This window comes from Panicum virgatum, chromosome 2N (assembly GCF_016808335.1).
Source record: "Panicum virgatum strain AP13 chromosome 2N, P.virgatum_v5, whole genome shotgun sequence".
NCBI lineage: Eukaryota > Viridiplantae > Streptophyta > Magnoliopsida > Poales > Poaceae > Panicum > Panicum virgatum.
This window is the reverse complement of record NC_053146.1, coordinates 63,652,111-63,790,289: the sequence shown is the minus strand read 5'-3', so window position 1 is coordinate 63,790,289 and position 138,179 is coordinate 63,652,111. Positions and strand designations below refer to the sequence as shown.

The 138,179-nt window shown below is 47.2% G+C and overlaps 12 protein-coding genes, 6 long non-coding RNA genes and 1 pseudogene across 75 annotated transcripts in view; 7 read left to right on the top strand and 12 right to left on the bottom strand.

The window, feature by feature from the left end:
• LOC120658649 overlaps positions 1 to 2,355 on the bottom strand; it is a 3,505-nt gene extending 1,150 nt beyond the window's left edge. Inside the window, exons 1-3 of one of the 4 annotated variants that reach the window (XR_005668776.1) lie at positions 1,480 to 2,355; positions 938 to 1,155; positions 1 to 813 (exon numbers count right to left, since the gene is read on the bottom strand). The exon at positions 1 to 813 is cut by the window's left edge and continues 368 nt beyond it. This is a non-coding gene — a long non-coding RNA (uncharacterized LOC120658649). The remainder of the gene's footprint in view (positions 814 to 937; positions 1,156 to 1,479) is intronic. The other 3 variants (XR_005668778.1, XR_005668777.1, XR_005668775.1) reach the window with 3 other exon arrangements.
• Positions 2,356 to 7,277: 4,922 nt separating this feature from the next.
• On the top strand, positions 7,278 to 8,795 carry LOC120662907. The gene is made up of 2 exons (XM_039941959.1): positions 7,278 to 7,666; positions 7,748 to 8,795. The coding sequence occupies exons 1-2, from the start codon at positions 7,371 to 7,373 to the stop codon at positions 8,793 to 8,795; spliced, it is 1,344 nt and encodes a 447-aa protein (XP_039797893.1). The 5' UTR covers positions 7,278 to 7,370.
• A 121-nt stretch (positions 8,796 to 8,916) lies between these two features.
• On the bottom strand, positions 8,917 to 11,306 carry LOC120661820 (glutathione S-transferase T3-like). The gene is made up of 3 exons (XM_039940782.1): positions 11,085 to 11,306; positions 9,770 to 10,248; positions 8,917 to 9,679 (listed from the first exon to the last, which is right to left on the bottom strand). Exons 2-3 carry the CDS (start codon positions 10,238 to 10,240, stop codon positions 9,086 to 9,088), a joined length of 1,065 nt encoding a protein of 354 aa, XP_039796716.1. The 5' UTR covers positions 10,241 to 10,248; positions 11,085 to 11,306; the 3' UTR covers positions 8,917 to 9,085.
• A 4,168-nt stretch (positions 11,307 to 15,474) lies between these two features.
• Positions 15,475 to 16,267, top strand: LOC120661818 (probable serine/threonine-protein kinase PIX13). Its single transcript, XM_039940781.1, has one exon. The coding sequence runs from the start codon at positions 15,560 to 15,562 to the stop codon at positions 15,965 to 15,967; it is 408 nt and encodes a 135-aa protein (XP_039796715.1). The 5' UTR covers positions 15,475 to 15,559; the 3' UTR covers positions 15,968 to 16,267.
• Positions 16,268 to 17,591: 1,324 nt separating this feature from the next.
• LOC120661819 lies at positions 17,592 to 20,522 on the bottom strand. Of its 2 annotated transcripts, none has more exons than XR_005670096.1 (7): positions 20,031 to 20,522; positions 19,841 to 19,900; positions 19,390 to 19,555; positions 19,002 to 19,289; positions 18,577 to 18,720; positions 18,198 to 18,405; positions 17,592 to 17,933 (listed from the first exon to the last, which is right to left on the bottom strand). It is a non-coding gene; the product is annotated as an uncharacterized LOC120661819 (long non-coding RNA). The 2 variants fall into 2 exon arrangements; XR_005670095.1 differs by having other exon boundaries at positions 18,198 to 18,409; positions 20,031 to 20,521.
• Positions 20,523 to 33,261: 12,739 nt separating this feature from the next.
• Positions 33,262 to 35,474, bottom strand: LOC120661817. Its single transcript, XR_005670094.1, has 4 exons — positions 34,801 to 35,474; positions 34,013 to 34,236; positions 33,781 to 33,873; positions 33,262 to 33,685 (listed from the first exon to the last, which is right to left on the bottom strand). It is a non-coding gene; the product is annotated as an uncharacterized LOC120661817 (long non-coding RNA).
• Positions 35,475 to 35,838: 364 nt separating this feature from the next.
• LOC120661815 lies at positions 35,839 to 40,568 on the top strand. 2 transcript variants are annotated; one of them, XM_039940778.1, is made up of 2 exons: positions 35,839 to 36,466; positions 40,136 to 40,568. In XM_039940778.1, the coding sequence occupies exons 1-2, from the start codon at positions 36,034 to 36,036 to the stop codon at positions 40,153 to 40,155; spliced, it is 453 nt and encodes a 150-aa protein (XP_039796712.1). In that variant the 5' UTR covers positions 35,839 to 36,033; the 3' UTR covers positions 40,156 to 40,568. The 2 variants fall into 2 exon arrangements, with proteins under 2 accessions (XP_039796712.1, XP_039796713.1); XM_039940779.1 differs by having other exon boundaries at positions 40,115 to 40,568.
• Positions 40,569 to 42,759: 2,191 nt separating this feature from the next.
• LOC120662906 lies at positions 42,760 to 55,975 on the top strand (the record flags this gene model as incomplete). The annotated part of the gene is made up of 7 exons (XM_039941958.1): positions 42,760 to 42,897; positions 43,057 to 43,539; positions 43,754 to 44,347; positions 53,264 to 53,361; positions 53,462 to 53,511; positions 54,822 to 54,882; positions 55,927 to 55,975. Coding segments are annotated over exons 1-7 (1,389 nt in total), but the record flags the coding sequence as incomplete, so codon positions are not given.
• LOC120661816 lies at positions 55,976 to 56,595 on the top strand. The gene is made up of 2 exons (XR_005670093.1): positions 55,976 to 56,119; positions 56,221 to 56,595. It is a non-coding gene; the product is annotated as an uncharacterized LOC120661816 (long non-coding RNA).
• Positions 56,596 to 60,186: 3,591 nt separating this feature from the next.
• LOC120662905 lies at positions 60,187 to 61,168 on the bottom strand (annotated as a pseudogene).
• A 2,406-nt stretch (positions 61,169 to 63,574) lies between these two features.
• Positions 63,575 to 69,192, bottom strand: LOC120661813. 32 transcript variants are annotated; one of them, XR_005670092.1, is made up of 8 exons: positions 68,417 to 69,192; positions 66,745 to 68,330; positions 66,267 to 66,665; positions 65,560 to 65,666; positions 65,403 to 65,481; positions 64,678 to 64,849; positions 64,274 to 64,425; positions 63,575 to 63,808 (listed from the first exon to the last, which is right to left on the bottom strand). It is a non-coding gene; the product is annotated as an uncharacterized LOC120661813 (long non-coding RNA). The 32 variants fall into 32 exon arrangements; XR_005670076.1 differs by having other exon boundaries at positions 65,403 to 65,666; positions 68,417 to 69,190; XR_005670089.1 differs by having other exon boundaries at positions 64,678 to 65,481; positions 65,560 to 65,686; positions 68,417 to 69,187.
• A 1,886-nt stretch (positions 69,193 to 71,078) lies between these two features.
• Positions 71,079 to 78,101, top strand: LOC120661812 (probable amino-acid acetyltransferase NAGS2, chloroplastic). 8 transcript variants are annotated; one of them, XR_005670059.1, is made up of 11 exons: positions 71,088 to 71,511; positions 71,834 to 71,921; positions 72,384 to 72,592; positions 73,871 to 74,022; positions 74,251 to 74,662; positions 75,412 to 75,509; positions 75,808 to 75,919; positions 76,012 to 76,105; positions 76,518 to 76,590; positions 77,274 to 77,492; positions 77,819 to 78,101. XR_005670059.1 is itself a non-coding variant. In XM_039940773.1 (10 exons), exons 1-10 carry the CDS (start codon positions 71,194 to 71,196, stop codon positions 77,306 to 77,308), a joined length of 1,608 nt encoding a protein of 535 aa, XP_039796707.1. In that variant the 5' UTR covers positions 71,079 to 71,193; the 3' UTR covers positions 77,309 to 77,452. The 8 variants fall into 8 exon arrangements, 5 of the variants coding, with proteins under 5 accessions (XP_039796707.1, XP_039796708.1, XP_039796706.1 ...); XR_005670058.1 differs by having other exon boundaries at positions 71,096 to 71,511; positions 76,012 to 76,171; XR_005670060.1 differs by having other exon boundaries at positions 71,399 to 71,511; positions 71,883 to 71,921; positions 76,012 to 76,171.
• A 2,606-nt stretch (positions 78,102 to 80,707) lies between these two features.
• Positions 80,708 to 82,877, bottom strand: LOC120661811 (cysteine-rich and transmembrane domain-containing protein WIH2-like). The gene is made up of 3 exons (XM_039940769.1): positions 82,691 to 82,877; positions 82,383 to 82,554; positions 80,708 to 81,055 (listed from the first exon to the last, which is right to left on the bottom strand). The coding sequence occupies exons 1-3, from the start codon at positions 82,737 to 82,739 to the stop codon at positions 81,010 to 81,012; spliced, it is 267 nt and encodes an 88-aa protein (XP_039796703.1). The 5' UTR covers positions 82,740 to 82,877; the 3' UTR covers positions 80,708 to 81,009.
• Positions 82,878 to 88,580: 5,703 nt separating this feature from the next.
• Positions 88,581 to 96,258, top strand: LOC120661809. 11 transcript variants are annotated; one of them, XR_005670057.1, is made up of 11 exons: positions 88,584 to 89,027; positions 89,147 to 89,242; positions 89,658 to 89,723; positions 90,050 to 90,134; positions 90,272 to 91,053; positions 91,635 to 91,713; positions 93,471 to 93,661; positions 93,953 to 94,030; positions 94,626 to 94,712; positions 94,844 to 94,919; positions 95,610 to 96,258. It is a non-coding gene; the product is annotated as an uncharacterized LOC120661809 (long non-coding RNA). The 11 variants fall into 11 exon arrangements; XR_005670054.1 differs by having other exon boundaries at positions 88,585 to 89,027; positions 89,147 to 89,483; positions 89,817 to 90,134; XR_005670050.1 differs by having other exon boundaries at positions 88,587 to 89,027; positions 89,147 to 89,483; positions 90,050 to 90,103.
• A 3,093-nt stretch (positions 96,259 to 99,351) lies between these two features.
• Positions 99,352 to 104,486, bottom strand: LOC120661808 (putative MO25-like protein At5g47540). The gene is made up of 11 exons (XM_039940768.1): positions 104,099 to 104,486; positions 103,195 to 103,356; positions 102,939 to 103,057; positions 102,231 to 102,305; positions 101,568 to 101,661; positions 101,425 to 101,484; positions 100,900 to 100,968; positions 100,226 to 100,324; positions 100,032 to 100,076; positions 99,851 to 99,953; positions 99,352 to 99,620 (listed from the first exon to the last, which is right to left on the bottom strand). Exons 1-11 carry the CDS (start codon positions 104,222 to 104,224, stop codon positions 99,562 to 99,564), a joined length of 1,011 nt encoding a protein of 336 aa, XP_039796702.1. The 5' UTR covers positions 104,225 to 104,486; the 3' UTR covers positions 99,352 to 99,561.
• Positions 104,487 to 107,185: 2,699 nt separating this feature from the next.
• LOC120661807 (cell wall protein IFF6-like) lies at positions 107,186 to 109,444 on the bottom strand. 3 transcript variants are annotated; one of them, XM_039940767.1, is made up of 3 exons: positions 109,275 to 109,444; positions 108,950 to 109,138; positions 107,186 to 108,782 (listed from the first exon to the last, which is right to left on the bottom strand). In XM_039940767.1, the coding sequence occupies exon 3, from the start codon at positions 108,735 to 108,737 to the stop codon at positions 107,409 to 107,411; it is 1,329 nt and encodes a 442-aa protein (XP_039796701.1). In that variant the 5' UTR covers positions 108,738 to 108,782; positions 108,950 to 109,138; positions 109,275 to 109,444; the 3' UTR covers positions 107,186 to 107,408. The 3 variants fall into 3 exon arrangements, with proteins under 3 accessions (XP_039796701.1, XP_039796700.1, XP_039796699.1); XM_039940766.1 differs by having other exon boundaries at positions 108,950 to 109,444; XM_039940765.1 differs by lacking the exon at positions 108,950 to 109,138 and having other exon boundaries at positions 109,275 to 109,441.
• Positions 109,445 to 114,903: 5,459 nt separating this feature from the next.
• On the bottom strand, positions 114,904 to 119,308 carry LOC120661806 (U-box domain-containing protein 4-like). Its single transcript, XM_039940764.1, has 2 exons — positions 117,791 to 119,308; positions 114,904 to 115,433 (listed from the first exon to the last, which is right to left on the bottom strand). The coding sequence occupies exons 1-2, from the start codon at positions 119,108 to 119,110 to the stop codon at positions 115,344 to 115,346; spliced, it is 1,410 nt and encodes a 469-aa protein (XP_039796698.1). The 5' UTR covers positions 119,111 to 119,308; the 3' UTR covers positions 114,904 to 115,343.
• A 4,290-nt stretch (positions 119,309 to 123,598) lies between these two features.
• Positions 123,599 to 131,125, bottom strand: LOC120661805 (heterogeneous nuclear ribonucleoprotein 1-like). 2 transcript variants are annotated; one of them, XM_039940762.1, is made up of 4 exons: positions 130,595 to 131,125; positions 129,995 to 130,248; positions 128,700 to 129,879; positions 123,599 to 124,128 (listed from the first exon to the last, which is right to left on the bottom strand). In XM_039940762.1, the coding sequence occupies exons 2-4, from the start codon at positions 130,214 to 130,216 to the stop codon at positions 124,115 to 124,117; spliced, it is 1,416 nt and encodes a 471-aa protein (XP_039796696.1). In that variant the 5' UTR covers positions 130,217 to 130,248; positions 130,595 to 131,125; the 3' UTR covers positions 123,599 to 124,114. The 2 variants fall into 2 exon arrangements, with proteins under 2 accessions (XP_039796696.1, XP_039796695.1); XM_039940761.1 differs by lacking the exon at positions 123,599 to 124,128 and having other exon boundaries at positions 128,408 to 129,879; positions 130,595 to 131,052.
• Positions 131,126 to 134,182: 3,057 nt separating this feature from the next.
• On the bottom strand, positions 134,183 to 137,214 carry LOC120661804 (BTB/POZ domain-containing protein At5g48130-like). 2 transcript variants are annotated; one of them, XM_039940760.1, is made up of 5 exons: positions 136,965 to 137,214; positions 136,697 to 136,871; positions 136,532 to 136,601; positions 135,328 to 136,452; positions 134,183 to 135,249 (listed from the first exon to the last, which is right to left on the bottom strand). In XM_039940760.1, exons 2-5 carry the CDS (start codon positions 136,831 to 136,833, stop codon positions 134,542 to 134,544), a joined length of 2,040 nt encoding a protein of 679 aa, XP_039796694.1. In that variant the 5' UTR covers positions 136,834 to 136,871; positions 136,965 to 137,214; the 3' UTR covers positions 134,183 to 134,541. The 2 variants fall into 2 exon arrangements, with proteins under 2 accessions (XP_039796694.1, XP_039796693.1); XM_039940759.1 differs by having other exon boundaries at positions 136,697 to 137,214.
• Between the last annotated feature and the right edge of the window lie 965 nt (positions 137,215 to 138,179).

The window sequence follows — 138,179 nt, the reverse complement described above, 5'->3', positions numbered from 1 at the left end:
ACCATCTAAAAGAATTAAAGAACAAAAAGAAAAGGATACATGAATCTTCTTACGTGAACCTACTTCATTAACAAACGCACAAAATCAAATGCTGCTATCATCTTATGATAATATTTTTCAAAAAATGGAGCTCAAGCATTGGAGCACCACTCAGAAGGCCTGCACTAACTGTGTTGAATTGCTCATCACCTAGAAGAAGCATGGTAATTTTGGCTCTATACTATTTCTGTAGTTGTTCCGAATCAAGCAAATGCACAAGTTCAAAGAAGAAAATATTGCATTTGGGCTGTGCCGTGAAGTTTCATTTCAGAACTCACAGAACAATTACAGTTAGAGAATATCAATATTCAGGAAAAAAGAATCCTCTACCATCTGAAAGAACTTTTGGAAGCAAATGAATCATCCCAACTTAATTTCCTCAGACTTCGGTTGCAGTTTGCAACTCTACTTTGCCACAATATTTAAGAACATTGTCATGTAACTTTCCTTGTAAAAACTCAGATTTAGTCAACCTTTACAACCTGAATTCAAAAACCACATGCATTGACTCTAATGAATTATTGGGAACAATATGAAATGAGACATGATGAAATGAAATAGTAACCGAAACCAAATAAAGGAAAATTTTTAGAGAAACCTTGTTGATTCCCCACGGTACAATGTACAACCAGTAGGAGTTTGCCTGCACAATCAAAGAATTCACAGTTACATAATCAGAGGCAAAACCAACTTTCAGTCCTCCCTGCCTTTGATATTTGTAGGCATCTAGCAGTACACGTACATGAGCGGCAATAGGAACACCGTTTCTTTCATCTGCAGAAACATGTGAGAAGCATATTACTGACTGAATAAGCATCTAGTCACAGTTGACAGCAGCACAAGAAACTGGAAAGTGGTATACGTTCCAAGAATTTGGTGTTGTGTAGTGAGAACTTACAGACAAAACCAACATGCCCATCATCCTGGTAGCTGACTGGCATCAGGTTCCATGTCCCAGGGTCCTTCATATAGTAAGAAGTGTAGTGGTTGATGCCAACGTAGTCTATGGAGCATTTCACCATCCTGGACTCTTCATCGCTGAACAATGGCAGCCTATCCTCGACAATCTCTTGCATCGAGTATGGGTACCGTCCATTTATAATGGGGTCAAGGAACCTGTAAGAAGATTTAATTAGTTCTCTCTTTAAAATGAGCTGTGTTAGCTTGCTTCCCTCCAAAAGAATGTAGCAACATTTTGTGGCTAGCTGCCAACATTCACTGCGTTCGGCGGGCTGGAGCTGGAGTGCTGTGAGAGAAAAATACTGTTACCTGACTGGTGGCTGGTGGCTGGAGCTGGAGGGGTGTGAGAGAGAAATACTGTAGCGCTGGAGGGTAAACCACCAACCGAACGCAGTGATTGTAACAATGTCGCTGATATGATGAACTTCTAAGGTGAGCAACGATGTTTGATCCAGAATCGAGTACTTTTCAGGTTTTTACCAGCAGCGGTGGGAGTTCCTGGCTCGCTGTGCTGCAGCTCGATCTGCACTGCCGCCGCCGCCATGGATATTGGCCACACGCCACGGATCTTGGAGCCAACTTCCACTTCCCTTCAACCTTGCGACGCACCCCTTGGAGCTTCCCGCACCGGACGCCGCGGCTCCTGCACGCCTGCCACCGCTCCCCCGTACCAGCCGCCGCGACTCCCGCAAGCTAGGCACGGGTCGCCGCCTCGCTCCTCCCAGCGCCGAGCATGGCGAGCCTCTTGAGGCGCGACAGGCGGATGTCTTCTATCATGAAATGGGAGTCGAGGATGCGCGGGTCCTCGAGCAGCGGCCACCAGGAGGCTGCGGCGGCGGCTACAGGGAACGGCGCAGGGACGGGAGGGCGCGGCCACTCGCGGATCTCTGCGGAGCCGAGGGATAGCTCCCACAGGAAGGCGGCGACTGGCCCGACGACGGCAGGCAAGGACTGTAGGTAGATCCAAGACATGAGCGGCTCCTCGACACCGCTGAAGCCGGCTTCGATGCGTGGGCGGCGCTTGGGCGCAAGCACCGCGCGAAGGGACGCACGAATGCGGGGGCTGTAGAGACGGATGTAGAGCACGGCGGTGGCCGCGGCGAGGGGCCGCGCGGCTCCCAGACTGCCAGGCCGTCGCGGATCTCGCACAGACCGCCTCCTCTCCCTCCGACTGGGAGCGGGCGACGGCGGCGGAGAGCAGGAGGAGCACCGCCGGGGAGGGGCAACGGAGGCGAGCGGAGAGGGAGAAGGGGAGGAGAGGCGGCGGCGGGGAGGGAGAGAGCACAGAGGGGGAGAGAGGGCGGCGGCTCGGAGTAGGAGCGTGAGGGAGAGGCTGCCGGGGAGACGGGGAGGAGAGTGAGCGGGCTAGGGTTCGGGATTGCGGGAGGGGGTAAACGAAAAAGTGACTCGAGGGGTTTTTTGAAACACGATAATATTATCGATTTTTCTCTTCTTTGGATAGAAATAAATAATAGTTAGAGGGTTTGAGTGAAAACTTTACAAACGTGAATACTGTGCAGTCTAGGCGGGCTGGGTTCAGCTGAGATTTTTAGTAAACCGAGGGACTTTTTTGTAAAATGTTCAAAGCAACGGCTGAGCGCCATGTGGAACCTTTTTCCCGTGGGATGCGGCGGTGAGAGCAGAGGGCAGTAACTTTTAACCATTCCGATTCAACTGTTTCCTTCCTCCAAAACTACGTGAAACCACTGCATATTCAAACAGGCCCGCCATCACCTGAAGAAGTTATGCAGCCTGTTTAGCTTTTGATCCATGCGGACGGAGAGAAGCCTGCTGGTTAAATTGAATATAGCCTATGAATAGCATCTTTTTGTGTATGGTGAGGAACGCAGCCGGGTCGAGGCCCATTTGTAATTTTTTTTCTGTTTTCATTTTGGATTTCATTTTCTTCCTTCTACTTTCTGCATTATATTTTGTTCCTTATAATTTGCTATAATATTTTTATCTCTTTCAATCTTAGTGTTTATTTTTTCGCTCTATACAACTTGTTTTCTATTTTTAAGATTTCTTCTTTACATTCATTTGATTATTTTTACTTTTATTTTTCCTTTCTTTTTTGTAACAATTTTATACCTTTTTCATTTTCTTAAATTTTCTTCATTTTCTATTTTCCATTAATACTAAATTTCCTCCTTTTTATTTTATTTCGTTTCCTCATTTTGTTCTATTATTTTTTTATTTTTATTTTACTTTAATTTGTAACTTCGTTAATTATTCTCCTTTTTCATTCCTTTTTTCTTTCTCTTTCGTTTTCTTTTTCTTTTGTATGCTACCTGCTTTATTCTATCTTAGTTTTTCTATTTTTATGATCATTTTTATTTGAGTTTATTTTGTTTTCATAAATACTTAGACATATTTTGCTAAATTTAATTATTTTTTCTTTTGTTCGTCTATAAGAATAATTTGTTTGTATGCAAGAATAATTTGTTTGTGTTCTAAACACATTTGCTCTCTATGTAAAAGTAATATTTTACTTATTGTGATGATTAATTTAGTCGTGATGTTAAACTGTTTGTTCAATTTGTAAACTAAATTGTTTTGTGATGTGAACTCATTTATTCGTGATATTTAGTTTTCAAATGTTTGCAATATTAACTTTTTTGTTTGTCTTGTTTAATCATTTTGTTCATATAAAGAAATCATTTGTCTTAGTTGTTAAAGCATTTTTCACAATAGTTAAAATTAATTATTTTATGAAACCATGAAATGGAATTTATTTCGGAAGACTAGGGAACCAACCACAACCATCTCTTCATGAAACAATTATAGCTGTGTCGGGCATGCGAGTCGTGGTCGTTTCCTTCCGAGGACACCGTCGCTATGTATTCTTTTTATAGCCATCTCATCTTGAGGATAGCCGTAGCTTATCTCATCCGAGTGCACTGTCGCTATGTAATCTTTTTTGTAGCCATCTCAACTCGGGGATAGCCGTTGCTTATCTCATCCGAGTGCACTGTCGCTATGTAATCTTTTTTGTAGCCATCTCAACTCGGGGATAGCCGTAGCTTATCTCATCCGAGTGCACTGTCGCTATGTAATCTTTTTTTGTAGCCATCATCTTTTTTGTAGCCATCTCAACTCGGGGATAGTCGTAGTTTATCTCATCCGAGTTCACTATCGCTATGTAATCTTTTTTGTTGACTTGAGCCATCTCAACTCGGGGATAGCCGTAGCTTATCTCATCCGAGTGCACTGTCGCTATGTAATCTTCACTGTCGCTATGTAATCTTTTTTGTTGACTTGAGCCATCTCAACTCGGGGATAGCCGTAGCTTATCTTATCCGAGTGTACTATCGCTATGTAATCTTTTTTGTTGACTTAGTGCCATTGCCAGAAACATCAATCATAGTGAGATCATTAAGATCATTGCCGTAGTAAAGAATACTGAGCTACCGTTCGGAGGGGGGGAAGAGAAAAGAATTTTATGCAGATACTGTAACGTCCCGCCTCCCCGAGGCCGGGTCCGCTTACATCTGACAGCTTTCTAGGACATAGACTGCCCTCACAGACCAACACCAGTCTTTTCTGCACACTTTGTCCTCACTCGTGCGCACTCGGGAATAACTTCCCGGTCGGTCACCCATCCCCAAATTGCTCCGGGCCAAGCACGCTTAACCTCGGAGTTCTTTGGAGACCGGCTTCCGGAAAAGAAATTGCAACTTGTTGGTATGAGTATCCTATTAATCCTATTAAGCCCTGGGCCGGGGTGTCACATACTCACCCCCTTAAGAGACCGACGTCCTCGTCGGTCAATCCCAAGCCAGGAACGTCCTCTCTTGGCCACGTCCCGTACGTCCAGTGCCAGCAGCCCATGTGCCACGTCCGTGCGTCCAGTGCCAACGGTCCCTGTGCCACGTCCGTGCGTCCAGTGCCAACGGCGCATCCCAGATGCACGCGCACTGACCCGCCACGCGCCCGTGCACATGCCGGTGGCATCTGCGCCCCCACGCGCCCGTGCTCATGCCTCCGCACTTACGCCCGTACGTGCCCGTGAAACCGCGAGAGTCGGCTCTGATACCATTCTGTAACGTCCCGCCTCCCCGAGGCCGGGCCCGCTTACATCTGACAGCTTTCTAGCTCATGTGCCACGTCCGTGCGTCCAGTGCCAACGGTCCCTGTGCCACGTCCGTGCGTCCAGTGCCAACGGCGCATCCCAGATGCCCGTGCACTGACCCGCCACGCGCCCGTGCTCATGCCTCCGCACTTACGCCCGTACGTGCCCGTGAAACCGCGAGAGTCGGCTCTGATACCATTCTGAGGGAGGGTCCGCTTACATCTGACAGCTTTCTAGGACATAGACTGCCCTCACAGACCAACACCAGCCTTTTCTGCACACGCCCGTGCTCATGCCTCCGCACTTACGCCCGTACGTGTCCGTGAAACCGCGAGAGTCGGCTCTGATACCATTCTGTAACGTCCCGCCTCTCCGAGGCCGGGCCCGCTTACATCTGACAGCTTTCTAGCCCATGTGCCACGTCCGTGCGTCCAGTGCCAACGGCGCATCCCAGATGCCCGCCCACTGACCCGCCACGTGCCCGTGCACATGCCGGTGGCATCTGCGCCCCCACACGAATCCCAGATGCCCGCGCACTGACCCGCCACGCACCCGTGCACATGCCGGTGGCATCTGCGCCCCCACGCGCCCGTGCTCATGCCTCCGCACTTACGCCCGTACGTGCCCGTGAAACCGCGAGAGTCGGCTCTGATACCATTCTGAGGGAGGGTCCGCTTACATCTGACAGCTTTCTAGGACATAGACTGCCCTCACAGACCAACACCAGCCTTTTCTGCACACGCCCGTGCTCATGCCTCCGCACTTACGCCCGTACGTGTCCGTGAAACCGCGAGAGTCGGCTCTGATACCATTCTGTAACGTCCCGCCTCTCCGAGGCCGGGCCCGCTTACATCTGACAGCTTTCTAGCCCATGTGTCACGTCCGTGCGTCCAGTGCCAACGGCGCATCCCAGATGCCCGCGCACTGACCCGCCACGCGCCCGTGCACATGCCGGTGGCATCTGCGCCCCCACGCGAATCCCAGATGCCCGCGCACTGACCCGCCACGCGCCCGTGCACATGCCGGTGGCATCTGCGCCCCCACGCGCCCGTGCTCATGCCTCCGCACTTACGCCCGTACGTGCCCGTGAAACCGCGAGAGTCGGCTCTGATACCATTCTGAGGGAGGGTCCGCTTACATCTGACAGCTTTCTAGGACATAGACTGCCCTCACCGACCAACACCAGTCTTTTCTGTACACTTTGTCCTCACTCGTGCGCACCCGGAAATAACTTCCCGGTCGGTCACCCATCCCCAAATTGCTCCGGGCCAAGCACGCTTAAACTCGGAGTTCTTTGGAGACCGGCTTCCGGAAAAGAAATTGCAACTTGTTGGTATGAGTATCCTATTAATCCTATTAAGTCCTGGGCTGGAGTGTCACAAATACTCATCGCATCTGGGCTGCATCTCACCGTAAATCATGGCGAGCGAATTGATGAACGGTTGGCCGGCGGCGAGATGCGGCTGGTTGATGGGGTTGCTCGACGGCGGCAGCGGCAAACGGCGATGGCGTGCGCTTGCTTGTCGACGGCGGCGGCTCTCCGGCAAGGCTCTCCGGCTGGCAAGGCGACGGCGGCGGCTCTCCGGCGGCGTGTGCGTGCAGCGTGCGCTTGCTTGTGTGCGTGATGCCTCTGCTCAATGCGTGTACATGTGTGTGCGTGCCCTCTAGCCTGGGGCCTCGGCTGCTTTATATAGGTAGAGGAGGAGGCCCTTTGACCCTCCGCCAAGAAACAACCGATCTTGTTTAAACTAACTAGAACTTTATCTCTACTAACGGCAAGCACAATATCTTTTATCTCAAAGTATTCAGTAAATTAAACTGACCGGCCGCTGCTTGACTTAGATTTCGTTGGAACCCAATGACAGGTGGGCCGGCTTGATCAATGAAACTCCTAGCACACGTGCTTATATGAGCAACTCCAACCCACCTCCTATTTTTGGCCTCCTATTCCACTCATATGAGAGTCTCTCATCCTATTTCTCTCTCCTATTTCACAATAAACTCCAACAGACCTCTCATACTAACTCCTATATCTCCAACTCCCTCATTCTTTATTCATATAAAGTAACTACCATGAGCATTATTTTGAATTACCATTTTATTTTTGCATGATTTATTTCCAACGGCTATATTTAGAACTACAATATTTAGAACCCGTTTTTCAACTACAGTAATTCTGAAGGTACTATTCACAACGGCTATATTTTGCAACGGCTATTATTTCCAACGGTTAGTATTGAAACGGCTAGCTTTTCCAACGGCTAGTATTCAAACGGCTAGTTTTCTCACATCTATATATATGCGGATGCCTGGACACTGGAGACCACACCAAACCATTCTCCCTTCTCTTGCTGAAATGAGCTCTCTTTTTCGTTTAGACTCCTCATCATCGTCATCGGATGACGATGATGAACTGATCCTTTCGGCTCTACACATAGCGCACACGCAGTACGAGGGTACGAGTGCTCCAAGATGGGGTGGCTCTGTGGTTGGTCGTCAATATATCTATCGTGATAGAATGAGCGGCGCGTGGCGGTTGTTCAACGATTATTTTTCGGACAATCCAGTCTATGGTCCAACTTTCTTTCGTCGCAGGTTCGTAATTACTGCATCCAATTTGATTTTAATTTAACTCTATTTTTACATAGGGATTCTTATTTGTATTTCTTTGTTCAGGTTTAGAATGGGCCGTTCTCTGTTTATGCGCATAGTGCAAGCTATAGAGCAACATGATGATTATTTTGTGCAAAAGAGGGAGTCAAATGGTCGCCTTGGGTTATCTTCTTTGCAGAAGATTACTGCAGCATACATGATGTTAAGTTATGGTGTACCGGCAGATTTTATGGATCAATATATTCGTATAGGTGAAAGTACTGTTATAGAAAGTCTTAGAAGGTTTGTCATTGGCATTATCGAGGTCTTTGGAGATGAGTACTTGAGATCTCCGAATGAGCAAGACACTGCTAGACTACTTGCAATTGGTGAGCGTAGGGGTTTTCCAGGGATGCTTGGGAGCATTGACTGTATGCATTGGGAGTGGAAAAATTGTCCTACAGCATGGCAAGGTCAGTATACTGGTCATGTTCATAAGCCCACAATCATTCTGGAAGCATTGGCCTCACAAGATTTATGGATTTGGCATGCATTTTTTGGTTTGCCGGGGTCTCATAATGACATCAATGTTCTTCACCGTTCACATCTGTTCGGAAAATTAGCTGAAGGAGAAGCTCCACCGGTAAATTATACCATCAATGGCCATAGCTATTCAATGGGGTACTATCTTGCAGATGGCATTTATCCGAAATGGGCAACATTTGTGAAGAGCATGAAGTCCCCGCTTGGCAATAAGAAAAAATATTTCTGCCAAGCACAAGAAGCAGTTAGGAAAGATGTGGAAAGAGCTTTTGGAGTTTTACAAGCTCGCTTTGCCATTGTTCGTGGACCAGCCCGTTTTTGGGATAAAGCCACTCTTAGAAATATCATGATAGCTTGTATTATCATGCATAACATGATTGTTGAAGATGAGCGCAATGAAGATGAAGACTTCCGCTATGATGGTGTTGGCCAACTTGTGCGTCCATCACCAAGAGAAGTTCGCAATCGCACACGGGAGTTCCATGAATTCATGCAAGCTCATCATGAAATCAGAAATGTTCAAACTCACTCTCAACTTCGAGATGATCTCATCGAACACCTCTGGAGTCGTCATGGAGACATGTATTAGTTATTTAGCTATTTTTTATTAGAGTTATTTAGCTATTTTTTATTAGAGTTATTTAGCTAGTTTGGTTGTATCCTTATCATGTACTCTTGTTTCACAGTCATGTACTTTTGTGTCCCAGTCATCCAATAAAGCATATAATTTAGTATGAAGCATAACCATGGCAGCATAACCATAATTTAGTCCGAAGCCATACAATACCAGGACACAAGTTCATACAATACCAGGATAGCTAAATTAAACTACAAGTCCATACAATACCAGCTAAATTAAAGTACAAGTCCATCTCAATATCAAGCTCCACCAAAGCGTCGAGAAATGATCTCGTCTTGCATCTTCTCATAGTAACGACGTTGACGGTCATCCAAACCACGAAGGTCCATTTTCATGACCTTATCATCTTCTTTCCTTCTCTTTAGTTCTAGCTGGTCTCGCTGCAGGTCACTCCTCTCCTTCTCTGCAGCCATTTTTATTTCAAGCCTTTTCATCTCTAATGCAATTCTCTCATCGTTTCGTTCTTTTTTTTTCAGCTCTTTCATCTCTTCCATCTCTTTCTTCTTAGCCCACAAATTCTCCATAGCATCCATGTAAAGGTTTGAAGTAGGAGAGATGGGGTCTTTACCTTTGCGCAGGCGTTCTTTCTCCTTCTTCCTACCATCAGGTCTTGCATTGGTAGCTTCTGTGGACTGACTAGCACAGTCCTGTTCATTACCATTTGTAGAGCTTGGAGGAGTAGATGCCCCTGGACTAGCATTGATGCTAGTCTTCTGTTTCTTGTTTGCACATGTCTCATTCCACTTTTCCTCGTACCGCAAGACGTTCCAACAATGCAGCAAACAAAATGCTTTGCCTTCCTCTTTTTTGAACACTTCACAGGTTTGAAGTACCTACACACCAGATTTATGTGTGAATGAACATATTTTGTTGTTAGCAAAGCAATAAATTAAATGCTGAAACAATAAAACAACAATGCATACCCTATCTTGCTCCGTCAAACCGCTTTCCTGTCTTCTTTGCACATGACCATACCATGAACAGAACTTGTTAACTGCTTCTAAAATGATACCCCAACGATGAGCAAGAGAACCACAATTACGATCAGTCTCAAAATCCTTGTGCAAGTGGTAGTGCTCATGAATTCTTTCCCAGTAAGTAGCACGAGGTTGATCAATGCCTTGTACTGCATCCATACTAATTTCTAACCATGCTGCCACCAACAGATTGTCCTCCTTAACACTAAAATTTTTGGATCTCTTCTTGTTACCTTTCACACCAGTGGTAGCTTCAACAACTGCAGCCTCTCTGAATACTTGTTCCTCTTGTGGGCTACCATGTTGAGTCTCAACAACTTGCACATCATGGTTGCCACCAGCATTGGTCCCATGCATTTCCAGATCGTGGCTGCCACCACCATTGCCTGCAAGCATATCGATCATCCATGGTTCCATCTTGCTCCCTACATTATCAGATCGAACCATGTCACACAAAAATTGCAAGAACATTTTAGAAATCAATAGCTCTGTTGAAGCTACGCAAAAAAATTGGCAAGAAAATAGGCTGTTCAATTGCTCTGTTCCTCTCCTCCCCAAGCTCCCTCTCCTTCCAGCGCGCGCTAGCAGTCTACCCCAAGCTCTCTCCTTCCAGCGCTAGCAGGCCAGCACGGAGACCAGCCAGCGCAGCGCCCAAGCTCCCTCTCCTTTCAGCATGCGCTAGCAATCTACCACTGGAGGCCAGCCAGCGCAGCGCCCACGCGGTGGCCGCGGGAGACCGGCTGGACGCCCGCGCGGCGGCCGCGGGAGGCCGGCTCAGCGCCCGCACTGCAGGCCGCGGGAGGCCGGCGCAGAGCCCGCCCGGCGCAGCGCCCGCGCGGCTGGCACGGGAGTCCGGCGCAGCGCCCGAGCAGAGGCCGCGCAGCGGCCGCGGGAGGCCGGCTCAGCGCCCGCACCGCAGGCCACGGGGGCCAACGCAGAACCCGCCCGGCGCAGCGCCCGCGCGGCTGGCATGGGAGGCCGGTGCAGCGCCCGAGCAAAGGCCACGGGCAGCCGGCGCAGCGCCCGCGTGGCGGCCCCCGGCGGTCGCGGCGGCACCTGGCGGTGGGCCTAGCGCCCGCACGGCGCTCGCGCGTGTGCCGACGAGCCGCTTCAGTGAAGGGGCCGCGCGAATCCGGCCGCACGGGGCGCAGATCCGGCCGCAGGCTGCTCGATAGACCAGCCGCCGGCAGCTCCTTTCTCACCCTAGATCCAACTACGTCGATTGCAAAAAAATGGATGGAGACGCCGGGAAGGAGCATACCTAACGAGAATGGCGTCCGAGCCGGCGCGGGAAGGGGCGACGGTTGCTCCTCCACGCGGATGAGAGTCCAGACCGGAGCTCCTGGATGTAGGTGGTTGGAGCCCGCGGATGAGAGGCCTCCTATCGCTAGGAACGTGATGAGAGATGGGTTGGAGGGGATTTTTGGGTTTCTCTCTCCTAAAACCAAAATAGGAGACGCGAAGAGGGGTGGGTTGGAGTTGCTCTAAGGAACTAACTAGCGCGTGCATGCGTAGCTTTATCTTTAAATCCAGATCAGCTTGTACACGGCCAATCCAACAAAATATATGGGTTTAACAACCGGACTCTATCTCTAATCAAACGAGAAATTGTCCAAGATATGCTGGCCTTATCTCTAATCAACCGCCCTGGATGCCAATCAACACAAACCAACGTGGATAGAGACCTTGCATGGGCACCGACAGGTGGGCCGGCTTATAGAACATCCAACATAAATCAATTCGTGAGATACACGCGTACTACGTGATTAAGCCTCACCTGACGAACTACCAACAGCACCAAGCTTTAGCTATTTCTTTTCTTCTTCTAGAAGCAAAATAATTTAAGATTAATTAGTTCAAACCTTGGTGTTTTCTCACGGCATGCGGCCGGATGGGGCCCACAAGTCATAGGCTCAACCATGAAAAATACTCCCTCCCTTGCTACTAAAAGAAGTCGTTTAGGACAACAACACGGTCTTCAAAACATAACTTTGAACTCTTGTTATTATAAAAATATTTATAGAAAAGTGAGATATGTATATTTTTATGAAAGTATTTTTCAAGACAAATCAATTCATATAATTTTCACATTTGCAAACTCAACAATTTAAAAGTTATTGATGATTTATATTCTCAATATTTGACCCAAAACATATTCAAAACGACTTCTTTTATCAATACGGAGGGAGTACCTCAACAAATGCATATCACATACATATATTTTGGTGCGTCTCATTATTTTTTTTAAAAAAAAATCATCAAACAGACGACGAACTTGTTTCTGAGTGGAGAAGCTTTTCCCCACAGTGAGGAGCCAATCCCGCGTGCAGGAGGTCCCTCCCATGGTGAAGAGTTCGACCCGCAATAGGAGCACAAGCACAACGAAGAGGATTTGATTCTGCAAGCAGGAGCTCCCCCCATGGCGAGGAGCTCAACCCCCACTCCATCCTTCGTAGGAGCTTGGCGCCAACGATGAGGAATCAATCCTGCGCAAAGGATCTCGGCCCCCGGCCAGGAATCACCAGTATGGAGGCAGCGGCGGCGGTGGCCGTGATGTTTTTGTTGGGGAAGAAAGCGAGAGAGGAACGGGGAAATGCTCGGGAGACCGGAGACTTGGGACTTGGGAGTTCCATAGATACAGATAAGATGGTGTGAATATACTGGATGGACCGGTTGAAAATTCCGCTGACCTCAGCCAATCGATGGATGCACAACGGACGGCTGGATGGAGTGTGCATGCCGCTCGACAAAAACGTGCACAGCCAGGAAAAAGAACAAGCTGAAATAGCAAAAGGCCGGAAAACAAATGTTGTCACAGACGGGTGGTCCATAAATAACGTGGACCCACGTGTCATTGACTTTCAGCGTACAGAAATGGGGGTGCGCGACCCAAATTCGCGAAAGAACGCAAAGCGAGCGGTCGACAGCCCGCGAGGCCGCGAGGGGCGCGCCTCCGGTCATTGACTTTCAGCTACACTTGATTGGAGCAGAATCGCAGGTTGTTTTGCGCTTCACTTCATTTCATTTCATAGGTTGCTTATGGAGATTATATTACAAAGGAACACAGATCAAACATATGAAACCAACCGCCTGGAACAATTTCATTAATTCAGAAGATAGTAGCATTAAGTAATGATGACAAGGATCCCTTAGGCCCTGTTTAGATTTCAAAAAAGTTTCTACAGTACGTGTCACATCGAATCTTCGGACACATGTATTGAGTATTAAATGCAGTTGGAAAAAATAAGTAATTATACAGTTTAACTGATTACGATGAGACGAATCTTTTAATCCTAATTAGACCATGATTGGATATTAATTGCCAAATAACAACGAAATTGCTACAGTGCCAAAACCCAAACTTTTTCACCAACACCCCCTAATACATGATGAAGATAGTACGTAGCTACTGGTATGTATCCTCCCACCAGCTGATATTTCTGACCAGATGCAACGAATTGTCAACACACCATGTGCTAGTCATTTCTACGCACTGAAATAGAAACGTACTCCCTCCCAGGGGCGGAGCCACCACTAGGGTGAGCCAGGGCGACCGCCCTAGGTTTCTCTAGACGAAGTTCAGAGCATATCTCTTAACAATAGAGAAGGAACATAGAAAGAATCATATCTCTTAACAATAGAGAAGGAACATAGAAAGAATAGATAGAACATAGAATTGGCTTTCGAAAAATAGGTTACTTTGAGAAAAGAGTAAGAGTTCATACAAGTTGTTCGACACCCTTTCTCATCGCACACACTCAGTATTTAACCAGCGACTCTCTTGTGTTTACATGGGCTGGGCCTGATACATATGCGCAGGCACATCTAGCGAACACATTCGTTGCTGCCAAAATGCACACTAGACTTTCTGGTGCGGCAGTCCATAGTAGTAGATGCTTCATCTAGTTCGTGGGTGCTGACAATATCCCATGTTCTCAACTCCAGTAGGGACTCTTGATGGTGCGGCAGCACCCTCCGAATGTGAGGACGACAGTCCTCTGCCGCCAAGAGTCGCGAGACTCAGATTGGACCATTGATGCATTGGGTGAGAGGGCTTCGTGGTCTCATGGGCCGTCCGGTCTCGCAGGCTGCGGCCCCTTAAGCGCAGACTCGCTCCCCAGCTTAGTGCTGCGTCTTCTTGCCACCAGACACCTCTAGCGACTTCTGCAGTTCACCATCCACCCCGCTTGTAGTCTCGCTCAGGCGCTCACGCCGGCGTGTCGCTGCCGTTATGCGACAGCGCTTCGCGCTCGTCGGTCCTGCAGCCCCGCCTCGGCACCCGCCAGCCGTGTCAGCGGATCCCGTGCGCCGCTGCCGCGGGCACCTGCAGCCGGGCGGCAAGCCTCGGCGTGTTCGCAAGCCTCGGGCGCGTCGCTCTGGCCGTGCAAAAAATTTATCGTAGAACTCCTCCCTAGGTCATTTTCTGAGCTGGCTTCGTCACTGCTCCCTCCGTCCTGAAATATAAGGCATTCTAGGATTTTTCCCATATATTATGAAGATGGAGAAAAGACTCTTCTACCCCTAATTATTAAGCATTTGGACTCTATTTGGGTAACAAAATATGTGCTAATTAAAGTGGTATGCCCTTCCCCATGCAACTCTATCACATGCATCCCCCCCTATATAGGTGCATGCACGTCTTTCTATTGGGAAAAACCCGAAAACGATGCACAATTAAGATAATTTGATCCGCTCTTAATCTAGAATGTCTTATATTTGAGTACAAAATTTGAACTCTAGAATGCTCTATATTTTAGGAGGGAGGGAGTATGGGATATAGGTTTGGTTGCCTCGCACAATTGAGACAGTCATTGTCAGATCTTTCCGCATTTGATTTGTATGAAACAGGAATTCACGTCCTGCCAATTTGGGTCTTCAGACCTTTCTTAGTCTCCAGCAGGTTCATTCTCAATCACGTTTTAGCGCATCTACTGCATATATCTGTCTTGCTCATACATTATTAGCCACATTTCCGGGGCATCTGCAATTGGACCAGTAGTGGGTGTCGAAAGGCAATTCGGTGTCGAAACTGATACTACTATCCACAAGGGAAGCGATTTCTTGTCACTGAATTTCTAGTGTAGTGGGGCACTAGCTAGTCACTTATGACTGGTCCTAGCTTTCGCTTGGATCCGATATGGATTGTGATTTGTGAGCACTCCCTCAAGTGGATAATCTGTCACAGCAGATCACTGTTTTCCCACTTAAAAAGTTAGATTTGCAGAATCCATTACATGTTGGTGCTTGCAGTGACTATTCTCTCGGCTGTAGACCTGGGCAAATGTCGGGTCGGGTCGGGTTCGGGTCGGATCAAGGCCGGGTCACGGGTCGCATAGGACGGCCCGCGCCCGACCCGTACCTATCACCGGGTCGGGTCGGGTTGGCCCGTGCACTCTGCGCGGGCGTGTCGGGTCGGGTTTTTTCGGGTTGGGTAGGATTTTTTAGCCTTAGGGTCGGGTTTTTCGGGTTGGGTCGGGTTTTGGGTCAAAAATCACGGCTCGTGTCCGGCCCGTTGATTGTTGCGGGTCAAAAAATACGGCCCGCGCCCACCCGCCACGTAACTCGGGTCGGGTCGGGTCGGGTCGGATTTTTTTCGGGCGGGTTGGGTCCGGTTGTTCGGGTCGGGTGACCCATGTCCAGGTCTACTCGGCTGTACTGACTGGACTCTGGAACGATGCATGCATATATGCAGGTCATCTGTACGTGAAGAGCGACGTGTACGGGTTCGGCGTGGTGATGCTGGAGATGCTGACGGGGCAGCGGGCGCTGGACCCCAACCGTCCCAACGGGCAGCTGAGCCTGGCGGACCGGGCGAAGCCGTACCTGGCGGACCGGCGGAAGCTGGCCCACATCATGGACGCGCGGTTCGAGGGCCAGTACAACTCCAAGCAGGCCTTCCAGGCGGCGCAGCTGACGCTCAACTGCCTGGCCGGCGAGCCCCGGAGCCGGCCGTCCATGAAGGAGGTGGTGGAGACGCTGGAGCAGATCGAGTCGACCAAGAGCCAGGCGCGGGAGCCCCGGGGCGGCGGCGGCTCCTCGCCGTCGCGGGACCGCGCTCACGGCGGCCGCGGCGGCAACGGCAGGTTGTCCCCGAGCGGCGTGTCCAGGGCCAACGGGCACGCCACCAAGGCGGCGGCGCGGTGATCGTGATCCCCCGGCGGCGACGATGACACGGTTCTCTCTATTCTTCCTGTAAATGGCTTAAAATTTTTGGCTGATTGTGGTGGTCGGTTGGTGCTGTTGTTGTCATGAGGTTGAAGATCATGATGAGTGAGGTGTAGAATTAGAAAGAAAGAGGAATGTCTGTAAGTTGTAACCAATAGAAATAGAAGCAACAATAATTCTTCAAAATTATCGTTCTTGCATCATATCATATCAAATCCTTTGTTTCTCATCCCAGTGCCCACTGTAGATCACTGTGCGCTACTGTATTTCTGTTCATCCTGCTCCATCCCAATCGTCCGATTTCCAGCGAACGGCATCTGCTTCGCCCACGTTCAGAGGTGTCCAGTATAGTGCATGTAAGCATATACATTGCTATCTCTACATTTTGCATTTCTGTTAACTATATGACAAATAAGTACACTGCTATCTGGATGACGTTGTTTATCTCTACTAGGTAGGTCTGTGCCCGTGCGTTACCACGGGTAACAAAAAGGGTAAAGTCTGTTTTTCAACCCTAAACTATCACGATAGTTCGATTTTGGCTCTTGAACTATGAAACCGGACATCCTACACCTCCAACTAACGAAACCGTTTGAAAAACAACCCTGGCTCAGCCAAAGGCGGTTTTGCTACAGTAAAATTTCCGAATTTCTAGAATTTCACACCTCTTTCAATTAAATAATAAAGAAAGCATAGTTAATATTGTCTAAAACTCATGATATTTTTTTGGGAGGTAGATCAAAAGACAAAGAATCTATTTTGGCTAGATGTGCTACAATAGACATAAATGAATTTGAATTATAAAATTTTAAAAATAGGTAGAATTCAAAATTCCTTGAATTTTTAGGTCAGCTAAACCTATGATAAAAATACATTAAAAATATGATAATTCATAATTTTTTATTTAGTTTAGTTAGGTACTTTTTATTGGCCTAAGTTCTATATAAAATTCATAAATTAAAATTTGAGGAATCAAATTTGATTCAAATTTGAGCATTGCGAAGGAATTCAAAAACTTTCATAAAAACTTGGGCCAATAAAAAAATATCTTATTAAACTAAATAAAAAATTATGAATTATCATATTTTTATTTCATTTTTATCAAAGGTTTAGCTAACCCAAAAATTCAAGAAATTTTGAATTCTACCCATTTTTAAAATTTTATAATTCAAATTTCATTATGTTTAATGTATCACATCTAGCCAAAATAAATTACTTGTCTTTTTATCTACCTCCCAAAAACATATCATGATTTTTAGACAATATTAACTATGCTTTATTTATTATTTAATCGAGAGAGGTGTGAAATTCCAGAAATTCGGAAATTTTACTGTAGCAAAACCGCCTTTGGCTGAGCCAGGGTTGTTTTTCAAACGGTTTCGTTAGTTGGAGGTGGAGGATGTCCGGTTTCGTAGTTCAAGGGCCAAAATCGGACTATCGTGATAGTTCAGGGTTGAAAAACGGACTTTACCCTAACAAAAATCATATTACCAGTAACAATCTAACTACACTTAGTTTTAGAAGAAATATCTTTTCATCATCCAGATTCATCAAATGTGATGATATTGCTACCATTGATTGACATTGCATGAGATCATGCATATATTCAAACCATATTTAAATTCACGCACACATGTTAAGCATATACAATAATTATAAAAGCACATTATATGACATTCATAGAATTGCGACCCAGTATGATCCATGGATATATATGTAGAAGATTACCGAATATGACAAAGTCCAAAGGATCACCACTTAGCATGGCTCTAATTGTCTATCAACAGCATGAAACAATCATGTAGAGAAATAGACTCCAGCTCTGCTACGTGGCTTCTCATATCAGTTCTCCACGTGGCGCCACAACTTGTATTTGTTGTCGAGGATGCATCCTTCATGCTTTGATCCGTTGTCTTTCCAATAATTATAAAGGATTTTTCTTCCTCTAACACAAGTGAACAAAAAATACAAATTCAGAAGTGAAGTGATAAAATCTAAATTCAGAAGTGACACCCGAATCTATCCTACAAGCAGAGACAAGCTATTCTAAGTCGGCTTGATGGTCTGATAGTCCCTTCCATGTCTCAAGACCTAGTGTAAAATTAGTCCATATCGCGATGTATCTATGCATATTCGAGATGAAGAAACATTCATCCCAAATCATGAACACACCGAGATAATGGGAAACAGTGAAAGTTTCATTGATTACTCTATTTCATTGCCTCCGTCGAAGATGACGCTGTGCCACATGATATCGATCCCAATATATATCTCCATCCATTGCTGTACGGTGGTCCTGGAGATGCCGGTGCAGAGAAGCAGCAAGCGGAGGTGGACGGGGATCTAGGATCTCCAGAAGTCAAGCCTGGTGAAGGGCGGTTGCGCCGTCGCCAGTGCAGCTGAGTTGAAACAGAAACCTGCCTAAAAAAGAGGTCTGCTACTGAGATGAAATCATCAAAATTTAAAGGCGTGCTGTCATCTTTTACTGGCTCCATATTGAAGACTTCTCTAAATTGTTAGCAAAATGAACTCTGAAGCAAAGCAGTTAGCAGAACAAAATTTCACAGATGACAGATCAAAGAGATAACCTGAAGTCCCATAACTTTTATCCATTAACAAATAGCAAGGGCAGAGCTAGTGAAAGTTACGTCCAACAACTGCAGGAAAGGGTAATGAGCCAAAATAGCACATGAATTGTGAAAGTTACGACCTCCTCAGAAGTGAGAATCCATCTACATTTGAAGATAGGAAGTAAAAATACAAAATTGCCATAATTCAGAAGAAATGGATATAAGAGATCCTCATAGCCCCAAAAAAAAAGAGGATGGTGGAAATACAATTCTACATATTCTCAAAGGATCAGCATTCATTTTGCTTTGCAACTGATCTAACACTATTCAGTGTAGGCAAATAATACATTACATTTACCATGAAAGTACTAAGCTTGTCTATCGATATCTAAAACTCAAAAGAATCTCACTTAAAAAGCATCCAGAGAAACAGAGTGACTCACCTTATCCTTGAAAAGCTCTTCTCTACTTGAAATATGTTTGAGGATGTGAGTTGTAGGTTCTAATAACTCATCAACAAGATCTTGCTTCCATTCAAACAGGGATGTAACTATATTATAAAAAATAGGGATGCCTCGACACCAACAGAACTCCAAACCTTCTAGCATATCAAGTGCAATAGCACTTTGAACCACCTCCAATTCCCAGAATTCCCAGAAAACTTTCTACAGAAAACCTTCTGTAGTGACTGTCCCAAAATGGCACCAGGTAGCAAGCTAATCTCAAATTATCTATAGAGAAAAAATTCATATAAACCACAATCTGAAACTAAAGGATTATTTTGTTCTTTCAGAAAGCTAATCTCAAAGAGATCAATATGATAACACGAACCTACTGAGATTTGTTAGTTGCACACTCATCTTGTGCTAGAGCAGTGAACCACAACTCATGACCAAGGAAAAATTCCATCTCATCCCTTGACACCTCTCTGATATCATCCTCTTCTCCTACCCTGTGTATGACCTTCCTTTCATCTCATCCCTGGTAGTCCACAGTGCTACTTTGACAAAGAAAGAAATATTAGTAGCAAATAGTATCCTACCACTTACAAGCATTCTATCGAACACCTGGTGGGTAGATTGTGATTTTGGAGACCCGGAGGATGGTGTTCAGGGATCTTTAATCTAGCAACTGCACACCAATTTCGGCAACAAACGTGATGTGCATTCAGTAATCTGCACTCCAATGGAGTGATGCAAGAGGTTACATCAGGAATGCTCGTGCTTGAACAGAGATGCAAGATTGGGACAGTTTAAAGGAAATCACAGGCTAATAAAATTACTCAACAATCCTTGTCCCTTGCCCATCTTATCCTTGCAGCAGCAGCAGCGAGGGATCTGATCTGAAGAAGAAAACAAATGGGAAGGAAGCCGGTAAAAGGAGAGAAGCAAATGGAGGAGAAGTGCATGAGACATGAAGGGGAGCGGAAGGAGCTCATGAGTGCGTTGCCCGCTGCAGCGTTGCTTTCTCACCTGAGGTCGCTAGCGCGCACTCTGGCTCCATGGGGGCGAATGACTTCTCTCCACTCCATCTCTTCTATATCTCCACGGCCATCCCTGTTACGCTAGTGTCGGAGTCGGGACAGGGAGCGCCGCCGCCGAAGAGGCCTGCACGAGCTGAGCACGGCCGCCGACCCCCTTTCGCCGATTCGTCGTGTTCGACGTTGGCTGGACCAAATCGCCACCCCGCCTCACCCTTCCCCACAACAACACGGCGTGTAGATGGAGGAGGGGGGGGGGGGGGGTGTCAAGTGCGCACGGCTGGTGGCGCGCGGAGGAAGTGGACGAGCGCGACGGCGACCAGAGTACAACGCGTGCGACGGCGTCCTCGGCAACGGCAAGCATGAAGTGGAGGAGATAGCGACGCGAGGGGAAGCGAGAGCGGAGTGCGAGCGGCGTCCTCGAGCGGCGGCGGAACGGCGAGGCGCAACGATAGGTTGGCGGAGGAAGGGGCGAGATTATCGCTTTTGGTTTTGGTAGAGATAGACGTGGGGCGGGATTATGGACGAAAACGGACGGAAAAAACTCATCAACTATTTTCATTTCCGTTTGTTATTACGGAAAATGAGGGCGGGAGCGGAAACGGGATATAAAGGTTACGGAAACGGGCAGGAATTGGAAAATCTACCGGAATACATTATGATTTAACCACCACTCATTTTGCATGAATATAACACAAGACACTCCTTTACACAAGCTATTTTTCAAAAATATGATCAATATTTTTTGTTTCCTACGATTAAAGCGTGAAATATATGTATTGATGTTGAGAAACATGAGAGGATATATGGTGTGCTTATTTATTTTTTCCCGGATTTTATAAATACGGGATTATCCCGGCTAAAAACGGGATCCCGCAAATACAGACGGGATACACCCTCTGCCGCTTCCCGTCCCATTTCTGTATTTTTCCGTAAATACGGAAACGGACGGGATAAATATAGAAATACGGGCGGGACGGGACGTGATTTTTTCCGTCCGTTTTCATCCTTAGGCGGGATCGTGGGAGATGGTCGCAGGGGGCGGGCGTCGGACGAAAGATGACTGGGGGAGGGTCTGGACGGGTCAGATCGCACGGGGAGAGGATTAGACAAATCACGACCGTCGCAGGCTTCACTAAGATGGGAGGAGGACCATGTAGACGAAAAAAACGTCACCATTAGCCTCTTTTTAGTAGTAGAGATAGAGAAGAGATAGCGATAGAAGATAGAGATATCACGTGTCCAGTAATAATGTTTCTACTATATTCTTCATCCGTAACAATTTTCATATCTTTGGTTCACATACCACTCCAATTTAAGGAAGCATCTTGCTTTTCTACTATTGACTATGTCGAAAAATTTTCCAATGCAGACAAGCCTAACGATGTGGCTAGGTGGTGATTCTATGGATTCATTGCCTTCTTTGTGCCTAGGAGATCCGCGGATATGGTTCTGAGAATGAAGTGCCACTGGTGTTAAATGGCAGTGACTTTGTTACAGTATCATGTCCTATATCTTCCTGCTACCCAACTATATGCACATCTCCTAGACCCGCTCAAACAAATGGGTACCTCCTATTCCATGCCAAGGTCATGATTTTGTTAAACCTTAAAGAGGTACAAACTGTGCACCAAAATGGTTTCAATTGTTTTCTTTGTTTATGCTTTAGTTAGTTTCACCTTTGATATTTTCAGATTTCCTAACACAAAACCAAGTGGACATTGATGAAATGGTCAGGATTACTTCTAAACTTTTGGTCGATGTTCTGCACTAAAGGTTCTAGATTCTCTATTCTGCCATTTGTCTCTAAATGACTATTTTGGCATGGATGATTGGGTTTAGCTGAAATGCATGTCTTAACAGATTAGCTACACCTTTCTATAATGCATACATTTTGGCATAGTCTTCGCTGTATCTTCCAATCTAGCCATCTAGGTACTTTTCTGTTTTACTGACCCCCTTGGGTCTCAATTTGAGTTCCAAGATGTAACTGAACAAAAGCAAATCTTGCCTGAAATTTTTTTAAAGTCTTTTCATTCAGCTTTTGTAATTTCAGTTCAGCTGCTTCACTGGAATTGCAGCTGATTCTTCATTTTGGGCTATCAACATTTCGCATTATTGATCTTATCCCATTATGTCCCTTTCCATTTTCTCTTTTGTTGATTTCCAATTTTGGATACCATTCTTACTCAGCCTATATTTACACACTAAGAAATCGTGACTCCATCCCCGCGCGGGGTTACCTGCTACTCTCTCTGTCCCTAAATAAGAGTCGCTCTTGGTTTTCGTGCCACAAGTTTGACTAGATTTGTAGAAAATACGTGCAATCTCTAAATAAATTTTATAAAAAACTAGATTCAAATATCTATCTAATGATATTTAATTTGTACACTAAATATTAATATATTTTTATATATATTTGGTCAAAGTTGTTTCTCGGAAAGTGAAAGTGACAGTTATTTAGAGACAGAGGGAATAGTTTGCATGAAACTTCTGCTCAGTTCAAGTACATTCAGGTTAGAAATACTAGTACCAACGCCTTTGCGGAAAGGGAAGGACGCGCAAATCTCCCTGGCGTGGGGACTGCTCAGTCGATAGAGCCCCGCTGGCCGCTGCCCTCCCTGTACTAGTACAAAACAACTCAATAATCCCGGTTAGAAAACCCCTTTTATCCCGGTTTTCTAACCGGGGTCCCCAATCCGAAACTAAAGGGATCTTTAGTCCCGGGCATGGCAACCGGGACTAAAGAGTGTTTTTAGTCCCGGATCATGTTACCGACCGGGACCAATAGAATTTTAACGAATAAAAAAAAGTGGACCCTGACCGCTCGCCGGATTTGTCGGCCGGCGGCCGTCACTGGCCGCGGCGCCCTCTCCTTCTACCTCGTCCTTGTCCTACACAGGCTTTATTTCTCAAATTCCCCGATCAATCACAACGCCATCAAATTCCCCATTCAATTACAACAATCAATCCAGCATCAATCCTCAAATTAAACATATTCAATCTTCCCCAAATTCCTCCAAACAACAGTAGTTCAGAACAATTTCATCAATAGAAAATTAAAAAATACTATCGATCTCCACCTCCAATCATGCGCTTGTGCTTGCGGTCGAGCCGCAGCACACCGGTCGCCGGCTCTGCCCGAGGCCGCCCGCGCTGGGGCCTGGCCGAGCCGCTCCCAGCCACGCGCGATGACTGGCGGCAGCGCCCGACCCGCTCCGCCCGCACCGGCCGACGGCGGCGCCCGACCCGTTCCGGCGGCCCCCAGCCTAAACGCGCGGCGGCCGGCGGCGGCGCCCGCCCACACCGGCGTCTCCTGGCCTCCTCCGCCCAGCCTGAGAGAAAATATGAGAGAGATGAGTTGAGGGGAGAGACAGAGCTCAGAGATTGACGAAAGGATAAGGTACCTTTGGTGTGCTTCCTCGAGGATATAAAGAGAAGGAGAGCATTTTAGTCGTGGGTGGAGGCTCCACTCGGGACTAAAACATTTTCCCGGGTGGTTGCTCCACCCGGGACTAAAGGTCCAGGTCCCTTTTTAATCCCAAAGACCCTTTCTGTAGTAGTGTTTGGTCTCGGTTGGCCCCAACCGGGACCAAAGGATGCCCTTTGGTCCCGGTTGGTGGTCCCGCGACCTATTGGTCCAGGTTGGAGCCACTAACCGGGACAAATGGATATCCTTTGGTCCCGGTTGTAGCCTCCAACCGGCCAAAGGTCCCTCCCCCCCCCCACCCGCCCGGCTAGGCGTTGGAGCCGGGACAAAAGCCCTCTTTGGTCCCGGGCCTAACAGCGGCCGGGACAAATGTGCAGGATCAGAGGTCTGTTCTTTAGTAGTGTTGTGGGGCCGGCCGAAGCTTGCTGTCGCACGGTGCGGCGACAAGCGGATCTCACGGCACGCAACGCAGACATGGGAAAAGCTCGCCGGCACCGAACGGACCGGATCCAGCGACCACGGCATAGCTCGATGGAGTTTTTTTTTCCTTTTTCCCTTTCTTTCCATTATGATGTAATATACTAATAATAATTTATTTGAAAATATTTTGGAAAAGTTCTAGAAAAATGTTCCAGAACAATAGTCGGGAACATTTGTTTTGTACCGGAAAAACATTCCAGAACATTTTATTTTTGTTTCGATAAAATATTTCTGAAAAATGTTCCAGAAAAATCTTGATTCTACTGGCATAAACGTCTCTAGGCTTTCAGCTGTAGAAGTGTAGAAGTAGAACGATGAGCTTCAGCTTGCTGAAACTGATATTTAGGTGCATCTTTTTATAATTTGTCTGCTGTGTTTTGTTGATGTGTTGAATAGGTGGCAAGCAGATTTCTATACACCATCTCTAAGTTGTCTCTAGAGCCAGTGGTTTTTATCACCAAATTACTGCATGGAACATTTTGAGTACTCCGTGATAAATTTATATTTGGTAACTGGTTAATTGCTTGTAGATATTTTCTACTGTTTCCTGAATTTTAGCTTATCAAGTCATAAATACTTAAGTTTCTTTCATCATTGTCATGTAATAACTGATCAAGTACATGCAATCATTTCTTCGCTTTTGTCATGAAAATAACCAATCGTATGTTATGTATTGTTTTTTTTCCTCCCTATGAAGAAGAGAGAAATATAAGTTTTATCTACTTGAACTTGCTTTCCAAAAGCTTGCACCCTTGAAGTAGTGCCTGCTTTAGTGACATCAGATTCAACTTAATGCATCTGAGCTTAGAAGTTTGAATTCCGATAATCATTGTACCTGGCATGCATGTTAACTTGCTTTGTCATTCCATACCTATTTGGTACCTGAACATGTTGTAGGTCATGCTAGGACTAAAGTCCATGTATAGTGGCGGTGTAGTGAGGAGCTTCGTCTTACTGAAACTGAAATTTAGTGCATCTTTTATATTTTCTCGGTTGGGTGTTGTGCTGAGGTGTCAACTAGGTGCCAAGAAAATTTCTTTACACTACCTCTAAGTCATCTGTAGAACCATTGGTTGCTGTCACCAGAGTACTGCATTGAACATTTTGAGGGCTTATATTAGTATGTATCGAATTTTGTGGAGATCAGCTCCTGCTGCGAGCATCGTTGATCTCTCAAACGTTGATTGTTATTTTGAGCATCAGTGATTGCTTCCAACTTAGCCCGCTCAGGCTACTGCCGGTCTTTGCGCCTCCCGACTCCATGAACTATCACAGATATTGCCATGAACTATTCTTGTTAGTTTTACTTTTGTTTCACTTACCCAAATGTGACGAGCCCTTTTCCAGTCTCTGAAATGATGTAATGTGTCAATTGCCAAGTGACCTCTCAAACAATTTTGGTTTTAAGAGCTAATTGATTATGCCATACACAACCAACTGGTTAAATTTTTATTGGCATTTTCCCACTATCCTGCAGTTTAGCTTACCAAATCATAAAGACCCACTGTAATCTCTAATCTGTCTTGTTGGTTGTCGTTTAGGTGTTGACTTTGGTGGCAAGTTAATTTCTTTATGCTATCTCAAAGTTATCTTTTCGACAATTGATTTTTGTCACTAGAGTACTGCATTGAACATTTTGAGTACTTATTAAGATTTGGAATTAGATCTAATAAGCCCTTGTTGTAGGCCATGATTAGCTTCTCAAACATTGATCTTGTATTTTCAGCAATGTCTCTTCGCCATCTGCATAGGTTGCTGGAAAGGCCTTGCCACCATACATTTGCTTTCCTTAGGCAACTGTCATCAAAGAATGATCTGCCTCCATGGTTCACTGTGCCTGAACCATATGAACGGCCTCCTGATGCCATGGAAGGATTGCTGGCTGAGGCATCTCGCTACAGGAAAGATTTTGAAAGGATGGCTCTTAAAGACATATTCTATAAAGAGATCAAGCTCTTTCTCATCGCCAGATGCATCTGGATGCCCAAATCAATGGATTTATCAGATCAGAAGAAACTGCACTTCATGAATAAGCATATCATTGGCCATTTCCCTTTGTATGTGACGTCTCTGACTCTGTCCAAGAAATGGGTCACACTCAGCAAGGATTTTCAGGCAGAAGTCTTGGACTCCCTTGCTTATGGCCGGGTTATGGTGGATGAAGACCGGGAACATGAAGGATCATCTATTGAAGTCTTAATCTATGATCACGGACTCCAGTTTGCTCCACACTCTGGATCTTCAGATGATGTCACCTATAAAGCTGAATGTGATGCCAGTTATTACAAGAAATCGAAGACCGCTACAGCGGCTTCAATCATATGGAAGTGTGGTAACATGATTGATGGCCAGATCTCCTGGGGTCATTCCTGCTGCAATTCAGTACATGCAGAAGCTGTTTCCCATTGCAACGTTCTCACCCGTGGAAAGGAACTTGATTACAATATTGAGAAGATTGATATTGTCACTGATCTTGATGAGAACCACGAGATTATGTGTGGTGCTAAGGAATTACCCAGTTGTGATTATTCCAATGTGTACGTAGCATGCATTCGAGCTGCAAAACAGTACAGGGTCTGCAAAGTGAGGTGGCAGCCGAGGGAGATGCTGGGTCTCGTCAATGACATGGCCAAGGCAGACTACTCAGAAACAATAAATTTGCCTCAGATCTTACAGGGAAAAGCAAGTTATATATGGGGAGCTCCTTTTCTCCGCATACATAAATCGAAAAAGGAAGTAGTAGATAAATTAGGTATGTATATATGGTGCTGAACTAATGAATTTTATGGTTATACATTCTTTGTTTTAACTTTCACTTACAATTGGCTGTTTCATATGTAGGAAAAGACCATGTGGACACTGAGATATTTTATCCAGTGAGTTATTATCTGAAGGTTCAGGATGATTTGAAATACGGTGCACTTCAAGGGATGATCGGTGCTATTGATCCTCATTGTTTGATTGTAATGGTAGCATGTGAGGAATTGGCATGCACGATAGCTGCTGATTGGGGCTGCAAGTATTCCTTTGTTGTTAAAGGAGGCAGCCTTCCTGGTGATATTGGTGCTTCCATGGCCAATAATTCTTCTCATTCTGCCAAGAAACCTGGCTTCATCGTAATCAATGATGAGATCCCACCTTTTCCTTCTGAGCTCAAAACTCTCCTGATCTGTTGTGATAACTTACCTATACACTATACTGATGGGCAGAACACTTCTGAAGTTAAGATTGTTAACTTCATTAGTGATGAAAAGGATATTCACCAGGAGTGGAGAGAGGTTGACCCTTTCCTATATGGGTTCTTCCATTCACAAGGTATGCTGCTTTCATTCTTACCACTGTTCTTATAACGATTAGAAAACAGTAGATTTCAGAAGTGACATCCCATGGAGTCGGGAAATAGAACTATCTAACTTAAGCTTGTTTTACTACTTGGACAGAACTTCAGAAGGAACAAGAGAAGTTCAGAATTATGACATATAACTTGTGCAGTGAAGAGAAACAAAACCTACGCCAAAGAATTTTTGCTCTCAAAGACCTCATTGAGCACCATAGGCCTGACATTATCTGTTTTCAGGTATATTTTTGGTCAGTTTTCTTTTGCTTTCTTTGATGTCTTATTTTGATGATGGCTTGTAGCCTGATTGTTTTGTGTTGTGTTGCAGAATATTACGCCGAAAGTGCATCTGTTTATGCAGAAATTCCGTTGGTGGGGAGAGTACTTTTGCTCATGGTCTTATCCCGAGGCCTCTCATAAGGAGCAGTACATTCTGCAGGTTTGTGTTTCTTCAACCTCTATCTCATTGATCATTTTTTTTTCTGAACATGTGTCATACATTTTGGAGGAATTAAACTGAACTAAAGCACTTGGCTACTAAACAAGTGGTTCCATTCAATAAATATTTCTGATAACTAGTTGCACAATAGTAACTGTTGGATATTGAGGTGGCCCTAATACCCACTAAGTTGAGGATCTACCCCTATGACACCAACTCACTCCAGAGTCGGTCAGCTTCTAGTTACTTAGTGTACCGGGTCCTTTTGACGGCAGAGCCGCCTTTTGCTTCTGGGAGGCAGAGCCTACCAACAGATGAAGCTGGCTTCCGGGTGACAGAGCCAACCTTCGATGAAGCCCAGACCCTTTTGTGATCCCGGGTGACAGAGCCAACCTTCGATGGATCACAACTTATACACTAAGTACTTAGACTTAACCGGGAGACTAACACTTATAAAGACACTTACTTTATTGAGCAACAAAGTTACAAAGGAACACACACCTTTAAGTGGCTAGCCTAGCACTCACCCTTCTAGCCCTACCACAACTCATCTACCTTGCTCATGGATGGATGCCATGGCAAGGAGGAGCTCTCTATTTATAGGGTTACAAGGCCATTGGATTATTGACATGTGGCAAAACCATAGCCCTTGATCTAAATTCTACACTCTTCCATGAAAATATCTAGTTCTAGAAATATCTTTGATTTACTTTATTTAGATATTCTAGAGAACTCCATGGAAAATATCTTATCCTTGAATTGTGGAAAAGAATATAGAAGTTTGACTTGCTTCCTTCAACAGTAACTGTCTTCAATCTGTATAGTATATTCTTCCCTAAACTGAATTCCTTATTCTGTCCTTTTTGGTGAAGTTTTTTAATTAAATCTATCTTGAAAATATGTTGCTTGCCTCCAAAGGATTTGGCAGGTGTTCAACTCACCATGGACACTTTTCTTATTTACTGTTCTGTGTAGTGTTGAGATGCATCCATTAACTCGTTACTCAATCCTTGCAAGTAGTACTGGTTGAAGCCTTACTGATTCACTAGGTCTATGATTTCTTTTCGTGTTTATTTCTGCTAGATACCTCTCTAGCTCAACTCTTTCAGGGTGGGTTGATTGTGGACATGCTGATGATTTCAGTTTTAGCACTCTGGCACATAGTGAGACAAGTGGGTGAAATGTGTATAGTACGCCATCACAAGATAGTGTTCACCTTGCTCCAAATGTCCCTAATTACCCGCACTAGACTGTTTTAGTTCATTTAGTGGTGTTTTTTATTGAGTGTGGTCTTAACAAGTTGCCATTGAAACAAAGCAGATGAGCAAGTTTCCTGTCAAATCATTTGGCACCGCTCCATTCGCCAACTCTCCAATGCAAAGGGAGTTGTGCACAGCTGATATTACCCTTGCGAAGACTGTCTCCAAGGACCCATCATTAGCCATGAAGAAAGTGAATCAAGCCCAAGAAGCATTCAGGGTACTGTCTCCACACAGGAATGTTATCCTCTGCAGGGATATGAACTGGAACGAGGAGGCGGACGGCAAGTTCCCGGTACCCAATGACTGTTGGTTTGATGCGTGGGATGAAGCTGAGGAGGGCAAGGAAGGTGGTGAGACCTACTTGCTGCCAGCTGATCACACAGCACGAGATCTGATCGTGTTTTGTGCAAAGTGTCAGATTACAAGCTGGACAAGATCGAGGTTGTTGGGAAAGAAGATACGATGATCTCTCGTCACCTGGGCATCGTCACTACCATCCGTCGTGCGTTTGGGAAGTAAGTGACCACCATTGATGGCAATTGCATGGCCATATAAAAAGATAACCTAAACTTTTTGTTGTTTATGTCTTTTGCATCAATGGTGATTGGCCAAGTTTCTAACTAATGATGTGTATCTTAGTTGAAGGTTACCAAGGCATCAAAATCCTCCTTGGGTACTGCAGGTATTTAGTCTGAATTTTACTTTCAACAAATAACATAGAGCAATCTGCGCTGCTTCTCTTCTTGTGACATGTGAATTCATAAATTTTGAAAGCAAGTGATCTGCATAGAGTAATCTGCATGGCAATTAGCTTATCTTTGTCAAAATAGTATGAGAATTCTGCAAACATAGTTATGTGCTGCTGTAATGACTAAGCATATAACAAGCTTGTGTAGTGTGTACATAAGGAACTACACTAGTATGCTTAGTTAGGTTTTGCTCACAATGGTAAACAATTAAGATCACTTGTCCTCTGATATCCACTAATATAACAGTAACTACATTTCGAATGGTTGTATGTCATTTCTTTTTTTCATACTTTGCTAAAAACTGCTACTGATTATATGCTATACTCACTTTCAGGCAGTGCTGAAAGAAATGCTAAGAACTAGGAAGGATGCTTGAAGCTGTTTACAAGTTCGAAGATCACATCAAAATTTTGTGTTTATTTTGTTTTGGAGCTCCTGCAGATGAATATTTTGCACAAGCTTAATGGCTATAGTGAAGTGTGATAGTTTGACATGTAATGGTAGATGTGGAAATGATAATGGCTTACTCATATGCAAACTTGATGGCTTTTGGTTAGAAATGATGGATGTTTCTGCTCATAGATGCAGACCTGATGCCTATGAGCTAGCTAGCTTTTGTATGGCTGTAGTGTGCAATTGGACTAGCTTATAGCTAGGTACCTCATGTATATGGAATTATGGATAATTTAGTATTAATGTTATATGCTCACTTTCAGTGAATCGTTATGAATAGTTCCAATGTTGGATTTATCACCTGATTCAACTGTTAATAGAATAATTATAAATATATATGTGGAATAAAATATATGTTTGCTCATGGGAATAGTTGCTGTCGGACAGTTGGTCGGTATTTCTTTCATGGGGCGTCGGACGGTCGGTCGGTAAAAATGTGTCGGTCGGTATAGATTTATACCGACGCCACTTTTACCGGCTAATAGTTAGTGTCGGCATAGTTATATGCCGACCGATGGTTGGTCGCTATAGTGATTTATAGCGACCATAATGTAGTCGCTATATTTTGGCTGTGGTATAGTGTGTGCAAGACGTGCTCGGCACTGCTCCAACAACTATGATGCCAACTCCCCATACTCCTCTCGATCCTCGGAGCGCTGCCACATCGAACACAGAGGACGGTACTCTCCACAGGAGCCAACATGCCGCCCGCTGGAGCTGCCAGGACGCCGGCGCGATCTCCGCAAGGCCAAGGATGATGCCCAGGATGACTGCCACGCCAGGCACCATATCCCACAGTGTACTTTCTACAGTAGTCAACCACTGTACGCCCCCGATTCGGAGAAGAACGACGACTTCTCCCTTCTCCCATACATGTACACCGCCCCTCCTTGTGTCTATAAAAGGGGGAGGCGGGCTCTATCTCCCAATCGGAAGAAGAACACTACTCTCAGCATAACTCACAGAGCACACACGCTCTTGAGCCCCGATATTGGCACTCGCCTCAATCAACTCCACCTCTAGCAGAGACTTGGGAGCTTCCCTCCCTCTCTCGCCCTGCTTGTACCCCCTACTACAGGCACCTCCGGTGCAAGATAGTACAGTGCACTCGCACACCCTTGCTGGACGTACAGCCCCGCGGCCGGAACCAGATAAACCCGTGCATTACTGTGTTGCCTCTTGCATCAACCATCCAGGAAGAGAGATCACACAGCACGATTACTAGTTGGTGCCGGACCACCGGGTCTGGACGCCGACACGTGTCGCACGAGCATTTATATTTGTCGGAGTGTACTCATCAGTTTCACATCAACTGTATCGTCAAATGGTTCAGGACATCGGTTATATGCCCAGTGTGTCGTCATGATTATTCAAAATTTATTTCTAAAGACTACACGCTCATGCTTGAGATGATGTTGGCTAATTATGGGAATGACGATCAGTAGATGAACCAATCGATTGCTCAAGTTTCACCATTAATAAACGATGTAATTTCCATAGTGTTGAGTTTGATATTTTTTATATTTGGAATAATATATTATTTATTTATTTTTTGCAATAGTTTTTCAAACATGTGCGTGCCGCACGTGCACCCAACTCGGTGGTGCATAATGAGGTGGCTCAAGTTTACCCAACTCAGCATGCAATTTTTTTTCAATGTCTTTCGTTCATGTAACTCGTAGTGCTAATGAGGTGGCTCATGTGCTGGCTCAATCGGGTGAGCAATAGGCTTATTCGGTCTTCCGTTGTTGTATCCCTGGTTGCATTCAGGAAATTCGGTACTCTGATCTTTGAGCGAATGAATAGAGCCAACCTTGACTAAAAAAAAATCACCCTAAGGGCCACTGGCGGAGCCTCGTGGAGGCGGAGCTGGGCTCCGGCCGCCCTTGGTCCGAAAGGATTTCTGAACCTCAGGTAGTATACTTTGCTACATATCGCCTAAACCTTCCGCTGAGAAGCAAAGAGGACCATGCACGCACTATCCCATCGCCCGGTTCCTTTTCTTGCTCGCAGCTTGCATCACACAACTGCTTGCTGGCTTGGTGCATCGCGTTGCTCTCTTCTCGCTGTGTTCGCTAGCTGCTGGCCCGCTGCTATCTCGCCGGCTGCGGCACTCGCTAGGGGCACCATCACGCATCACCTAGACTCTCGGAGCCCAGGAGAACAGCACAGGCTTGCTACGGGGGTGACCTGCAGCTAGTATATTTGTCGATTCTTCTCTGACCTGACCGAGATGTATGTAGATGAAGATGCTTCACACCATCATACATTGTTCGGTATTTTAATTTTTTCTGTCCGTACTAAGTAATTTTATTGATGCCTCAAGCATGCATGACTTCTTTGGTTAGTTTCTGTGCTTGCCACCGATGCATAGCATGTCATCGTAAGTTAGCTCCTTAAGCTCGAGCAATTGGGATTTGGCCCCCCCTTGACTTTACCTCACGCTCCGCCACTGCTAAGGGCATTCCACATGCCTAGCAAAATGAAAGTCAATCTAAGTGATTCATAAATGAAACCTTTTGCTCCCGCGTTTGGTAACGATTGTAGCATTAATGGCTATTATTGAACTGTTCTGAGCTACTCAACAATGTTTTACTATAATTTGATGGTTAATGAATTTCTTGTGACTATATGTGATTTCTTTTAAACATGTGTGTACGCACTACACTCTACTAACTTATACATACTATTTATCTATTTTTATAATTATACATTTTTTATATTTTAAATTTTTTTTGCCTATTTTCACCATAACTGAGACCTCATCGCTCGTTTCACCCTATATAGTTTTTTATGCTTGTTGCAACTAAAATTTAGTGATTATTTTTTTCGCCACATTCTTCTTTAAGCACGTGCGTGCCGCACGTGCACCCTACTAGTGTAAGTAAATTCATCTTTTTAATTTTATTGTACAAAGAATAGAAATTGAGTTAAGCCAGACATAATTTTATTTATGTACAAGAAAAAGGAACGCAATTAGCAGAATCGAACTAACCAGGGGTCAGCCATAAACACTTAAGGTTATAAACAAAACATGCATCATGTTCCTGTAAGTTGTAAAATACTCATCTCATACCTGAATTGATGATTGCGAGAAGTATCCAAGATCTGCATACAAAGCTTCAGAGCCTAAAAGTTTCAACAATAAGCCTGCTGATATTTCAATTCAAACAGGGCCACAACCAAACAGTAAGAAACGGTAGCATAGCGTATCTGTGCCTGTTACACATAGAAGGATTCCACCCACTAACCTCCAGCCACCAGTTTGAGTCTTCTTGAGGAATTGATACATGTAGCTAGTATGGCGAGAGGACTCACGAGAGCTCGCAAGAGGGGCTCGATAGACATGGTGGTCCCAATGGATGATATTGTAGAGGCCTATTGCACTTATGCATAGAAACCAAATGCATACTACTGACGCAAGAAGAAAGGATTTAACCTACATTTGTGCTGCTCCTTTTCTATCAACAACTCGAGCCTAGGTAACGCAGAATACACTGCAAATGGATCAGAAGAACACATATATGGCATAAAAAACAAATAGAACGGCATGGAGACAAATCATCCAAATCGAAGACGGAGAGGGTCCAACCTGAAGACTGCAGGGTGAGCACGGCATCGCCGATGACCGTACAAGTCTCCAGCAGTGCGAACAGCAGTTCATCCTTTTACCTGGAAGTTTAAGCTGTCAAATTTCAAGAACAAATTAAAGAGTATCGATCTGTGAACCTGGGATAATTGGTAGCAAACAATCTGTTCTTAGTTTTTCCATTAGACAGATGTAATTGCATCATACAGATTACAGAAACATATAATTTGCTCACCAGCATTTGAAGCTTCAGGTAATTCGGATGCAATTCAAACCCAACACGAACAGGACTGAACTGCCCTTAGCTTGTTGCCCTTCTCATTTTCCACAGACATTGTTAGAGTTCACTATCAGGCTTTGGAGAACCTGCATATTCTTATTGATCTTGCTCCTCATCCTCTAAGCATAGAAGCACAAATCCTATTGATAGCAAGTTGAATGGCATCACCACCACCTTATCTGTGAGTTAATTGACAGTGATTTGTTCGTTAGCATGCTCATTGTATAATGTAGTCATATGGATATCTAAGCTTCTGTTCAATAGAAACAAGAAAGGTTAGCAGACAAAGCTATGCAAGTTTTAGGTTACTTCTCTCCTTTTCACCATTGCTGGAAACCCTTCTTTTAAGAAATCACTAAGAAAGGGCACTGAATAACATGGAGAACAAGCATATCTGAAACTGAGAACAATGAGTGGAAAATTTGTTTTCTACCCCATCAGTAGCAACGACCCAAATTGCAACAGGATGTGTCACAATGTTAATTAGCCTAACCTTGGACTCACATAATGATAATAACCACATGCTTTGGATTCGGAGATGGTAATGAATTTTAATATTTGACGTATTACACTATTTCATAATTTCTCTACAACCTAATCCAACTCATGGTTTCTCAGAAGCTCTGCATGGATTTAGGGAAATTGTACCTCTAAGAGTGGTCGATCTGCCAGATGGTACCTCCTAAAATAGCATTTTTGTTTTTGGCACTACGAAATCAACATAGGAGAGAGAAAATCGTTACATTTTTATCATTTTCGCTCACGTGGCTGCCAGCGTGTGACTCCAGCTCGGCTCCAAGTCAGCAGATGTCCAAAGCTGGTCCCGGACTCGATTTGTCCGGCCCGCGTGCCCGGACCCAACCCGGTTCCACTCTTTCTTCTCCTTCCTTCCCCTCTCCTCTGCTCCTCTGCTCCGCGACGCCCCGGAGTGCGAGGTGGCGGGCCGCGGCCATGCTGACGAGGGCGATGCTGAGCTCCGCCGAGGCGCCCTCGAGCGCGCATTGCGCCTCCTCCGCGGGAGCGAGCTGTTCGGCGCGCTGGACAGGCTTGAGGCCCACCTCGCCGGCTGCCGCTACCTGTCCCTATGCAATGAAAATCTTCCTCACAAATCAATCGAACTAGCACAGAGAGATAAAATTAGCCAGCGAATCGAGCTCCTTGGCAATCGAATTGCAAGTTTCCCTGCTGGATCGATCTCCCTAGCATCTGAATTGGTGAAAGCTAGAGCAGAGGGAGATGAACGGAGGTGGGAGCAGCTTGGTCGGACGGCAACAGACAGAGTTGGACGTATGGTAGGAACACACTCTCAGTGTTGAGTTGTGTTGAGCACGGCGCCGCCGAGAAGGACGACCGGGGCGGCGAGCGACGAGCCACGCCACAGGCTGCGGACGCCCTCGTCGTGCGCCATTCCGCCGATGGCGTCCCCGACGCTGCGGTAGTTGCGGCGCTCGGCGAGGGGCAGGCGCCCGTCCGCCTGCATCCGCACCATGGCCACGTCGGCCGGGTTGTCGACGGCCGCGCCGACGCCGCCCGCGATGAGCCCCGCCGCGATCTTGCGGTGCAGGGGGAGCACGTGTCAGTACTGCTACTCCTACACCGCCTGAAGCTGAAGACGTGCCGCGCCGAGGAACGCGTACAAGGAAGCCCAATGCTCGTGTACATGGGCCGGAGTGGAAGTAGCCCAAAGTGCTAGCGTGAGAGACTTAGCTGTTTGACAGCGCGATTGCCAGCTGCGTCTGGCGGAGTTGTTAAAAAGGGTGAGAGTCTTGAGGAAGAAGAAGAGATGATGTAACAAAAACTCTGAATATATCGTTCAAGCTGTCCTCCTCAATCCCAATTGCTTCCTCTCGATCTCAATTCTCTCTATCTGATCCTCTGCTTCTGATAACATATCTAGTATCAGAGACAATCATGGAGTCCTGGATTCCTTTCCTCAACACAGCCACTTCACCCGTCTGCAGAAGAGGCAGGGCGCCATGAATCCCGACACCAAGTCGATCCTCGACGAGATCCAAAAGCAATTCGCCGAACAAACCGCTCTCCTGGACAAGCGCTTCAATGAAGCCGCCACCGGTTGGGACCAGAAGTTCGCCGAGTTCGAGACCCAGAAGGATGAGCGCATCTCCAAAATCGAGTCCATCGCCGCCTCCCTGGATGAATGGCGGCCGAGTATCGACGGCCTGGTTGACGATCTCAAGTTGGAGGTCGGCAAACTCACCAAGCACTGGGGCCGCTCCGTCCGCGAGCGCGAGGTCGGCCACACTGGCCTTCTTTCCCAGTTCGAGCTGGCGCCGGCGCGCCTTCCTGCCGGAGATCCTGCCAGCCGGCCCAATGGGCACCACGTCGCAGACATTCACCGGGCGGATGGGTACGGGGTTGTCACCACCCTCACCCCTCTCCCGGTCAAGGGTGAGTCAATTCCTCCTCCACCTCCTTTACCGTGCATAATTCATCAGCCTTCTACTTGGGGAGCTAGATCGAGTTCTCTTCATATTGGTGGTACGAGATCAAGTCGCATTCCTAAGGTTCATTTTCCTTCCTTCGATGGAGAGAACCCGAAATTGTGGGTTTCTCGATGCGAGAACTACTTTGAGATGTTTACATTCGAGTCTAGCATGCGCGTCAAGTTCGCCACTATGCATTTTCTCACTCTTTCCATCAAGCTCTGTGATGGCAAGTCTGCCAAGGAGAAATTGCGTGCTCTTCGTGCCTTCAGAAGAGCTAAAGGGCTCTGCATCAAATGTGCTGAGAAATGGAGTCGTGATCATGTGTGTTCTGCTACTATTCAGCTGCACGTTATGCAAGAGGTCCTGGATTTGTTCAATCTGGAGGAACTTGATGATACAGACTCAGTGCACTCCCAGTCTTCCTTTCAGCATCAGCTTTTTCTCACTCTTTCTGTCCATGCTGCTTCGAGATCAGAGGGCCCTCGTACCATGAGATTGGCAGGTTCTCTTCAAGGCCATGAGTTGTTGGTTCTCATTGATTCTGGCAGTTCACATTCCTTTCTGAGTCCGAAGATTGCTAACTTGTTGGCTGCAGTCAGCCCAGTGGATTCTCCTATGCTTGTCCAGGTTGCTAATGGGGAAAAATTAACTTGCTCTTCCTTTGTTAGGAGTGCTCAGTGGTCTATGGGGGGATTTCAATTTTCTGCTGATCTCAAGATCTCGCCATTGCCTCATTATGATCTGATTATAGGCATGGATTGGTTGGAAGCATTCAGTCCAACGAAGGTTCACTGGAAATTTAAATGGCTGTCTATTCCTTATAAAGGGTCTCAGGTGTTCATTCAGGGTCTATTGGATGATCTGCCTTCAGAACTGCTAGTCCACATTAGTGAGCTTTACTACACCTCCTCATCCACATCTGCCTCCCCACATCCTAGTAGTCAATTACCTGCTCCTATTGCTTCCCTGTTGCAGGAGTTTGAGAGCTTGTTTTCTCCTCCTTCTGAGCTTCCACCTCCTCGACACTGTGATCATGTTATTCCTCTCATTGCTGGTGCTAAACCTGTGTATGTACGTCCATATAGATATCCACCCTCCCTCAAGACAGAAATTGAAAATCAGGTGGCAGAAATGTTGGCTAAGGGTCTCATTCAGCCAAGTGTTAGTGCTTTCTCTTCTCCAGTGTTGCTAGTAAGGAAGAAGGATGGGTCCTGGAGGTTTTGTGTAGATTATCGGTATCTAAATGCCCTTACTCTTAAGTGCCGTTTTCCTATACCAGTGTTTGATCAATTGATGGATGAGTTGGCTCAGGCATGTTGGTTTACAACCTTGGACCTGAATGCAGGATACCATCAGATCAGATTGAAACCTGGGGAGGAGCATAAAACATCATTCCAGACTCACTTTGGCCACTATGAATTTCGAGTCATGGCCTTTGGATTGTGTGGAGCACCAGGTACATTTCAAGGAGCAATGAATGTGACATTATCACCACTGTTAAGGAAATGTGTCCTTGTCTTTTTCGATGACATACTAATCTATATTGCTACATTTGAGGATCATGTTCAGCACATCAGACAAGTGTTGACATTGTTATGGCAAGACAAGTGGTATGTGAAAATGTCTAAGTGCACTTTTGCACAACAGCAAATCTCTTATTTGGGTCATATCATTTCTGACAAGGGTGTTGCCACTGACCCCAAGAAAGTAGAAGCCATTGTGACTTGGCCCATTCCTGAAAATGTGAAACAACTCAGAAGCTTCCTTGGCCTAACTGGATATTACAGAAAGTATGTTAGGCACTTTGCAATTATTGCTAAACCTCTCACTGATCTGCTCAGGAAGAACACTTTGTTTGTCTGGACAGTGGAGCATACCACATCCTTTGAACTGCTCAACCAGGCCTTGTCCTCAGCACCAGTGTTAGCAGTTCCTGACTTCACACAACAATTTTGTCTGGAAACAAATGCTTCCAAGGATGGAGTGGGAGCAGTACTGCTTCAGAATGGAGACCCCTTGGCATTTATCAGCAAGCCTCTTGGTGTCAGAAATCAAGCTCTCTCAGCCTATGAAAAAGAGTACTTGGCCATTTTGCTTGCCATTGAGCAATGGAGAATGTATTTGCAACAATCTGAGTTTATCATTTACACTGACCAACAAGCATTAGTTCATCTGAATGAGCAAAGGCTGCACACAGTTTGGCAACAAAAGGTATTCACCAAGTTATTGGGTCTCTCTTACAGAATTGTATACAAAAAGGGAGTGGATAATAGTGTTGCTGATGCACTGTCCAGGAGACCTCACCCCACATCTGACTGCATGACAGTAACTTCTTGCACACCTCAATGGTTGGAAGAGGTGGTCCTTGGCTATCAGTCTGATCCTGTGGCCTCTGACTTGATCACCAAGCTGTCAGTCAAATCTGATGTCGTTCCCCCATTTTACATTGGTTCATGGTGTCCTACGTTACAAGAATAGAATATGGTTAGGCACTAATGTTTCACTCCAACACAAGGTCATAGTTGCCCTCCACTCTACCCCCTTAGGTGGCCACTCTGGCATTCCTGTGACCCTGAGGAAACTCAAACAATTTTTCGCTTGGCCGGGTCTTAAGAAGACGGTTCAGACATTTGTTGCTGGGGGTACTATCTGTCAGCAGGCAAAGCCGGATCGTTCTAGGTATCCTGGCCTTCTACAGCCCTTACCGGTACCATCTGGAGCATGGCAAATCATCACCATGGATTTCATTGAAGGGCTTCCGCGATCAGGAAAATGGAACTGCAAATTGGTGGTTGTCGACAAATTCAGCAAGTATAGTCATTTCTTGGGATTGAGTCACCCATTCACTGCAGTAAGTGTTGCCGAACTTTTCTTCTCTGAGATTTATCGACTTCATGGATTACCATCGACAATAGTTAGTGATCGTGACAAAGTTTTTACAAGTAATTTTTGGCGCCATCTCTTTAAGTTCGCTGGAGTCACTCTTAACATGAGCTCCGCGTACCATCCTCAGACGAATGGCCAATCTGAGAGAGTCAACCAGTGTCTTGAAACTTTTCTTCGCTGTTTCGTACACTCTTGTCCTTCTCAGTGGGGTCAATGGCTGCAATTAGCTGAATATTGGTATAACACGAGCTGCCATTCTGCCTTGAACATGACTCCGTTCGAAGCATTATACGGGTATCATCCTCGCCACTTTGGCCTTGAGTCTGCTAATGCTTCCCCTGTTACCGAGTTGTCTGACTGGATGTCCCAGCGTCAGACTATGGAACAACTGATCAAGCAGCATTTGCTCCGTGCCCAACAGCGCATGAAATCCCAAGCTGATAAGCATCATTCAGAACGGGTTTTTGCAGTTGGTGAATCTGTCTATTTGAAGCTTCAACCTTATGTCCAGGCATCTTTGGCTCCACGATCCAATCAAAAGCTGGCCTTCAAGTTTTTCGGCCCTTACACTATTCTGGAGCGCATTGGCGCTGTTGCATATCGCTTGCAGTTACTATCTTCTACCACGATCCACCCGGTGTTCCACGTGTCTCAATTGAAGAAAGTTGTACCTGCTTCTCATCCTGTGTCGGTGAGTCTTCCTGATGATACTGCTGCATTTCAGATACCTGAACGCATCTTGCAGATCAGGCTTGCTCCTGGTGATCATCCCATTCCGGAGGTCTTGGTGAAATGGTCCAGCATGCCGGTTTCCTTGGCAACATGGGAGAATCTAGATCGCTTGAAACAACAATTTCCACGAGCGCCTGCTCTGGAACAAGCAGGCCCTTTACAAGGGGGGATGTCAGTACTGCTACTCCTACACCGCCTGAAGCTGAAGACGTGCCACGCCGAGGAACGCGTACAAGGAAGCCCAATGTTCGTGTACACGGGCCGGAGTGGAAGTAGCCCAAAGTGCTAGCGTGAGAGACTTGCTGTCTGACAGCGCGATTGCCAGCTGCGTCTGGCAGAGTTGTTAAAAAGGGAGAGAGTCGTGAGGAAGAAGAGATGATGTAACAGAAACTCTGAACATATCGTTCAAGCTGTCCTCAATCCCAAATGTTTCCTCCCGATCTCAATTCTCTCTATCCGATCCTCTGCTTCTGCTAACAGCACGCCGCCGTTGTCCTGGGTCCACTTGGTCTTGAGGATGTCGGGCCATGTCTGCTAGAGGAGATAAGAGGGAGGGAGCGAGAAGCGATTGGTGTGGCAGCGAGCGTCGTCGCCGGTCTTGGCCGACACGTTGGGCAGCAGCGCGGACACCTACAAAGATCGAATCCAATCGCCAGATCAGTGATTTGCCTTACCAAATCAAGGCTCCGGCTCCCACGCCACGCGCAGTGCGGCTTACGACGTCGCCGCGGGAGATGCCGAGGGAGGCGAGCGCGGAGGCGAGGCGGTGCGTCTGGGAGCAGGTGAAGACGACATCGTGGACCGGCTGCTGGAGCAGGGCACGCGCGCGAAGTCTGCGGCGTCGGCGAGTCAGAGGTCGTGGGTGGCGTCCGCGCAGAGCCAGGCCATGGTGCTCTGCTCTGCTCCAAGTTCACCGTGGAGCGCGAGAAGGTGAACATCGAGATGCAGCCATTCGCCCCCGTCCTGCAGTTCGAGCAGGACCCCGTGCGATCCTCGACGCGCTGCTCCTGCTCTACCTCAACACCCAGATCCTCCGCGCCCTGCATGAGTCGCTCGCCGGTGAGCTCGACGCCCGGATGAGCGCCACGAGCAGCGCCACTGGAGTGGGCTGGATTTGGGCGAGCTGGGGCGCTGGGCATTTAGACTGCGGGTTCCCCTCGGCCTGCATGCCAGTGCTTCGGGCTGCAAGGGGACCGGGTCAAACCTTTTCCAACGTCGCCCCGCTCCTCAAATCAGCGGATGGATGAAAGCGGACTGACCCTAAGAAAAAGAGGAGCGGCAGGGTCATTATCCTATTGATCCCCGGAGACCCTAGGGTCGAACCTCCACTCTTAAATGCTTCTTGCCGCAGCCTGGTTCTGTGAGCGATTCCTACTCCTTGCAATTTCTCTGTTGTTTAATCATTGAGCAAGTATATGCATGCATCAAAGAGGTCGCTAGTGCTGAGAGTTAATCAGCCATTAGCCCTCCCGCTCTGTTAAGTTTTGTTTTTGCATGTGCACTATGACTTGCTAGACTAGCCAGCTAGCTAGGGAGGTTCAATCCGTGGTGCTCCACGGATCATCTCTGGCCAAATGGAAGGAGGGGCGGGTTGACACTTGACCCTGTCTTTGATGAAATGGGGCAGCGGATCAGCATCAGGAGCACCCCGCTCCGCCCCCTTTGCAGGCCGACCAGTGCTGACGATCCTTGCTGGACCGATGTGGTGGCATCCACACAATCAAAAGTGTTAAAATTATATCGATTTTATCTCTCCTATGCCAATTCTAGTGGCAAAACTAATAATGCTATTTGGAGAGGTACCATCCGGTATAATGGTAAAAAGTTAAATACCCCCGTACAGGGTGGTGGCGAGAATTGCGGGTGGGCGCCAGGGAGCGGTGGATCGCACAAGGAATTCAAATGAGTGAATCACGACTGCTGGAGAGGCTTAACCAAAAGAAGAGGGGGATGATGTAGAACAAAGGAACGTCACCCTTAGCTTCTTTTTAGTAGTAGAAATAGATTTCGTAGCAACGCACATGCACCCAACTAGTTAGACTAAACATTTGCTAACATTTACGGTCCATTTAAAGTTACTGCTGAAAGGACGGTTTTTGAGTTTAAGGGGCAAACATGAACTCCTGTGCTAGTTGAGGAGCTACCAACGGACTGATACGTGGGTCCCACTGCCATGTGGATCTACTGCACTGTCAAAATTATCTGAGGACCAAATGTGAACAGTTTCAATAGTTGGAGGACCGTGTCTGATTTTAAAATTAGGGATCAAATTATACACTCAATAATAGTTAAGGGACTACAGACAGACTTTTTTCTTTTATTTACCAGCATGGGCCTGTCACAACGCCAGGAGGGAAAGCCAATTTCGGAGGGCCGTGATCCACCCCACCCGATCCGACGGACTCAAGAAACAGATGGGATGTCGCGAAAAATATAAATCAAGGTCATTAGGAGCAAGAGGAAAGGGGATCGACCGATCTAGGTTTTGAGCGCGGCGGCCATGATCATGGAAGTGGAGGGGTTGTTCGGCTGGTTTGAAAGCCGGCTGATTTCGGCTGATTTAATAGTACCATGTGAGAAGAAATAAGCCAAAACAAATCGAAATAAACCGGAAAAAGACAAGCGAACAGGGCCGAGGAACTCGTCCTCCCCCTTTTCCTCCTCCCCCGTCCCACCCTCAGGAAGAGAGAGGACAGATCATGGAAGGAGTTTGTGGACCTCATGCGCGGCAATCCGAGCCCTGAGGTTGCGGCCTATCATGAGGAACAGCAGCAGGTACGTGCAGATCCATTGATTTCCGCTCTCATCTCTCCCCAGTTTCTTTCATTCGTGACCGATACGATCAATAGATAGACTTGCTTTTTCTTCTTCGTCCGCTTAATTCCTCTTGATGATCCTCTCCTCTCCTGCTGATTTTGTATTATTGCTGCGCAGTATATGTTCCAGAGATACTTATCTCTCGTGGCCCCTTTGCTACGCGCCATCGTGGCCGAGGACAACGCCGACAAGTTCTTGGATCTCCACGCCGGCCGGTCGCAATTCATGGGCCCCGGCCGCTTGCTTTACCCGGAGATCCTCTGCACCATGGTCTCCTCCAACGCCCTGCGCTGCGCCAAGGTGGCGCTCGAGGGCGGTGTTCCGCTGGCCTACTGCCGCGCCGACCCCAACGCCCGCCACAGCTACGGCTTCACGCCTCTCCACATGGCCGCCGAGACCTTCAGCGTCCCAATGCTCAACCTCCTCTTCCGCTACGGCGCGTCTGCCAATATCCCCACCAAGGGCGACCTCGTCATCGAGAACCTCCTCCCCCTCAACGTCGCCGTCGAGAATGCCAGCATGCATAAGTACCTTGAAGACCATTGGGACCACGGACACCCTGTCCAAAACCTCATCTTTCTCCTCGCTCTGCCTGAGATGGTTCGTTCCCTGTTCCTTCCTGCCATCTACTTCTTCCAGCCCACTTACTTCCACTTCATATGCCATTGCCCTCACTGTTTCATACTTTCATTTGTTCTTTTCATTCATCTTGTCTTATTAAAGAGTTTTTCTAGCAGTATGTATTATACATACTTACTTTGGGGAGTGAAGGAAGCCTGCTAGCTAACTTACCGCTTTCTTTGTTTGCAAGCAGAAGATGTTTTTGGACACGGTTAGATTAATTGCCAAACACACAGATAACATCATTGATGTGGTGTCAAAATACATTGACGACCAGAAGCTTGTTGAGGCGGCAATTTTGCTCCTGGCCTCTCAGAAGCAGCTCCGTGACAGCCCTAATAAGAGCACTGCCGAGGTTTCTCAGCAGAACGGGCTTGACGTTGCTAAAATCCACGTTGGTGAACGTCTTGACACCGTACATTGTGAGGTGTTAGCTATGGTTAAAGAGGGCAAAAATGGCAAGGCGCTTAAGATGCTGAAAGACGAGAGGGAAAAATTGCTTGATGCACATGCATTATGTACTAGTGTGAAAAAGGCTGCAGGTGAAGCCCTTCTTACAGCACATGAGGTTTCTCTTAATGGATTCGATATTGTTAAAGGCCGCATCGATGTGGCTCTTGATGCCCTACATCATGAGGAGTTAGCTATGGTTAAAGAGGGGAAAAATGGCAAGGTGCTTAAGACGCTGAAAGCCAGAAAGGAAGTCCTACTTACAGCACATGCGCTAGTTGGTACTGTTCGCAAAGCTGGTGAAGCTCTTGAGAGATACATTCAGACTCGTCCTCGGGTACTTTCTAAATGATTTCCCCCTCTTTTGATACTCGTGGTCGTGGGTTTTGTTTGCCAAATTCCATATTCTTCACATGTTTTGTATGATGTTCACTTGGTTTATCTAGTACAGTACTTTAGAAAGCTGTGTTCTATGTCGATCATGTTTTTTCCCCTTTCTTTTTGGTGATATGGAAACAGTAGGAGAGATTCCTGCATTATGTTGACCAGTCTTTAGCCCCCTGGAAGAACTAGTCATCCACCCATGCAGCTAGCAACTGTTTTTCTCCATTTTCATGTGAATCCATGTTGGCTATTGGTACTTTTTGATTTTTTTCATTATATATATATTTCTTCTATTTGATAGTAGAATAGTTTATAAAAAATGTAATTGTCTTAATCAATATAAGAGTATCCTTTTCGATTATATATGTACACTTTTCTGCCAGCCATGAAAAAATGAACCAAAATAGTTTAAGATCATATTCATAATTTGAGGTTGCAACTATGACTTTATGAAATATGGAAAACGTAGAATTGAAAGTGCACAGAAACAATTCTAAAAGTTACAGATCAATTTTGAATACATGTGATAAATTTAGCAGATAATCCCTGGGGTTTGATTATAGTATACAGTAGTTCGAAATGTATGGGAATATTCCTTACAAAATGGAAAACTTGATGATCCATTTGGACCAATAGATTATATTATTTGGTACCTAGGAATCTTAGAATATATGTATAGAGAAGAACATAGGCACCCATTTGGAATGCAGGTTGTTCTTTTTGTGCAAGTGAAATGTTTTGTAGAACCATCCTTAAATGTGATCTGAGGATGAAGATATAATAGTATTCTTCTAAGATTGGGCTAATTTCAAGGCAGGAGTGCATACAAGTTACCCTAGCAAGTAGCAATTTTAATTTACACATATGCTGCTACTATATTCTTAAGGCGGGAGCTAACATGAATGCAATACGAGCAAAAAGTTGAATAGTTGGTCATGTAGCAGATCATTAAATTGTTTGGAGGGAATAGTATCTAGCTGATGTAGCAAAAATGATGGTGTTAGGGATGACACAATTTGTTCGACTTGGCTCTTTTTTAAGGCCCTCTCATGTCACTACATCCATATATGTCATACTGTCAATGGATATCTCAATAAAAATTGGATAGAAAGAAGCTCTAACCTGAAAAGTCATGGTGTATGACAACTGTTCAGCTACAAATGGATTCTTATGTCACCCAGCAAGCTTGACTGAAACAACATGTATGTAAGAGATGTTGGAGAATTTCTTTAGTTCCATTTTGACCTATACTGTAGTGCTTTATTCGGCACATGTTCCTGCCTTCCTGGTATTGAATCTGGCACTCAATGCCCTGGTGCTGGATCACATGAGATCTATTTTGAAAAAAAAAGAATCTTAGAGCTCAGTTATGTTTTTTCCCGGTTCTCTTCTTTTCATCACCTCTGCTCGATGTGACACACATCTTCTCTACACCTCTCTACTACTATCGTCATTAATCTGTTGTACTACTGTCAAGTGGCTATGGAAAAATACGATTTTGCCCTTCTCAGATGGGAGGAAAGTGTAGTTAGTCCTTACTTGCCACTCTGCATTATTTGTATGTGTGATACACAGAACAAATTTTTAGATGACACACACGCTTAAAAATGAGTAGGTCTCTGCAGCATATATTTGAGGGGGATAAAACAGCCACAATTCATGTCTAAGATCTGATTTGTCGATCCTGTTCTAACTTGGTTCTAGAGACCAGGCAACATATCTGTGCCGAGAACCTTGTCACTTCTTGCCAGCACTGGTCGCTGCCTAGGTCCGAACGCCGACTTCTGCCCAGCTGGCTGTCGTCCATGAGCACGCAGCCTGAGGCTAGTGAGAACTTTTTGTACCTTTTTATTCATGTTAAACTTGACATTATTGGCCAGGGTTTGGTAAGCCACTTCCATGGAAGTTTTAGTTAACTTGTTTGGTGGCTTAGCAACCTTAGGATCTCTTTTTAAGTTAGGAAGTCCTAAAACCAATCTGTTGGAGTATATTGAGCCCATGTGTATAGAGGCCCATCTAGAGGCCCATGTATAAGATCTATATATACCCACCCATCTAGGGTTGGAGGAATACACTAATTATTTCCGTCATTATGGTATCAGAGCTTAGGTTTTCCACCTTCCTCTGTTTTCCAGCCGCCAGGGCGCCGCTCCCCTGTTGCGCCGCCGCCGCCGGCCAGCATGGCCGGCCGCCGGCCTCTGGCTCCTCCTCCTCCTCTCCTCTCCGACTTCCCCTCCCTCTCTTCCCTTCCTTCCCCCCTCTCTGCGCCGGCACCATGGCCAGCCCGGCCCGCCGCCTCCCTGGCCCTGCTCGATCCCGAGCAGGGCAGGGCCGCCGCCGCCGGCAGGGGCCTGGGGGCAGCCGGATCCGCCGCCCCCGAGGCCGCCACCGCCGGATCCGCCGCCCTAGCCCCGGCCGCCGCCCTCCCCTCCGCCGGATCCGCCGCCCCAGCCCCAGCCGCCGCCTGGAGCCGCGCCATAGCTGCCTGGGGCCGCCCTGCCGCCGCGCTGGCCGCCCAGGCTGGCCCTGGCACGGGCGCAGGCGCGGGAGGGGCCCAGGCCGGGGCTGCAGCTGCTGCCCAGGTCGGGCCCGGCCCTGGTGCAGGCGCGGGTCGACCTGCAGCCGCTGCCGCCGCCCAGATCGGTGATGCCGCTACCGCAGCCGCCGCCCAGGCCGTCCCTGATGCAGGCGCAGGCGCGGGTGGGCCCGCCGACGTCGCCGCCGCAGCTCACGACGTCTCGGGTGCGGGCGCGGGTGATGCCGCCGCCCACCGCGCCGCGATCACTGCTGGCAAGCAGCCCGCAGCAGCCGCGGCCGCCGCCGGTCCCTCGTGGCCCGAGCTCGGGATGCCTCCCATGGATGCGCCGCTCTCCGCCGCCGCCTTCCGTGGTCAGCAGGCCGACGCCGCTCTCGCTGCGGCACTCCTCGCCGCCAAGTCGGAAGCTTCAGCGGCCCAAGAGCGGGTCCGCGTGGCTGCCCTCGCCTGGGAGCGCGAGCGCGCCACGGCTGACGCCCTCGCCCTCCGGGTCGCCGAGGCGGAGCGCTTCCTCCGCGTCTCCTCCGGCCAGCCCGTCGACCCCGAGCACGGCACCTCCTCCTCCCACCAGGCCACGCACGCTGGATCTGGAGCTCGGTACGACCCGACTGACCCCATGGTCGCCCAGCTCCACCTCCAGGCGGCCGGCGTCCAGAACATCAGGGCTCTGGTCTCTGTACTCCTCGACCCCGTGTCCTCCTCCTACGGCCGCTGGCGGGACCAGATCCTCCTCACCCTCCGCCGCTACGCCCTCGATGACCACGTCCTCGTCGACTTGCCGATCGAGGCGCGTGACGTGACGTGGCTGCGCCTCGACAGCGTCGCCCTGTCCTGGATCTTCGGGACCATCTCCCTGGATCTTCAGGACCTCGTCAGGACACACGGCGGCACCGCGCGGCAGGCCTGGGTGGCGCTCGAGGGGCAGTTCCTCGGCAACGCCGAATACCGCGCTCTCCAGCTCGACGCCACCTTCCGCACCTTCGTGCAGGGGGACCTCTCCGTCGGTGAGTACTGCCGGCGGATGAAGAGCATGGCCGATGCTCTTCACGACCTCGGGGATCCAGTGTCCGATCGGGTCTTGGTGCTCAATGTCCTACGGGGACTGAGCAGCACCTACGACCACCTGAAGGGCTGGATCGCCCGCCAGAGGCCCTTCCCCACCTTCCTGCAGGTTCGGGATGACCTCGCCCTCGAGGAGATCACCAGGGGTCTCGCGCCCGGATCGTCCTCGCCCACCCCCGCCGCGCTCGTTGCTACTCCACCGGCCTCCTCCGCTGCTCCTGCTACCTCCCTCCTTGGTGCTGCTCCCGCCGGGCAGACCAGAGGAGGGGGGGCCGTGGACGTCGCCGGCGACGGGGTGGTGGTGGTGGTGGCACTGGTGGCCCTACTTCTGGGGGCACCGGTACCGGTGGGGGCCGTCGGGGCGCGCCACCACCGGCTCCGGCTCCCGCTCCTGCCACTGCCGCTGGAGGTACGCCCTGGCCATCCTTCAGCAACCCATGGTCAGGGCGCATCTCGATGTGGCCGTTCCAGGGGCCGGGAGGGGGGCACCGTCCTCAGCTCCAGCCGGCGGCCATGTTCACTGGCGCTGCTCCACTCTTCGCGCCGTCCTGGACCCCGCCCGCTCAGCCCAGCCAGCAGCCGACCTGGCCTGGGGGGTGGGACCAGGCCGCTCTGGCACAGTCCTTCAGCACCATGGGACTGACGCCGCCGACCAGCACCGAGTGGATCGCCGACTCGGGCGCCTCGTTCCACACCACCCCCGATGCTGGTATCCTCTCTTCTGTCCGACCCCCACACCCCTCTTGTCCTTCTTCTATCATGGTTGGTGATGGGTCTTGCCTTCCTGTCACCGCCGTGGGTTCTGCTCCTCGTCTTCCCACTGTTCTTGTTGCTCCTCAAATGGTTCACAACCTTCTTTCTATTCGCCAGTTTACTGCTGACAACTCCTGTTCTATCGAATTTGACTCTTCTGGTCTTACTATGAAGGATTCGGCTTCCCGGCGTCCGCTCCTCCGATGTGACAGCCCGGGGCCCCTTTACACTCTTCGGCTTCCTGCTTCCGCTGCCTCGCCTTCGGCTTTTTCGTCTTCTGCTTTTGTCGTGACGCCTTCTTCCACCACCTGGCACCGCCGGCTTGGTCACCCCGGCCGCGACGTTTTGGCTCAGCTCCGCCGTAGTACCGATGTTCCATGTACTAGGGCTCCTGAGCACCTCTGTCATGCGTGCCAGTTAGGTCGTCATGTTAGACTTCCGTTTTCTTTTTCTTCTTCGCATGCTGCGCATGCCTTTGATCTCATTCACTGTGACCTGCGGACATCTCCTGTACTCAGCATGTCTGGCTATAGATATTATCTAGTCATTGTTGATGATTTTTCTCATTACTCTTGGACTTTCCCTTTGCGCGCCAAGTCTGAGACCTTCCCCACCCTCCTCCACTTCTTTGCCTGGGTGTCCACTCAGTTCGGCCTCACCGTTAAGGCCGTCCAGTGTGACAACGGGCGGGAGTTCGATAACTCCACCTCCCGGTCTTTCTTCCTGTCTCGGGGTGTTCAACTGCGTATGTCTTGTCCGTACACCTCTCCTCAGAACGGCAAGGCTGAGCGGATGATTCGCACGACGAACGACATCGTGCGCACCCTTCTGATCCAGGCTTCTCTCCCCCCACGCTTCTGGGCTGAGAGCCTCCACACCGCCACCTACCTGCTCAACCGCCTTCCGTCCACTGCTTCTTCTGCTCCCACTCCACACCACGCTCTTTTCGGTACCCCTCCTCGCTACGACCACCTTCGGGTCTTCGGGTGTGCGTGTTACCCTAACACCTCCGCCACCGCTTCTCACAAGCTGGCACCCCGCTCGACTCGTTGTGTGTTCCTCGGGTACTCCCCTGACCACAAGGGGTACCGATGCTTTGACCTCACCTCTCGCCGCGTTCTGATCTCCCGACACGTCGTCTTCGACGAGTCGGATTTCCCCTACTCCACCTCCTCCACACCTTCTTCTGATCCCGAGCTGGCGTCTCTGTTTCCGACTGACCCGGTGGTTCAGCCACCGTTACCTGTCTGTCCTTTTCCTGCATGTTTTCCCGGCGCACCGGCACCACTTCCGGTGATCCCTGCTGCGCCGAGCGCGGCCCCGGTGCCCGCGGTCAAGCCACGCGCGGCCCCCGGACCTCCGGTCGTGCCGCGCACGGACCCGGTGCCTTCTGCTGCGCCACGCGCGGCCCCGGTGCCTTCCCATGCACCTGAGCGGTACGCTCAGCCGGTGCAGGTGTACCGGCGTCGTCCGGCGCCGAACCCGGCGCCGCAGCGGTACGCTGAGCCGGTGCAGGTGTACCGGCGTCGTTCCGCGTCGACACCTGCGCCGCCTCCTGCTCCGGAGGCTCCTGCGACGCCGACACCGGAGCCGTCGCCGCCGCCGCCTCCTCCGGCTCCCTCTCGAGCAGAGCCGGAGGTGTACCACCCGCCGGTCATCCATCGGGATCCTCGACATATCCATCCCATGGTGACTCGGCGGATGGCGTCCCAGGCCGCGACTCTCTCCGCCACCGAGGGAGAGCCGCGGGTCTCTTCGGTACCCTCCTCTGTCCGCGACGCCTTGGCGGATCCTCACTGGCGTCGCGCGATGGAAGAGGAGTACGCGGCTCTTCTTGCCAACCAGACGTGGGACCTCGTGCCGCGTCCGTCTGGTTGCAATGTGGTGACTGGCAAGTGGATCTGGACGCATAAGCGTCGGGCTGACGGCACACTGGAGCGCTACAAGGCTCGCTGGGTTCTCCGGGGGTTCACTCAGCGGCCTGGTGTGGACTATGATAAGACTTTCAGCCCGGTCGTGAAGCCCGCTACGGTGCGCACGGTCCCCTCACTTGCGCTCTCGCGCACTTGGCCTGTGCACCAGCTGGACGTGAAGAATGCATTTCTTCACGGCACCTTGTCAGAGACCGTTTACTGCTCTCAGCCTGCGGGATTTGTGGACTCGAGTCGTCCGGATATGGTCTGCCGGCTCAACAAGTCTCTCTATGGACTGAAGCAGGCTCCACGGGCTTGGTACTCTCGGTTCGCCACGTTCTTGCTGACACTGGGGTTCACCGAGGCCAAGTCTGACACGTCTCTCTTCATCTACCGCCGTGGGGATGAGACGGCATATCTGCTGCTATATGTCGATGACATTGTGCTCACAGCTTCCAGTCAGCAGTTGCTTCAGAGTGTCATCTCCTCTTTGCAGCAGGAGTTCTCTATGAAGGATCTTGGTCAGCTCCACCACTTCTTGGGCGTCACTGTTGAGCCTCGCCCATCTGGTCTCCTTCTGCACCAACGGCAGTACGCCCTCGATATTCTGGAGCGGTCTGGGATGACTGATTGCAAGCCCTGCTCCACTCCAGTCGACACTCAGGCGAAGCTGTCTGCTGATCTGGGTGATCCGGTGACTGACCCTACAGCCTACCGGAGTCTGGCTGGCGCTTTGCAGTACCTCACCTTCACCAGGCCGGACCTCACCTACGCTGTTCAGCAGGTCTGTCTCCACATGCATGATCCCCGGGAGTCACACCTTGCTGCGCTGAAGCGTCTCCTCCGGTACGTCCGTGGCACTGTGGACCTCGGCCTGGTACTTCATCGCTCGTCCTCTGCTGAGCTGGTAGTCTACACCGACGCTGACTGGGCTGGCTGCCCGGACACTCGTCGCTCCACCTCCGGCTACGCCGTCTTCCTAGGCGGCAACCTGGTCTCCTGGTCGTCCAAGCGGCAGCCGGTTGTCTCCCGCTCCAGTGCCGAGGCGGAGTACTGGGCTGTCGCTAACGGCGTGGCGGAGGCGTCCTGGCTGCGACAGCTCTTAGCGGAGCTCCACAGCCCGCTCGCCAAGAGCACGCTCGTCTACTGCGACAACGTCAGCGCCGTGTATCTCTCCACCAACCCCGTCCAGCATCAGCGGACGAAGCACGTGGAGATCGACCTACACTTCGTGCGCGACAGAGTTGCCATCGGCGATGTTCGGGTACTCCATGTCCCGACTACCTCCCAGTTTGCTGATATCTTCACGAAGGGGCTGCCCTCGTCGACCTTCTCGGAGTTTCGATCCAGCCTCAACGTAGCCGGTGGCTAGTTGTGGCTGCGGGGGGTTTTAGCCCTTTTGTGCTCTACTTGTACTCTCATCTTGTCCAGTCTTGAACACCGCTGCGTCGGTTGTTCAGACTGCGGGGGGTGTTAGCTTTCTTGTTGTCCAGTCTTGAACACCGCTGCGCCGGTAGTTCAGACTGCGGGGGGGTGTTGGAGTATATTGAGCCCATGTGTATAGAGGCCCATCTAGAGGCCCATGTATAGGATCTATATATACCCACCCATCTAGGGTTGGAGGAATACACTAATTATTCCCGTCATTACAATCCATTAGGAGCTAGCCTAGAAAGGCTCATATATATTTTTGTACATTCTCCCTGCACATGTGCTGGCCTCCTACTGCCCTACAGCCCTTTATATTGTTTTGAATCTGTTCTAGTTTTCTTGTATTGTTTAGTAAGACAAATAATACTGTTGATTTTCATAATTCCCCATTGGAAATGTACATAAATAATGTCGACAACCTTTTGTGTGCTGTCAAGAACTTACATCAGCAATTCAGGAGGAGTCAGTTAGGAGACTTGGTTGTTTGGTCATCTGACAAATATACTATATATCGAGAAAACCAGAAAGGTACGACAAGTTTTGGCCCTGTTTGTGGTGGGAGACAATGAATAAAACCTACATGATTCTGGACTTCCAGCTCCGTTAGGATCACTACTGCCTACCAGAGCATGGTGTTGCTGTCAGCCTATCACCACTAAATTATGACATGCTGTGGTGGTTGGCACTTGGCACTGTACTGTTGTTCACATGATGGTTTAGTGTACCAAGTTTCATACTACTCTTTTTGAAGAAAAAAATATTTTCTTATTTCTTTTGTGTCACTTGCGTTGTACAATGTACAATGTGAGCTTTCTTACAGATAACAAGATAAATAGTGATTTTTTGGCCTTTTGCCCTTTTCCGTGTAGGCTAGCAGGAACCACTGTTTTCGCCATATTATCTTATACTGGGTCCATTGACTAGCTAGCAAATCAGTAGCATGAAATCAATTTGACTTCCTGACTTCACAACCTTTTTTTTGTAGATTTATTTCTTTAAGCGGCATCTTGAGTTCAGCTGCGTCATACTATTTGTCATAAAAGTTGTTCTTTTTTAAGTTTGTTATGTGGCTTGCAACCACCTCCACGCTGCAAGTGAACATATCTCATTTCACAACGGAATAACGTGAACATTGGTTCAATTATTATTTTTCTAACAGATATGTTATTGATAGGTGCCCCATGCGGAGATCGTTGAACATGTTTCGTCAATTCTGAACAGCAATGGCGTTGTTCATTTTGGGAAAGGCATTGACACTGGAAACCTCGAATGGTTTGACATCTATTGGCTTCACTTATATTCACTTCAGTTTTTATGTACATCCGATGTATATATTGAAATTTCTTTTTCTGAAACTCTTCTTGTTTTGAAGCTATCAGCATTATGGGCAAATGTTGAATACTAAGCCAGGTTCACAAAGAGGTATGCTATTTTTTTGCTTCATATTTTATTTGTTAATATTAGAAAATATTTTTTTTGTAGTTTATGATTCCACCAGTTTGGGAAGTTGTTTGCTGGTTTGGATGTACCACTTTCCTACGCTGTGGTATTAAAAAAAAAGAGTTAAATTAACAAAACTACAGCTATTTGTGTCAAACTATGGAGAAACTACAATTTTTAGGATGAGTTTGACAATACAAATGCGTGTCGTTTGCTTCCACGCGAAATTTGTGTTGGCTGGTATGTGAGCCCATTCAAAAATTGTGGATTTGTGAAACCAACGTTGCAAATAGTTGTAGTTTTGTGAAATTGGTTCCAGATGATGTTCCCTGATAGTTAAGGGTAATAGTTATAGTTTTGTGAAATTAACTAAAAAAATTATGACTTGTGCCGGCAAGGTGGTCCCCCCTAAGACGCTGCCTGCTGATCAGATGGTTGTGATTTACTTTCCACTCATTGGCACCCCATATCTCCTTTGCACTGGATGCCAACCTAGGAACCATGATTCCCATGTCATAAGTTGACTGCTAACCAATATGAATCTCATTTCATAAGTTGACTCTGACCACCTTTATTATTGCCAATGTTCAAAAAGGCGCTAGGCGCTATCTAGGCGGTGACCAACCGCCTAGAGCCTAAGCGGGATTAGGCGGGACTAGGCGTTTCAAGGGTTTTTTCTAGGCAGTGTCATATACATACATATATCTTGCAATAGACATCTTGTATCTCTTAAAGAAAAGAAAAAGAGAGAACCAGTAAATCTTGAGTCGAAAAGAAAGCCCAAAAAACCCATCAAACCAGCCCAAAACCAGCCCAATGGCCCACCTCCCACCTTTATCTCCTCACTCCTCCCGTTCCCGACGCCTCACACCTCTCTCGACCGAAGCCGCCGCCCCTGCCTCCTCCGCCAGACCGCCACCGCACACCCGCCCCTGCCTCCTCCCCGCCGCGCTCCCGCCCCTGCCTCCTCCGCCGGTCCCCTGCCTCCTCCTCCTCCGCCAGCACCCGTCCCCTGCCTCCTCCTCCTCCGCCGCCGCCTGTCCCCTGCTTCCTCCTCCTACACCGGCGCCCATCCCCTGCTTCCTCTGCCGCCGCCGCCCACCCCTGCCTCCGCCGCGCCCATCCCTGCCTCCGCCTGCCGCCTCCTGGCCGTGCCGGCGGCCCACCTTCTCCCGGCGGCGCCTATCCTCCGCCTACCCCCCTAGGCGAGGCGGCACCCCTCCGCCTAGCGCATAAGCGCGCCTGGGCGAGCGCCTAGTAGCGCCTTTTTGAACACTGATTATTGCATATAGTGGATGGGAGAACTAATGAAGCTGACAAGTCATCTCCTCTGAAAAATGAAGGTGTGAAAGGGTAAGAAGATCTTGACTTCTATATGTGGATGATATTGTCTTCTCATGTCAACTTACTGTTATAATAGACTGTTGCTACACCTTTTTGCAAATACTTGTATATATTAGTTGCTTCAGGACAACAGCCTTACAGTTTCCTTAGAAAAATAGTTTTAGTCTGACCACTGGAAATCGTTCGTACCCTCTGAAAACACTTGATTATGTCTATTGGACTAATGTTTTTCAAGTGTTTCAGAGGGTTTTTCAGATGTAGTCTTATGTAATTTAAGTTTTTGCTATAGTGGCACACACACTAAGCTCATTGGCGCTCAGCTTAGTGGCTCCTTCCGGAGGCCCTCTACATCTTCCAGCTGTTTTTTGTCCTCTCTAGTTGTTTGCCGTTGCCTTTTCTTGGATGGAAGTCGGAGCTCCTTGGCTGTGGCAGACGGCGAGCTCGGCAATGATGACCATGCTTTGGGTAGCGCTTCAGCTAGCAACTTTGTTGTGATCTTTTTAGTTGTGCTCAGCGACGTCCAGGTCCTAGGCAGTTTGTGGTTTGGGTTGAGTGGAGTGATTGCGTGTGTTCTGTGTCGATGTCCTGAACGGTCGGTTTCGAGTTGTGCAGTCTATTTGTTAGTTGGGTCGTGCTTTAGACCGAGTTGGCTCTAATTTAGAGCAAGTTGTGAAGTGGAGTTCTTAGTTGGCCAGTTGGTGGCGGGGTTTGTGCGACATGCCCCCTTGCTTGTGTGGTTTTTGGATCCGGTTTCCACTAGAAAAACTGGGCCTGCTCTTGTTTTATTTTTATTCTTCTGATAGAACTTGCGGCAAAGCTTTTGCCATCCTTTCGAAAAAGAAAATCAATATGAATGATAAGGTTGTGTGTACCCTAAGTTCCTTGAGGCAATTGGTTATGCTGAAGTCTAATTTGAGATCATGAGATTAATTTCAAAACAAACAGATCTTACAGCGGAAGTATACTTTTGAAGTAAACACCCTAGTAACTGAGTTGATTAACAAAGGATACTTTTGTTTCTGGGTTCTAATGCCAATTGCCTCTTGTAAACAGATCCTGGCAAAGCAACCACTTAGATTGGCGACAAAAACATGCGAGAAATACAAGCAATTCAGTTGAGCCTGCTGCTAGTTGGATGCAAAAGCACCTATTAGGGAGAAACAATGGTTCCACAAGGCAGTTCTGTGCTCTTGCTTCCATGTCTCTGAAGGCGTTTAAGTGCATTTGAGTAGATAAACACATGGCGGTATGCCTGTAGATGTTTTTTTTTTCTTCTTTCAAATACTGGTTGGTTTATGCTGTCATAGCACTTAACTACATGCTCAATAATGCTACATCTTTGTGCAGGTCTAATAAAGATGGAACTGTCGGCGACAAGAGAATGGTTATATCCTGCTTTTCTACAAGCTGTGTTGTGGTTTATCCTTTGTTTAAAACCCTTTTAGCAGTGTATTTATTATGAAAGTGGAAGTACTTGCCAGTATGAACATGCAAGTAATCTAGAGCTAAACAGTAGCATAGTGTAATGTTTCGCCAGGCTAGCTGCGACGTGTTATGTTAAGCAATGTATGTACCCCAATGTGACGCTATTAAATATTCTGCCACATTTAACACCAAATACTGCTAGTGGTACTGTCTAGAGTACAATACCCTTATGGAATTTACTTGTCGAGGTGTATTGCAATCCGAAAATCAGTTCAAAATAAATTTATTTTGGGACCAGAGATTCCTTTTTTAATTCATGAGTGATATGGCACAATGATGAAGGTGCTAGATGTGCAAAAAGATTAGAAGGATCCTTCAAAATAATGCTGTAAGAGCATGCAAAAACTTTTGTTTAAAAAAAAAGAGCATACAAAAACAAACAATTTATTGGCTGAATTCGATGGGCTTCCTTCATTGAACGAAAAACGAGCATACAAAAACAAACAATTTTATTGGTTAAATTTGATGGGGGCTCCCACGTTCTTCAACTGGAAGGTCATTTTAGTATAGCAGTAAGCTCCATAAGGTGCGGAGAAAGATATCTTTATCTTCTTTGATTTGAGGTCTTCTTTGATTTGATGATAGCCGGAGTAGCAATCCATGAATCAAAAGAGTTGGCACCTGATAGTCTTGTCGATGACTTGGTCGATGTGAGGCAGGGCAAAGGTGGATTTAGGACTGTGTTTGTTGAGATTGTATATTCAATGTACATCCTCTATTTATTACTACTAGCAAAAATGTCCGTGCGTCGCTCCGGGCAAATAATTTATAATAATTTAATGTATGTTCATAAATCTGGTGCTATAGATTACGATAAAGTAGGGGGAGGTGCATGTGAGGGAGGTGCATAGGAAAAGACATTATACTTTAATTAACATATGATTAATTGCTCAAATAAATCACAATGCTTAATAATTAGGGGTAGAAGAATTATTTCTCCCCCTCCATAATTTGTCATAAAAAACCCTCGATTCCTTACATTTGTGGATGGAGGCGTGTCATACCAGGTGAATTATCGCAGTTAATTTTGCTACCAATATATTATGAGCTTTTTTTTAAGGTAATGACTTCGTTAAGGCCTGCAGTAAATTAGAACGGTGGTACGGCCTCACCTGTCGGTGATGTGTGCATGCATGTGACAGGCAAGGAGATAAAGAAAAAGCGCATGCATGCACATAATTTCAAAATATAAATGATCATAGTTTCAATATCGAGCATCAAAATCAAAATCCTATTGCACAGATGTATCTCTTTCGAGGAGACCTTCAAAATAAGACCCCACTTGAATATATTCCGACGATAATTTTCAAAACACATAAATTGCTTTATGTACAATGAAAAAAAAACCAAAATCAATTAGTCAAAATGCTCAATCATCAACCTAAAGTTGTCTATTATTGATCATGCGATCTACATTCATCTACCTAATAAAATTGTTTACCCTTATCCACTATTGATACTAAGCATTCTATCTTCACAATATGAACATCAATATCCACTTAACTGAACTCGGGCATGCAAAAGCAACATTATGTAAACCCATGAGCAATTTTTGCAAACATCATAAGCAAATTAGGATACGCGAAAAAGTATTTTCTCTCAAAAACATTATATCAATAAAATATAGTAGTGTGAGATCTTATTTTGAATCTTTTATTGAAACAAACACAACTGTGCAATCGGATTTTGATTTCGATGCTCGGTGTTGAAACTATAGTATTTTTTATTTTCGAAATTATGTGCATGTATGCGCTGTTGGTTTTGTTATTGTCCCTCACATGCATGCAACACTCACTTTCTGAACAGCTGTACAGCCAGTCTGATTTACGGCCGGCCGTAAATTAGCCATTTTAAAATGTTTGTTCAAAGATGTCTTTATATTTCAATCCCATGTGGTTGCCTGGTTGGTCATATTGGAAAGAAGACAACATGCCATTTATGTGTTAAATGATTCCTTTTTTCTTTTTAGGGCAATTCCTTTTTCTTTTCTTTTTCTGAAAAGTACTGTAGTGCTGCTATGTCGTGGAGTATTGTTGACACTTTTTTTTTTGCGTAAAGTATAAGAAGCAAGCAAATAAGTTTTACAATAACTAGTGGATATGTACGTGCCTGTGGCACGTGTTTAAAGTCAAATAGTTTAAAAGTAATTGGATTGCATCGAACTATTACTAAAAATATCATTTGTTGCGTGATGGAATAACATAATAAAGAGAAACAGAGGAGTTTTATGACTTACAGCTTACCAAAGGTGCATCAACCTCCTCCGTCTTCTCTTTCCGTCTTCTCTTTGCTATATAGACGCTCCACCAAAGCGAGAGCAAGTTCAATTGCTATTTCTGGACCCCGGCTGGTCACGACATTCCGATTCACCAAGCATCACATCTGCAGTGAACTTCTCCACGAATGATGGATAACAGCTTGGGCACATATAATTACACATCTAATTTCACCAAAAAAATTATACCCTGCAGATTGGTGCTAAAAAGCTTGCCGATATGTGCTCTAACAATTCATCGCCTGACGCATGCAAGCAAATTAAAAAACAAATATTGTTAAATAAAGTCCCTAGACGATCGATGTTGCTTGATGTCCTATGCCATGGAGAAAATAAATACCTTGATACAACATGCAACTTGGGGGTCAGGATCTGATGGAAAACACAGGTGGATCCTGACAGTGCCCTGATTTAATGAAAGTGCCCTGATTTAATGAAACAAAGAACAAAGATTGAGTTCAGCGATCTTGATGGCAGTTAGCAAAATAAAAAACAAACATCGCTAGACAAATTCCTGGACGCCATGGAGAAAACATGCACCATGGCCAAAGGTGCAATGGGAGGAGGGGGTGGCATCCACACCGCTGATTTTATGAATCCAAAATCAAAGATGAAGGTCGGCACTTGCCTGGGACAGTCGGCCATCGCGACGACAGTATGTTGCAGTGGGCGCTCGCGAAGGCGGCCCGGCGATAGTGTGACGGCTGCCCGTGAGCCAATCTCGGTCGAACGTGGGAGCGGCGCACCTAACGGAGCACAAAAGCTCTCGATCAACCAGCGCACAACACAAATCGAAGGTTTGGCACTCAATCAACCAGCACACAACACAAAAGAAAGATAAACAAAAGAGGATTAATCAGCTCACAACAATAAGAAAATAAAAGGAGAGATTTTAGGATGTCTTAACAAAAATCATGGTTGCCTCATCTCTATACAATGGAAAGTAACAAGTGGGTACAAAGGTGGGTAGGTAAAAGTATTTGGTGTAAAAAGTATTAGGATTTTGGTGGAAATATTTTCCTTCTATCAATTTTGTGGGTCTACACCTTCTTTCGTCAAATCTTTGGGCTGACAAGTGGGACCTCCGTGAGGGGTACGGTGGGCCTAATATTAGTGAGAAAGGGTTTCAATTGTTTCAACTTTTTTTTTAGTATAGACTAAGTAGGGAGCAATCATGAGGAGTAGATTCTTTTTATTCAACCAGAGGGCCGGGTAAAGCGTGTCATGATGCTGTTACCTGCTTTTGGCTATATCGATCTACCCATGAAATGCCAGGCGCGACCAATCTCGGTTGCCCATGAGCAAACCTGTCGTTATCATACCGGGAAGTCATGCAGAAATTGACACCGAGCAGTTTCACAAAAGTACAAGTTCCATTATCCCTTGCATTCTCCAGTCATCTTTTTTGTACTCCAGATTTCAGAACTGGGTCTACATTCTATAGACTTTGCAAAAGAGGAAAGCTGGTCTAGTTTAACATGCAGCTTAGCATGTGCACTTGGTTTGGCGCCCCGCAGTGCGTCACGCAAGATGCGGTACAGACTTCTCCGATCCTAGCTATCGCTTGCCTCGCCGTCGCCGGAGCGGCGGCCCACGGATGCGTCGGCGTCGGTGGTGCGGAACCTCCAGGTGAAGAGGTTGTCCCTGGACTCGCACAGCAGACGGCTGACGTCGCACGGTGCCAAGATGGAGGTGCCTCCCGCCGTACTCCCACTCGATCCTGGCCGTGCATGTGAGCACCTCGTGGGGCTCCGGCAGCAAAGCTGCCTCGGCCAACAGCAGCACCACCTCCCCGCTGATCCTCCTCGACGCGGCGGCCACGGCGTCTAGCCACGGGCACTCGGGCTGCCCCACCATTTCCTTGTACGCGTCGTTCACCAGCCGGACGCGGTTGCCCGAGTCGGAGACCACCGCCGGGAGCGCGTCGGCCTCAAGCTCCGCCTCCACCTCCGCCGCCGTCTTCGGGATGGCGTCGGTGCAGGTCGCGTCGGTGCGGCGGATGCACTCGACGTGGATGGTGGAGCACACGGGGCGCCCCGCCGGCGGCGAGACCACCTTGGGCTCCAGCAGCTTGCGCAGTAGGTCGCGCTCCACGGGTACGTCCCTCTCCTCCGCCGCCACCTTCACCAGGTCCTCGGCGACAGTGGCCGCCGGCGGTAGCGACGCCAGAGGGAGGCATGCACTGTCCGGGACGACCACCGACACATGCGCCCTCGCCGCCGTCGCCACCACGTCGGTGGCAGCCGCGCACCGGAGCGGCGGGTACGGCGCCGCCGCCCTCTTCCGCTTGGCAGCCGGCTGCGCGGGCGACTTAGGGGACACCGGCACGACGGTCGGGCGGCCGCGCTTCCGCGCACGGCACGGCCTGCTCTGGAGCTGGCAGAGCACGCGGTTGGCGGCCACCACGCCCTCGGCCGCGGCCTGCGTCACGGGCGACGCCGCCGCCGCCAGTGCGGGCTTGGGCGCGATGGGGCGGAACCGAGCCAGGATCTCGTTGGCCTTGACGGCCGGGTCTGCCGGCTGCGCCATGGCCATGGCGAACAGCGCTGCGGCGGGCTCACACGGGACTCAGGGTCGGGGTCAGTGGTCAGTGGACTCGATCACTCGAGTGAGAAGAGACCCTGAGACGGAGCGGCGGCGCGTTGGGGCCCGGCCCGGCCCGGCCGGGGCAAGCGCAGCTTAAGAAGGGCGGGGCGGCCAATCGGACGCGCGCAGAGGGAGGGGCACGTGGGAAGGCGGGGCGGGGTACGTGGCCACGTGGGCGACCGCGCGGGGACGCGGCCGACACGTAGGCGGAGCCGAGTCGCGGGGGCGCGCGCTTTGGAGGGGGCGCTTGGGTTGGGTGGGGGTGGGTTCCAGTGGGAGGAGGCGGCGAGGATGCTATGGGGTGACGGAGGGAGGCGAGGGGTCTGCATGCGGGTCGCTTGGCCGCTTCGGCTGCCCGTCACGTTCGCCATGCCGCGCTGCCTCGGGCGCCTCGTCCGTCCCCCGTGGCGCGTTCCGCCGGCTGGGCCGCTGGCACTGGCTGGCTGGCTGGCGCGCGGGCCATTGATGGCGTGGTCGCGGGGGCGCCGCTAGGTGTCTCATTGGCCAGTATTGCGGCACTGCCCGCCAACCAGCTTCGTATATGCTCCAGTAAGTGCAAGCGCTTCACTCCTGTGCCAAACCAAGAGATTTGCATCTGTATCTTTGAGAATCTCCAGTTGATCCTTAGCGAAAACATGAGTCCCAACTTTGTATTAATCCTGCGCCAAGTAGCACAAAGTAACCTGCTTGCCCGTCAAAACCAGCACCGGCCGCCGGCTGTTGATCACCGTGCTTATTGACTATAGTAGACTTTACATATCTATACAAAAAAAAATCCCTGAGAAGTCTATTAGATGAAGCTGCAATGACGAATGCGTCATCCCTTGTCTCCAATGTTAGTGACGAACAGTCTTTGAGCTGTTGAGCACGTGGCGTGCGGTAAGGCAAGAGCTAGCGCTTGCATACGCCGTGGCATACTGGGATGCAATGCATCTAGCTCGCTTCCTCCGTCCTCTAGCAAATCTCAGTTTTACACTGTTTTCTCAGGAATTGGGAGCACATACGGAAAACCCAAAAGTTCACGAGATGTGTTTACCCCCTTCTTGATCTCGCTCGTCTGATGATGGGCGTGTGCAGCTGGAATGGCATCCACGGACACGTAAGGCCGGCGCCTTCACCCTCCTCGTACACGACCCACCACACGTGGAAGTGGAGCACGGCCCCATGTCCTACTGAGCTCCGGTAGCCAGCCACGCGCGAGACCAGCCGGGGCGGGGCGCGTCCCCATCCCCGTCTCCCCGCCTGAGAACCTATGAATCACCGATACTTCAAAATGGGTGCCATACCTGTATCCGATACGATCTGATACGGCGATACGCCTCGATACGGCCCGATATACGTATTGGGAATTATAGAGAAATTATAATTTAAAAATAAAAGATTTAATTCTCGATACTTCGTCCGATACTTCTCGATACTCCATCCGATACTTTTGGGCCAATAACACCTCATTTGAAAGAGCATCGGGAGCCCATCAACGTAGGCCCATCTAGATTGAACTAATCATTTAGCTATTTCTGGTTGAACTTGAACATTTGCTATGTGTGTTGGCCCTTTGAAAATGTGTTTATTATCTATTTCGTTCTCAAAAATTATTTGGCAATTTATGTTTTTAAGAATATATATACTTGCCGTATCGGCGTATCCTTATTTTTTAAAAATCGCCATATCACCGTATTGCCGTACCCATATCCGTATCGGCGTATCGCGTATCGGTGATACTTAGCCGAGAACCGAGAGCCTCTTTTGGATGCTACCGGCGCGCGATCTCTGCTGCATGCGCGGCATGTGCCGCGCGCCGTGGCGAGCGGGGAGGGAGCGCGCGCGACGAGTGGCCGCGCTGCCATTGGCGGGCGCGGCAGCGCGTGAAAACGGTCGGGAAAACACCCCAACCGTTCCTGTTCCCGTCCGTTTTCCTGTTTTATTTTCCCATTTTTCCATTTTTTTCGCAGAAACGGTTTACGGTCGGTTTAAACAGTAAACGGGGCCGGTCGGGACGGGATTTTCCCGTCCCATTTTCAACCCTACCACTTAATCATCAATATGGACTAGCAGAGAGGCACGTGCGGTACGCACCTGTTAAAAAGAGAGAGAAAAGTCCATTTTGCCCCATAACTTGTCACCAATTAAAAAGAATCCTAACTCCAAAATCAGTAACTCGATAAAAATACAGCATGAACCTTATATTTACTTAGGTTCTGCTAGACACTGGTCCGTTCTTATTGTTTCAGTCGATTGCGAGTTAGTTGTTGCGTATCTCCATGTTAACTTAATTATGAGACTTAATAATCTCCATGGAAGTTCCCTACATGATAAGTAGCAACTTTTCGCAAAAAATAATTAATAAATTGCAGATTAAAACTTTTAAAGCTCCTCTAATTTGTTCTAATGAGACAATAACATAAACAGAATCAGTAACTCGATATCTATTATATGGTAGAGTGGTATTAGCAAATGATCATCATAATTAGGAGGAAACAAAAATAATATCCGGTACTCCATCAACTTTTTAGCTTGCTCCCTTTACTTATCACTCCATCAACTTTTTAGCTTGCTCCCTTTACTTATCACTCGATTCCTCAAAAGAACCTGAAGAAAAAAATGCACACAAGGGCATTGTTAAATATGGATAGTCCAGGCTCATACAACAAAGAAGTGTCTACCAAGAAAAATAGTTAGAATGTCCTTTATAGTCAGTGTGAGATCGTGTGAACAGCTGATTTCGAATGTAATGTTAAATTAAAATTATCATGATTCAAGACTGAGTATGGATACAAAGACTAACACAATAGCAATGCACACCGAAAACAATAATCTTTAGAGCTGATGGTCAATCGTTGAGTTCCTAATAGAGGTTACGTGACCGATGATGCTTAATCCTCATATCACTCAGCTCTTAACAACATTACTTTAATTGTTGTGTCTGTACCTTGCTAGCCATAATTCTTTTGACCACCTTAGAGAGAAGGTTATTAGAAGCAAAAGATGCTTCATAGAAAGAAAATTGGAAAACCTTACTACAGGTTTTGTCAGAAAAAAAGGAAAGACAACAACCTTGAATATAGGAGCAGGAAATGAGCCACTACAAATATTAGGATCTTGCGCAGCTTGCGCCTCATCCGCTCTTGGTTGTGGTACGCCGCGACGGTCTCCAGCACCATCTCCCAGATCGACCACCCCCGCGGTGATGCCATGGAAGTCGCCACCTGATATTATAATAGAAGCATATGCGATAATGACAAAATTGCTGAGCATTAAAAAACTCAGTGATTAGGTGAGAAATGTGCAGTATGCCACCAACAACAGCAACATGGATACAAACCGGAATTGAGTTTTTATATATACAATCCCGAAGGAAAGAGTGAAACAAGGAAAACATGCCAAGTATAAATCAATCTCCTAAAAGCAAAGTTCTTGGCTTGTGTAAGGGAGAGAGAGAGGGGGGAAAAAATCCTTACTTGGCTAGAATGAGGCGAGAGCAGCGAGGTAGAAGCAATGGACCCATCTAGGAGAGGTGCTGTGGAAGGCCACTTTCCAGAGCTGCACATGCTTCACCGTAAACTTGTATGAGCTTTCCATATTGTTGAGTGGCCAGGCAGCGCGATCCTTGCACAGATTCTTGACAAAGACCTATCATGCGCAAATAATTACAAAAACTTTAGAGCAGTGTAGATATTCAGATATGATATTTTGGACATAAATAACATATTCAGTAAAAAACATTTATGATTAACTGGATACACCACTATTCAGTAATGGATCCTTGAAACCAACTGAATTCTGCAGGAACTCATTTTGTAGTGTCAAAATGTTTGCAAGGTATCATGGAGAAATTGAGCTTAAAACAACATTTTCCCATAATCAATCCATGCTAAGTCAATTCCCAAAGCTCTGAAACATACATCAATTCAACTAATCAACAATGAATGTAGTAACAGATAGCCTACCCATATACCAGTTTAGAAAGTGATGTCAGCTCAGAATGAACTTGCTTAGCAGAGTAACAAAAGTAATATAATCAGAATCAGTAAGGAACATTGATTGGATCCGGCATCTCTCATCAGCTAATAAGCACGAACGGAAGCAAGACTTAAATTCAACTGAGTCAAGACAGAGTGCTGAGAGACAATAAGATGGATGTCTGCAAATCAGTTGAGAGGGGCAAAGAGGGAGGGAGAAATACCTCTGACAGGCCATAGCTTCCATTATGCAATTCATAAACTCCCATGTTTCCATAGGTTTCTCATTGGTGACAAAAATGGCTTTAAAAATTCAATGCACAGAATTAACCATAAAAGTAATATCACTGAAACATAGCCCTGTTATCTATACAAATGTACCTTCCCAGCAACAGAAGCTGCATCTGAACACAAGGCTTGTTCAGCACAAATATTGGCATGGGTCACATTTTCCACAAAGGTAAAGTCAGGCATGTTACTGACATCACCTATACCAATCTGAAAAGAACTGCATAAGAAAAACAATATTTCATAGTTCGAAGAGGCTGGGGTAAAGTTTTCAGTTCATATTTTTATAACAACAAATCCTAGATTGGGTCAAGAAAGTAGCAAATATGCAATTTTCTCTTCACAAGATGCAGAAGCAGCAACTGTGTTAGCTAAAAATAGTCCAATAATTTAACAGAAAAAATAAATAGAAATCCATAATGCATCTCCCAAACAGAAGGCCCAGACTGCTCTAGGTCCAGTTCCAATAGTGAAATATTGCAACTACCGAATAATCTGCTTAATGTACAGTGGCCCGTTCAGCTAGAGAAATTAGCCATAAGTCCATAAACAACTGAGAGAGTAATACTACCTCTATAAGATCCATGAATTCAAATGGCGCCCAAGAATTCATGATCTAGAATCACTACATATTGACAAAACAGAGGAATGCTAGCAGAGTTACCACCAACCAGGTAGTAACACACTGCTAGGTTTTCTAACATTCTCTTGTAATCGCAGAAATGCAAGATGAATTGACAATTCTTAATCAAATACTGAAATGGTTGACTCCAGGGCAAATGATAAGGACATGGATATACCTCCAGTTTAAGTTTTTGGTACATGTCCTTCACCTCTGCAACACAAACTGCATCGGACTTCCCATAATTTTCTTGTCCAGATATGAGGAGTTCAGGCACTATCTTCTTTGTTCTGAAAATTAGCCAAATTAAAAGTACTTACAAATACGATTTTCTTTTGGTCCTCATCAGCATGTTCGAGAGCTTGCACAACTAACCAAGAGCACTTCTTGTATCCAAAAACCAGTTCCGATCTGTGACAAGAGTTCATGTTGATAAGACCATCATAAATTAAAAAAAATAGAGCATTGGCCGCAGACTACTGCACAGTAACACTAAGATCAAATTAGTAACAAAGAAGCTGCAAGTGCTAATCTTGCCAATGAATTCAGGATCACCAAAACAATCTGGATAATCATCCTGTAGATGAATACCAATCAGATGTAGTTCAATATAGACAGTTCATATCATTCCACCTAGAAAAAAACAAGAGCATTACCTGGACTTGAAAGTATGTTCCCAATTCTTTCTTTTTTTTTTGAAATAAAGTATGCTCCCAATTCAACAAGAATGTTCTGTACATCACCAATCCAAGTTCTCACCAGCCAGCAAAAGTGCACATGGAACCTTGAATGGAGTATAATATTGTTAGCAGAGACATCTTATTAAATGCTAAGAGTACCATCCAGACAATTGAAAGGAACAGGAAGATAAAATGAATAGTAGGCTGTCTTGTACTGAACAATGCGACAGTGACTGCAAAATGCAAGTCATGAAAGAAATTAGCAATAAAAATGATATCCCAAGTTATAGGTATCAAAAGTTGGACTGATTATATCATATAATAGAGTATCCAAAAGTTTGGTTAAGACAAAGCTACCTGAAAATTGCTGCATGACATTGTCAGTGTCGTGGTCTGCAAACCTACAGCCGGGTGGCGTAGTGCACCCGCCTAATCCTAGAGGGTAAGTACTCGGGGGTAGCTAGGATTAGTCCAATCTAGATAGATGCAAGAACACGATGAACACAGAGGGTTTAGAGTGGTTCGGGCCGCCGGAGCGTAATACCCTACGTCCACTGTGTATTGTATTGCTTGTGCTCTCAAGAGGTTGAGAATGGGGTTGTTCGAAGTGAATCCGAGCCTGTGTTGTGAGAGTGTCCAGCGAGTCTCCAGAGAGTCCAGAGAGACTTGCGTGCGCAGCGAGCGCCTCCCCTTTATATCTCAAGGGAGGCGCGTACATGGCCGTTGAGTCCCCGACAGGTGGGTCCAACGATGTTGTATTTAATACGAATGGCCTAACGCTATTATGGTGCTACGCCTGGGAAAGATCTTATTCCGGGACTTCCTTGCTTTGCCCGTGGGAATCTTCCGTCCGGCATAGCCATGCCATGTCTTGTCGAAACGGTGCCAGGGCGTAGCTTGCGACGTAGCCTGCCGCGTAGCTGAACAGGCCGTGTAGCTTGCGGTGTAGGCGGTATGATGAAAGGGTGCCGTGCCATCGTATCCATTTAATGCGGCAGACGGGCTCTGCGCGGATGAGGCTGCACTGTGTACCTCGGTAATATGCGTCTACAGCGAGGCCTGACAAAAGCTGCCCCGCGTGCCGCGGCGGCAGAGCACGCCTCAACCACCCGCATTGAATGCGGTGGGTGGGGGAGTCTTCCAGCGGAAGACTCGCGCCCGCGCCTGCGGGACACGTGGCACCCCCAGACCCCGCCCCGGTGGTATATTGGTTCTACGCGCGTGGGAGGTCCGGACGGACGCGGGGAGGTCCCGGACCCCTATGGGGGGTCCGAGCCCTCGGCTGTTGGCGCGGAGCTTCCCCTCCTCAGGGACACGTGGCGTCACCGGACCCATCCCGGAGCGGGGAACGGGTCCGGGGCCGTTGGCCCGGTGGGGTAAGAGCCTGACCCCTGGGGCCCGGCTGCTCCACCCCTTAGTGCGTAGTTATGGATGACCACGCGAGTCATGCCTTACTGCAGTAGGAGTGGGTATCCCTACTACAGGGTACCGACAGTCAGTATTGTTTGATTCCCTATGGAGCCACTGATTATCTTCATTTGTTTCGATGGTTGTATCCAGAACTGCATGGAGTTGCCGCCATAGAAATTGTGAATAATAAGCTCTGCCCTTTTTGAAATTTAAAGGACACAGAAAAAGTTGACCATACCTGTTGACTGAGGCTGCAAGTTGTCTTGCTGAGAATAGCTTAAAGGAACGGGACCATCTGCAGTTTATACTATACAAATAATGCCCGATGTTTATTACAAATAATTCATGGATGCACTTGTATACATAAACTAAATTATTCTGTGGAGAAAAATATTAACCAAAACTGAATTGGGCTTGTAACTGGAGTGCTGTGTTTTGGCTTTGGACGCACATGATGTTGACGGAGTAATCTCTGATGGGGTGATGGTTGCGGCAGCGTACGTCGATTCCCGGCGGGCTTCTTTTTTATCTGCAATGGTGAGACGGTGGCGGAGCGGTGGACGTCGGTTCCCGGCGGGCCGGCGACGTGGTTCTCCATGATCTTGAATGGCAAGACTGCGGCCCCGCCTGGCTATGCCGGCCGTTGCCTCGCCGTTGCGTGGCATCCAGGCCGCCGTGCCTCGTCGGCGGCAATAGCGGGAAGACTCCGACGTGGGAGGGGGAGGGTAGGAGGCGAGTGGGCCGCAGCCTGCAGATCTCGTGTCCTCCAGGCCGCCGTGCCACCTCGCAGGCCGCGCGAGTCACGCTGCAGCCAGGCACGTTGCGTCGCTGGGGGAGGGGAGTGGAAGGGCCGCGGGGGAGAGCGGGGGGCGAGAAAGGAGGAGGGGTGGCGGCGGAGAGGTGGCGGCGGGAGGGACGAGGTCTGTGGAGGGGAGGGGATTGCGTGCAGCGCGTGCGCGGCAGACGGGGAAGGATTTGGTGGGAATGGCGTAATTGACGGGCGGGATTGAGCGCGGTAAGCATCTCCAACAGTTTAGATCAATCAAACTAAAGTTAAATTTTTATTTAACTATTTATTAACATCTGTTCACGAATACTTGTCAACTTTAATTTTTACTATTGCTATTTTGACCGCTAATTATTTAAAAAATATCCAGTTAACAAAAACACTTAGAGTATCATTATATTTTGTGTCAAGAATACTTTAAATACGACACATGTTTAAAATGACATAACAATGAATTTATAAGAAAATTCAAGGTCAAACTTTGAATAGTAAAGTGAAATTTATCAATTATTTGTGAACATATGTTAGTATTTAATTAAAATAGTCTCTTTATTTTGTGGTACTCTCCAACAGATTAAATATCAACTCTCCCCCCAACCCCAACATATACTGACGCGTGGGTCCCAAGTATCATCCCCTTTCTCTCCCCTCCCATCGACCGGGCTCGACGGCGGCCGCGAGTGCGGGAGGAGGCGACGGTGGCCGAGCTTGGCACGGCAGCGGCCGGTTGGGGGAGCTCGTCGGGGAGGTCTTGGTGGAGCATCTCACGGAAGGAATCGAACTGAAACATCTCGAGCTGGGCTAATCGAGCTGCTGAGCGGAGCTTTCAGCCATAGCGGTCATGGCGGACACGCGCGGCGTCCTCTGGCAACCGGTCACGGAGCAGATGGGAGCAGGACCTGGAGGCTGGGCCAGCAGCTGACGGAGCTTGCGGGCGGTGGAGCTCGGGACCGGCGAGCAGGGAGGCACGGCGGCCGGCGGAGCTCGCGGTCCGCGAGCCGCGGGAGCGCGGCGGCGCCGAGCAGGGAGGCGCGGGGGCCGGCGGAGCACGCGGCCAGCAAAGCTCGTGGCGCCGGGCAGGGAGGCGCGACGGTCGGCGAGCCTGGGAGCTGGCGGCGCCGAGCGGGGGAGCGCTGCGGCGGCGCGATCACCTGCAGGCGGGACCACGCGGAGGGATGGCGAACGCGGGCCATCGGTAAAGATGCCGACCGGTTTTTGTGGGATGCAGAATGGGAAAGCGAAGCTAGGACTTTAGCTAATCTGTTGGAAGCTAGTTTTACTGACTTTTTTTCTATTTTTATCTATTTATGGTAATTTATATAATTTGTTGGAGATGTTCTGACCCGAATGGGTAAGAAATTTTTTGGGTGAAAAAAAAGCAACAAATTATGGGAAATATTTTAGAAAAAGTGATTTTTTCCTTCATCACCAGACTTTCATTGTCCACCTTCCTAACAGGTGGGGACACCGTGAGAGATATGTGTGTTTTATCTAGGTACATGCTAATTTCAATTGTTTGGATCATTATAGTATAGATTATAGCATAGATATCCGTATCCGTATTCAAATTTAATGTGGTAGTAAAGTGGATACATCCAAATTCGATTTTCATTGATTTTCTCTATTCGATTCTATATCCGTATTCGACAATATCCGACACTATTTGTATCCGTTTCATTCAAAAACTATTTAAAAATTGTATTTCTTTCTCATCGCCCATATTATTAATTTATATTAAATTTACTTTTAAATATTCTTATTTATCTTTGAATTACTTCTATATTTTTTATTTATATATAATAAAAAATATTTATATGTTTATTACAATATACTTTTTCTTGAGTTTTATTTATATGTATTTATTTATTAACACATTTATTGATAAATAAATTATTTTTAACTAGATATGTTTATTATATTATTATGCTTTAGTCTGTTCATCTATAATAATTTTATAATCTAAAACTATTAATAAAGAAAATAGCTAAATGTTAGCTTATATGTCAAGTCAATATCCGAATCCGAGACTTCTATTTCGTATTCGTATCTGATAATATTTAAATTTATATTCGTATTCGATTTAAAATATGATAAAATGTGCTATCCAAATCCGATCCGTTTCCTGTTAATTCCACCCATTCCCAAAACAAGGTCTCGTCGCGGCAAAACCACACGACCTTTTCCCTCTCCGACCGACCCCCTACTTCCCTAGGGTTCGAAGCTTCTACATGGTCACGTGGGCACCCGGGGGGCGCCTCGCAGGCGAGGTCTTGCGGCCCGCCGCCCGGGCCGCCGCAAATGGATTCCTCTCTGGGAGACTGCGGCGGGTAGCAGTTACCCGCCGCTGGCGGGGGACCGGCGTCCGGTGCTGCGCGGTTGGTAACTCCGGCTCGGGCGGCGCCGCCGCCGCTGTGGACCCCGGGGAGGAGTTTGTAGGGTTCTTCCGGGAGGCGTGGCCATACATCCGGGGCCACCGCGGGAGCACCTTCGTGGTCGTCATCTCCAGCGAGGTGGTGTCCGGGCCACATTTCGACCGTGTTCTGCAGGTATTGGGAATTTGGGATTTTTGCTCGGGCTGTTTGCTTTGCTGTGTTTTCGTTCATCTGATTATTTGTTCAGAGTACATTTGACCTTCTTCTCGATCCTTAAGAAAATTGCGTCAGGTAGGACAATTGCTGTATCCAGGCCTCACAACAATTTGAGTTGGAGACCCTTAAGAAAAATAAACATCACCAAAGTACGGAGTAATAAGGAGTAGAAGAATTAGTTTAATGATAATCTTACTCTTGAGGTTAATTATTTTAGGCTTTTGTCACAGGGATTCCCATTTCCCAATACCAACAGTACTATATTTTCTCAAATATGCAGGATATCTCACTTCTCCATGGTCTGGGGATCAAATTTGTTCTTGTTCCAGGAACACATGTTCAAATTGATAAGTTGCTGTCAGAAAGAGGTCAGTTCTGTGCAACACGCCAACACCCATATCAAGCATCTTCACAATTCATTATTAAGCCAGTATTCTATTTGCGAATACATGTGCTACACAAAAATGGCTATGAAATTTTTTAAAAAAGTTTGAAATTCACTTCTTACCATTCGCGTGTAGATTTCTATATATACCAGACTTTTTTTTAACACAATTACAACATAAATGATATCTACTGAGCATATCAAGAGAACTACAGTAAGAAAGTTTAGAGAATCGTTTAGCTCCTGTCATCCTGTGGCATATAATTGACTGCTACATTTGACCCGCAAAGCTTCCAGGACTCTATATCTGTATGATTTGCGAACTATTCTGTAATGATCTATCATTTGCTTTTGCTAACTTTGGTTGGTTTCAATTCTTACTGCATCTACGCATCTCTTAATTCTCCTGGTAGTGCATGTTCTCACTTTATGAAAAATCCTGTAGGGAAGAAGGCCAAGTATGTTGGTCAGTACAGAATTACTGATTCTGATTCATTAGAAGCTGCAATGGAGGCAGCTGGTAGAATACGGTTGACAATAGAAGCAAAACTTTCTCCGGGTCCTCCAATGTTAAATCTCCGTAGACATGGTGTTATTGGACGCTGGCATGGTCTTGTGGATAACGTTGCAAGTGGCAACTTCCTTGGTGCTAAGGTGAATACATATAAGTGAATGGGCTTTTGAATATCTAATTTTTATCTCATTATTATACTAGTTTTTATAGCATATCCTATGTGCAACTTCAACGGTTGTAAATAGCTCTTCATAAGAAAGATAACCCTAATTTTCTTTCCTTCTTTTTGTTACTACATAATTTGGGATGAAAGCAGGAACGGGAAATTCCCGTACCGACCGACGCCGAATACCATTTTAACCGACCGGACATCATATTTTCGGGAAAAAACGGATTCGGGAAAGAATTCGGGAAAAAACGGCGAAAACGGGATCGAAATCGGTTGAGGCATTTTCCCAACTGAATTTTCGGTTCCCGTTTTTTACCCGGGAAATTCGCGACGGGATTCCCGTTTTTATATTCAGACTTGATTCCAGCCCGTTGGCACTTCCAGCCCGCGAAGCTACTGCCAGCCGCAATAGCTCCATCCGCGTTCTCGTGGTGGGCTGGCTTGCTTGCTTTTATAGCAAATCTGAGTTGCCCTTTGCGCTCTGCTGACGAGGTGGGATTAAATTTGGATCAGCTGGCTGCCTGGCTGTTGCATGCTTGTCGATGTGCGCGTGAGCGCCTCTGCGCTGTGCTCAGCTGCAATGGGCCGCAAGGCCCTAGAGGCCAGCAGCAACACGTGTTGACGAAGCCACGTAAAAGGAAACTAGCTGAGCAGGTTTACTTTTATATTTCATTTTTTCTCAACGATTATCTTCTTTTTTTTTCAAGTAGTTTATGCCTAAAATGTCGCGGACCATCTATTCGTATGGATATGTGCAAGACCTACATCACAAGTCACCTTTATATTTGCGATGCTATCTGTCTATAATTTTTTTTTACCAATGTGTTATACATGGTTGTATCTTGTTACATTGAGTTGGACGTTTGAAGTTATTACATGCATTGGTGTTCCCGCTTTTAAGTACCGGTTTCCGACCGTTATCGATGTGCTTCCGATCGAATTGTACCGTTTCTGATATCCTGAATAACCGATTTCGTTTTTCCGACCGAGCTTTCCCGATTCCGTTTTCGCTTCCGAATAAAAATATGAAAACGAAAATGGTTAGGGTCTTTTCCCGACCGATCCCAACCGCTTTCATCCCTGAACACAATGAAGTCAATCCAAAGTGAAACCATATGCTTCAGAAATAAGTGCATACATACTACTTGTGATCATTTCCTAGCTCTGTTTTCTGTACTTATTAGTTCTGCTGAACTTGGCTCGGGGTCCTGCAATGACAGTATTCAATTTATGTATCTTCCTTTGGCAGAGAAGAGGGGTGGTTAATGGTATTGACTACGGATTCACTGGTGAAGTTAAGAAAATAGATGTTTCGCGGATAAGAGAGAGGCTTGACAGCGATAGCATAGTTGTTGTCAGTAACATGGGGTACTCGAGTTCGGGGGAAGTGTTAAATTGCAAGTATGTTGTTTCCTTACTTTTTAATTTTCATGTTTTCTTACCATCAGTGTGTGCACAATATGATACAAAAGATATGTGCAAATGTCCTATCTTATGTGCAAACAATTTACTATAACACCTGCTCATTTGCATGCATTGGAGCCAGCATACAATTTACTATAACACCTGCTCATTTGCATGCATTGGAGCCAGCATACTAAACAAAATTCTTTGTTTGGAAATTTTCAGCACCTACGAGGTTGCTACTGCATGTGCGTTAGCAATGGAGGCAGATAAACTTGTGTGCATTGTAGATGGTCAAATATTTGATGAGCATGGACGAGTTATTCATTTCATGTCTATTAAAGAAGCTGATTTGTTGATTAGAAAGCGTGCTAAGCAAAGTGATATTGCTGCAAATTATGTCAAGGTTGTGGATGAGGAGGGTATCAATTCTCTACACAAGGGGGTATATAAACCATCAATGAGTGTTAGGGCTCTTGTAAACGGGTATGCTGCTTCTTTTCAAAACGGTTTGGGCTTTAATAATGGGAATGGTATTTATTCTGGTGAGCAAGGGTTTGCTATTGGTGGTGAAGAGCGGTTAAGCAGATCAAATGGTTATCTTTCTGAGTTGGCTGCAGCAGCATATGTATGCCACGTAAGTGTTTCACCTTACACTTGACATTCTCTATTCTGTTAAATTATGTGGTTCTGTCTGAAGATTAATAGTTTTGAGTGCTTACATGTATATCATAAGTTTTTAAATGTTATCCAGTACAAAGTAGCAAAAAATGTTCTCTGAAATTGCTACTTACAGTAAGGGTTGTTGTCTTGTTGATTAATATAATTCCATGGTCATGCTGTATCTCATGTTAGATCTGCATGCATGTTTGATGGGCTACCATGAACTGGCCATGCAATCTCATGCTACTTGAATTTTTTTCATGTAAGGAAGGTGGCATGTTGGGATACATTTGCAGCATTTCAACTTAACGGCTGTTTGGATTGTGGTATCTGATGATGGAATCAGTATTGGGATACGAAATTTGTGGGAAATGGGCATTTAATATATTGATGGGTGGAAGCATGGAGGGCTAGCATCCTCGTGTTTCAGTGGGATATGAGTTAGTGTACCATTATTTATTGTAGCCTTTATGGTCTTGCTCAGTACTATAGTGCAGTAGCATGTAGCTATGAAGTTTTCCTAGAGATCAGAACTTGAGCTTAGTTTGAGATGGCAACATGTCTGTGTTGTTTGCGTTTTCCCTTTGTACAAAAACAAGCAATGTCCATCCAATGAACAACCAAACTATATGCTTTTGGAAAGTGTAAGCTTACTAGTGGCATGAAAGCTTCTATTTCTTAGGCTTGACTATCTGTTGACCATTTGTTTCATCCAAATGTCAGGGTGGTGTTCAAAGAGTTCATATCATAGATGGAACTGTAGATGGATCACTGCTATTAGAATTGTTTACAAGAGATGGTGCAGGAACAATGATAGCTAGGTATTCTATAGCTCTTCTATCATTTTTTTTCAAATTTGTTGCTCTAATGTTCTTGCTAATAGTCTAGTGCCTGCATTATCTTTTATCAACATGGAAGCTTTTTTTAATTAAACATGTAGTGTCATTCTTTTTGTAGTCCTTAATTGCTAAAAAAATTATTTGACATGAGAAATTAAATTTGTGCTTGGGTAACAAATGTTTGCCATGAATGTTTTATGGAGAAACGGGTGCCTATTGGAATCTAGCATCTACATGCTGTCATGGGAATCATGGTTTATTCCCTTCCATATGTTTTCAGGGATGTTTATGAAGGAACAAGGATGGCTACAGCTGAAGATCTTCCTGGCATAAGGAAAATTATCCAACCACTGGAGGATTCTGGCATTTTGGTTCGGAGAACAGATACAGAGGTGTGTTAACTATGAACACTTTTGATTACAACGTTGTTTTGTATTGGGTGGGTTTAACTTTTCTTAATGCTTTCTTTTTATATTCTCTCCAGCTTCTTGAAGCATTGAACTCGTTTTATGTTGTTGAAAGAGATGGTTCAATCATTGCTTGTGCTGCTCTGTTTCTGTTTCCTGAGGAAAAATCTGGTGAGGTTGCTGCAATTGCTGTATCTGAAGAATGCAGAGGAAGAGGTCAGGGGGACAAGTTACTTGGTACGTTCATTGCATGGACAAGTTACTTGGTACATGGATAAACAGAATCTGTTCTCGATTTTTTATTGGAACCATATACCCAGCACCATGCCCACATTTACTTGTGCCCTCTTTCTCACGTGCACACACAATCCTTAAAGATTAGATTAGGAGAAGATTCCGCAGACCAATAAAGTGGTGTTAAAGTTGGGGTCTCTGCTCTCTAATACATAACTGTTTTGTGTTCCTCAACTTTGCAGTTAGTGTGTCCTCCTTCATGTTAAAGAGTTTGATCTTGTTGAACTTGTACTATAACAGCCTAAACACCTTTTTTTCTGTTTTACTCATGGTTATTGTTATGCTTCAGATTACGTCGAGAAGATGGCGTTATCGCTTGGTCTTGAGAAATTATTCTTGCTTACTACCCGGACTGCAGACTGGTATACCTTGGTTCTTTCTCTTGTCTCATTACATTGATGGTCCAAAAGCCTTGACCTAACTCAATGGTTGTGTTCTCTGTTGCCTTAGTTTATGTAGAATTGCTATAGTTCCTGGTTTGTGTTGGGTCTATCGACATTTTGTGGACCTTGTGGCTGGCTATAGCACGCATTATTGAATGTAGTCCCTAGTTTGATCTGCTCTGTGCAATGTTTCTTTAATCCACTTGACTCTCTTTTTGATATTCATTTCATCTTTTGAGAATCTACATGAGTATCTGGAATGCTGCTTTCACATGGTTTCAATAGGACCTGTTACAGTTACTGAATATTGAAGTACAATCATTACATGGGAAAAACAACTTTGATGTCCAGCTAGGTGCAGATAGTAACATTGTTTTGATTTTGGGCTTTTTTTGTGCTTCAACCTTGTGTTTAGGGCGTGTTTAGTTCGCAAAATTTTTTGGGTTTGGCTACTATAGCACTTTCGTTTGTATTTGGCAATTAGTGTACAATGATTAATTAGACTCAAAAGATTAATCTCATCATTTACAACTAAACTGTATAATTAATTATTTTTTAAACTACATTTAATGCTCCATGCATGTGTCCAAAAATTCGATGTGATAGGGAATCTTGAAAAAAATTTGGAACTAAACATGGCCTTAGTTTTGAAATGTTTTCAGGTTTGTGCGGCGTGGCTTCTCTGAGTGCTCCATAAATTATATTCCTGAGCAGAGGAGAAAACGTATCAATTTGTCACGTGGATCCAAGTATTACATAAAGCAGCTCCAGCCAAAGCATGGTGGTGTTACAACGAACAACTTTGCCATCAGGTGACACAGTATTCATGTGACATGGTGCAACTTGAGAAGATGTCGGCAATGATTATATTAATTTTGCTCCTTGCCGAAAGAAAAACTCGGCCGGGTGGGGAAAGACCGCCCCACCGGTATTATCTAAGAGAAGACTCGGCTTCCCCGACCGAGAAAATCCCCGAACCCTGGCCCCGCCCTGACACTGGGAGACGTAACCCCTGGGGACTACCTGCCTGGGCCATGTAAGGGTCCTCAGGCCGACCTGGGGCCGGCTCACAACCAATGCTTTGGCACACAGGGCCAGCGAGGGGATTTTTTTACCCTCAGCCTAAAATTCGCTCCCACGGGGAGTCGAACTCAGGACCCGAGGGGTGCCGCCGGAGTGACTAACCAACTGAGCTAGCATCCTTTGGCTTGCCGAAAGCACAATTTCAAACAGAAACAGGACAACTTTTACTGACAGTGATTTTAAGCGATAGTTATCTTCACATTTGCATGTGTAATTGAAATCTGTTTTGACCACAGAAATGAGGCAGAGAACAAATAGCTGATTGAATTCTGTGTATACCTTGTTAACAAGCAATGTTACAATACTACCAGATAGAGGTAAGAGGTATGCAGTCAGAATTAACTACCTTTTGTTGCTTTTTGTAAAAACTAGCTAAATAACGGGTGCATCATATAGCTGTGAAAATACTCTCGAAAAGACGGTAATGTGAGGTATTATATCTGGCCGATCACTCGTGCTTCGGGAATAGTAAAGATGATTTTTTTTCGTGGTCGTGTGTGTCTGCAAAAAGCGGCAGAATTGTTATCGGCCAGCTCGATCGACAGGTTTCCTAGTTTTGCTGCCAGCCAAGAGTTCGGTTTTTTTAAGCTTCTGATAATGACTTTGTTCTGATGAGATCAAAGGCGAAGGCTTTTCTACCTTTCCTGGTACAAAGGGAGAATATTAGTTCCCAGCTGCTGAAATCATTGGCGACGCTTTTCTTCCGATGAGGTCACAGGCAAAGCTTTTTTTTTTCTTTGAGAGGCTGGTATATATTCCTGCACATGCATTGGCTAGCTGTGGCTCTGGTGCTAATTTGTTATGAGAGAAAAGTACTGATGGCTGATGTTAATTTGGTGTGAGAAAAAAATATTGCTGGCTGGTTGATAAAGTAGCTGAACAGAGCGTGGCACGGTGGTTACGGAATGCTGGATGGCGAAGTGTGCCCGCGGAAGCACGCGACGTTTCAGAGCGGCAAGAAGTTGGATGTCATTATGCCAGTACAGAATCATTCATGGATGAATTTTACATGTCATGTTTGATTTGGGGTGTAAAAGTTTTCGCGAAAACTTTTTAGCCCTTTGACCACTAATTTAGAGTATTAAATAAAGTCTAATTACAAAATTACCTCCACAGCCCCTCGTATAAATCGCGAGACGAATCTAATGAGGCTTTTGACTGCGTGATTAGAGGATGGTTGCTGTAGTATCACTGTAGCAAATGATCAATTAATTACCGTCATTAGATTCGTCTCGAAAAGTTACACCCATCACTGAAAAGATTTTGTAAATAGATTTCATTTAGTATTCTATGCATGTGAGATTTTTTTTCGGAAAATGTGCACGTAAAAATCAATGTAGAAACCAAACACCGCCTAATATGGTGAGGTTCTTGAAGGTGCATTATGCTGCGTCACACCGTCCAGACAAAAACAAATGTGGCCATGCTGCTGATGTTGCCAAACAATAGAATTCTTGCATGTTTTTGGCATGTAGACAGCAAGCGAGTATCCACAGCCACAAGAAACTACCACAGAAGATCTGGGGTCACACAATTGCCTGCCTGCACTGCAGCACTATCACAGCATTCTCATAAATTAACTTTCCAGCAGACAAACAATTGATTGATTACCTAAGAATATACCCTTTACCCCTGTCATGAAAGAAATGCATCCTATTTTTTGGTTCCTGTTAACATCTCTCTCTTTTTTGAGGAAACTGTTAACGTCTCTTTAAAGGGAGATTGTGAAGTATAAATAAAAGGGACATAGTGCTTGCCTGCTCGGTAATGAAAGAAAGGCGTGCGTGGTGTACGCTCTTCCTTAGTACTGCTTGGAGCGTGACACGGTGAAGGCCGCCTCCCGCGTCAAATCTTTTTTTTTTCCTCTCCTTGGTTCCAAGATGTTTCTCAATCTGAACTGCACATGCACGGAGAAGTTTTTGTCCTCTGCGTCAGGTTTCACACCTATACGAAACGCTGATGCAGATCTCACCGCAGGTGGACTCGCGCGATGTTTTGTTTCGAGCCGGCAAGAGGTTGGAGACCAGTCTCGCGTCACATCCACGGGTGGGCGCTGCAAGTGCGCCGTGCTGCTGTGCGCACACCTCGCTGATGAACGCGCATACGCCTGGGTTGCTACTGCTATCACACCCCATGAAAAGGAAATGCCCGCTTGGTCTCGAGCGTCTAGCCGTGATTCATGCGGCAGTTCCTTCAGACGGAGAACTGGAGACTTCTCCTTGGATGAAATAGTAGAGCTCCTGCTTCCCCTTGAAAAAAAAAAGAAAAGAATTGGAGACGTGTAGCAGCGGCAACTTGAGCGTCCCGGATGTGGGCATTGTCAAGGAAGCGTCCGGCGTCCCGGATGTGGGCATTGTCAGTGTGTCTCTGGCCGGATGACAAGGTCACAGGGCCTGCCGTTCGCATGGGGCGCGGATGCGTGCCACACTGCATGAGTTGTTAGCCAGCCCACGGACAGCCCACATCCTACATAACCTCTGCTAAGCTCTACAGTCTAAACATACCGTAGTGTGCATACCCGAAATAGGAACGTGTCACTGTTATACTGTGTGAACGTGTCCAATGATCCAGGCTGCAAACGCAGACTCATCCCGAAGGACGAAAACAGGGTAAGGGCCGTTTAGTTCCCAAAAATTTTCACCTCCCCTTTAAACACATGTATGAAGTACTAAATATAATTAAATAACAAAACTAATTACACAGTTTGGATGTACACGACGAGACGAATCTTTTAAATCTAATTAATGCATGATTAGTCATAAGTGCTACAGTAACCCACATGTACTAATGATGCGGTCAAAGCCCTCAAAAGATTCGTCTCGTCGTTTCCAAGTGAGTTCTGAAATTAGTTTTTTAATTAGTGTCCGAAAAACCCTCCCGACATCTAGTCAAACAGTTGATTTGACATCCAAAATTTTTGGTTTTGCAACTAAACGGGCTCTAAAGCTGGATTGCGCGAACATAACGAGCTGTTTTTCTTAGCGGGCAAAACATGATCAACAACAGAGTAACGGCGAAGAAACCAAGCAAAATGTCTTAGAACAAACCAAGTTGCGCACTCCATAATCCCAAGTTGAATTCCACCAGAAACTCGGCAATCCACAGAATACACACCAGCCATCATCCAATCAACACCGACAGAGTACTAGTACTAGAAGTCTCATTGCTGGGTTTCATAAAAGAGAATGAAAAAAAATAGACGATAATGCAGGACAAGAAAGCTATAGTCTAGGACACTAGCATTTCAAGCCGTTTCTTCCTTGAGGCAGTTTCATTTCACTTGCAGTCACCTCGAATCCGTCGGCGAGGGTCGTCTCAGAAGCAGGCGTCCAGGAGGCAGCAGCAGCAGAGAGCAGCCAAGCTGTTCAACCACAAGTGAAACGAGCATCAGATGAAGATCAAACGAAAGAAAAGCATATGCCAATTCTAAAGCATGCTTTACTAAAATGTAAAGATCACTATGATGCAGAAGCTGTAACATATTCCTTCAAAATTCCCAGCCATCCATCGACAGATTCCAATGCCCAACCGTGATATTGTAAGTACAACGCTAGTGCTAGAGCATCTATCACATCTCATTGGTATCAGCGAGTCAACGGAAATATATTATCCTTCCAACCAAACCAAGGGCATTGCATTTTGTATTTTTACATTTTTGGAAAGAAATTTTCAACATTTGAAGTATTAAATATAGACTAAAAACAAAACTAATTACAGATCTCGTATGTAAACTACGAGACGAATTTAATGAGCTTAATTAATCTATTATTAGAGCATATTCACTGTAGCAATTTAGTACCTAATCACATTCTAATTATGCTCATTAGATTCGTCTGGCGATTTATTTTTCGACTATATTTAATACACCATGCAAGCAATTTATATAATCACATTCTAATTATGCTCATTAGATTCGTCTCGCGATTTACAATGCGATTTATTTTTCGACTATATTTAATACACCATGCAAGCAATTTATAAAAAATTTGTATTTTGCGTTTTTAAATCTAAACAGGGCCCAAAAGAGAAATATTATCCCAGGCGACCTCGCCCCGAAGGAATCTGAGAATCGAGGGCTTTCACACTGACAACTACTCGTATTTTTCGGCAGCCAGAACGCAACCAAACTCGAATCGGCAACAAGAACGTGACTGCAGAGACGCCCGCGTCAAATCGGACGGTCTCCGTAGCATCAGGCAAAAAGACACAGGTGCTGTTGGGCTGACCGTATAAATAATGTAGAACTGGTAAAATGAATAATATTTTGTGAGAGAAAATAAACCGAGACAAATCAACCTAGATAAACCTCACAGCCTCACAGCCTAGCCTCCCTCTGCGCGGATACGTGTGCGCGTTTGCGTGCAGCGACGGACACGGCGGCACGTCGCCAGAGCCACGAGGCTGGCGCTGGCGGGTTGCCCTTTCCAAGGGTGGTTCACGCGTCAAGTCGGGGTCCCACACACCGCGGCAAACGTGCGCACGCACCAGCAAGCGCGGCCGCGGCCGCCGCCCCCGCCGGGGGCCGGGCTGGCAGATCTGACCGGTGATCCCAGCGCGCGAAGCCGGCAACCTAGACCTTTCGACCTAATCCGGCAAGGAGATACCGCAGAGGCATCCGAGCCTGCGCAGGCAAGCAGCACAAATAGGTGGAGGAGGGGACGAGATGAGTAGGAAATCAAGGAACGTACCATCCCTCCATGAAGGAAGGCCCGCTGCTCTGCTGCTGCTGGGGCGGCGGCTGCGCGTACGGCGGCGGGTAGCCCTGCTGCGGGTACCCCTGCGGCGGGTAGCCCTGCGCCGGCGGGGGGTAGCCTGCCGGCGGGTACCCCGGCGGCGGGTAGCCGTCCTTCCCCGGGTAGCCTGCATGAATCAAATTCCAAACGCCAGCGAGTTTAGCCGCATGGGTCACGGAAAGTAACCAAGCAACAAACACACAAAAAAAGTTGAAGCAAACAGGAGCAACAAGGAGACGTGAGGAGAAGCCGCCGCCGCGCACCTTGCTGCGGCGGGACGCCGACGGGGGGCTGCTGGCCGTAGTAGCTCATCTCCCTCCTCTTCCTCCCTGCGATCGGAGGGCGGAGCAGGCAGGCTCAGGCAGGGGAGCTTTCGCTGGTTCGGTTTGGGACTTTGGGGTGGGGATTTGGGCGAGGGCGAGACGGGGTGGACCGGTCCGTCGGTCGGGCCGGGCGGTTTTATAGAGGGGCGGAACTGCGCGGAAGGGCCGTGTGCTTCCTGCTTTCTTCTCCTGCCTTTTGCCAACCGCGTCGCCTGGGAACGTGGTGGTGGCCCGTGTCCCGTGGCCCTCAGTCTCTGGCGGTGGGCCGTTTCGTAGCTCTCCTCGAGCATCCGCTGCTGACCAGGATCCCGGTTGCGTTGCGGGCCAGCCGCCGCCACGAGAGGGTTTGCCAAAAAAAAAAAAAAGGAAAGGGGAAAAAGGCGGGCGTGTTCCTGGGGTGTGGCCACCGGGTTTTCCTGGTGGGGTAACGCCGCAGCCGCACCGAACTTTGGCGAGCACGTGCCGATTATTTTGGTGTATTTATGGAAGCAGCAGAAGAATAGTTTTTTTTTGAAATTAAAGAAGAAGAAGAGTTGGCGTGACGAAACCAAGGGATGGAAAGAGAGTAGCAAAAAGTAGGGAGTCCAGATCACATCGAAAGGTGCATGTAGACTCCAGTGATCAAATCTATCTCTACTACAAGAATCTATGGAAATTGAAAATTTTCTCACTCAGACTAATCTTCATACCCACTTCACAATCCAACACTTTTTGGCCCCATCTGGAAGCAAAGTTGATCGACCAAAGCAGAGGCAGACGGAATTTCGGCGCCCGCACCGCACAGTTCCGCCTCGGCATAGAATTTTTTGACACCGGGCCAACGTATACCCGCCTCCTGGTACCCGCCCGGCCATTGGTCGTTCCCCGATCTTCGCGGAGATGGATTCCCCTCACTCGGCGCGACCACGTCATCACCGGACACCGCCAATCACGCTAACTTCCATTCCCATCCATTTTTCCGGCCACCTGAGATCGCGCGCCCCTCCGCTCTCTCCTGCGGGCTGCGCCCGCTCGCCTACTCGCCTCCTGCCCTCCTGCCCTCCCCACTCCAACAACGGAGCGGCCAGCGTAGCCAGGCGGGGCCGCGGCTCGCGACCAGCGCGGCCGAGCAGGGGCGCGCGCAACCCCGCGGCGAGCGTGCGGCAGCCCCGGTTGCTTGGCGCCGGCGACGGGAGCGACTTGATAGAGGCGACCTGGGCGCGGCGGTCTGGCCGCCGTGACTGCACTAACGCTTCACGAGCGCCATCTGCACCAGGCCTCTGGGTCGGCCCTCGCCCCGTCCGCCGGCACCGGGCCCTGCGACGTGCCGTCTCCCACGGTTGTCGTCCCCATCGCCGTCGCCTGCGTGCCCTGACGGCGCAACGACGGTTCTACGGCTTCCCCTCCAACATCGTCGCGCTCCCTGGCGCGAGATCCCCTTCCTCCCCGCCGCCCGGCTCCTACCCTGACTTCCAACGCCTCCTCCCCGCTGTGGACGCGCTCCGGACGGGCCAACTGCCATGCCGGCGACAAGCCTCGGATGGCGATGGAGACGAAGACGACGCGTTCCGGGCCGCGCCGCCGCCACGCGCCCCCGCTGCACGCCCCCGCTGCACGCCTTTGTCCACTTCACGCATGTGAGGAACCACCCAAATTATCTCGATTAAACTAGGTTATCGTCCATTGATCAATCCCAGCTTAAGCGAGATAATCCCGGTAGTCCCCGGTATGCGCCTTGAGCAACGTCCAGGATCAACCCGCATACCATTTGTTCACATCATAGCAACCATCACAAGGATACATATGAGAGCAAAATTTTAAACTTTTGATTACAAGTCTTAATCATCTTACAAAAATGCATGAAGTTAACTATAGCATAAGCAATTAAACACAAGAATTTTCAGCATCTAAAGGTTCCTTACAAACTAAGATGTATTCTAGGTCTAGGTGGATAACCTACCATGTTTTTCTTATGATTCAGAGTCTAAACGCAGCGGATATTTAGAGAGTATTAAGTAGCAATAATGATGTCCTTGCCCAAGACACCACTTGCATAAACTTTGAGCGAGTTCCATCGTCCATCCACTTTGCCGACTCCGGCGGGATGAACGTGGCGGTCACTTCTTAGGAGAGAACCTGCAAAACAACTTAACAGCAACACCGTAAGTACATTTCGTACTTGCAGGACTTATCCACAATACTATACATTTGGTGGATGCAAGATGCTAGTCAAGTTTTAATATTGGTATATAAAAATGCGAGCATAGTTGTCAAGTGAATAAGCAAAAGAGATGTCATCTAATATTTCTATATCAAGCACCAATACAATTGTATAAGTAAAGTGATCATGTAATTATGAGCTCAATCTTCCAAAAGCCCTTCACGAAACTCTACGTTAAAGTCAAAGTACAAGAGCGTGCTCAATGTCCGAGAGCGCGGCTATTGCAATAGATTATAAACCCTGCAGGGGTGTACAACTTTTCCCACACGACACGAGACCATAGGCCATACGACCCGTCGATCCGTAAGCAATGATTCACGTGTGAACCGTTCGCATACCCATCCCCAACGCTGAGACGAACGGCCGGGATGGACAGGTGCAACGGAATCGCCGACTACACCCCATCACAAACCGCGTCGAATCCGTTCAGTGAAGGGTGCACGTATGGTACTTAGCTTACCATCCCATTATAAAGCATGTGGCTTGTATGGAAAAGTGCTCAAGTATCAAAGCGATGACGCATCAGTCCTTAACCAACTCAAGCAAGTCTAAACCATTTGGATTCCACTTCCAACATGGCCCTACCACACTTGCTCAAGTCTCGATCCATCATTCATATCTTGCTCATGTTTTAATCTTTCTCATCTACTCAAGTATATTTAAGCAAACACCCTATAGCTCGCGAGTGATGGTGACCTTGCCATCTCTCGACTTCTACCATAAGCTAAGCATGGCTAAGCAAATTAATTCGAGAAGTCTAAGCATACATACTTTACCTAGTATAAGTTGTTCTAGAGCTATAAGGGAAACATGCCGAGCGGGTTCTACACAAATCACATGACTAGATAGGGTTAAGCCCATGCACAAGCAATACTTTATAATAGCAAATTAAGGATTCAAAAGTAAGGTTTGAGATACATAGGTGACTGCCTTGGTACTCTGCAACCGCGACACTCCGGAACGTCATCCTCTAAAAAAGTAGAAAATGCATGAATTAGAAAGAATGCCAATGCATATGCTTATGATGAATTAGAAAAGATGTCATGAATGCATATGCTTATGAGATGCAATGATTTATGAGAGGTAAAAGCTAACATGATTTAAGGTCATAAAGGAATCAATTCAAAGAGGTAAATAAGGCCACACAAACATTACATAGGGTGGAGATACAAAACAATTACTCACACATTTGCACACACACTTTACAAGACAAGTTGTAACATGACGATACTATAAAACTAGTTATGGTATTACTAGTCATCATATAAATTAACAGTAAGTAACTCATTTCAACGTCAAGCATCAACCATAGGAGTAGTTAATGATTGCTATCAACATGGAGTGCAAGAGACTAAAGTATGCTCATACAAGTTAGGAATATTGTTATAGCTAAATTTAGACAATTCAAGAATTAATAGGTAACTCTAGCAACATCACATTTTAGTTAAGGCAAGATCATCATTATAAAGAAGGGAAGCTAGCAAATCATGTTCTATTTAATTAAGGTGACATCATTACTATAAGTTATTTCATGGAGGTTACTAACCACAAAAGCATATCATATTTATTTTTAGTTATCGGAGAACGGTTGATAGCTCACATGAGCACAAGTGATTCACTAGGCATTTTGCAAGTAGATTAATCCTAGAAAAACATATTCAAATTTGTATCCTCCTACAAACATCTAATGAAAGCTAGTATTTACAACAACATATCATGGCCATAGGTAATTAACAAGAGTGGTCTATGATTTTAGAAAGAGCATCATAAACTAATTAACCATGCATTCAACTAGGGAACAAGCTCTTAATTAATAAATTAGAAACTACAAGAGTATATAACTATTTCATAGGTGTTATTAATTTTACACAGTAGATAAAGGTTGAGTAAAGTAAACAAAACTGGATTTACAATTTTAGAGGTACATATGTATTTATTGTGCATCATACTATTTAACTAGTGTTAAGCAAACATAGATTAAACTGTACCAATCTATAAGCAATTCATGCAAAACAACATGTCTAATGGATAGTACACATCATAAGGAAGCTAGCAAAATTGGTTTTATAATTTTTGGACTAGTAGAGAATTAATTATGCAATTTATATGATAAATACATATTAAATAAACTGAGAAAATAATATAATTACTTTGGGTGTAAACATATTTTTAACAGGTAGAGAAGATCAAGACAAAACTAACAAAATTTGTTTCACATCAATCGGAGCTATATTCAATTTTATACAAATTATGCAAGATGATGCATGTTTATGCACTTAACAAACAAATCTGCTATTGTGCTGCTACAGTACCCGCGGACCGTCGGCCGTACAAGCTCGAGATGAGTTCCAGAAACGCATTGGTTCTGTGTAAGATTTGGAAGTGAACGACGGACCGTCCGTAGGTGGATGGCGGACTGTCCGTCGTAGAAAATTCTGGAGACATGTTTTTGTGCAGAGACTCGGTCTTGAAGCCACGACTCGCGGACTGTCCGACCATAGGTCGCGGACCGTCCGCTTGTCGGCCGAGGCTCACCGGCGAGGTCGCCGGCGGAGGCTCTGGCAACAGTTTCGAGTGCGGTTTGTTTCTATGAGTTCCTAAAGACATGGAGGACTTGTTTTGGCTAGTAGATTTGACATGCATGGGATCTACGAAGCTCTAGGTCATCAATGGTGAAAAGTGTTGAAAGGCCATGGATAGGCCAGAGAGTTTGAATGAGGGCACAAGAGGAAGGGAAACGGCGAGGGGAGCTCACCGGCGATGAGTAGGTCACGAGCATGGAGCCACTTGTTGGAGTAGAGCGACGTTGGTGTAGATCGATTCGAGTTTCTCCTTGAGAGCTTGGGGAAGATGAAGGAGAGCTTGGGGATGGCCTTCTCCTGGGTCTCCGGCGAGGAAGAGATGGTCATGGTGGTGGAGAAGCTCGTCGACGTCGTCCTTGACTCGTCCTCCGTCGAACTCCGGCGAGGGCGTGGCGGATTGGGTGCGGGTAAGTGTTTCTTCCTCCGTGGCTTGGTGGGGAAGAGAGCAAGAGGAGGGGAAGAGCTGGCTGTGGAAAAGTGAGGCACCAGGAAGGGAGGGACGCTGGTGAGGTGGGGGTCGGATCGGGTTAGGTGCGACACGCACAGAGACCTTCTAGCAGACCGTCCGCGGTAAAGGAGCGGACTGTCCGGGGAACAAAATCACATAACATCCTGGTTCTGTATAGAAACTTATCTCTTTACTACATTCTTCAAAACTGATCTTCCAAGCCTTCAAAAATCACGCCAATTTTTATGTTGATACTAGAAATCAAGAGCAACCCATTTTGCTTGGAATTGGTAGAAAAGCTATTGTAGATTTAAAATGAAAATTCTTTCCGTAATGCTATTTTTGGGTTTTTCGGCTGAGTTGTTTGGCTTCAAGATGGATTCCTAAAATCCGGTAAAAATCACCTTAATTCTAGATTTTGAAAATAGTAATTTATAAAAATAACTTCCAACATAAGTCATATAATAAAAATGCAAGTTGCTTCACAAAGCATGAGTTTCAAAGGTATAAACAATTCAAAATTAAATTCAAATGCATTCAAATCAAGCACAAATTTTTCTTAAAGCTAAACAAAGATGCTCATTATGCGATGCTTAATATGATAATTATATTTGGGTCGTTACAGCGCCGCCAGCGGCGGCGGTTCCGAGCTCCTCGTGCGCACGCGCCCCGCCCACTACGGGGCCCTCTGCCGCGCGGCGCGCCGCCAGGGCGCTGAGCCCTTAACCTCTGGGTGCCCGACGCCTTCGCCGTCGCGTGGCGCGACCCCGCCGCGCCCGGGGGGCTCGACTTCGTGGTCGACCCGCTCGACGGAACCTGCCGCCAGTCTCGTGATCTGCTCGCTTCCCCGTCCCCTCCACCAAAACGGTCACAGAAGCACGACGGCGGCTACGTGCGGGAGTAGAAGTAGGCGAGTGCCGGCGGGAGCATGGCTTGGCTCCTCTCCATCCATCTGCGATGGTGGCGGCTCATCTCCCCGCCCAGGTGAAGGAGGCGGCGTGGTAGCTGCGAGCCACCCCCCGTGGATGTGAGGCCGAGGCCTTCTGGGTAAGAGCTCCTCAGTTCCATGCCATTCCCCTGCATACGATGTGTTTGTTGAAATGCATAATAGAAGAATATAGGTAAGAACTTTGACACTAATTGGCTGATTTGTATACGGATTGCAGAAAAGCAAGTGTACTTAGGTGATTTGCTGAGTCCTCGAGCATTCAGTTATGCTACCACAGGAAATATTTTTCTGTGTTTCCTTCCCAGCAGGCCGGGTGAAGGAGGCGGGAGCATGATTTTTCTGTATTTCCTTCCCATATAATAAACTGTGTCAGGTTGCTGTTTAGATACGTGGTGAATTGACTATCCCAAGTCAGCTTTCACATATAACATAAAATATTTTGGGGTTATAATCTCTACTAATCCCTACTGAGCGAGGAACATTTAACCTAAAGGATGGCATGAAGGTGATATAGGACATCTTGTGCAAAGGAGACGAGTAGTCTGTGTGTATAGGTACTATATTTTCTGCTTGTGGCATTTCAGTTTGTTACCAGTGTGCATCTCAAAGTATGAATATGAGAGTTTTTTTTAATTAATTGTGCTAACTCATATATGATGCCCTTTTTTGATTGATTGTGCTAATTGACAAATATTAACATCGTAGCTAATCTCTCCATATAAATGCAGTTGTTTTTACCTCAACTAGATGTACACAGATGATAGCACCACCAAGGCGCATTCAGGCTTTTAGAGGTAACAATCGCAAGTGGTGCCTTGCATTCATCACTGCACTCTGTAATTATATGCAACATGAACTTACATAACTGCAATTACATGCTGTTTCAGAATTCTCTTTATAAACAAAAATGGTTATATTTCACTGTTGTAAATATAAGAATGATTTCCATACCCCTTTTATGGAGTAGCCTTGTCTATGTACCTCTTGTGTTTTGTTGGCGAACCACATTCTTGGAGAAAAAAAAGGTAGAAATTAATTACTCGTGTCTATTCTGGTATTGATCATTATGTGGCTGGATCTAAATATATATCTAACTAAGTTTCTACTTTCTATATTGCAGAAAGGCACTGGAGCAAAGGGCATGGTGCATGCCAGTCAGTAGCTATTTTTACAAGTAATACACATGGAGCTTACCTTATTGTCCAGTAAGCTTTTTGTCTTAAATACCCAGATTGGTCTAGCAAACTAGGAATGCTTCAAATCATTGGATCTTACCTTTTGAAGTGCTGAGAAACACCCACACATTTTGACTTTTGTCAGTTCTTATTTGTTATCGTTGCAGCGCGGGGGATAAATGGAGGGGCACAATACTTTTTTCGCGAACGTGCCTTGGCACGTATTTCATTAAGAAGAAAGCAGTTTACAAACAGTTCTTGGAGCCGCCAAACAGGGCTTGACCGACCCAAGAGAACTAAGGATAAACGACAGAGAAACACTGAAAAAGGACTACAAACCCAACGCACAGCAACAAACGACACATACAACAGAAGAAGCATGAAGAGGGAAGCCACAACCAGCTTAGCTACCCAACCGGCAACCCTAGAACTAAACCTGCACAAAGGATACACCATCACCGAGGATGCCTTCCAAACGGTGGCAAACCATCCACCCGACAGCAGTACACGACGGCAAAGCATCCGCCAGAGAAGGAGAAAGGTGGCATAGCATCCACCCACATCAGATATGGCGGCAAAGCATCCGCCCAAGAGAAACGGTGGCAAAGCATCCACCTATCACGACCTGAGCGGCGAAGCATCCACTCAGAGCAAGCACCAGTAGCACGACGGCGTCCAAGCATCCGCCCGGTGGCAAAGCATCTACCCAAGTACGACCCTGGCGGCAAAGCATCCGCCTAAACAACGACCTAGACGGCAAAGCATCCGTCCGAGAGCAACCACGATCCGCAAGACGGCAAAGCATCCGCCACGCAAAGCAACCAAGGCAACCTGAGTGATGGTGGGCAACATGAAACGAAGGCAGGTTCAGCAGCCGCCGTCGTGACGCCGAGAATGACAATACTGTGAACCAGTTTGGTGATAGCAGTCCAGGGCCATCCAAAAGAAGGTATTTTCTTTGCAAGAAAGATTGATCAGAGTATGAAATGCTAGATATAGCATGTGTTTTCAGGGATAACAAGTCTTCATCGAAACTCTGATTTTTTGCACGCTGCTAGAGTACAATAGAAAAGAAATCAATTTTAAAAGGCATATGCATCTTCAGTCAGAATTTCTTTAATTTGGTTTCCTAGTAGTCGGTGAAAACTTGTTCATATGATCTGAGAATCACAACTCTTGGTGGCTGAAAGCAACAACTTTCTTAATTTTCTATAGTGAGTATTATTCAAGTTGTGTGGACACAACACCTTTCCTACTGGTCATTTAGTTTCTTAAAGCTAGCCAATAGCAACTTGGATCCACTTGAAACTGAGAACCAAATGTTCCTTTTTGTTTTAGGGAAGAGAACCAAATGTTCCGTACTAATACATTTGATATAAACTTGTATAAAGTTTGAAGGCCACTTTAGAACCAACCAAATTTTCCTTCAAATTAACATTGGATAAAGTTTGATTTCAGGTTTGCTTTAGTTTATTTTGTTCTTATTACTTAGGGTTTTGACTTTCGGTTTGAATTTATTTCCCAAACCAGATAGAGGAGACATGCTGGTCGTGGTGGGTTGGTAGGTCACAAATTGGCTATGGTGGCGTGGCAGAGGAGCAGATCCATGGTATAACTGATTGGTGAAAGCACTGCAGATATAGATATTGATGGCGACTTTGTGATGTTAAAAACCAATTTTATTCTTTCCATCGTTGATGGCTATATGGAATGGTACAAATGCAAAATGTTTATAACAAATGCACATTGTCGGTACCCCAGGACTGGGGTACCCCCTCTTGCTGTGTCTAGGCAAGGGCCTTGTAGTTATCCTTGACTACGTCCAAACAGCCGGACCCCTGTGGTCCGGAGTCCTGTTCTCTCGGTAACGGTCCCGGACCTCTCTCACGACTGGGAAAGGTCCAGGAACGCCGCGTGTCCCGGAAGAGGCAGGCGCTCAGCCCGAACAGCCGGGGCACCGGACCTCCCGAGGGGTCCGGACCCCCGCGGAAGTCCCGGACCCCTCATGGGGTCCCGGACCCCTTGTATGGTAACCGGACCCCTCGCTAAGGGAAGAAGTCGACGCCCTGCCTCGGGGTGGTCCAGAGCCGACACGTGTCTACAAGCACGGACACGTGTACAATGCCGCTTGGTCTCCATACTAAGCCTCACCCACCACTGCATTTATTGTGGTAGGTGGACGCCCGCATTGATGCAGTGGAAGCCGAGGCGATTCTTTGACCAGGGGGCACTATTGATCGCGTATTACCAAGATAGTGGAGCTACTGACGCCGCCCACGCCGCGCCTGCCAAGTCTGCCATAACAGATGGATACGACGGCTCGGCTTCACCCATTATGACGCCTACATAATAGCCTCCACAGGCCACGCCGCAAGCTACGCTCCCCCAACGGACACCTTGGTGACGGGACAAGAGAAGACCACTGTAGCAGGGCGTGGGAGCGTATCGGAGGAAAAATTCGTAACCACTGTGGTCATTTGCATACTCTGCGCAGTATGCTGCACAGCACGTTGGGCCCACCTGTCGGGGCTCCAACATCCAGTGTATCCGCCCCCCTTGGTCTATAAAAGGGGGGCGCCGCTAGAAGAAAACCTCAAGCTGGGGAGAGCCAAGGCCCGGCAGAGGATAGACTCATACACAACAGAGATCAAAACTTCTCCCAGTGGACGTAGGGTATTACGCTCCGGCGGCCCGAACCACTCTAGATCGTGTGTTCTTGTGTGCTTACCTCAGAGTTAGTTCAGCCCAATCGCCTAGTACCTCCCCGAGCACTCCCTCTCTGGGAATAGGCGGGTGCGTTCCGCCACCCGGCTGTGGGTACCCTAGAAATCCCACGACACACATCGTGGCATATCACTGTGCAAACCAGCTGTTGTTCGATCCATGCCCCATGCAACCAATTGGAATTTTCTTTTGCTTGAGTACACTTATATTATATGATACTTCAATAAATATAAGTTTAATTGATTCCACACTTTTATAGTTAGTTATCATGCAGATAAATGGCTGGTTTTGATTTAGTTGGATGTATGAACCAAAGTTGCACAGTTTCAAAGCAGGATTAATTTTATTGATAATGCAGCTGCTGAGTATTACATGAATGCCTATGCTTCTAGACTATTTTTTATTCTATCAGTGATTTGATGTCCCAATCGTAATGCTTAATCACAGTTTTTCTTTATAAATAGAGTTGAAGGATAAATGCTCTTTTTATATATACTTGATGAAAGCTGACATATTGGAGTAACTTGCTAGATAAATTTCCAAATTAACATGTAAAAACAAAACTTTATATATTATTCATATTAGGCTGGTGGTTCTTTGATTATTTTTTTTGTAATGTTGATATGATATTATGTTGTTTAGGTCCACATCAACGGTGGTGGTGACAAAGGAGAAGATGGCAGCAGTGTTAAAGGAAGAGAAGGCCGCGGACAGCACCGCAGGAAATGGGTTTCATAAAGTAAAGATTTCCAGTGGATTTATTGAAGTGAGGGGCTCAGGTTCTTTGGACCATTTGGGCATGCATATGCAGTCCATGACATCAGTCATGAGAGGTAAATAATTAACTCACTCTCTGGTTTGTATATATACTGCTTGAATTTTGTTTGGAAATCTAAACATGATTGCGATACAATTTGGCTTAAACCTCTGCCCCTTTTGATGAGTATGGTCACTATATTTTGGATTGTTGTTTAGATTAATCAGCACCATACCCTCTTATCAAAATGGTATCCTTCAGACTTGTCAAACTTGACATCATGCCAACATGCCCTTGATGGAGAAAACCAAGGACACCAAACTATCACAATAATGAAGGTGACATGGTTGTCTTCGCATGGTTGCAGGTGTCAATTTTAATTATGCTTTGCTGGACTTTATAAAGCAGGCAAGGTGTTTGCAGCAATTCCTTGCTGAAACTTTTGGTATGCTTGCTTGATCTATTTTAGTTGAAGTGTGCTGCATGTTTAGATGAACAAATTTCCTTATTTTTCTCTTTTAATTACATAGTAAATAGATATATGGCACGCATCACAATGCATGTTTAAAAGGAAGTTATGTCTAACTCATGGTTGTTTCCCTTGTCATTTTATTTAATGTGATATTCCTAAAACTAGGATGATATAATTACTCATGTTGTTAATGCAGATAGGATCACGATGTTATTTCTTATACGTGCTGTCCATTTATATGACCATTAGATTAACATTATTCAGAAGTTAAGGAAAACCATGTCAGTTTATAGACATTTCCATTAAAAAATTGGTTCTTGACTACCTTACGGATTAACAAGAGCAGATGAGGATAGTATCACTGTGCAGTTTTTCAAAAACAAGCTCCCAACAAGCACGAGTCTGGAAAGATATTTCCTTCTTTAGCAGCTGGAGTATCTTCCATTGTTGTTTCAAAGCAAAATGATTTAGTTTATTCCATCTCTCTTCCTTTGCTAATTCGAATTAAATTCTTTTATACAGGCTTGCTAAAATATATTTGTTTTAACAAAATGTGTTTCCTGTCTAGATCCTTTTAATGGTTAACATTATTCAATTGAAATGTAATTCAGTGATGCATCTTGTAGCAGCACTGCAGCAGGAGCTTCAGATGTAGGTTAGTAAATACTATTAACTTTGTCAATACAGTCATTCTGCATAACTTGGAAGGATCACCTTCTTGTAAATAACCAAATAGTTCTATCAAGATTCCCAATTTATGCTCACTAACTTTATTTGCATGAACAGGTGAGGCGGTGCCAAGCTTTGTACTCTGTTATTTGTTTATTGAGACAATTGGCGGATGCATGGTTACAACATAATGGTACCGGGTTTCCTTTTCTATCTTTTGTATCAAATATTGATGCGGCTATGACTAACAAAATTTCAATTTTGGTTACTATTGTTGGAGTTTTATTGTAAAAAATACTTTGATTTCCCTTATCTTATTAAGTTGATGTTTTTATTTCCAGTCTGGACTATATGACATGGTCAAAAAGTTCAGCTCTTGAACCTTAGTGTTTTGCATTTGACTCTGCACCTTATGTCAAGTAAACCCTTTTAAGTATGCATTTGACTCTGCACCTTATGTCAAGTAAACCCTTTTAAGTATTTGGTATGAGACAAAATGTGAAGATGTTTTCTCCAAAGCTGACATTAAAACAGAGAATAGCTTGGACTTATGAACTTGTCTTAGATTACCCTTTGGAAAAAACAATAATAGACATTGCTTGATTCAAGTGTGAAAATGGGTATGCAGCATTGAGTTATTAACAGTTGAAATGATGATTAATATATGCGAGAAATTTGCATGGCCATCTTAGGGTGCTTATTTCTATTGTTTTTTGAAAAATCCTGGTGAGATGGAATACTTTATGGGATGGTTAATTATTGTTGAAAAGAAATATAAGCTTCATGTTATATCAGAATTCAGATGACAAGCAAAGTTCAATTCATGCTCTATTTTGTTTAATGATTTGATTTTAGCAATCTCAATTTTCCCTGGATTTGACAGATGCAAAGGCTTGATGATTGGTTCCCTGTACTCAGCAGTAGGCCTGGCTCGTCAGATGCAAAAGGCCACTCCGAGCCAGGCTCCCAAGATACGCAGGAAATGATCGTTTTTCCCATAGCCTCGCTGGCCACCGTGCAAAGACCCAAGCAGCCGGTCTGCTTGCAGCTAAATAGGCTAGCAATCGCAAGGACTAAATAGAAGGTCCTTGCACCTCAGGAGCCTGGCCAGCGGTGGCCTGCATCGCTGGTGCGAGGCAGGCTCGACAGCGAAAGGAACCAATCAGACTCATGGTGAATTCTTTGAAGACAAGGGTGCATGCGCTAGAGATCGTTTTGGATAAGATCTACTGTTATGTGACTCTTTTTTTGAGAAGTTAAACAGGATCTGGCCTGGCCATTTACTCCCTGTTTGGATGGCTGATCCGCTAGGCTGGTTGCTGATCCGCTTGGCAGGTGGCTGATCTCGCAGACCCTGTGCTCCCCGCCGCGCTCGCGGAATAGTGTTGCCAGCCAGCCCAGCCAACCGAACAAGCCATTAGATAGTTGTATATTACAGTGTCATATATGAACAAGCATATGTGAAAATGATCTTATAAAAGATGTACCATAAAAATGCTGCACTTCATAAATGAATTCAGTTAAAGTATTAATATCGAATACTATTTTTGTTTTTGAAGGAAGTTGAGTCTTAAGGTTACAGAAATTCAACCTCTATATATTTCTGTGGCTATTGAGGCTTGACTTTTTTTATTGAATAATTTTAATGCGTGTGATACTAATTATAGTTTCTTATATGATTTTTTAAAAAACATGTCTTCTCATTTATAAATGTTATTTTCTATAAACATAAATTTTATTTCACATGGTTTTCGAAAATGCGGCACGCGCACCCTACTAGTTTCAGTAAGAATGTAGGAGTGGCTTGGTATAACAGGATGAGGAGCAGAGAGCCAGAGTTGCATCTTGTCTTGGCCACATCAGTTTTTTTTTTTTTGAGAAAACGTGTCAGGGAAATTTATAGTGGCATAAACACGGCCGTCAAACGTAGAAACTCGGTCAATGGTAGCTGTTCGAGGACTAATGAATCAAAACCATATCTGACCGGAAGGTTGAGTCGTACTCGCCTAGGATTATATAGGCTAAAATCATCAGCCGGGGGCAGATCAGCCTGGACCGGACCCTGGCTGGTAGGCGCCTCCCTCGGTTCGTTCAATCAGGCTCAGCTGCCCCCATGGCCCCATGTTGCCATTCTTTCTGTTGCTTCGCCGTCGTCGGCTTCGACGGACGGGCACGTCACAACTCCCAACCACCGTGCCCAACCAACGCTCTCTCGTCATCAACTGATCCTCATGCTACGCACGCACCACACGTCCTCGGACGCGAGGCGCGATGTCGCCGGAACCGGGTGCGTCGCCTCATCCTCATGAGGTGTTGCGGAGATCCTTCCAAGAAAACAGAGCGCGTTCCCGGCTTCGGAATTCGGCGGAGGACGACGAAAAGAGCACGGGCATGCAGGCGAAGGAAGTCGGGTTGCGTACTTGCGTTTCTTTCAGCCGCGTCCGCGTGAGCCGCGCGCGGGCGGAGCATGAGCGCTGGGCCAACCTGGTCAATTGGATCTCATCTCGCTGAGCCTCCCGGCCCGGCCCGACCGATCTGCACGATAGCCAGCCCCAATACGCAACGAGCCCCCGCGGATTAGCCAGCCCCTCCAATGAACATGCACGGCCCAGCATGGCCAATATATGCAGCCGCGGAAAAAAAAAATCGCACAAAATAAAAGGAAAAAGCTAATCGACGATCGGTCGCGCTGGAGGCTACGGCGCGACCCTTCAGCCCAACAAGCCGTCGGCCTTTCCCTGCGTAGCCATGTGTCCCTCGCGTACTCCCTCTCCCTCCCTATTCACATGTTTTTGTTTGGAAAAAGCTAATCGACGATCGGTCGCGCTGGAGCGTTACGACGCGACCCTTCAGCCCAACTGGCCGTCGGCCTTTCCCTGCGTATCAAAGCTTTATGTGCACATGGCCCATGTGTCTCTCACGTACTCCCCCTCCCTCCCTATTCATACATGTTTTTGTTTGAATAATGTTTGTTCATAAAAATATTTTATCTTCTCCATGTTATCTCTGTTTGGAGAACCGATTATACCGTTGTGCTATGTGCGACGAGACGAACAAAACTAGACCCTACTTGCATATGTTTTGACAATATTTGTGAAATGGTAGTAACTTATGTGGCAATTTGTTCTCTTTCTGTAGCAACTTATGTGTATTTCGGCTTATTATAGTAACAACTTTTGTTTTGTGTCAACTTATATATATATGAGTGTATGATAGATTTTGTGTGTAGTATTTATATCTTATATGTGCAGCAAATCATGTGTATAACAAATTTTGTTTTTAGCAACTTTTCTTTAAATGTGTGACAACTTTTATTTTTATGGTAATTTGTATATGAAATTATGTGTATGACAACTTACTTCTTTTTTACTATATATGTACGACATCTTATATCTGTGACAACTCATGTATATGACAGATTCTATTTTTAGAACAACTTATGCATATAACAAGTTATGCTTTTTGTGGCAATTTTGTTTTTACGACAACTTATAAATATTTTTTTGGGAATTGTTACCTTATATGTGTAGCAACTTATATTTGTATATTATACCAACTCCTTCAATGATATCAAACTCACATTTACATGTAACTTGCTGCTAGTGCCAAATGTCTTCAAAATATATGCAAATAAGATCTAGTTTTGTTCGCCTCATCATGTAGAACTCAACGGTGTAATCGGTATTCAAAACGGAGATCATATAAAGGGGATAAATATTTTTTTGTGAACAAGTTGAAAGTTAAAAAACCCCCGCGAGGTAGAGGGGGTTGGGGCGTACAGACAGGAACAGCAGACAGATAAGTGGAAGCCATGCTGTGGAAGGGGTCGCGCGCTCTATCTCCGCGCGACCTGTTGCGCATTAACTGTGTCCAAAATAAAAGATCGAGGGAGATAGAGAGTTTTTGCACACGACCCTTCAAAAAAAAAGTGTTTGCACAAAAAAATCACAATACTACTCTTCGCCGAACCCCGATGCATGACGAACTGATTGCCGCTACAGACAGTGTAGACAAAGGCCAGGTCATACCCGGTGACGCAGTCGAGAAGCGAGACTGACGAACAACTATGGGAGTGTGATGACTGACGACAACCGTACTTACCGAGTAGCGCTTAGCTTCATGCAGAGTATTTGCATCTACCATCTATAGACACTTTGCACTGTGGGCTTATTTAGATCATTGTGGACTTGTTTAGATTACTTTGTATTTTGCATTTTTTGTATTTTTTTGAAGGGAATCTTCTACAATTGAAATATTAAATATAGACTAATCACAAAATTAATTACAGATCTCGTCTATAAACTACGAGACGAATCTAATGAGCCTAATTAATTCATCATCAGAAACATAATTACTGTAGTAATTTAGTGTCTAATCACATCCTAATTAAGCTCATTAGATTCGCCTCGCGATTTACAGTCCATTTATGTAATACGATTTATTTTTTAACTACATTTAGTACACCATACAATTGATTTATAAAAAATATGATTTATAAAAAATTATATTTTGCGTTTTGAGATCTAAACAGCACCACATCTCGCTGTCTCGGGACATATGGAACATCGCGCAGCAGTAAGTGCATCCGTCTGCCAAGTATGTAAGTAATTGTGCAATTAAATCTATTTTATGTCACGGAAGCACATCTATAAAAAATGTGCATGAAGAACCCCACAATCTAAAGAGATTATCACATTTTCACGGAAGAACCAACTCCAACTTGGTCACATTGTTCCGCTAAATCCAATATAATAATACACAGAGGTTTATTATTACACATGCACTTTCTTAACAAAAGAAAATTCATTACAATGACTAATTACATCCTGAGACACTCAAAGTGCCGATATTTCTTTAATGACCTGCTCCTTGTCTGCTTCAAATTGCTCGTCCTCTGATTTATAATATAATAGCAGTGTTAGTTGATGCCCAACTGTTATACTGGCATATTAAAACAATCAACGACTACAGTGACTAAATTCGGTCAACATTAACAAACAGATCATGCGCTGAAATATGAGTGAACCACATATAATGTCTTTGTGATTACTTTTTTTTTTGAAGAAATCTTTGTGATTGCATTAGCAAGCAAGTACACAAACCAAGCTGGAGCAGATACAGTACCTTTGTCAATCTTGAACCCAGCAAAAAAGCGAAGAAGCTTGCTCCTATTAGTGACCAGTATGTTTACAACCTCAGCCGGTTTGTTTTTATTTGCAGCAAATAGCTGAGATGCATAATATACAATGATGAGTGAAAGTAAGCTTCTGTGGATTAAAAGAAATGTTATGGCTGTACTACTTACCTTGAACACGTGAAATGCCTCAACTTGAATATTTTTACTTGAATCCTGAGAAAATAGAACACTAAAAAGTTCAAAGGAAAGATGACATTGACAGCAATAGTAAAAGGGGTCATTTGAAGGGTAGATCACTTCAAGCGAGGATAACATGTAGAGTGTAAGCTCAAGCTGCTACAAGTGAAATGAAGTATACTCACCCTTAAGAGATTCATCAGAATCATAAGATTGTCTTTGGAACTAACATAGTGCATCATGACTGCAGCATTTGACCTATCCAGCAGCATATCTCCCAACAACTGAAAGGGTAAGCGTATTAACGTGACAATCTTGATCAATTAAAAATTATGTAAGATCTTGAAAGGTGTTCTCTTGAATCATAGCTCAGAAACCTCAGGACAGTTCAGCAGTAAGCTACTTGACCATTCAAACTTCAAATTACACAAGCTGGATTTGTTTGATTAAATGTTCCGCTGACAAATTGTAAAAGCACAGCGAGGTGCATGAGATATGCAGGATAATTTTCATATGATGGAGCAACACAGCATAGAATATTCCAAAAGGTGCTAGGTGCCAAGCAGACGGCTGTACCATTTATAGATGGCTAGAATAATATCACATTATTTTGAGTTCCATGACCATAGTCTTCCCTTATCTCGAATTTGTTCCACTTTTATACATAGATCGATCAAGCTATAAACCAACCTAGACAAAAAAAAAACTAACTGCTACGCAAGGTGGTGCTGTTCCACCTAGTTCCCTAGAAGATCCGCCTTTTGAAGCAGACTTTAAGTCTACTGAGATTTGCACTCAGCAGTTAGTAATCCATAAAAATAAAGCACAGACAAAGCTAATCATAAAAGGAAGGTAGTACCTTGATAGCTTGCCTTTTCGTTATGTAGTTGGTCGACGATAGCAACCTAGTGTTGAATTCTTCAAAGAACTAAGGAATGGACATGCAAGATGTTAAGATTAGAAAAGTAAAACCGCACGCAAAATAAATGGTACTAATTAAGACATATCAAGTAGATCAGAATATGCTATGATGCCAGCCAAACTAGGGATTGAATTAACCAATAATTCAAAGGATTATCCACATAAATTTCTTATGTTTCATATAAGAATCATCAATATAAATTCTAGTGGTTTACAACTAAATTTCTGGCTTTAAGGGGGCAATACACTGAATTCAGGTTGCCAACAATCTATCGATCTAACCAATCCGATCAGGTTAGCTCGAACTAGAGAATATTAAAATCAGGTATTGATCGAATGATGCACTAGACCTTGACTAAGAAGATCATAAATAGATTGAGCATATACAGCGCCAAGGAAAGAAACAAAAACATTTGTAAATGAAATAATTTGCCAATAATGTTCCCAAGGTAGAAATACTGACCCAATCATAATTATTGGTGAGAAATTCAGCCACGGTTGCTTTATGCCTTGTCAATAGTTCCTGGTTACAGTAGCACAATATGATCAGACTAGACTATAATATATGGAAAATATTGTTAAAGTTACAAAATTTAAGAAACTCACCTTAAAGGTTGCAGAAGCATCAGAAGCTATGTCAAAATTTGGAAGCTGTATATAGTCAAAGAACTTCTTCATGTGTTCCGACTCTAAAACATACCTGTCGATGAACACACAGTCACACTATAAAAAAATTAGTACCAATTTCAAAGGAGCTTCCAATTCAACAACAATGGGGACAAATAGAACTAACTGAAATCACGTAGCTAAACTTTTCCAAATTATACATGGTGATTCTAAATGTATACAAAAAAAACATCCATACATAGGACCACATTACTAATATACACACTCTTCAGTGAAATGGTTGCAATCAGGTACCAAATTAGGAAAAAGAACAAAACTTGGATTTGCTATATGAAAGGACAACACCAAAAACAATTGCCATGCAGGCATTCTGCTACAAAATTTTTTCAGAGATTGCATTTACGAATTAACAATTTTAATGTGCTCTACTACTCAAATACCCTAAGAAATGGTTACAGCGAACGATACTGTACATTGACTTCTTGTGACTCTGAAGCTGAGGATCTCCATTAGTGATTCTTGCATGAGCATTTCATGGGTACGGCTATCTTTATTGTGATACAAATGATGCGATGCTCGATTCATCAACTAATTGTGATAAAGCATATACTGTGTAGCAACATTTAAATTCAGCCGTGTCACCTTGCAATGCTTTGGTGGCGAATACATTCCCTCAACATAGCACCATAATGTAAAGCAATGTCCATATTTTCATACCTGAAAGGTGAAGAAATATATAGAGAGAGTGCAGATAATGAGTAAAAGATACAAAGCTATCCCATGTTATAAACACTACACAACTAATTCCAGATCACACTGATGGGAGCTATTTCCCTAAAAATAAGCTACTAAGATATTAAAATACTAATCACATGTTTGTGCTGCGATGACATATAGTGATTCCCCCCTGCATACGTATTGCCAAATTCATGTGTAAGCAAACATGCATGAATATATGCAGTAATCTAACCCCTCAAATGATGATAAGTGGATTGTGTCGAGTTCAAGGGTAAAAGGGGAAAAGCATTCTTTAACCGATTTTAGGCACCTACAAAGTATCTGGGGGAATGAAAGGCCACACACAATCAGTCCAAAAAAAGCAGTCTAAGAACGTGAGAAACAATGTTTAGCATCCTATTCAGCTGTACTGTAGCATTTAACCAAGTACCAAAATCAAATAGACGGAGGGATATGGAATACATGGACCAGCGGTTACATGGGTAGCAGTGACCATCTCAAAGACCAAAGTGAGCAAAACAAACAAGATATGAAAATCTTCCAATGATTTATTTGAAAAAGAGAGAGAGGGGTGATCATCAGTAGTTGTTTTTAATCAGACATTAGTCTTACCCTGAAATTAAGATGTCCAAGAGATCCTTATTTGACTCAAGGTACTCGGACGCAACTATCTTTGAGGATACTTGCTGTCTTTGCAAGTTTGCTACAACTTGAGTAGCATCTTTCCTAGTCTGCAACAAACAAAAGTAGAGATGCATACTTAAGTATTTACCGCGTTTTTTTTAAACAGAATAGGAGAGAGACATAATAAAAGCAGTTTCAGTAGTGTCGCCAACTTACATACAAAAATAGTATTAAAGTGATATACCTCCAGATTTAGTTTTGGAAGATGTATGATTAATAGACGTAAAGTGTTCTCCCTGAAGAATTCTTGGGTCAGTTGCACACACGCTTCTGTTACAGGCTCTGATTCACCATTGCCGTATAGAATAGACTTCAATTCCCTGATATTTTTGCTAAGCTCTGCCATCTGCATAAACTCAGCCTTAGGTACAGCTCATAGTGATGGACATAATACACCGCCCATTTGAATACTGTTTTCTTTTTTCTACAGACGACCATAGGCCTAGATAAGTATGCAAAGGTTCGTATAGAATATAATTCTGGACATGAGGTTGTCTGTGCATTGTGGTTTGCTGGTGGTGACTTCAGCATAACTTAAATCGAGATATCATTTACCGTAAGGGCAGTAAAACCTTTGCCGCAAGTATCTATTAGAAGAAGAAAAATAAAAACAAGTTGTGCGTGCTTAGGTCAAGATGTCACACTTTTCCTTACAGACACTCACAACTAGTAGTAAATCATTAACTCTGCAGTGAGTTATGATGACAAGCTGCCGGCCTGATTAACCTACAAATTGCTCACATTTGCACCAACTAATATCATAATTAAGTATTATGCTGATACACCCAAAATTCTCCAGGAGCTCCATGAAATATCCCTTAACGATGAACAAAATCAAGTAAACTAGGTCAATAGTACTACATACTAAGAATTGCAAAGGCAAATAGCCTTAGACTCACATCACTGCTCTGGCTTGCCAGCACCATTTCCAACTATTACGAAATTAGCCGGAGGCAAGGGTATTATGGATCGCAGACTAGGCAAACAGCCCCCGCGTCCACGCGGAATAATCAAGGCCGAACCCGCGGGGCGGAAATGGGGAAGCGAAGCCACGCCAGCCCTAAACAGAGGTTCAGATTCGATCTCACCTTCTCCTCGCGCTTGGCATCGCCGCCACGGGAGCCGGAGTTGAGGTCGAGGTGGACGAGGTTCTCGCGCGTCTGCCGCACGACGTCGACGGGCGTCCGTGGCTTCGACTTGAAGAGGCCCTTCATCTTGGCCCCGTCGTCTGCTGCCGCCGCGGCCGCGGCCGCCGGGGCGGTCAGGCGCGGCGGGGAGGGCAAGGGCGAGGCCTTGGGCCGCCTCCGCCCCGCCGACCCGAACGAGAAGCAGCCGCGCAGGAGCGCCACGAGGTCGCCGCGCGGGAGGGCCCCGGAGGCCCCCTGCTCTCCTCCGCGCGGGGGGGGGGGGGGGGGGGGGCGCCGATCGGAGCGCCGCGAGCAAGAGGTTATGGGGCTTGAGCTCGCGCCCGTGATGCGCTCGGCGTGCTGCGGTGGGGGGTGGGGGCAGGTGATCCGGTGATGGGCAGGCAGACGGGGCGGTGGGGCACGAGGCCGAGATCGACCGGTGGTAAGGACGAGGCCTGTCGCGTTTCGCGACGCCTCCTCCTGGCTGTCAGCGTCTCGCTGTCCCGGTCTCATCAGTTTTGCTCTCTCCCTGCTGACCTGCTGTGCTCGGCCCTTTTTTTTTCTACAGCCTTTTTTTTTCTGCGCACACCAACTTTGTGATCCGCCTTGGATTCAGTGACGACGATGATTTGCCACGAACGGGATTCCCTGAAGTAGTGAAGCAAAGTCAGCTAGTACTGTAGCGGTGACTTTCGGTGCATTTCTGGCCGTCTGATCTGAGATGGATGGACAGAATTGATCGCTACAGCACCCATGCTACAGTGCAAAACAGTACCTTTTTCGAACAGTGCTCCCGTGAACAGTGACTGCTACAGTGATTTACGGTAGGGAACACTGTTCATCCAGACTCATAATACTGTTTATCTTCGTGACTTTGCTTCGTCAAGTCAGTGAAGTTGAACCCGATTTGCCACGTTCCTGGGACGGATCGCGGATATCCACGTCCTGCCAGTCTGCCACGTCAACCCGAATGTGATTTGGCCATGGCCATTCATCGGGGATTTGTTCGTGTCAAATCTCGTACTACTATTTAACTCGGTGAATTAGCTGTCAGGGGAGAAAGCACTCGTGGAAACGCCCCAGGGAAGAAAAAAAGGGGGGAAATCGTGGAAATGCTCTTTAACTTTCACTGTTTGGGATTCTTAGGACGCCTTTTGTGCTTTTCATCCTTGCGCAGAACGGGTATTCCGAGCATCAACCCACACGGAATTTGATCGGCGCAAGTGCCCTGCTGCAGCCACACACCTAGGAGCCGCACACGAGAACGAGATGCAAGAGCATTATCCACTCAGGATATCCTAGTATTCCTGTGGCTCCCGCCTCCCAGTGAATGGGCATGTTGTTTGCTCATCGTACCATTTTTTTAAGCTCAGGTTTCGTTGTGTGTTTGGATTTGAGTACTAATCTGACAATATTATTTTATAGATGATCGGAAATTATGCACAATAATCTTCGTGGCAAGTAAGGAGCAGGGCAGTAGCCAGTAGTCACTCACCTGGTAGGCCTTTACATCCACGAACATGTAGGCACGTACAAGCTGTCACTGTCAAGGTGTCCATAATTCATGTCATTTGTTAGTCCTGATCAGAAGACAACGACGAAGCAGTCGAGCCAGAAAGGAGCCTAGGTCCATGACTAGTGTCCTGCAAGATGCGCGGTCCAGGATCTGGGTCTGTGGGGTGGCTGATTGCATTGATTTTCTGCACGTACAATAGTGGACTGTGAGAACCGAAGTCATGTTGTGGTACCGGAAAAGAGTGTGGCTAAGGACGAAACAAAGAAACAAAAAAAAGGACACGGTACAATGATTCTTGGAGTTGGACCCAATTATTTTGGCAGTTTTTTCGCTTACTTGTGTGACCGAGCTTACTGTTTGTTGGGGTTAGGTGAAAAGAAGGCATCATGGCATTTGTTAAGTTGCAAGAAGTTTGACCTTTGTAGTCTAGTTTATTGTTAGTGTAGCGGTAATGATATTGCATACCTCGTCATGGTTTCAGGACATGATTGGAAAACAAGAATCTTACATGGGTTTGGGCAAACAGTTCATTTTGCATTCGAGATGAAGTCATCAGGGACAAGGGACCAAGAAGAAGAAAAAAAAAAGAAAAAAAACGTGTGCATGGATTAAAAAGGAGAGAGACGACATGATGACCTTGGGAGTGTTTAGATGCCCCAACCCCCCCCCCCCCCCCAATTCAAACTTTCCATCACATCGAAACATTAAATATAGCAAATGACTCATGCATGGAGTACTAAATGTAGGTAAATAAAAAAACTAATTGCATAGTTTTGATGTACGTTACGAGACGAATCTTTTGAACTTAGTTAGGTCATGGTAGGACAATATTTACCACAAACAAACGAAAAGTGTTACAGTGTGCTACAGTGTCGGATGTGACTTTTTTCCCCACTTTTCCAGAGATCTAAACACAGCCCTTGTGACCTTGAGCGTGATTCTACTTTCTACATTTCCAACGCAGTGGGTGTGTGTTCTGATGTATCTCTCTCTCTTTTTTTGAAATGCCTACAAATGTATGTCGATGTGCTAAAGAAAATACAAGCGTGTACTCGTAAAAAAAAATACAAGCGTGTGACAAAGGTCCATGTACTTGTCAAATGAACATCTAGTTCCTCGCTAAGAATACTTTGCTACTCCGCGATGGTCATAATGATGGTAACAACGGGAGGATCTGAGTACGGATTAGGCTGTGTTCACTCTCGCCCTCCAATCCATAGCTCAAGCTAGAAAAGTAGGAGCATTGGATTAGGCCAATTGAAAGCCAACAAGAAATGCAACGAGGAATCTCAAGTCTTAACACGAGTAAGACTGACAAAATCATGTGCCGGTGGCCAGCAATTCAACCACCACCAGTCTGTTACAGCCTTGGATCTTGCAGACTGGCACCTCTGTTGAACCAATCAGAAGCCCGGCATTCTACTACCGGGCACCGTACGGACGGTAGGTAATACGGTAATGATCGCCAACGAACATTGAGGACATCGGTCATGGTTAGCTCGCAACAACATCAGAAGCTAAAAAACCTCGGTGCTAAAGACAGAGAAACCAAACCATTTTTCATCAAGTACTGACTGATACATTAAAGGCAGAGCAACTAATTCCCGATCTGACAAACCTAGAACAAGAGCATGAGAAGGTGGTGTTATTCCTCTGCGCTAGTAAGATTTTCAGTTGAGACGACTGCAAATGCCATCTCTTTGCTTCGTTGTTGGTTGTGGCCACTGGCCAGCGCTTGTGGTGATCCGGTGGAGATCAGAAGAACGCCCGGCTGCCGTAGAACACCTTGGGCGACGGCTTCTCCTGCTGCCCGCCGGCCGTCAGCTTCTTGGCCGCACTCGAGTCGGCGCCGCTGTAATCTGCCTCGGAGGCGGCGGCCGCGGGGCTGCTCTTCTCGCTGCTGCCGTTGTCCAGGTCCAAGGCCGGGAGCTTCATCTTGGCCAGGGAGTCCGTGAACTGCTGCATGCTCTTCATGTACATGTCCATGATCTGGTTCCCGTCCACCTTCACCTCCTGCTCGATGTTGACGCTGATCACCGGCTTGTCCACCGCGGCCTCCGACGCGGCGCCGGGCGAGTTCGCCGCGGGGCTCTCCTGGACGGTGCGGGACGAGTCGACCTCCGCGTCGGCGGCCTCGGGCGCCGCCTTCACCTTGTGCCCAGCCGACGAGTGGGCGTTCCCGGACGGCTCCGAGCTGGAATTGGACTGCGGGGTGGCCGGGACCGCCGCGGAGGCGGGGGACTCCGTGGTGGATACGCTGCTGACCGGCGTATCGCTCCGGGAGGCGCCCACCGAGTCGGCAGCGCTCTGGTCCGTCGAGAAGCTCTCCACGAGGCGCACGCCGGCTTCGTGGCTTAGGGTCGTGGCGCCGTCCTCGTGCTCCGAGGTCAGCAGGCTCTCGGAGCTCTGTGCCTCCACGGCCGCGCACGGCAGCCCCGTGTACTCGGACACCATGATCTGGTTCTCCTCCACGAGATTCAGGTCGGGGAACTCGATCTTCCCGTACTCGTTCCCGCTCCCAGCGGTGGCGCCGGCGTTAGTCCCCGGCACCTCCTCCGGGTCGGCCAGCGCCGGCTTGGGCGTCGGAGAGATGGGCACGACCTCCGGCACGACCCCGATGTAGGACAGCTCGAGCTGGAGGAACCCCGAGGGCGTCTGGAAGAGGTCGCTGGTGGTGAGCGGGAACTCCCGGGCGAGCGTGCCGCCGTCGGCGGCGATGACCTCCGGGAGCGGCACGAGCGCGAACCCCAGCAGCTGGTCCTCCAGGTAGTTCTTGATCCGGCTGAGCATCCAGACCTCGCAGCGGAGCGCGGCGTCGACGTCCCCCGCGCGCACGCCGAGGCGCAGCGACTGGTCGAACACCGGGTTGCGGCCGCCGCCGTTAACCACCTGCGTGGACGCCACCGGCGCGCCGTCCCCCGGCAGAGACACCCGCGCGTACACGTCCTGCTTGTGGTAGATGCAGATGTTCTGGATGTCCCGCGCGCTCCGCACGTGCACGTCGACGTACCCGATCAGCTCCCCGGTCCCGTTGGCGGCGGCGGCCGCCGGCGCAGAAACCGCTCCTCCCTTCTGCTGCTCCATGGCGAGAACACAATCTACTTCTCCGGTCCTCCCGAGCCTCCAACCCTGCGACCACAGCCAAGAGGAAGAACAAGCAACAAATCAGACGACACCCATATAATAATATCACGCTTCTTCGTCCACGGAATTGAATCCGCTCGGGCGGTGGGATGGGCAGCTGCATAGTCAAAATCCGAGGAGTAGGTAGAGCGAAACTGTCGGCAGATGCTTACACCAGTGCGCCGAGCCAAACAAACCGGAGCTGCACACCAGCTCCACGAACTTCTTGAACGGTGATGGACGAGCTGCTGATCCCTCCTACCCCTACTCGATTCAACACAGCCACGCAGCTGCTCGCGCGACTGGAGCTGAAATACCCCAAGAACCCACCGGAGCTCCGGCGAAAGCGTCGCTACTGGGCACTAAAAAAAGGAGTTCACGATGTGTAGGGTTCCATCCCAATAAAGGCAAGGGAAAGCGCGAGGAAGAGCTCAAATCCCAGCAAAGCAGAAGAGAAAAAGGACGAGGGAATTGGAGCAGATTCGCGATGCCGCTTACCCTGTCCGAAGTGCCTGCCCCGCTCGCGAGAGAGACGACGAGGACGAACAAAGCAGAGCCACTGGATTCAAGCGGAGGAGAGTGGAGCGCAGCGGCAGGATGGGGGGCTCGAGGATATAACACGAACACCGAAGAGGATTAGGGTAGTAGTAGTAGATTTTTCTAGCTGGCCTTGCCCTTTTCCACCCCTTTTACCTGACTGAGGCCCTGTTTAGTTTCTACCTTATAAACTCCGTAAACATTAAAAAAAACCGTCATATCAAATATTTCGACACATGCATGGAGTACTAAATGAAGTCTATTTACAAAATTTTTTATATAGATGGGCTGTAAATCACGAGACGAATCTAATTAACCTACTTAATCCATGATTTGCAACAGTGATACTACGGTAACCATCCGCTAATTATTAATTAATCATGAATTAATTAGCATTATTAGATTCGTCTCGCGATTTACAACCCATCTATGCAAAAAAAATTGTAAATAAATTTCATTTAATACTTCAAATTAGTAAAATTCTAACGCAATTTTTTTTGCGCTGGAAATAAACAGGGCCTGAGGTTGCTTTTATTGCCTTGTTTGGCCGGGCCGGGCCGGAGCGTCAGTGTAGGACTGGCGCCATGTGCTTCGTAGAATCGCAGTAGAGACGTAGCAACGTACGTACAGTAGTATTCAAAGGCGCCAATTCCCCGTTCATCCGGCCCCGACCGCATACGTAGCGATCAGCCTACTGTTCATCAAGTATAGTAAAAAAGGCTCGGCTCGATAAAAAGGGCCCAGGAAAGGCCGCGAAAGGGGTCGCAGAAAGTCCGCGGCCGGGAGCGAGCGCAGCGCTGCCCGTGGGGGCACTTTGCCCGCCGTGACAGCCCGAAAAGTCAAGGCGGGTTCGCGCCTTCGCGGGCGGCAGCGCGCGTGAGGGGGGCCGCCAATGGCGCGGCGCCACCTGGGATCCCTCTCCTGGGCGGCCCGCGTTGTTTAATCGGAGAGGCGGAACCGAGCGGCGACGAGCGAACCGGCCGGACGGGGCGTGGGATGCCGGCTGCTACCACCAGTCCGCGGCCGCGGGCGGGCGGGCGGGCGGGTGGGGGTGGGTGGGTGGGCGCGTGCCGTGGCCGGCGGCGCCTGTCCCTGTACGTCCGCCCGGCGGGGTCCGGCACGCTCGCGCAGGGTTTTTCAAGGCGGAGATGATCATCTCGCCGGGGGGGCCTTTTCCGCCATCATCGCGAACGGGGGGGCGGGTTCGCGAGCCGGATCGGCGTGGGGTGGCCGGCCGGCCGGCCACCCCGCGGCGGGGCCAGGCCGCCTGTCGACCGCGCCGCGCACGGGCACGAGGCGGCCGCGCTGGTGCGTGCGCGTGCGCTGCGGCGACGGAGCGGGACGGGAGTCCCGGCATCGGTCGAGTACGCTAATGAGTAGGCAGGCGCAGGACCGACCGAATCTGGCCCATGTGCGGTTGACGCCTCCACGAGATGGACAGACGGACGGATGGGTGGTGGCAGTGGGCGCCCATGAGCCGGGCTTTTTAGACCGTTTCTTCTCCCCCTTGCGGGTGGTCCGGCAACCGTCAGGCATGTGCCGGCTGCAAAGCATGTTTCTTGGTGGGTGGGTGAAAGGAGTGAGTCATCGATAGGCCCGGGGACTGCGCGGTGAAAACGCCGGCTCAGCACACATTTCTGCACTGTCCTTGTCGCCGGCGTGCCGGCGCTAATTGTTGTTTCAGCTGCCGGGGTTACAGCTTGGACGCCGTCTAGCGTAGCTGGAGGACTCGATGAGAGAAGTGCACGCCGATGTCGATTGCTGCTTCACGCATGGCCGAGTAATGTTGCTACTCAACCGAGCCTATTCAGATTTTTTTTTTGAAAAGAAAGGCCTATTCAGAAATGAGATCCAAGACATTGCGCAACCTTCCTCAATGCTGCGTGCAGCTGTCTGTTGTTTGGCTGAATTGAATCCAGTCTCTAATCGCCTTCTGTTCCTCTGAAGAACTGAATCCTGAGGTAGGGGGAAAAAGAAAAACTGAATCTCCAAGCTCACAAGCCAAGCAAAAACTGGCTTTTGAAGCTAGCTCGTGCGACTTCCATCACGATGTTGAGGTCGCACATGCGTGGATGTAATGGATTGACCAGAAGAAAGTAAGCGACGGCACATCAACGTGTACTTGATGGCAACTTGAGTGCAAGTATCTTGCTTGGGGATCCAGTGGTTTGTTATAGTTGTGCTTGTGACCACAGGGAAAGCTATTCTCAGATTCCAGTTAGCGATGACCTTTTTCTTAGTGCCGTTTAGCCGTGGCTCTCCCGCTTAACCAGCAACCAAAGCCAAATCACGGCTCATATAACCTCCTCCTTTTTGGAATCCAAGCAGTTGCCGTAATAGTATACTACTATGGATTAGTACTAACAACCGTGTTATCCTTACGGAGGACCTGTTCAATGTTGGGTCTTTTGTGGTGGACGGTGGTTGCTACGCCTGGCATAGCGGTGAGTGTCGTCTTTTCGGCGACACCACAACCTGAAAGTGAAACAAGTGTTCAAAGACAGCTTCCGGATGCCGGATGCTAAATCTCTCGCAAGGAATAATTCAGGTTTCAAAAAGAGACGGCGAAATAGTTGCGAGCAGTTGATTTGGGCCCGGCCCAATAATGACAGCCAGTACTGATCAACCCAATTACGAAATTCGATACCCAAAACTCCACTCAGAAGAGTCTTCACGGACCTAAAAGAGTTTTCAGGGATAAGAAGTTCCCGTAGCTTTCATGTACTGCTACTTAGTTGTTCTTCGATGCACGATCCACGTTGGCGTATTCAGACGGCAGATCCTGCCCAGCTGCCGCTGTTCTGCTATAGCGAGTTTGATTGCGAACGAACGGCGTCATGGTAGTACAGCTCTTATCCTGTATTCCTGTTGTAGGGCACGAAGAAATGGTTCTGGGTCTGTAGTAGCCCGTTGCCGTACTGTGAGTACGAGCGATCGATGCATAACAGGGAACGTAGTTCTGAAGATTGGGTTATCTGGATCATTTTCTTTTCTGCCCAACGTGGCAACGTTTATCTGAATCATTGAATGTGTTGTGCGTATGCTAAGGCTGCTAGCGTTCTTGTCTCTAAGCCCGACCGTTGGAGCCGTCGTGGTTGAACGCTTGACGTAGTGGGAGCATGGAAACAAACGCTGACGGTGCGAGCTGAAGGAGCCACGTTTGGCTTGTTGCCTTCTTTTTTGTCCTGAATCCCTGATTGATCGGGGCTGCACTTCGTGGAAATGGAACGCGCTGCCACGTCTTTCCAGAGCTCTACCCCTGTGTCCTTGTCATCTCTATCTCTAGTATCTCTACCCCAACATGTCGCTCTGAAACATTGGGATTTTCATTTTATTTTCCTCAGTGTTTGACACATGAAAAACAAGCATGGAATTCAGTCGCCCAAGAGTCCTGGTCGAGGCGCTGCGTGCCGACGGCTGGGTCCTTGGACAAGTTGGACATGCCAATCCACACGGTTGGCCTTGGTCCCTCATCGGCTCACCCGAGCCGGGCGCTCGCACAGTGCGGTGACGGTACAGCATGGCCCGCATCTCGCCCTCCTCGCGGCCGGCGCACATGGCCGTGCCGTTACGGACGGCGATGCCTCGTCACCGGAACCAGCCGCTTTCGGGCTCTCTGCCTCGCCACACGGAACCGCAAAGAAAACACACCAGCACCGCACGTCCCCGCCGGCCCTGGTCCGTCGACGGCGACGGCCGCCGAGATCACCGATTTTCCGGTGCTGGAACGGGAACCTTTTCCTTTCAGGACAGGGTGCTTCCTTTTTTTACAGGTTCCGTGTCGCACTGTTGCGCCCTGCGGTCAGCCTGTAACGGGGACGAGGACACGAGCTAGCGAACGAACGGAGGGGTCGCGGGGATTGGATTCAGCGGCGGGAAAGGAGCAGAGAAGTGCACGCCGTCGATTTTTACAGGTCACGACGGAAAAATAAATCGCAAGTACAGTCCAGAGACATATTGGCGCGGCAAGCGTGCAGCAGATTCAGCGTTCAGACGGAGCGTGCTGCGTGCCTCTTGTTTTTTTGATTCTTGCACGAGTGGCACACGATTTGATGTTTGTTACTGAGATAATGCTGGATATCTGAAGACTTTGCTGTTGCAAGCTGTTAACACTTCGATACAGAGGGTCTCTCAAAAACACACACACGCACTCCAGGTACAGAGACAGCGTCAAATCAGATGCAAATTTAATATGTAAGTTCTCCAATCTGGCTTCTTGGAGCGACTGTGATGTCTGCTGGAATCCATCGTCAATATGATGGCTCTAATCTAATACATGGAATACGTTGAAGATATCCTGTATGATGAGATACTGATCATCCAGTTTGGGCGTTGGAGCAGCGACCTTTGAAATGGTTGCTTGATTCCGACGGAGCTCGTTCGCGCCTCTTGTTTCGATCCTATCATCACAGCACGAGTGGTGCACGGCACCACGCTTTGTTGCAAGCTGTTCACCAAATCAGAGGCAAACTTTGTCATCGGGCTGGCCTACCGGTTCAGTTAACGCCGCCCGGTCTCCCTCACCATTTTCGAATCCGGATTAGGCGATTTATCTCCAGAATTGGCATCGAAAGCGAGCGATCAACCCCGATCGAATCGACGTCGTCGTCACATCCCTGGCATGCACAACAAGTCGAGGCACCGAACAACAGGAACAGCCAGGCCGCCAGCTGCAGCGCCCAACTGGGTTTGCGTCCGCGGATCAGTCTCGAATTGATTCCTCCTGCTCCGTCAGACAGGTCGTATTCTGATGCTGCTATAAACGAGATGATTGGAGCGAAATTTTCTCTCCGGAACAGAGCATCATCTGCCGAGGGACATGGCACCGGGAACACGGGTCATTGGCCCCGCCCTGTCTCGGCCAGCTAGCCGGGACAGTGACTTGAGAGAACGCAGTCTGTGCAATGCAATGGAGGTGATGTCGATCTTGTCTCACGGAGATCGCAATTATACCCGGCAGAAGATCCAGGATCGGCCTTGGGATTTTGAGCATGGGCTTTACACATTTTGGGTTCATGTGTTGAATTTTTTTTTTAGTTACATGTGTTGAAATTTCTGATAGTGATGAGAACCGACGAGATAGACGGCATATCAAGAGCACTCGTCATTGAAAAGGAGTCACCATTCGTGACAGCTTGCCTAGCCAAATGGAAGGCGATCATAAAGTTCAGAAACTTCCATTAGTGGGTTTCATATCCCGTCGATGTCAATCTGTGAAATCTCCTTTCTCAAAAAAAAAAAAACTGTGAAATCTCCGATATGTATATTTAGAGGTGCTAGCCCAATCCTGAATAGTAAGTATACATCAAGTTCTTACGGAATGCTACTACCCAGCAAAGACAAAACATCAGCTCCGTCACCCATTATAGCAGTGTAAGTTACTGTCTTGACGATACAAAAACTCTGAATACATGGAGTTTTCCGTGACCGATTGCTGGGCAAAGTAGAAATTCAGAGATGAACGGGAACGATCCTAAAAGATCTGTACATCTGAGTAGCAAAAATAACAGACTATGTTCAACATATCAGCCATACGCCTTTTTCAAAGTACCAGATCGTTCACCTCGCGGAAACACCACGAAGTCAGGAGTTTCGAAACCACAGATTCAGAGCAAATGAAGGGATCATGAATTACAAGTGCAACTAGATAAAACGAATAGGGGAATGTGGACTCCAAACCTCAAGCAAAAAAACACATGGTTGACGATCCAACATTCTCCTATAACCTGACAAGGCAAGCAAGCATACTCTAGCATCCTGTACACAGCTACAATCCAGCATATCATTAACCTTAGCACCCAAATTCTCCGCTGACATCCCCTGAAACCCTGACACCTCTCTTCACTGATGTTAGTGACCAACCAAAGCATCTCACTCCAAACCACATGTGTATTCACATAAGACATAACCAAACCGACCCAAACCAGCTGTTATTTACAGATGATCATCACATCACACCCCTCGGGCAGCTGCTCCGCTCTCAAGACTCCAACAGAGAATGGAGCAGACTTTGACCATATAATTCCTGATTTACCTAGCCAAGCTTGTAGCTGCCACAGATCCAGCTCTGCATCCAACTCCTTGTCGCTGCTCCCGCAAGTAACCAAGCAAAGTCTCGGCCTGCAAATTATACAACAAAACCTTGGTGACTCCACAACCTCTATAATTTGGAAGCACCTTTCACAAATTACTAAAAGAGATCAGCACATGCATGTTTACTTGTACGCCAGACAATTGAGCGCGCATTTGTTCCAAGCTAGGCATTCTCTTTTTAATGAACACCGAGTCTTTCACAATAAACTATCTATCTATTATCTTATTATTTGACCAATAAACAGAGCCTCCACGTTCGCTCTCAAGGTCTAGAAATTCCCACGTTAATCGGAGAAAAAAAGAAAAATTAAAATTACCACTGTCATTATGAAAAATTATCCTAAAATACCCCTATACATGTTTATAAATTAAACACCAGTGCCATTAATGTATATTTCTATTTATAAATATAAATCTATCCATCGTTTTGCACATCAAACTACATATCGTGCATACCTATAGGATACTAGCTACAAAAATAGTTAACATATTTTACCACACATATATATTATTGTATTACCAAAATCTCAAACGAACCTTCACGATTATATTATTATTAGTCAAAATAAACAAGATAATTCTAGACTTTGCCCTCCAAAGATTTGTTGTCGACATTGCTACAAGACACTACCGCACCTCACAATTAACACCACAAGCAGATCAGGAACCAGGACAATATCGATCAGGCCATGATTGGTATAGTAAGTTCATCAAGCTTGAGACATGAACATAGATTGCTGAAATTCTGAACGGAATCTTGTGCAGAGCACTATGGAGATTTGTCGGCTTTCAAAAAGCAAAAAACTTGGATCGATTGTTTCCCAACATAAATTAGGCCATGAAGGCATGGCTTCATAACAAATAGTAGCAACAGACGACCAAGAGGATTATAAAATAAGAAAGCTAGCAAAAGAACAACTGAGTCAGTTGAACTGAGCAGTGGGCAGCATTACTGCAAGGACTGGCAGATAGAAACATATTACTACTACTACAACGAATGGTAGTAGTTAAGATCGAGGAGATAGGCAGTTGTGACAGAATTAGGGTTGTGCGCTTGCCATGCGGCCACATCATTGAGAAAGAAAAATATATGCAAAAGGAGGCACCACTGCACTAGCAGCAGAGAAGCACTCTTGATTACTGAAGCATGTAGCATGTGATGAGAAAAAATTAAGTTTATGAATAATAAATACATAAAAATGCAAGATATATTTAGAATTTCAAAACTAGCCGCGCAAATGCGCGGGTCACCTCACTAGTTATCTTATTATTTGGCCAACAAACAGAGCCTCCACGTTCGCTCTCAAGGTCTAGAAATTCACATGTTAATCGAAAAGAAATAGAAAAATAAAAATTACCCACCACTGCCATTACAATAAAAATTAACCTAAAATACCCATGTGCCTAATTAAAAATTACCCACCAATGTCATTATAAAAAAATTAAATATAAAATACCATTTAGCTATGTATTAGTTACAAACATACTATTAATAAAAACTAAAGCTAACAACAATCAATCAAAATAAAAAATAATAATTATATGCATAATAATATTAATATTAAAGCTCAACAAATCAAATTGTTATTATAGGTAGATCATATTTGAATTGTTTTAACCACATAATTTACGATAATAAATAGGGTAATGTATGGTAACAAATAGTATAATCTTTAAAAAATCATAAGGATACAACGACATGCAAATTTTTGAATTTTCAATACTAAACGTGCAAATGCGTGGGCCATACGCCTTGTTTTCTTGATTTAACAAGATATGTTGTTTCCTGGAACGACCCAGTTATAGCACTGCAGTGTTGACTTGCAGAAGACAGCAAGCATCCTCCTGTGCCTTGAAAGAGTTAACAGAACCTCGACTCTGCTTGAGAAATGTAAACAATAAACCTAGTGCGTATCTCCACAATGTGAACCGAATCCAGAGGTCAACACCTGACTTTATGCATGCCACCTAGCACGAACGCCTTTTAGACATGAGTTCCTCAGTTCATTTAGCTAACACTGAGCATATCCTAGGAACACTGAGTACATGTACAATTAGACCTTTCTTTCGTCGCTTTAGTGTACTTTTCAGTACTTGGCGTCATTCAGACTTCAATCAAACTCAAACTGACGACTTCGTTGCATACTGTGTACAATCAGTTCTAAACAGACAGACAAGGCAAGGTGACTTCAGTCACATCAAACCGTCTAAGGACTTCAACATCGATCTACTCCAACCAACAATTGCAATATTAATCAAATAAATTTAGCAAATCATGCCCGATTCCAACCTAACATTGATTAGCCAATGGAATGCAGCTAAACCTAAAGAAGCGCGAGTACTGAACTTTGTTAGAGAAGAAGATTAGAGCTTGTGTTGCGTACCTTGTGCTTGGCACGGGCAGAACCAGACTGTGATAGCGCGACAAGCGGCGGGATGGCGCCCTCGCGTACAAGAAGCGCACGGTTATGCGGGCAATCGGAGCACAGCTGCAGCAGCGCCACCACGGCAAACTCCTTCTCCTTGGCAGGGCCGTCCTCGATCGTCTCAACCAACGCGGGGATCCCGCCAGCCTCCACCACAGCTTCACGGCCCTCGGCGATGCCCGCGAGGCTCCCAAGAACCACCATCGCCTTCTCGCACGTCCCGCTGCCGCGTTCGCCGATGAGGTGCACGAGCGGAACGATGGCGCCGGCGCTGACCGCCCGCTCCTTGTTCCTGCGCGCGGAGCAGAGGCGGTAGAGCGTGGTGAGCGCGTCCTTCTTACCGCGCGTGGAGCCCGCGGAAAGCAGCGCTACGAGCGGCGGGATGGCGCCGCAGGCTCCGATGGTTGCGCGGTTCTCCTCGATGCCGGACAGACTGAGAAGCGCGCAGGCGGCGTTCTGCTTGGCCGCGGTCGTTCCGGTGCGGAGCGCGTAGACGAGGGGCTTGATGGCGCCCGCCGACGTGATGGCCGAGCGGTTCCGCTCCTCCAGCGAGAGGTTGAGCAGCGCGGTGACCGCGTTCTCCTGCGCGACCGGGTCGGTGCTGCGCAGCAGCGGCACGAGCGCCGGGATGGCGCCCGACACCCCGATCAGGTCCCGGATGTCGGACCGGTGCTTGGCCAGCAGCCGTATCCTGGCGGCGGCCGCGCGGCGCGCGTCCGGCGCTGCATCGGGGCCCAGCGCCTGCACGCACGCGAGCACGAAGGGCTCAACGCGCTCCAGCGGCGCGGCGTCCGGCAACAGATCCATGGACTCGAGGTCGTTCAGATCCACGGCGGCGCGCGCCGGGTCCGGCGCGTCGGATCTGGGCGCCGCCCCCGCCGCCGCCATCGCGAGGCGCTCGAGCTCCCCGGAGATGTCGGAGTTGAAGCTGGAGTAGTCAGAGAAGTCCCGCGATAGCTCGAGCAGCTCCGTGGCGGCCGCGTTGATGGCGGAGGACGACTTTGCGACTGCCGCCGGGTGCGCGGGCCCCGCAGTGGAGGCGAGCTCGCTGAGGTGGAAGTCGATGACGGAGTCGGTGAGGTTCTCAATGTCGGAGTCGCCCGCGTCGCCGCCGCCATCGCGCGGGGCCGCCGGGGAGCCAGGGGCGGAGTCCGGCTGCAGCAGCGCGGAGCGGATGGTGCGCATGGACCGCCCCGGGCGGCGCAGCGGCCCCGCGGCCGCGCAGGGGCTCTGCCCCGGCGAGGGCGAGGGGATCTGGGAGCCGGCGAGCGACACCATGGCGCGCAGGCGGGTGGGGAGTGATGATGAGGGAGAGCGGAGAGGGGGAGGGCCGGAGGGGAGGGGAGGGGAGGGGAGGTGGTTGGGCGCTGTACTGGTGACTGCGTGTACGTATACGCTCGCTCGCCGCCGATGCTGCCGTGCACAGCACAAGTCCGCGCGCCCCGCCGCAACAAAACAAGCACGCCGCGGGCGGAACGGGACGGAAGGAGATGCGAGTGCGGCGTGGATCTTTGTAGCCGCTTTTGCTCGCTCGGTGGTGGGATGGGATCCCGGGTTGACGGGCTGACAGGACAGGTGGCGGTGTGTGCCGCCATGCCTGCCCTGCTGCTAGCCCACCCGTTGTTTACAGAATGACACGGGGGCAGGGGAAGCTGTGTGCGGAGCTGTCAGTGGGTTGGAGTGGAGTGCCAGTGGCGCAGTGAACGCCGAGGGCGGGCGGCTTTTGGAGCTTGGTGGCTGGCGACTGGCGTGGCCGGCGCCGGGCAGTCATGAGTGGGCGCGGTGCGCGGTGACGACGGGGGGCCGAGCGAGCAAGCAAGGAATCGCTTTTCCGTTGGCTCCTCCTCGTCCCCGCTACCGGCCGGCGCCAGCCGCCAGCCGCCAGCGCCAGGCTAATAAACCGACGATCCTGCCAGGCTGCCACCGCGCGCGGCGGCTCCGGCGGTAGCGTTCGTCTCATCGGACGGACGGACGTTTGCCGGGGGCGGATTTGGATGGGCGTGCGGCGTGCGCACGGGCAGGGCACGGCAGGCGCCGCCCAGCGCGCTCTTTTTTTTTCACACCGGAAACCAGGGGGGGCGGCGTGCCGCGGCATTCGGCAGATTTTCGCAGGCACGGCGTGGCGGTGGCGACGGGGTGTGGGGTGGTGGTGGTGGACGCTTTTGCACGCCTCGTGTCCGCGCGTGCTCAAAAGGAGGGGCTCGTCCGGTCGTCCCTCGCATCTCCTCAGATCATCACGCGGCGTCGGCGTTGGCGTCGGTCGCGGGCCCCGCGATTCCAAAGCTGGGTGGGCGGCAACAAAAGGCGCCCAGGGTTCAGGCGCGCGTGTGGTATGGTATGGGCCTATATTGGGGGACTGGGGAGTGATGAAAACCCAGGAAAATGACGCAAAACAAAAGGGGGAGCCGAGATGGCCTCAACCTAGGCCGCGTTTAGTTTACGAAAAGTTGGGTGAAAAGTCACTGTAACACGTTTCGTTGTTACTTGATAAATAATGTCAAATCATGAACTAATTAGGCTTAAAAGATTCATCTCGTGCTAATCAGTTAGACTGTGTAATTAGTTATTTTTTCCAACTACATTTAATATTTCATGCATGTGTCGAAAGATTCAATGTGACGGGTAATGTAGAAAAAATTTTGGGAACTAAACGGAGCCCTAATCAGAACGGAAAGGGAAGTGCAGGCTGCACAGACGGCCACCACGAGGGTGTGGTGCGAGCGTGCACGGCTCGGCTCCGGATGTGGTGGTTCTGCGCAGCCGGCTTGCAGCCCCGCCGAACGGGGTGTGGTATACGGTGACCAGTGCCTACTCGCGCGGAGGAAGCGCAGAATGATGGCACTGACATTTCAAGCTACGTGAATGGCATTAATCCACTCGCTAGTTTCGATTAGCTGGTTGAGTGGTTGACATTGACAGCTCCAGCTTTTCAAAAAAAAAAAAAGACATTGACGGCTCCGTTACTAGCTTTGCAAACCGGCGTGCCGAGTTGTGTTGTTCGGCCTCCCTCAGTAGATAGTAACGTCTGTCGACCCACTGTTCGATACCCCGTGTAGGGATTAGGGCTTGATTAGCTTGCCCAGTGACTTTATTCGATTGGCTTATCAGCTAACCAGTTAGCAGTGCTTTTCTCTCACACCAAATTAGCATCAGCCATCAGTATTTCTCTCTTACAATAAATCAGCACCAGCCCATCATCAACCACACCCAATCAACACCCACTCTACCTATCCGACCGTACGAACATGGAGTAGCGGTGCGGAAAGCAGGGGCAATGTGGTTGGGTCCCTCTCGTGTCCCCGCCGCGCCCCTTGTCTTGCGTAGATGATCCAAATTTCCCTTCTTGTTAAGCGAAGATTTTTGCGTTGATCGGCAAGCAAAGATTTTCGTACTCAATTAAACACTTGGCTTCTAAACAAGTTTTTCTGGTACGATCGTTTGTAGCGTGTGGAACGTGGCCTGCCAATCTACCCCCGGCCCGTAGCCAATAGGTGGTTAGTAGAGCCTTGTTGTTGGGCTACCCGTCTTAGCTCACAACTCCTCTCAACTTTAGCCCACAGTTAGATGCGAGGCCTATGAGTTACCGCCCACAAACTGTTTTGCCGCAGAGTGAACCAGCCCAACGCAAACGCCCAAGCCCACGTACCCCACGCAACGCGACCGTGGCATCTCACTGGGCCGTCTCGTCAGCTCCAAGGCAGGCGGGCTGGGCCACGCAGGTAGCTGGAGACGTCCGCAAGCCCATGCAGGCAGCTGGGCCATCCGCCGTGCTCGCATGCGATCAGACCACCGCAAGCAACGACGGCCCTCGGGACCTCCTTCCTTACTCCAGGAGACTGTTTTAGCAACTCCAACAGTTTCTCCAAATCTTATTAGCCAAATTCCATTTTAGCTACTCATTTAGCTAAAATTTCATCATTATATTGTGCTTCTTTCCAATAGATTAGCCAAATAAAGTGGGCCAAATTGAACTGATCTCCTTGAGCTACACTTTTTTAACCCAACTAGATCTACCCCACTGGTGATCTTTCTATGCAGGAGGGCCCGGTCCGGCCATGGCCACGGCACGTCGCCGGTGGCGGGTGCGGCGACCGCGGCGACGACGGCCGGCATCGGCGCACAGAGGGTGGCGGCGCGAGCTCAAGGAGCATCTGGCGGCACTGGGTACGCAGAGGAAGGGGCGGCATCGAGAGGGAGGGGGCGGCGGCCATGGCCGGCGACAGGGAGCCGCTCGGTGGCGCGCATGGCGGATGCGGCGACCGGGGTACGAGCTCGGGCCGGTGGCGGCGGGCATGGCGGGTGCGGCGATCGAAGTGCGAGCTCGGGCCGGCGGCGCACATGGCAGGGCGCGGCATGGCACGGCGGCGCGCGGTCTGGGAGCAAGCTTGGTCCGGCGGAGGGCATGGCAGGCACGGCGGGGCCAGCGGCGAGCATGGCGGAGCCGGCGCGGCGCGTCGGGAGAGGAGAGAGGGTGGGCCCAGATGAGATAGAGAAAGGGATGTGCTGAGGCAAAAATGCATCGCAAGGGGCATGGGATCCCTATCGAGATAGAGATGATGGGCAAATGAAGAATCTATTGGATCCTGTTTTTACTCTTGTTTGGTTATTTTTAGCTATTCAACTTCTTTTAGAGAAGTTGTTGGTGTTGCTCTTAGAAGTTTTTATTTTAACGGTTAGTTCAAGAAGGGCGGTAAGCCGGTAAAGGTTCAGCCGTAGTGCTTAACCAGGCAGCACAAACTCACTGACTTTATACAGAGCTAAGCAAATTAAGACAGGAACGCTGAACCTTCTTGGTAATAACATTTTTTCAAGTGCTACAGTAGGAGAGGGTCAGTGTTAATCAAGTTTGACCAACAAGCATTTTGTCAAGTGTTACAGTTAGGCACGCCGCAGATCCACACTTTGATATCTATCCTATGTTCCTATGAGCACATGTCATAAATTCAATTCTTAGGCAAAGCCTGCTTGACAGGAAAACAGGATTTATCGCTCCAACGTTCAACAGTCAACACCATTTGGTGGGATGCCTTTGGACCAACCATGCCTTCTCAAATCTCAACTACCGGAGAAAAAAATGGGGTGCACCCGGCACCCCAGATGCACCAAAGCTCCCGTGCACCCCCACCCTGAGTCCGTTCAGATACAATCGAACAGTGAAGCTCCCTACGGTAAACCCAAGCTGAGCCGCTCTCTGCATGATGGGATCCCTACGCCATTCATCGGATTCGCATCTGGACAGGCAGGGGCACACAGGAGTTTGGGTGCACTGGAGTGTACCCAATTTTTTTTCCCAAGTACCAGTAAAGGAGGAAAGCCAGTAAGGGATTGCACTATATTGATTTAAGAACAAGTCAACAAACTACATCGAAGAGTACACATCTCCAGTTAACTCCACATATATATGCTAACAAGCACAAGTTTCTAAACTTTTGAAAAATGAATGCATGCTTGAAGTTTAATACCACGAGATTCTTTTGGCAGAAACAGTATAAATTCAGCCAATGTTCCCACTAAAACTATCTGCCCGAGTGGATGTGAAAGCGATTTGGGTCAAACACAGTGACAAAAAAAATTTGGGTAGAGTCATGATGTGAAGGCCTCTGTGAAGGTAGTTTCAGGAAGCAAAGCAAGATCTGTTGTAGGTCAGTTAAAAGGGCGAATCGTAACTGCTATACACTATACAACAGAGCATGGACAAATATTTCTGCATAAATACACCAAAAGATAAACAAAATTCAACAAAGGCAGGCACACAGCAGAAAAGGAAGGTATAGTACATGTATGTACTTTTGGTGGCTTTATTACTTGGGTCAAGATGGCTTTGCACCCCAATAGTTTGAATATTAAGCCAAGCAAATATCTAGTATACAAATGGAATGGTTAAAGAGAATTAAAACAAGCGAGCTAATGTAGCCATAAATGGGCAAAGATAATACAGCATTCCTTTGGTATACAAGTTTATCCTTCCGTATGACAGATTTCCAGCTTATGTTGGAACACTTCTAAGTATGTGCCGCAATCAACACTGCACATCTCATTCAAAAAACAAAGACCTAATACACGTAGAAATTAAACTAAAATCTGAAAGCTTCACAAAATGTTTGTATCCGCTCCTCTAGCATTTTTGGTGTTCGTAAACCACACCTCTGGTTACCTAGAAACAAGCAACTAACCCATATATTAATCTGACATCACCAATTCACAGTCATGCACCTGAAAGCCTGATATAGTAGTGGGTGTTTCACCTATCCCAAGTCATATATGAATATAATAGTACTCTCCCTAGGAAGTGATACCTGCAAAGGATCAACCAAACTTTAGTCAGATATAAAGTTCTATAGTTGTCCTCAATATATGTTTCAATAACAAAGAGTAGTATATATCGCAGGCACGGATTGGTTGATAAATCATAAATATCATATATAGCCAACATCATACTTGTGCAGTGCACCCAATACCAATTTATTTAAAAATAACAAATTCATTCCAATTTTGTAGTTAATACAACAACTGTATTATATCAATGACGAGGAAGCAAAGTAATGTTCAGAATAGAAGATGGCTTATGTATTCAAGACAAGAAACTCCTGCCAACACCACATTGAGATTTACACTGACCAAATGATCTCTATATGATGCCCCCCAAGTGAGCATCAACATCAACATCAACAAAGCCTTTTAATCCCAAGCAAGTTGGGGTAGGCTAGAGTTGAAACCCAACAAAGACCATTATTCATGGTTCTGGCACGTGAATCGCGGCTTTCCAAGCACTCCTATCCAAGAACAAATCTCTAGGTAACAAATCTCTAGGTATACTCCAGTCTTTCAAGTCTTTTCTAATTGTTTCTTCCCATGTCAACTTCGGCCGGCATCTGCCTCTCCTCATATTACCATCGTGCTTTAGGATACCACTATGCACTGGTGCCTCTGGCGGTCTCCGTTGGACATGTCCAAACCATCTCAGCTGGTGTTGGATAAGCTTTTCTTCAATTGGTGCTATCCCTAGCCTATCCCGTATATCATCATTTCGAACTCGATCCATCCTTGTATGCCCACAAATCCAACACAACATGCGCATTTCTGCAACACTTAATTGTTGGGCGTGCCGCCTTTTTGTTGTAGGCCAACATTCCGCACCATACAACATTGCCGGTCTAATCGTCGTTCTATAAAACTTGCCTTTTAACTTCTGAGGTACCTTCTTGTCACAAAGGACGCCAGATGCTTAGCGCCACTTCATCCATCCCGCTTTGATTCTATGACTAACATCCTCATCAATATCTCCATCTCTCTGTAACATCGATCCCAAATATCGAAAGGTATCCCTCTTAAGCACTACTTGGCCTTCCAAACTAACATCTCCCTCCTCATGAGTGGCGCCGAAGTCACACCTCATATACTCAGTTTTAATCCTGCTAAGTCTAAAACCTTTGGATTCTAGCGTTTGCCGCCACAACTCCAGCTTCCTATTCACTCCCGCACGGCTTTCATCAACTAACACGACATCATCAGCGAAAAGCATACACCAAGGAATATCACCTTGTATGTCTTTTGTGACCTCATCCATCACTAGGGCAAAAAGATACGAGCTCAAAGCTGATCCTTGATGTAGTCCTATCTTAATCGGAAAGTCATCTGTGTCACCATCACTTGTTCGGACCCTAGTCATTACATTATTGTACATGTCCTTAATGAGGGCCACATACTTTGTTGGGACTTTATGCCTATCCAAAGCCCACCACATCACATTCCGTGGTATCTTGTCATATGCCTTCTCCAAGTCAATGAAAACCATGTGTAGGTCCTTCTTCTGCTCTCTATACCGCTCCATGACATGTCTTATTAGGAAAATTGCTTCTATGGTTGACCTTCCAGGCATGAAACCAAACTGGTTCATAGTGACCCGCAAGTGAGCATGGCTGCCCAAATCAACATCACGGTTATGAATATGAAGGATGGCATGTGTGTATAATCCAATCTTGAATCAATGGTCATTTCTAGGCACACACCAACTAAGCTAACTGCACCATTGTTCTTGTATGTAATTGTATAAACTATAAATATGATCAACCTATTGCAAGAATGGAGATGCCATCCGACATTCAGGATAGTTTTTTATATAAATGATTTAAAACAGTGTTGTAGCTTCAACACAACTTTTAGGAACAGCAAATTGTCTAACATTGATCCCCATTAATATTTGCAACTCTTCAAGTGTAATACAAATGGTTGAGTCTTACACTACATATCTGCATTTTGATCCTAAGTAAATGGGAAATATTCTAGAAAATCTGACCAAGATTGTACGACGCTTGGTTTCATGGACTTGTACTCTTATAGAACAAAATTTCACAGAAGGGGAAAACATCCAGCATTTAGTTTAGTGAACTTAATTATGATCAACCCCACTGAATGCTAAGAATTTATAAATATTTAAAACATCCATCAAGTATGCCTAGCATGTTTCCTTGCTATGTGATGATGTGAAAAATGGGAAGGGGAAAATAAAAGGAAAAATGTCAAGAAAATATAGAAAATGAAAGCATAACTGCATAAGAGTTGGCATTGTCTCTTGGTGCTTAATGGTGTGTTCTTTAGTTGGCTGTTTCTTATTTTTGAGAAGCAGATACAGTTGTCGATATATATATTCAGCTTGGATATCAAAGTCACTTATCAAAATTAGTAGGAAAACAATGCTGACTCTAAGGATCGACCTCAAGTCAGCAATTGATTAATCAAAAAAATCAAGTGTTCTCTGGTTGGCATTGTTTCCTACTGTAGCTTTAAATAAGTGAGAAACTTAGCAAGATGTTGTGGTTCCGCTTGATATTTATCTACAGAGTCAACAAATACATCTCAAGTAATCCAGGATTAAATGGTGAATAATTATATCGAACACATCGAAGCTGTATGTCAAAAAACAAACATTATTGGCATGATTGTGTTGAGGTTGGCAAGAAAAGGGATTTTTGGGGGGGGGGGGGGGGGGGTTATATCCAAGTTGGACCATAGTCACCAGATTCGGGGTCGACCTCACGTTCCTCGACCCGGGAACGTCGTCCCAAATCGAGGGTCGGGGACGACCAGGGTCGTCGACCCAATTCTAGCTGGTTCACGTCCCGATTCACCACCAGAGCGCACACGGCCGGCCTCCCAGTAGAGCGCAGATGACGGACCATGCCGGCGGGTCTCGCTGGTGGAGTGCGGACTGCGGAGGCATGAGAGAGCTATGGACTACCAATTTTGTTCTCGGATGGTGCCAGATGCTGCAGTCAGCTACCATATTGGTGAAAGCGGTGCAGAGCAGAGGCAGAATGGGGAGGAAAGAGATGGCGGCGGCGGCTGCAGCATGCGACGTGCAGCAGCGAGCGACTCAAAGATAGGGTTACGTTAGATGAGTAATGGGCTATTTGGACCAACATGGGCAGCCCAAGTTTTTTTTCTCTCCTTTTTTGCTTTTATATCTTTGCCAGACCACACATCTCAAATTGTAGGACATATGAGATCTACGTGACTTGTGTCATCGACCCGGAGGGTCGACCCGGATTAATCGGGGTCATTCGTTCCAAACTACTCCCTTCGACTCGCATTTTTATACACATTCGACCCTCGATCCTCGACCCCGATCCACGACCCGATCGACCCGGGAACTATGTGACTATGAGTTGGACATCAAACATCATAATTACGAACAAAACAAATTGTCGAAAAACATCATGCATCAATTGCTTCATTGAGTTACTCAGCGCTCAGCACAGTTCGACTGAAATCGCATGACTCGGGAAGTATATTGAGGTAATCCCCATGTCCATGGGAGGGGAAATGCTAATGCTACATTTTGATGTTGATCATCATTCAAAATACTATTAAAAGCAAGTTGACTGTCTCTAGAACATTTGGAGTGCACAACTGAATGTTAAATACGAGGGCTAACATAATATGTGACCCCAGTACAAAATTACAATATGGTCACTACTAATAACAATAATATGTATCTAAGTTCTTAACTGATCAACCAAGAGAAAGAACAGAAGGATTTTGTACTTTATACCAAAATTAACTGCAAGATTTAATCCACGCGCCCGAACTATAAACAAGGCCCAGATCCCCTAACAAAATTACTATTATTGATGTCTTTTTCTTTGATATATGTTTCTCTTACCCCTCGGCTCATGTTGGGTTTCATATATAGCCTACGCCAACTTGATCAGGACTAAAAGATTTGATTGCTGTTGCTGTTGTATATCAAAACAACTGCATGCATCTGAGTAAAATGAACTAATAAGATATGGATGTACAGGCAGCAGAGTAACTTAACCTCACTATCCTACATGAAAAAAAAGGTGCGTCCTGCAGTTCTTGCTCTGAATGAGTTGCAAGCCTTTCATTGAATCATCAAACAACAAAATATTATATATGTATCAGCAATTATTTGTTAGGTCTCAAGTCCCTACTAGTGGTGATTTATTGCTTATATTTGGTAAAGAGTGAATAGAGTGTTAGTCAAGTAGAGCATTTGGAATGACGGGTGACAGATCACAATTCACAAGCTTTGACTAAAGCAGACTAATTGAGTTCACAAAAAGTACTGTGCATAGAAGTAGTTGAGCTCTGTGTGAAATTTAAAGAGTCACCTAAGAAAGGCCCATTACATATGCTGCTGTGTCCTGCTAAGGAAAGGCCATTAAACTTCCCTTTCCAGATTCAATAGCTACATTTTTTCCCTAAATTGACAAAAAGAGGACAACACTTTGTACATGTTTTCACCCCCTTCAAACATCTAACTTATTCAGGAAGAACGTTTCCTTTTTGAAAGAAAGGGAAAACTATGTGTAGAACATAGCACAATGTTGAAATAGCAACTGACCTCTGCTTGTCTGATTATTATTAACAGTATAGTTGCCCATATAACCTGCTGATATTTCTGATTTGATATCCGGATCGACATTTCCAAGATCATGACCAAAAGGAGGCATGTCTACCTCAGATGAGGTGAACCTCCAGGTTGTGTCACCATAAATAGAGCTGCTGCCATATGCACCTGGATTGTTCGATTCATATGCATTGGCTGATGCAGAAAATGGCTCGCCAATGGTACCAGTTGAATTGCTCCTCACATAGTTGCCAGAAGGCAAGCCAAAGTTGTTATCTCCAGTTCCACGGCCAAGGTTTCCCGAACCAAGGCTTGAAATGTTGCCCATCCCATGAGCAGAAGTAAGGCCTCCCCAACTAATACCATCACCAGGAATGCCCCCACCACTTCCAGGTGGACAAAAAGCATTCATGTTTGTAGGATTGCCCGTGTAGTTCAGATTTCCATTACTCCATACATTTCTTGACATTGAACTCAGTATTGATCCTGAATCGTCATTAAGGCCAACATACCCAATAGGACTACCTAATCTGTTTGAACTACCATTGTAGTAAGAACCTATTTGCCTCCCATTGGAGCTATTGATGAAACCAGAGCCTGCACCAAAATTTCCACTCATTCCACCTTCAATATTCATGCCCATTCCAAAACCTGGACCAAACGAAGAGAACCCATTCCGTGCACCTGTAAGGAGACCGTACCTTCCATCGACCCTCATGCCATAACCACCAATAGGGTTCGGGTTGTAACCCTGGTTGAAGCCATTCAGGATGTTATGAACTCTGCTCATAGCATAGTTCTGCCCTCCTGCAGGCGAACGTGCAATTGGTCCAGGAGACTGCTCCTTTGGGACAGCCCTCTTGACCTCAACCATTTTACCATTCAGCTCATGGAAGTTCTTGTGCAGAGCCTTATCCACTGCATCTTCTGAGTCATAGGTGATGAAACCAAATCCCCTAGGCCTCTGCGTGTTGTGGTCGTACATCACGACCACGTCGGTTATCACACCGAATTGCTCAAAGTACCTTCTGAATTCAACCTCGGTAACATTTGATGCCAGGCCTCCCACAAAGATCTTTCTAGTACGTCCTGGTCCAGGTGACCCTATGCTGCTGCCATTGTTCTTGCTTGCGATACTCTGGTCGTCCCTGGGAACAGCCTTCTTGGCTTCCACCTGAATCATAAACGGGAAATTCAGCTAGTGCAGTGAGAAACAGCTCCACAACAGAATTCCCAGTGAAATGCACGTCAATGTATTAGTAGAGAAGGAGAGAGCGTGAAGCAGGTACCATGCGCCCGTCGATCATATGCTTATCCATGGTAACTCGCTCGGCGATGGCGGAGTCAGCAAAGACGACGAAGCCGAAGCCGCGGGCGCGGCCGGTGTTGCGGTCCCGCATGATGACAGCCTCGGTGACCTCCCCGAAGCGGCCGAAGTACTCGCGGAGGCGGTCCTCGTCCGTCTCCCAGGAGATTCCGCCGACGAAGAGCTTCCCGGAGTCGGCCTCCATGGCGTCCGTCCTCCCCTCCCCTCCTCCTCCCCCTGCAATCCACAACAGCAGGCCCAGTTTCATAACAGCCAGCCACTGGCAAATGCAGACAAAACCCCGACTTATCCACAGCGTTCACCACAGAAACGCACGCGGGAGACCAGCTAGATCCGAGCCGAAAGCAACGCCGACGCGATCGGGGCCGCGAAGCGCGCGCACAGACACCCACACCCACACCCACACACGGCGCAAAACGCCAAGGCTACCTCACAGGGCCACGGAATTACGCTGCAGGCGCGAGATCCGTACCAGATCCGGCCGCCCCCGGCGCAGATCCGGCACCGATCAGCGCGGCGGCGAGCCCGCGGCACGCGGCGGTCGGATCGGGGCGGCGCTTACCGGTCGGTCGGTCGGCGGCGGCGGCGGCGAGGACGGATCGGGGGTCGCCCGCGCCCGCGTCGCCTCTCCTCTCGCTGTCCCGCTTAAGATCTCGATGCGGGCATGGGAGGGGAGGGGAGGGGGGTGGTGGGGGGAAGTTGCTTGGGTTCGGACGGCACGCCTCGTCTCCTCCTCTCCTTTTTATCGAAGCTTTTGCTTCCCCCCTGGCGTCCCCCCTCCTCCGCTCGGTGGCTGGCGAGCGATGCCTTGCCTGCCGCGATGCGGTGGTGGTTGTTTGTTTTTACCTTTGCGGGGGAGGGCTGCCTTTTTTAATCGCCCCCGGTGCCCTGCGATTGCGGTGCTCGGCTGGATTGGGAAAGCGGAGGGTGGGGGACGCGGAAATGCATAAATAATGGAGAGGCAGGTCGGCCTGCCGCGCTGGAGGCGATGCGATGGGCTGCTCGGTGCTGCCAGCGTGTGTGTGGTGCGCGCCTGCGCTGCGCGGGGAAGGAGACGACGACGCGAGCGGGGGAGACAGCGGGTGGGCTCTGTGGGCTGTGGCTCCGTGCGCGCGGGCGATGCGAGTGAGCGAGGTGGAGCCGCCGAGGCCAGCAGGCAGCCGAAACGGGCGGCATCGGTTGGGCTGCCGTGTCGCCGCGGCGGGCGCGCTGCTCCTGCGGCCCGTCCGATGCTCGAGCAGCGGCGGAAGGGGTGGAAGGGAAGCGTGCGGGGGCCCACCCGGCAGCGACCGAGGTGCTGCGCTGCAGAGTGGAAGACGTGAAGGCACGTAAAGAATTTTACTTTTTCTGCTTCTATTATTAGTGGATTTCTTTTCACGACGATTTTTCTTGCTCGTGCTCCCTGTTCACTCATCTGATGATAACCTACTGTGGATTGAAGGCCATGACGTCTTCAGAACTTTGAGGTCTCGTCCAGAATTTTAAAACAACTGAAATGCGCCACGGGCCATTCTAGTTTATAGGCGATGATCATACGGGAGTGCTCCATACGGTTGTTTTTTAGACTTTTTTTTGCTTCCTTAGTATTTTTGTCATTTTTTGATAAAAGATTTTGGAAAAGATTTTCAAGCGAAAAAATCGAGAGATAGAAAAATATTTTGATGAGGAAAAATTTGAAAGAGAAAATTTATGAAATGAATTGAACATTTTTGAAGAAAAAACTTTTACATCCAAAAAAACTCAGGTAAAATTTTTTTGCTTCCAAAACAAAGAAATCTTGAAGTAAAAAATACTTCTGATCCAAAATCAAGAATAATCTGGATGCCAGAAAAATAAAAAGAAAAAACCGACTTACTTGGACGGCGAGCCACCGCGCCGGGTCTCCCCGTCATGGGCCCGCCAGCACCACGCCACCCTCTCGCCGGCGAGCCAGCTCCACCCCTGCCGCTAGTCTGGCCCGCTGGATCCGGGAGGAGAGGGAAGAGAGAGGAAAAGGAGAAGAGGAAGGAAGAAAAGAACGGAAAAAGGGAGAGAAAAGAGGGTGTGTGGAATTGACAAAGTTTTGGAACTTACTATCAACCGCAAAATTCAGTATTGGGAAGCGCCACAGGTGATTGTGATGAGAAAAAAACAAAGAAATGGTATGGCTAAACGAACAATATCAGTTGTGGCGAACTGTAGTGGAGCTAGATATTAAGGAGCATTCTATATTTTGAACTTTCCTCCGATTCGTACAAAACCAAAATGCTTTTCCCTAAATATAGACCCAAAATATATTCTTGGCTATTGAAATCACATACTTGGTTATATTTTATATATTTTGATGTGTTTATTATCATTCAAAAGTACCTTAAGTGAATTTTAACATTGTTGAACATATAACAGCTTGTAAAGGGTTAAACGGTGGCAAATTAAAATGATAAGACCTGCATTTATGACTTATATAGTCAAGCGTTATTAAATGTTGACCAAACTTATCACTATTGCGGTGGCACTAGAAAAAGAAAAAAAAGCATATCAATCCTATGTGATCCTACTAATCCATATGCTCAAGATCATGATTTTATGATTGTAAGACACATTCTAATTTATTTGTTTCTACCAAACATAGTAGCATACATATACAACATGCCACTATATGCATCATAGTCCTCAAATCTTCGTTAAGATTACCAAAGAGTTCAAAGTTTTTGGTGATTGCAATGCACTTGACCGGCTGACTCAGCTACTCGTCTTATTTCATAACTCACCGTCAGTAATGTTTATAACTAAGACTTAATTTTAGCAATATTGATATGTGAGAAAGAGTCATTGTACTTTGAGTTTTGCAGCAAGCGACATCAATGTCAAATTGATTATACGATGTGCCCATGAAAAAAGTTTGTGTATAGAGTTTGGCCATCTTTCTTTACACTAATGTTAACAACGAAGCAATGATAGTTAAGGAAGGGATGGCGGGAGCAGTGGCCAGACTGCAAATATTTAGATTAGAGATCTATAATTTGCATATACTATTACTATAACTTGTATTTCTTAGCTCCGAATGTTTCAGAAATTTATTAGATATAATTGCTTGGCCCCTCTATTGTTGCAATCCTGGCTCCATCCATGAATGTCAGAGCGTCAGACCCTAACAAGTTGACTGGATACTCAAATGGAACATGAATAAATACCCAATTATACTGCTAAAAGTCAGTATCATAGCTGTTTTGAGCGAATTGACTAAATTAACTAATCCTTGATTTAATAGTCGGGTAAATGTGTAATTTCAAGAAAACAATCGCCGCAGGCACCGACAAGATCTTGTGCGGTGACAATATTTGTCAATTTGCTTGCGAGCTCCGAATACTTGCCCAGTTACCATTAGTCATCCTGACGGATTAGGGCTGGATTGGTTTTTGAGTATATGTTGGGAATGACGCTGGCCATGTGAATTTGAGTGACAGGTGAGAGGAGGTGGCGCCGGGCTCTTAAATCTGTTGATTTCATGAATTTCAACCTTTTATCATAAGCTGACAGATTTTTCAGCGAAAAATAACCATTCTTGTAAAATATTATTGTATTCAGATTTCCAGGACAATTTCTTGGAATTTGTTGTTCTTGCTGGAGTGCCGGTAATGAAAAAGAACTACACATCAAGATCTCAACCCCTGCACACCACTCGCCCAGTTATTGTGAGGCATGTAGCATGCCGTCATGGACAATTTGACACAGTGGCATACTTAGGCTTTGTGGTGGTGGGGTTTGCCTAGTGTGATTAAGCATGGCGTTGTGCGTTGCCCATACGGATGCAGCACAAGCCGGCAGAGGGGCGCCTTTTCTTCCACCTCAATTTTCACCTCATTTTCCTAAATTCTTCTTCCTCCCTTCTTCTCTCTCCACCTCTTGCTGCAATGGAGTTTTGTGGTAGTAGTGGGGGCTGGAGCACCTCTAGCCCCCCTAGATCCGCCCCTGATGCTGACCTACTTTGTGCTCCAACTAAACATGCATAGTAGCTCTTTCGAACAACTTCAAATCCAATTACCCGGGGTGGTAATGGATCATGATCCCATTAGTGCTTTTACAATCCAACACAGTCTATTTATATTTTCAGCTTAAAATTATACTAAGATAAACTCCTCCAAGTTTCACACTCATGACTCATGGTAAATTCCCGGACCTCAATTTCAATGACCTAAAGTTCCCTTTCCCTTTAAGAAACCAACTTTTTCTCAAAGTCCACGAGAACACCATTTTCCCAGGTTATAAGAGGCAAACAACCCCTAAACTTTCGCGTCCCAATAAACTATGCAGATGTTCAGAGTTGCTAACCTAACAAAGTACATTGTCCTTGGACCGTCTCTACTGAATGACCACCTGACAGTAACTACCTTCGCCAAATCTTTGACGTTGCTAGCAAATATGTACACACAAAAACACTGTCTACTGCTAACATGCTTCCCAAATCTACAGTAGCATATGCACTTTGTATCCCACAAGCAAAAGTCTCATCTTGTTTCCCTCGTGTGCTCACTTCGGCATGCAATTGAGCTGCTCTGTTGCTGCCTTGCACTTGCTCTGCTTCCCCCTCGACCTGCCCCTCCCGAACACGGCGAGCCTCGCGAAGATGCGCATGATCCTGCTGGCGCACCGGCGCTGCGAGCCCCAGCGCATGGACCCGATGCAGCTGCCGGAGACCGTGGCGCGCCGCTTGATCGCCGCCGGCGCGTTCGCGTCCGTCGCGACCCTGAAGCTCGGCTCCTTGTCGCCGCCGTCCCTGCGCGCCGAGCCCTTGAGGGTGTTGTGCCGCTGCAGGGTCCGCTTCAGCGAGAGGATCTCCTGCTCCAGCGCCTGGATCCGGAAGCTGGCCGTCTCGTAGTCCGACGCGTCGTCGCGGGCGCGGAGCCTGGCGTCGCGCGGGGCGTGGTGGCTCTCGTACGGGCTGCTGCTGCTGAGGGGCTGGCTGGTGGGGATGGCGGGGCACCCGGGGCTCGGCGTGTACGCGCCGGCGCCGGCGCCTGCCACGAGCTCCCCGGAGTGCACGCACCGGAACGAGTCGGAGCACTCCGTGAAGGCGCGGTGCGTGTGCAGCTGCTGCACGAACAGCGCCTGCACGATCAGCCGGAGCGGCATCCGGTCGTTCTGCACCGCCTGGATGCACGCCTCGTGCGACAGCTTCCGGCAGTCGAGGTGCCCGCACAGCGTCGCCTTCTCCTCCCCGGACAGACCCCGGTGCTCCTGGCACGGCAGAATTAGCACCCTCTCCTTTGTTAGCGACGATTCAAGCATGTCACGATTGCTGAGTGCTTGACTTACCACTAAATACGTGTTGATTGCTTCGTACAAATGGTTGTGGTTCTTGCGGTCGCCGGCCGGGATGACGCCGATGAGCTCTGATAGCCTCTCCGGCCGGAGCCTCGGATCACTGGCGATTTGCAGAAGGTACCGATCCCACAGCTCGGCGACGGCCTCCGCGCCTTTTCTTTGCACGGAGACGACATGGTTTGACACGATGCTCTCCACTGCCCTCACCTCCCTGCTGTCGGCGATGGAACGGTTCGTTTCTTGCTCCGGCAGCGGCAGGTCGTCCACGCGGGTGAATTGCAGGTTTGCCGCCACTTGTTCTCGCAGTCTTGTCTGGCCTTGGTCGCTCAGTTCCAGGGTGAGCGATCGCGACAGCAGAGCGAAGTAGAACGCCACCGGGATGGCGCCGCTCGCGGCCGCCTCGACGGGGAGCAGCGCGATGACGCCCTCCATGATGGCAGCGGCCCTCCTGTTGGCGTCGGTCTCGCCGTCGACGGCCTCGTCCGTGGTCGCCCAGAACTTGTGCGTCTTCTTGGAGAGCACCCACTTGTTGGCGTAGAAGAGCACGACGGGGCTCACGTACTTCTCCTTCATGCCCTGGCGCCGCAGCGCCTGCACGATCCGCTCGAAGAACTCGAACGGGAGCGCGATCAGGTCCTTGATCCCGAGGTCGCGCGCGGCGAGCTCCTTGACGAGCTCGGCGTCCCAGCGGCGCCCGACCAGCTCGCGCGCCCCGACGGCGCCGGGCTGGTCCCGCCGCTGCTCCGGGTCGAGGATCTCCATGCACGCCATGAACGCCAGCGACTCGACGCAGCGGATGACGATGAGGAGCTCCTCGGCGACGGGGAGCAGCGGCTGGCACCGCTGCAGCACGATGAGCGCGTCATCCCAGCTCTGCAGCACCACCTGGTTGATGTACAGGTCGCAGCGCGCGCCCAGGCCGCCCACGCCCAGGAACTCCGCCGCGCACCGCACCGCCGCCACGTTGAACGGGTCCAGCGCCACAGCGTCGCCGTAGCAGAACAGCGCGATCACCTCGAACGCCTCGCAGCCGCCCGGGAAGCTCGCCGGCAGCTCGACGTCGCCGGACTCGAGCGACGCCTCGCTGAAATACCCGCACTTAGACGCCAGAGGATCCTGCACCGGCGAGCAATCGTCACGAAAACCTGCTAGCTCGGTCCAAACGAGATCACAATTTTGTCTAGCAAGCTCTTACCTTGTGCAGATCGAAGCTTCTGTCGGCGACGCGAACGCGGACCGTCGCCGGAGACCCGGTCTCCTTGGCCCTGCACCAACAGAGCTGCCGATCAGTAGGATGACTCAAACAAACAATCCGCCATGGACACGGATCGACTGGAAGCTCGAGCTCAAGTAGCCATACCACGCCACGACCCTCCTCTGCAGCAGCAGCGCCGTGCTCGGACTCGAATACGGGCTAAACGCGGCGGCCTCCGCCTTGGCCACCGGCGACAGCTCCACCACCGTCTCCATGTCCACCCCCGCCATCACAAGCTTCATCGCGACGACGACGACGAGCACCAGCTCGGCCCGGCGAACTGCAAGCCTCCGCCGGTTAGGTAGCTGCTGCCAGCAGATACATATACTAGCGGCAGTACTATACGGCGGCGTTGAGTGTGGGAGGAAGAAACCTAGGGAGGCGTGCAAAAGGGTACAATGGCTGAGGGCGCACGAATGGGGGTTGAACCCCAGTTTTCAGGCTGGGAAATCGGATCGCCCCCTCGTGCAAGCTTTCTTATTCCCCCCCTGGGGCCTGGGTGCGCGTGCGGCAGCAGAGGGAGGACGGAGGAGGGGGGAGGAAGCCGTGGCAGCGGCGGCGCCGTTCCCCTGGCGGACTCGCGCCCGTGCCCGCCGCGACGGGGGCAAGCTTGTAAGGATCCGAGGGGGGTCGACACTAGTTTAGCCGGCGATGAAGCTGAGGCTCTCTTTAATCTTTACCCATAAATTCCATAAATGCAAAAAAACTGTCACATCAAATATTTCGATATATATATGGAGTACTAAATGAAGTCTATTTACAAAACTTTTTTGCATAGATGGGCTGTAAATCGCGAGACGAATCTAATGAGCCTACTTAATCCATGATTTTGCAACAGTGATGCTACAGTACTATCTGCTAATTATTAATTACTCATGAATTAATTAGCATCATTAGATTCGTCTCGCGATTTACAACACATCTGTGTAAAAAGTTTTGTAAATAAACTTTATTTAGTACTTCAAATTAACAAAATTCCAACGCAAAATTTTTTTGCGCTCGAACTAAACACAACCTGAGGCGGGGGGTGGGGGGGGGGGGTGTGCCACCTCTTCCCTGCCTTCGATCCGACTCAAATAAAATCAAATGGCCTCCTGCACTCGCAAACTTGGTAGTAGCGAGACGTGCCGGTGCAGCAGCCTTCCTTCCTCGAGAAAACACTTTGCTTTTCTACGTGACGTGTTGTTGTTCTGGGGAGAGAAAAATTGTCGATCTGCACCCTGATTTTGATTGCGCCGGGCGTGCAGTCTTTTCCACTGTGCAACGTTGAATGTTCATTCGTTCAGTATTCTCAACTAGACAGGATAGAAAAAAAGAGAGGATATGTATGCTCATCCGGTCGTACCAGAAAAGCTTTCTGGACCGTAGACGCCACGAGCGGCCATCGCCGGCGCACACTGTCAGCAGATCCTACGAATAGATGCCGCGAAAGTCCAAGCTGAACAGAGCAGGCGATTGGCAGCACAGGATTGGGAGGAGAGTGGGGAGTTGCTTGGAGGGAACAAACAGCCTCGCTTTAAAGAAAGAAAAAAACTGGTGCCAGGACTCGCAATTTTTCCTAAATTTCTAATCGCCTGACGAACTCGCC

Coding starts and splice junctions, on each gene's coding strand:
- LOC120661804 (XM_039940759.1), bottom strand. CDS start 136,833: ATGAAGCTTGTGATGGCGGGGGTGGACATGGAGACGGTGGTGGAGCTG. Junction 136,602..136,696: donor CAGAGGAGGGTCGTGGCGTG/GTATGGCTACTT, acceptor CTGTTGGTGCAG/GGCCAAGGAGACCGGGTCTC. Junction 136,453..136,531: donor GAAGCTTCGATCTGCACAAG/GTAAGAGCTTGC, acceptor TCGCCGGTGCAG/GATCCTCTGGCGTCTAAGTG.
- LOC120661818 (XM_039940781.1), top strand. CDS start 15,560: ATGCTGGAGATGCTGACGGGGCAGCGGGCGCTGGACCCCAACCGTCCC.
- LOC120661808 (XM_039940768.1), bottom strand. CDS start 104,224: ATGAAGGGCCTCTTCAAGTCGAAGCCACGGACGCCCGTCGACGTCGTG. Junction 101,485..101,567: donor ATGCTTCTGCAACCTTTAAG/GTGAGTTTCTTA, acceptor TACTGTAACCAG/GAACTATTGACAAGGCATAA. Junction 99,621..99,850: donor TGGGTTCAAGATTGACAAAG/GTACTGTATCTG, acceptor ATTATAAATCAG/AGGACGAGCAATTTGAAGCA.
- LOC120661820 (XM_039940782.1), bottom strand. CDS start 10,240: ATGGAACCATGGATGATCGATATGCTTGCAGGCAATGGTGGTGGCAGC. Junction 9,680..9,769: donor GTTTGACGGAGCAAGATAGG/GTATGCATTGTT, acceptor TCTGGTGTGTAG/GTACTTCAAACCTGTGAAGT.
- LOC120661812 (XM_039940771.1), top strand. CDS start 71,194: ATGGTCACGTGGGCACCCGGGGGGCGCCTCGCAGGCGAGGTCTTGCGG. Junction 71,922..72,383: donor TAAGTTGCTGTCAGAAAGAG/GTCAGTTCTGTG, acceptor AAAATCCTGTAG/GGAAGAAGGCCAAGTATGTT. Junction 76,591..77,273: donor ACTACCCGGACTGCAGACTG/GTATACCTTGGT, acceptor AAATGTTTTCAG/GTTTGTGCGGCGTGGCTTCT.
- LOC120661815 (XM_039940778.1), top strand. CDS start 36,034: ATGAATCCCGACACCAAGTCGATCCTCGACGAGATCCAAAAGCAATTC. Junction 36,467..40,135: donor CACCCCTCTCCCGGTCAAGG/GTGAGTCAATTC, acceptor CGCATCTTGCAG/ATCAGGCTTGCTCCTGGTGA.
- LOC120661807 (XM_039940766.1), bottom strand. CDS start 108,737: ATGGAGCAGCAGAAGGGAGGAGCGGTTTCTGCGCCGGCGGCCGCCGCC.
- LOC120661806 (XM_039940764.1), bottom strand. CDS start 119,110: ATGGTGTCGCTCGCCGGCTCCCAGATCCCCTCGCCCTCGCCGGGGCAG. Junction 115,434..117,790: donor CTGCCCGTGCCAAGCACAAG/GTACGCAACACA, acceptor TATAATTTGCAG/GCCGAGACTTTGCTTGGTTA.
- LOC120661805 (XM_039940761.1), bottom strand. CDS start 130,216: ATGGAGGCCGACTCCGGGAAGCTCTTCGTCGGCGGAATCTCCTGGGAG. Junction 129,880..129,994: donor ATATGATCGACGGGCGCATG/GTACCTGCTTCA, acceptor TTTATGATTCAG/GTGGAAGCCAAGAAGGCTGT.
- LOC120661811 (XM_039940769.1), bottom strand. CDS start 82,739: ATGAGCTACTACGGCCAGCAGCCCCCCGTCGGCGTCCCGCCGCAGCAA. Junction 82,555..82,690: donor CGGCGTCCCGCCGCAGCAAG/GTGCGCGGCGGC, acceptor TGATTCATGCAG/GCTACCCGGGGAAGGACGGC. Junction 81,056..82,382: donor CCTTCCTTCATGGAGGGATG/GTACGTTCCTTG, acceptor GTGGTTGAACAG/CTTGGCTGCTCTCTGCTGCT.
- LOC120662907 (XM_039941959.1), top strand. CDS start 7,371: ATGCGGATGCCTGGACACTGGAGACCACACCAAACCATTCTCCCTTCT. Junction 7,667..7,747: donor CCAACTTTCTTTCGTCGCAG/GTTCGTAATTAC, acceptor TTCTTTGTTCAG/GTTTAGAATGGGCCGTTCTC.